Source organism: Solanum dulcamara, chromosome 2, assembly GCF_947179165.1.
Source record: "Solanum dulcamara chromosome 2, daSolDulc1.2, whole genome shotgun sequence".
In the NCBI taxonomy this organism is placed as follows: domain Eukaryota; kingdom Viridiplantae; phylum Streptophyta; class Magnoliopsida; order Solanales; family Solanaceae; genus Solanum; species Solanum dulcamara.
The window spans coordinates 80,952,788-81,095,176 of record NC_077238.1 but is presented as its reverse complement, the minus strand read 5'-3'; the positions used below and the strand labels follow the sequence as shown (position 1 = coordinate 81,095,176).

General features: G+C 35.9%; 11 protein-coding genes and 2 non-coding genes across 16 annotated transcripts; 4 read left to right on the top strand and 9 right to left on the bottom strand.

Moving 5' to 3' along the window:
• Positions 1–53,653: 53,653 nt before the first annotated feature.
• On the bottom strand, positions 53,654–61,102 carry LOC129881029 (uncharacterized). Its single transcript, XM_055955343.1, has 9 exons — positions 60,959–61,102; positions 57,453–59,103; positions 57,018–57,244; positions 56,614–56,946; positions 55,703–55,949; positions 55,099–55,227; positions 54,800–55,015; positions 54,368–54,491; positions 53,654–54,100 (listed from the first exon to the last, which is right to left on the bottom strand). Exons 2-9 carry the CDS (start codon positions 58,998–59,000, stop codon positions 53,865–53,867), a joined length of 3,060 nt encoding a protein of 1,019 aa, XP_055811318.1. The 5' UTR covers positions 59,001–59,103; positions 60,959–61,102; the 3' UTR covers positions 53,654–53,864.
• A 933-nt stretch (positions 61,103–62,035) lies between these two features.
• Positions 62,036–62,107, bottom strand: TRNAC-GCA (transfer RNA cysteine (anticodon GCA)). The gene has a single exon. It is a non-coding gene; the product is annotated as a tRNA-Cys (tRNA).
• An 866-nt stretch (positions 62,108–62,973) lies between these two features.
• LOC129881028 (elongator complex protein 1) lies at positions 62,974–70,369 on the bottom strand. Of its 2 annotated transcripts, none has more exons than XM_055955341.1 (6): positions 69,992–70,369; positions 68,721–69,045; positions 64,727–67,784; positions 64,263–64,361; positions 63,855–64,173; positions 62,974–63,258 (listed from the first exon to the last, which is right to left on the bottom strand). In XM_055955341.1, exons 1-5 carry the CDS (start codon positions 70,148–70,150, stop codon positions 63,864–63,866), a joined length of 3,951 nt encoding a protein of 1,316 aa, XP_055811316.1. In that variant the 5' UTR covers positions 70,151–70,369; the 3' UTR covers positions 62,974–63,258; positions 63,855–63,863. The 2 variants fall into 2 exon arrangements, with proteins under 2 accessions (XP_055811316.1, XP_055811317.1); XM_055955342.1 differs by having other exon boundaries at positions 68,721–69,042; positions 69,992–70,368.
• A 640-nt stretch (positions 70,370–71,009) lies between these two features.
• Positions 71,010–75,262, bottom strand: LOC129881027 (ACT domain-containing protein ACR9). The gene is made up of 6 exons (XM_055955340.1): positions 74,919–75,262; positions 73,610–73,828; positions 73,421–73,526; positions 72,064–72,412; positions 71,520–71,804; positions 71,010–71,442 (listed from the first exon to the last, which is right to left on the bottom strand). Exons 1-6 carry the CDS (start codon positions 75,070–75,072, stop codon positions 71,296–71,298), a joined length of 1,260 nt encoding a protein of 419 aa, XP_055811315.1. The 5' UTR covers positions 75,073–75,262; the 3' UTR covers positions 71,010–71,295.
• A 7,246-nt stretch (positions 75,263–82,508) lies between these two features.
• On the bottom strand, positions 82,509–85,315 carry LOC129873741 (uncharacterized). Its single transcript, XM_055948910.1, has 4 exons — positions 84,944–85,315; positions 84,837–84,856; positions 84,627–84,706; positions 82,509–83,038 (listed from the first exon to the last, which is right to left on the bottom strand). Exons 1-4 carry the CDS (start codon positions 85,248–85,250, stop codon positions 82,660–82,662), a joined length of 786 nt encoding a protein of 261 aa, XP_055804885.1. The 5' UTR covers positions 85,251–85,315; the 3' UTR covers positions 82,509–82,659.
• Positions 85,316–88,435: 3,120 nt separating this feature from the next.
• LOC129881026 (methionine--tRNA ligase, chloroplastic/mitochondrial) lies at positions 88,436–96,343 on the top strand. Its single transcript, XM_055955339.1, has 12 exons — positions 88,436–88,972; positions 90,728–90,871; positions 91,048–91,197; positions 92,084–92,251; positions 92,832–92,956; positions 93,500–93,593; positions 94,254–94,352; positions 94,805–94,985; positions 95,091–95,206; positions 95,542–95,697; positions 95,802–95,930; positions 96,020–96,343. Exons 1-12 carry the CDS (start codon positions 88,643–88,645, stop codon positions 96,182–96,184), a joined length of 1,857 nt encoding a protein of 618 aa, XP_055811314.1. The 5' UTR covers positions 88,436–88,642; the 3' UTR covers positions 96,185–96,343.
• Positions 96,344–97,090: 747 nt separating this feature from the next.
• LOC129881024 (UDP-glucuronic acid decarboxylase 6-like) lies at positions 97,091–102,131 on the bottom strand. 3 transcript variants are annotated; one of them, XM_055955337.1, is made up of 13 exons: positions 102,048–102,131; positions 100,504–100,602; positions 99,910–99,996; positions 99,706–99,793; positions 99,369–99,460; positions 99,184–99,248; positions 99,013–99,101; positions 98,603–98,680; positions 98,442–98,535; positions 98,282–98,348; positions 97,983–98,046; positions 97,842–97,882; positions 97,091–97,489 (listed from the first exon to the last, which is right to left on the bottom strand). In XM_055955337.1, the coding sequence occupies exons 2-13, from the start codon at positions 100,582–100,584 to the stop codon at positions 97,304–97,306; spliced, it is 1,032 nt and encodes a 343-aa protein (XP_055811312.1). In that variant the 5' UTR covers positions 100,585–100,602; positions 102,048–102,131; the 3' UTR covers positions 97,091–97,303. The 3 variants fall into 3 exon arrangements, with proteins under 3 accessions (XP_055811312.1, XP_055811311.1, XP_055811309.1); XM_055955336.1 differs by lacking the exon at positions 102,048–102,131 and adding an exon at positions 101,938–102,033; XM_055955334.1 differs by lacking the exon at positions 102,048–102,131 and adding an exon at positions 101,182–101,282.
• A 3,111-nt stretch (positions 102,132–105,242) lies between these two features.
• LOC129881025 (60S acidic ribosomal protein P0) lies at positions 105,243–107,896 on the top strand. The gene is made up of 4 exons (XM_055955338.1): positions 105,243–105,719; positions 106,350–106,418; positions 107,045–107,143; positions 107,230–107,896. Exons 1-4 carry the CDS (start codon positions 105,462–105,464, stop codon positions 107,767–107,769), a joined length of 966 nt encoding a protein of 321 aa, XP_055811313.1. The 5' UTR covers positions 105,243–105,461; the 3' UTR covers positions 107,770–107,896.
• Positions 107,897–109,440: 1,544 nt separating this feature from the next.
• TRNAH-GUG (transfer RNA histidin (anticodon GUG)) lies at positions 109,441–109,512 on the top strand. Its single transcript has one exon. It is a non-coding gene; the product is annotated as a tRNA-His (tRNA).
• A 527-nt stretch (positions 109,513–110,039) lies between these two features.
• LOC129881023 (phosphatidylinositol/phosphatidylcholine transfer protein SFH11-like) lies at positions 110,040–118,205 on the bottom strand. Its single transcript, XM_055955333.1, has 7 exons — positions 117,984–118,205; positions 116,005–116,404; positions 114,701–114,819; positions 113,629–113,724; positions 112,847–113,103; positions 111,812–112,032; positions 110,040–110,777 (listed from the first exon to the last, which is right to left on the bottom strand). Exons 2-7 carry the CDS (start codon positions 116,353–116,355, stop codon positions 110,376–110,378), a joined length of 1,446 nt encoding a protein of 481 aa, XP_055811308.1. The 5' UTR covers positions 116,356–116,404; positions 117,984–118,205; the 3' UTR covers positions 110,040–110,375.
• Positions 118,206–120,504: 2,299 nt separating this feature from the next.
• On the bottom strand, positions 120,505–123,104 carry LOC129881022 (CASP-like protein 4C2). The gene is made up of 3 exons (XM_055955332.1): positions 122,718–123,104; positions 121,725–121,860; positions 120,505–120,794 (listed from the first exon to the last, which is right to left on the bottom strand). Exons 1-3 carry the CDS (start codon positions 122,966–122,968, stop codon positions 120,573–120,575), a joined length of 609 nt encoding a protein of 202 aa, XP_055811307.1. The 5' UTR covers positions 122,969–123,104; the 3' UTR covers positions 120,505–120,572.
• A 3,448-nt stretch (positions 123,105–126,552) lies between these two features.
• Positions 126,553–133,176, bottom strand: LOC129881020 (ubiquitin-conjugating enzyme E2 7). Its single transcript, XM_055955331.1, has 6 exons — positions 132,810–133,176; positions 131,163–131,265; positions 129,851–129,948; positions 129,640–129,740; positions 127,651–127,728; positions 126,553–126,935 (listed from the first exon to the last, which is right to left on the bottom strand). Exons 1-6 carry the CDS (start codon positions 132,862–132,864, stop codon positions 126,858–126,860), a joined length of 513 nt encoding a protein of 170 aa, XP_055811306.1. The 5' UTR covers positions 132,865–133,176; the 3' UTR covers positions 126,553–126,857.
• A 6,543-nt stretch (positions 133,177–139,719) lies between these two features.
• Positions 139,720–141,363, top strand: LOC129878602 (uncharacterized). Its single transcript, XM_055953471.1, has one exon. The coding sequence runs from the start codon at positions 140,234–140,236 to the stop codon at positions 141,188–141,190; it is 957 nt and encodes a 318-aa protein (XP_055809446.1). The 5' UTR covers positions 139,720–140,233; the 3' UTR covers positions 141,191–141,363.
• The last annotated feature ends 1,026 nt before the right edge of the window (positions 141,364–142,389 follow it).

Below are 142,389 nucleotides of genomic sequence, written 5' to 3'. Positions count from 1 at the left end.
ATTTTTTAGGAGCCAGAGGTTCGGGTCAAATTTTCTTAGATTCTTCCATAGTAGAATCCGTATCGACCTAGGGAAAGACTCCAGTAGCCCCGGCGGTGCATTAGAGGGGTTTAGTAGCATTTTATTGGTGATGCAATACAATTAGGCAATTTTGCTAGTTTTTCGTGTTTGTTAGCCCACAGATTTTCAAGGCAATAAGGCGATTTTCTTGGATTCTTCCATAGTAGCATCTATAATGACCTAGGGAACGACTCCAATAGCCCCGGGGGTGATTTAGAAAGGTTTAGGAGCATTTTATTGGCGACGCAATAGGAATTACGCAATTTTGCCAATTTTTCGTGTGTGTTAGCCCTTAAAATTTTTAGGTGTTGGGGGTCTGGGTTGAATTTTCTCGGATTCTTCCATAGTATCATTCATTACGACTTGGGAACAACTCCAGTAACCCCAGCGGCGCATTAGAGGGGTTTAGGAACATTTTATTAGCAACGAAATAGGAATAAGGCGATTTTGCCAGTTTTTCGTGTGTTAGCCCACAGAGTTTTAAGGTGCCGGGGGTCCAGTCGAATTTTCTTGGATTCTTCCATAGTACATCCGTAACGACATAGGGAATGACTCAAATGGCCTTGGTGGCTCTTTAGAAGGGTTTAGGAGCATTTTATTGGCGATGCAGTAGGAATTAGGCGATTTTTGCGAGTTTTTCATGTGTGTTAGCCCACGGATTTTTTAGGTGCCAGGGTTTGGGTTGAATTTTCTTGGATTCTACCATAGTAGCATCCATAACGACCTAAGAAACAACTCCAGTAGTCCCGGCGGCACTTTAGATGGGTTTAAGAGTATTTTATTGGCAACACAATAGGAATTAGGCAATTTTGCTAGTTTTTCGTGTGTGTTAGCCCACAAATTATTTGGGTGTCGGGGGTTTGGGTCGAATTTTCCTGGATTCTTCAATTGTAGCATGCGTAACCACCTAGGGAGAGACTCCAGTAGCCACGACAATGCTATAGAAGGGTATAGGAGCATTTTATTGGCGACTCAATAGGAATTAGGCGATTTTGCCAATTTTTTGTGTGTGTTAGGCCATAGATTTTTTAGGTTCTGGGAGTCCGAGTTGATTTTTCTTGGATTCTTCAATAGTAGCGGTCGTAATGACCTAGGGAACGACTCTAGTAGCCCCGAATGTGCTTTAGAGGGGTTTAGGAGCATTTTATTAGCAATGAAATAAGAATTAGGCGATTTTTCCAGTTTTTCGTGTGTATTAGCCCACAGATCTTTTAGGTGCCGGGGTCCGTGTCGAATGTTTTTGGATTGTTTCATAGTAGCATTAGTAACGACCTAGGGAACGACTCCAGTTGCCCCAGTGATGCTTTAGAAGTGTTTAGGAGCATTTTATTGGCGACGCAATAAGAATTAGGCAATTTTACCAGTTTTTCGTGTGTGTTAGCCCACAAATTTTTTAGGTGCCGGGGTGCTGGTTGAATATTCTTGGATTATTCCATAGTAGCATCCGTAACAACCTGGGAACGACTCTAGTAGCCCCAGAGGCACTTTAGAGTGCTTTAGGAGCATTTTACTGGCAATGAAATAGGAATTAGGCGATTTTACCAATTTTTCATGTGTGTTAGCCCACAGATTTTTTAAGTACCGGGGGTTTGGGTCGAATATTCTTAGATTCTTCCATAGTATCATCCGTAATGACCTAGGGAAGAACTCTAGTAGCCCTGGCGGCACTTTAGAGGGGTTTAGGAGCATTTTATTAGCAACGAAATAGGAATAAGGCAATTTTGCCAGTTTATCGTGTGTGTTAGCCCATAGATTTTTTTGATGTCGGGGATCTGTGTCAACTTTTCTTGGATTCTTCCATAGTAGCATCCGTAACGACCTAGGGAACGACTCTAGTTGCCCCGGCGGGGATTTAGAAAGGTTTAGGAGCATTTTATTGGTGACGGAATAGGAATTAGGCAATTTTGCCAATTTTTCATGTGTGTTAGCCCTTAACATTTTTAGGTGCCGGGAGTCTTGGTTGAATTTTCTCGGATTCTTCCATAGTAGAGTTTGGGAACAACTCCAGTAACCCCGGCGGTGCATTAGAGGGGTTTAGGAACATTTTATTAGCAACGAAATAGGAATAAGGCGATTTTGCTAGTTTTTCGTGTGTGTTAGCCCACGGAGTTTTAAGGTGCCGGGGGTCCTGGTCGAATTTTCTTGGATTCTTCCATATTACATCCGTAAAAACATAGGGAATGACTCCAATAGCCTAGGAAGCTCTTTAGAAGGGTTTAGGAGCATTTTATTGGCGATGCAGTAGGAATTAGGCAATTTTTGCCAGTTTTTCATTTGTGTTAGCCCACAGATATTTTAGGTGCCGGGGTTTGGGTTGAATTTTCTTGGATTATACCATATTAGTATCCGTAACGACCTAAGGAATGACTCCAGTATCCCCGGCGACACTTTAGAGGGGTTTAAGAGCATTTTATTGGCAATGCAATAGGAATTAGGCAATTTTGATAGTTTTTCATGTGTGTTAGCCCACAAATTGTTTGGGTGCCGGGGGTTTGGGTCGAATTTTCTTGGATTCTTCAATAGTAGCATCCTTAATGACCTAGGGAGAGATTCCAATAGCCACGACAATGCTATAGAAGGGTATAGGAGCATTTTATTGGCAACTCAATAGGAATTAGGCGATTTTGCCAATTTTTCGTGTGTGTTTGGCCTACGGATTTTTTAGGTTCTGGGAGTTCGGGTTGATTTTTCTTGGATTCTTCAATAGTAATAGCCGTAATGACCTAGGGAACAACTCTAGTAGCCCCGAAGGTTCTTTAGAAGGGTTTAGGAGCATTTTATTGGCGACGCAATAAGAATTAGGCAATTTTGCTAGTTTTTCGTGTGTGTTATCCCTCAAATTTTTTAGGTGCCGGGGTGCGGGTTGAATATTCTTAGATTCTTCTTTAGTAGCATTCATAAAAATCTGGGAATGACTCTAGTAGCCCCGGAGGCACTTTAGAGTAGTTTAGGAGCATTTTACTAGAAATGAAATAGGAATTAGGCAATTTTGCTAGTTTTTCTTGTGTGTTAGCCCACAGATATTTTAGGTGCCTGGGGTCCGGGTCAAATTTTCTTGGATTCTTCAATAGTAGCATCCGTAACGACCTAGGGAACGACTCCAGCAGCCCTGAGGGGTCTTTTGAGGAGTTTAGGAGTATTTTATTGGCGATGCAATAGGAATTAGGCAATTCTTTCAAGTTTTTCATGTGTGTTAGCCCTCAGATTTTTTATGTGCCAGGGGTTTAGGTCGAATTTTCTTAGATTCTTCCATAGTAGCATCCATAATGACCTAGGGAACAACTCCAGTAGCCCCGGCGACACTTTAGAGGGGTTTAGGAGCATTTTATTGGCAACGAAATAGGAATAAGGCAATTTTGCCAGTTTTTCGTGTGTGTTTGCCCACAGATTTTTTAGATGTCGAGGATCTGTGTCGTAATTTCTTGGATTATTCCATAGTAGCCTCTATAACGACCTAGGGAATGACTCCAGTAGCCCCGGCGGCGATTTAGAAAGGTTTAGGAGCATTTTATTGGCGATGCAATAGGAATTAGGCAATTTTGTCAGTTTTTCGTGTGTGTTAGCCCTTAAAATTTTTAGGTGCCGGGGGTCTTAGTTGAATTTTCTTGGATTCTTCCATAATATCATTCATTACGACTTGAGAACAACTCCAGTAACCCCGGTGGCACATTATAGGGGTTTAGGAACATTTTATTAGCAACGAAATAGGAATAAGGCAATTTTGCCAGTTTTTCGTGTGTGTTTGCCCACAGATTTTTTAGATGTCGAGGATCTGTGTCAAAATTTCTTGAATTATTCCATAGTAGCCTCTATAATGACCTAGGGAATGACTCCAGTAGCCCCGACGGACATTTAGAAAGGTTTAGGAGCATTTTATTGGCGATGCAATAGGAATTAGGCAATTTTGTCAGTTTTTCGTGTGTGTTAGCCCTTAAAATTTTTAGGTGCCGGGGATCTTGGTTGAATTTTCTTGGATTCTTCCATAATATCATTCATTACGACTTGGGAACAACTCCAGTAACCCCGGTGGCACATTATAGGGGTTTAGGAACATTTTATTAGCAACGAAATAGGAATAAGGCGATTTTGCCAGTTTTTCGTATGTGTTAGCCCATGGAGTTTTAAGGTGTCGGGGGTCCTGGTTGAATTTTCTTGGATTCTTCCATAATAGCGTCTGTAACGACCTAGGGAACGACTCTAGTAGCCCCGATGACTCTTTAGAAGGGTTTAGGAGCATTTTATTGACGACGCAATAAGAATTAGGCGATTTTGCCAATTTTTTGTATGTGTTAGCCCACAGATTTTTTAGGTGCCGAGTGTTCGGGTCAAATTTTCTTAAATTCTTCTATAGTAGCGTCTGTAATGACTTACGGAACGACTCCAGTAGTCCCAGCGATGCTTTAGAGGGGTTTAAAAGCATTTTATTAGGTGCCGGGGGTTCGTGTCAAATGTTTATGGATTCTTCCATAGTAGCGTTCTTCACGACCAGGGGAACGACTCTAGTAGCCCTGGCGGCGCTTTAGAGGGGTTTCGGAGCATTTTTTTGGCAACGAAATAGAAATTAGGCGATTTTGCCAGTTTTTCGTGTGTTAGCCCACGTATTTTTTAAGTGCCGAGGGTCCGAGTTGAAATTTCTTAGATTCTTCCATAGTAGCATCCGTAAAGACCTAGAGAATGACTCCAGTAGCCCCGGCGGCGCTTTAGAAGCGTTTAGGAGCATTTTATTGGCGACGCAATAGGAATTAGGCAATTTTGCCAGTTTTACGTTTGTGTTAGCTTATAGATTTTTTAGGTGCCGGAGGTCCGGGTCGAATTTTCTTATATTCTTCCATAGTAGCATGCGTAATGACCTACGAAACGACTTCAGTAGCCCCGGCGGCGCTTTAGAAGGGTTTAAGAGTATTTTATTGTCAACGCAATAGAAATTAGGAAATTTTGCCAGTTTTTCGTGTGTGTTAGCCCACGGATTTTTTAGGTGCCGGGGGTTTGGTTTGAATTTTATTGAATTCGTCCATAGTAGTGTCTGTAACCACCTAGGGAACGAATCCAGTAGCCCTGAGAGCGCTTTAGAGGGGTTTAGGAGTATTTTATTAGCAACGCAATAGTATTTAGGCGATTTTGCCAGTTTTTTGTGTGTATTATCCTACGGATTTTTTAGGTGCCAGGGGTTCGGGTCAAATTTTCTTAGATTCTTCCATAGTAGAATCCATAACGACCTGGGGAACAACTCCAATAGTCCCGGCGGTGCTTTAGAGCGGTTTAAGAGCATTTTATTGGCAACGGAATAGGAATTAGGTGATTTTACCAGTTTTTAGTATGTGTTAACCCACGAATTTTTAAGGTTCCGGGGGTCCGGGTCAAATTTGCTTGGATTCTTCAAATAGTAGCATCCGTAACGACCTAGTGAAAGACTCTAGTAGCCTTGGCGATACTTTAGAGGGGTTTAGGAGCATTTTATTGACGACGCAATAGGAATTAGGCAATTTTGCCAGTTTTTCATGTGAGCCCACAGATTTTTTAGGTGCCGGGGTCTGGGTCGAATTTTCTTGGATTCTTCCATAGTAGCGTCCGTAACGACCTAGGGAACGACACCAGTAGCCTTAGAAGTGCTTTAGAAGGGTTTATGATAATTTTATTGGCGACGCAATAGAAATTAGGCAATTTTGCTAGTTTTTCGTGTGCGTTAGCCCATAATTTTTTAGGTGCCAGGGGTCGAGGTCGAATTTTATTGCATTCTTCCATAGTAGCGTCTATAACGACCTGGGGAATGGCTCTAGTAGCCCCGGCGGCGCTTTAGAGGGTTTTAGGAGAATTTTACAGGCAACGAAATAGGAATTAGGCAATTTTGCTACTTTTTTATGTGTATTAGCCCACAAATTTTTTAGGTGCCAGAGATTCGGGTCGAATTTTCTTGGATTCTTTCATAGTAGCGTTTGTAACAACCTAGAGAATGACTCCAGTAGCCCCAGCGGAGCTTTAGAAGGGTTAAGGAGCATTTTATTAGCGATGCAATAGGAATTAGCCAATTTTGCCAGTTTTTCGTATGTGTTAGCCCATGAATTTTTTAAGTGTCGGGGGTTTTGGTCGAATTTTCTTGGATTCTTCCATAGTAGCATCTGTAACGACCTAGGGAATGACTCCAGTAGCCCCGGTGGTGCTTTACAGGGGTTTATAAGCATTTCATTAATAACGCAATACGAATTAGGCGATTTTGTCAGTTTTTTGTGTGTTTACTATGGATTTTTTAGGTGCCAAGGTTTGGGTCAAATTTTCTTGGATTCTTCCATAGTAGCATCCGTAATGACCTAGGAAACAAATCCAGTAGCTCCGATAGTGCTTTAGAGGAGTTTAGAAGCATTTTATTGGCGACGCAATAGGAATTAGGCGATTTTGCCAATTTTTCATATGTGTTAGCACACAGATTTTTTAGGTGCCGGGGGTCCGAGTCGAATTTTTTGGATTCTTCCATATTAGTGTCCGTAAATACTTGGGAATGACTTCAGTAGCCCTGACGGTGTTTTAGAGGGTTTAGGAGCATTTTATTGGCAACGAAATAGGAATTAGGTGATTTTTGCCAGTTTATCGTGTGTGTTAGCCCACAAACTTTTTAGGTGCCGGAGGTCCGGGTCGAATTTTTGTGGATTCTTCCATAGTAGCGTCCGTAACGATCTAGGGAAAGACTGCAGTAGCCTCGGCGATGCTTTAGTGGAGTTTAGGATCATTTTATTGGCGACACAATAGGAATTAGGCAATTTTGCTAGTTTTTCGTGTGTGTTAGCCCACAGATTTTTCATGTGTCGGGGGTCTGGGTCAAATTTTCTTAGGTTCTTCCATCGTATCTTCCGTAACAACCTAGGGAACGACTCCAGTAGCCCCGGTGGTGCTTTAGAAGGGTTTAGGAGCATTTTATTGGCGATGCAATAGGAATTAGGCAATTTTGCCAGTTTTTCGTGTGTGTGAGCCCACAGATGTTTTAGGTGCCGGGGGTATGGGTCAAATTTTCATGGATTCTTTCATAGTAGCATTCGTAACGACCTGCAGAACGACTCCAGTAGCCCCGGCGGCGCTTTAGTGGGTTTAGGAGTATTTTATTGGCAACGAAATAGGAATTAGGCAATTTTGCCAGTTTTTCGTGTGTGTTAGCCTATGGATTTTTTAGGTGCTGGGAGTCCGGGTCGAATTTTCTTGGATTCTTTCATAGTAGCATCAGTAAAAACCTAGGGAACGACTCTAGTAGCACCGGTGGTGCTTTAGAAGGGTTTAGGAGCATTTTATTGGCGACGCAATAGAAATTAGGCAATTTTGCCAATTCTTTGTGTGTGTTAGCCCACATATTTTTTAGGTGCCGGGGGTCCGGGTCAAATTTTCATGGATTCTTCCATAGTAGCATCCGTAACGACCTAGGGAACGACACCAGTAGCCCCAGCGGCGCTTTAAAGGGGTTTAGGAGAATTTTCTAGGCAATGAAATAGGAATTAGGCAATTTTGCGAGTTTTTTGTGTGTATTAGCCTACGAATTTTTTAGGTGCCTGGGTTTCGAGTCGAATTTTCTTGGATTCTTCCATAGTAGCATTCGTAACGACATGGGGAACGAGTCCAGTAGCCCCGGCGGTGGTTTAGAAGGTTTAGGAGCATTTTATTGGCAACGAAATAGGAATTAGGTGATTTTGCCAGTTTTTCGTGTGTGCTAGCCCACAGATATTTTAGCTACCGGGGTTCCAGGCCAAATTTTCTTGGATTCTTCCATAGTAGCGTCCATAACGACCTAGGAAACGACTTCAGTAGCCTCGGCAGTGCTTTAGAAAGGTTTAAGAGCATTTTATTGGCAACGCAATAGGAATTAGGCGATATTTAGAGTTTTTTATGTGTGTTAGCCCATTGATTTTTTAGGTGCCGGGGGTTTGGGTCAAATTTTTTTGGATTATTCAATAGTAGCGTCCGTAACGAACTAGGAAAATACTCTAGTAGCCCCGGCAGTGCTTTAGAGGGGTTTTGGAGCATTTTATTGGCAACGCAATAGAATTAGGCGATTTTGCTAGTTTTTCGTGTGTGTTAGCCCATGGATTTTACAAGTGTCGGGCGTCCAGGTAGAATATTTTTGGATTATTACATAGTAGCATCCGTAACAACCTAGGTAACGACACCAGTAGCCCCAGAGGAGGATTAGTGGGGTTTTTTTGTTTTTTTTTTTAAGGGAACAGACCCTACACGAGGCTCCCACCTCTCGTGCATAGTCAGGGGTTGAGCAGCACCCCCAAGCCTTAAAATAGATAACAAAAGTAAAAGTACAAGGAGGGGGACATAAAACCTTACCTCCGATCCTATGTTGGTTAATAAGTCGGCTAACCTACTAAGGTGGGCTAACTCATCCCTGATACAAAAAGGGCTAACTATAATTAGAAAGCAGTAAACCTATGAGAGGACTCCTCCCGGTACAAATCGACTAAAAAAGCATAAATGAGGGAGACTCTCCCCTTCCATGAGAAAACAAGAAAGTAACCTACACTAGTCCTATTAAAATATGCTACGAATCAGACATAGCTACATTGAAGAAGAACAAGTATACAAAACTTCTATCTCGCATGGGATGGGAAAATTCTTTTCATCTTTGCCCTTTTTAGTCTTGTCGTACCAAGTAAATCCAAAGGAACTATGTAACCCATCAAGAACCTAATAATTAGCTAAGGATGGTGAAAGGAGGAGAAGTATATGGAACTGGAGCATTCAGCAGCCTTGGTATTTTTGATGAAAGAGGTGCTCCAAGAAGCTTGGAAGCAAGGGGGCTGCTGCAGGTGTGAGTCCCCTGCATTCATGGTTGTTGCCTCCTTTTGTTTGAAGCTTTGTGACCCTGCACAAGTAATCAACCAAGCAAGGATCTCCAATAATGTTGTTACTAGTAGTAGCTGCAGCCTGTTGCATCTCAGCCATGTAGCTGTTGGTGCTGTGATGTAGCTTCTGCACATAGAGACATACCACAGAAAACAAAAATAGAATTGAAGATTCATTTTTGATGTCTGCTGGATGGATTTCCATGTGTTGGGAGTTGTCTTGCTGATATGGAATGGTGTTGCTGTAGGCTCTGGTATGTGTGGATGTTGTCTCCCTTTCTCTGAGACTTTGTGTACCTTATGTGCCTACACATAACAATTAGAAGAGCAGGGAGCTTCAAGAGTTTTGGGGTGCAATGAATCTGCTGCAGGTGTTGCAGTCAAGGAATTGGCATGGGTGGAGAGCTGATGTGTTGGTGAGGTCCTATCTTGGAAGGCTGCTGTATCTATGTTGATGCCTTTTATTTGCCAAGGTGACCCATTAGCTGTTGTACCTACACAAAAACTATTAAAGGAAAACAACCAGCCAACAAGACAGAAAAACCAGGATGGGCCTATAGCAGTCTTGGAGTTTCTATTTCATTTGGTGGTTGTATCTTTGATGTCCTCCATGTAGTTGTTGTTAATGCATGTTGATGTATCACTCCAGTAACCTGCAACAATACAACAAACAAACAAAAGCAAGAAAGAACTTGCACAAGCTAGCGAAATAGAAAGGACCTCTAAGAGTGTTTTGGAGCCTGTTTGCTTTTTCAAGGTCGCTCGCCTAACGTCTACAATTATCCGATTGAGCTGAAACTCCTTGAGACTTGCACAAACATGCTTTTGTTTTGTCCTGCAAGATTTTGAGGCATTTTGCACAAGTTGGAGTTTCCAAATAGCAAATTGCTCCCTCTTTAGGCTTAAGACAGCTGACTTTTTCAAGGTCGCTCGCCTAACGTCTCCAATTATCCGTTTGAGATGAGACTTCTTGGGCCTTGACCCTATAGTATTTGCTTCAATCCTGCAAGCTTTGGAGGCCTTGGTGCAGGTCCACATGATCCCAATCACCCTGCACATCATACCCTACTGTGGCTTGGTCATAGGCTGTTGCAGGTCCTTGGGTAGCTCCATGTTACTTCCATAGTAGAGGGGGTTAAGATGCTTGTTGTTGCTAGCTACTCCTAAGAGGAGACCCTTCCTTGTGATCAGGATCATCTCTTCAGAGTACCTGCACAAAATAGACAAACTAAAGGAGAAATCCCATTGCTGATTCTTGTGCTGCATCTCTACAGCATTCTTATGTTATTGTTGTTGCATCTCTGTAATGTAGTTGCTGCTGCTGTAGCATTTACATGTGATGTTGTTGAGCTGTTGCAGGTATAAAGGTAGTTGTTGGTGCAGGCAATCCAATCTCAGATGCTGCAATTCCAACACAAGGCTCAAAGTTGCAAGATACTTCCAAGAGTGCTGTACAGCAAAAACATTGGAAGTACAATTGTTGTTGGTGTGTCTCCTCTTGTTGTTACTGTTGTTAAAGCATTCCAGGTTCTGTATTGTGGTGTATCTGCACAAACCAACAAACAAAAACAAGAAAGAACTTGCACAAGCTAACAAAAGGGAAAGGACCTCCAAGAGTGCTTTGAAGCCGGCTAACTTTTTAAAGGTCGCTCGACTAACGTCTCCAATTGTCCGTTTGAGTTGAAACTTCTTGGGCTCTGCAAATACAGTATTTTCTATAATCCTGCAACTTTTGGAGGCCTTTTCCACAAGCTGGAAGTTCCAATTTGTGAAATGCTCCATCTTGCGACTTAAGTCGGCTAACTTTTTCAAGGTCGCTCGACTAACGTCTCCAATTATCCTTTTGAGCTGAAACTTCTTGGGTTCTGCAGGAGTTGTATTTGCTATAATCTTGCACAATCTGGAGTTATTTTGGTGTAGTTTGGTGTATTTTTTGAAGGTTGCTGGTTGCTTCTGGTCTCTGTTGCTGTTGCTGAGTAGCTGTTGCTGTTGATCAGTTGCAGTCACTGTTGCTGCTGTATTGTGGCATATGCAAGTGATAACTACTCTAGATCTTACTTCTAGCAGTATGTTCTTAGTTCTACTGAAGCAGTAAACAAGGGAGACTCTCCCCTTACAATGGGAAATAACTAGATGGAATAACAAGAAATAAAACAGAATACTCATAAAAAGTCTATTACACATTGAGAATGAGATCAGTCAAGAGCATAGTTTGATCCTTTTCAGAGTTTTCCTTCTGAAACTTGCCATTCCTAGCTTGTCCATCTTGATGTAGCCTTTTGTTTCCTGTGGTAGCTGCTGGAGATTGTAGAAGTGTTGTGTATCATTGAACATGTGGCTGCGTTTTGCTAAGGTATCTGCAGGATGGTTTGCTTCTCTGAAAATATGTTTGCACTGAAAGAGTTCCAAATGTTGGACCAAGGACTGTAGCTTTGTAACATATCTATGAATGCTCCAAGGTGGCTTGAGGTCTTGTTTCAGCCACTTAGTCAATAATTCAGAGTCCACTTCCAATATCACTCTATTATATCCATGTTGAAGGCACCAATTGAGGCCAATAATTGCTGCCTGCACCTCTACTTGGTTATTAGTACCCATTCCCAATGGAGTTGCAAAGGCATATATTAAGTTACCATTGTGGTCTCTTAATATTCCCCCTACTCCAATTTTCCCAGGGTTGTCTAATGCACTCCCATCAGTATTCAATTTCACAATGGGAGATGGAGGTCTGACCCACATAACTTTGGTCACTCTCATGTCTTGTTGACACTATTCTATCGTAGGAACCAGTTCCTTCCAGCTCTGTGGCCACTTAATGTAGGGGTAAGCAGTGTGTATCAGCATGTATAGGTCCTTGACTATGGAGAATTTAACTCTAGTAGTACTAGATTTCTTTCCTCCATATTTACTTGCACATCTATTCTTCCATATATGCCAACAAACAAAGATAGGAGTGGCTTGCAACATGAGTTTATGAACCTCATTATTGGCCTTGGCAGTCCACCACTTCATCAGGATGCTTCTCAGTGGGGAGGTCCCTTGTATTATCCCCCATGAGCTAAAGAATTGTTGCCAAATATGTTTGGCAAAGTTTCCAGAGGCAAATATGTGATCTACATTGTCCAATCCTAGTCTGTAACAACAAGAACATGCTGCTGGTGCTGCTCCAAACTGGACAAGTTTATCATTAGTGGGGAGTTTCTGTCTCACAGCTCTCCATAGTAAGAAAGATACTTTGAAGGGAATGTTAGCGTGCCAAGTGCATCTATCAATCAGGGTCTTGGCTCTTTTCTTCCTAACTATTTCCCAAGCTGATTTAGAAGTGAAGTTACCATGTGGGGTTTAGTGGGGTTTAGGAGCATTTTATTGGCGATTCAACAAGAATTAGGCAATTTTGCTAGTTTTTCGTGTGTGTTAGCCCATAGATTTTTAGGTGCCGAGGGTCCAAGTCGAATTTTCTTGCATTATTTTAAAGTAGCATCCGTAACAACCTGGAAACGACTCCAGTAGCCCCGGCGGTGCTTTATAAGGGTTTAGGATTATTTTATTAGCGACGCAATAGGAATTAGGCGATTTTGCTAGTTTTTCATATGTGTTAGCCCACAGATGTTTTAGCTGCCGGGGGTTCGGGTTGAATTTTCTTGGATTCTTCCATTGTAGCGTCCATAACGACCTAGGAAATGACTTCAGTAGCCCCGGCAGCGCTTTAGAAGGGTTTAAGAGCATTTTATTGGCAACGCAATAGGAATTAGGCGATTTTGCGAGTTTTTCGAGTGTGTTAGCCCACGAATTTTCCAAGTGTCGGACGTCCGGGTCGAATATTTTTGGATTATTACATAGTAGCATATGTAACGACCTAGGAAAAGACTCAAGTAGCTCCGGCGGTGCTTTAGAGGGGTTTAGGAGCATTTTATTGGCGACGCAATAGAATTAGGCGATTTTGCTAGTTTTTCGTGTGCGTTAGCCCACGAATTTTTCAAGTGTCGGACGTCCGGGTCGAATATTTTTGGATTATTACATAGTAGCGTCCGTAACGACCTAGGGAATGACTCTACTAGCCCCCAAGGCGCATTAGTGGGGTTTAGGAGCATTTTATTGGCGATGCAACAAGAATTTGGCAATTTTGCCAGTTTTTTGTGTGTGTTAGCCCATAGATTTTTTAGGTGTCAGGGGTCCAAGTCGAATTTTCTTGCATTATTTTAAAGTAGCGTTCGTAACAACCTGGGAACGACTCCAATAGCCCCGACGGTGCTTTACAAGGGTTAAGGATCATTTTATTAGCGACGCAATATGAATTAGGCGATTTTGCTAGTTTTTCATATGTGTTAGCCCACGGATTTTTTAGGTCTCGGGGGTTTGGGTTGAATTTTCTTAGATTCTACCATAGTAGCATTCGTAACGACCAGGGAAACGACTCCAGTTGTCCGGGCGGTGCTTTAGAGGGTTAAGAGCATTTTATTGGCAACGAAATAGAAATTATGCGATTTTGCCAGTTTTTCGTCTGTGTTAGCCCACAGATTTTTTTAGCTACCGAGGGTCCGGGTCAAAATTTCTTGGATACTTCCATAGTAGCATCCGTAAGACCTAGGAAACGACTCTAGTAGCCCCGGCGATACTTCAGAAGGGTTTAGGATCATTTTATTAGCGATACAATAGAAATTGGGCGATTTTGCCAGTTTTTCATGTGTGTTAGCCCACGGAATTTTTAGGTTCCGGGGGTTCGGGTTGAATTTTCTTAGATTCTTCCATAGTAGTGTTCGTAACGACCTAGGGAACGACTCCAGTAGCCTCGGCGGCACTTTAGAGGGGTTTAGGAGCATTTTATTGGCAACAAAATAGAAATTAGGCAATTTTGCCAGTTTTTCGTGTATGTTAGCCTACAGATTGTTTAGGTGTCGGGGGTCCGAGTCGAATTTTGTTGGATTCTTCCACAGTAGCGTCCATAACGACCTAAGAAACGACTTCAATAGCCTCGGCGGCGCTTTAGAAGGATTTATGAGTATTTTATTGGCGACGCACTAGGAATTAGGTGATTTTGCTAGTTTTTCGTGTCTGTTAGCCCACAGATTTTTTAGGTGCCGGGGGTTCGGATCGACTTTTCTTAGATTCTTCCACAGTACATCCGTAACGACCTAGGGAACGACTCCAGTAGCCCCGACGGTCCTTTAGAAGGGTTTAGGAGCATTTTATTGGTGACGCAATAGGAATTAGGCAATTTTGCTAGTTTTTGTTGTGTGTTAGCCCACATATTTTTTAGGTGCCGAGGGTCCGGGTTGAATTTTGCTGGATTATTCCATAGTAGCATTCGTAACAACATGCAGAACGACTCCAGTAGCCCCGGCGGTGCTTTAGAGGTGTTTAGGAGCATTTTATTTGCAATGAAATAGGAATTAGGCGATTTTAACAGTTTTTCGTATGTGTTAGCCCACGGATTTTTTAGGTGTCGGGGGTTCGAGTTGAATTTTCTTGGATTCTACCATAGTAGCATCCGTAACGACCAGGGGAACGACTCCAGTTGTCCGGGCGGTGCTTTAGAGGGTTAAGAGCATTTTATTGGCAACGAAATAGGAATTAGGCAATTTTGCTAGTTTTTCGTATGTGTTAGCCCACGGATTTTTTAGCTACCGAGGGTCCGGGTCAAATTTTCTAGGATTATTCCATAGTAGCGTCCGTAAGACCTAGGAAACAACTCCAGTAGCCCCGGCAACACTTTAGAAGGGTTTAGGCTTATTTTATTAGCGATACAATAGAAATTAGGCGATTTTGCCAATTTTCATGTGTGTTAGCCCACGGATGTTTTAAGTTCCGGGGGTTCGGGTTGAATTTTCTTAGATTCTTCTATAGTAGCGTTTGTAACGACCTAGGAAACGAATCCAGTAGCCCCGACGGCACTTTAGAGAGGTTTAGGAGCATTATATTGGCAACAAAATAGAAATTAGGCGATTTTGCCAGTTTTTCGTGTATGTTAGCCTACAGATTGTTTAGGTGTCGGGGGTCCGAGTCGAATTTTGTTGGATTCTTCCACAGTAGTGTCCATAACGACCTAGGAAACAACTTCAGTAGCCTCGGTGGCACTTTAGAAGGATTTAGGAGCATTTTATTGGTGATGCAATAGGAATTAGGTGATTTTGCAAATTTTTCGTGTCTGTTAGCCCACAGATTTTTTAGGTGTCGGGGGTTCGGATCAAATTTTCTTAGATTCTTCCATAGTAGCATCCGTAACGACCTAAGAAATGACTCCAGTAGCCCCGGCGGTGCTTTAGAAGGGTTTAGGAACATTTTATTTGTGACGCAATAGGAATTAGGCGATTTTGTTAGTTTTTGTTGTGTGTTAGCCCACATATTTTTTAGGTGCCGAGGGTACGGGTTGAATTTTCTTAGATTCTTCCATAGTAGAATTTGTAACGACATGCGGAACGACTCCAATAGCTCCGACAGTGCTTTAGAGGTGTTTAGGAGCATTTTATTGGCAACGAAATAGGAATTAGGCGATTTTGCCAGTTTTTCGTGTGTGTTAGCCCACGGATTTTTTAGCTGCCGGGGGTTCGGGTCAAAGTTTCTTGGATTCTTCCATAGTAGCGTCCGTAATGACCTAGGGAACAACTGCAGTAGCCCCGGCGGTGCTTTAGAAGGGTTTAGGAGCATTTTATTGGCGACACAATAGGAATTAGGCGACTTTGCGAGTTTTTCGTGTGTGTTAGCCCACAGACTTTTTAGGTGCCGGGGGATCGGGTCGAATTTTTTTGGATTCTTCCATAGTAGCGTCCGTAATGACTAGGGAAAGACTCCAATAGCCCTGGCGGTGCTTTAGAGGGGTTTAGGAGCATTTTATTGGCGACGCAATAGAATTAGGCGATTTTGCTAGTTTTTCGTGTGTGTTAGCCCACGAATTGGGCATCCTTTGCATAGGACCACCCAGTTTCTGATGCTCATACTTCACTTGTTGGCAATTTAGATGCTTAGCCACAAAATCAACAATGTCTCTCTTCATGCCACACCACCAATAGTGTTGTTTCAAGTCATGAAATATCTTTGCCACTCTTGGGTGAACGTAATCGAAGTAGGCCTAACCCAATCATGAACCGCAGCAACTTTGGACAGATCAATCATAATACCATCCTTGGTCACTAATGACCCAAGCATGTCACAGACTCCAACCAAAACTCATATTTGGAGAATTTTGCATACAACTTCTCCTCTCTCAATCTCTGAAGGACTGTCTTCAGGTGCCTAACATGATCCGCCTCATTCTTAGAATAAACCAAGATGTCATCAATAAACACGATCACAAACGAGTCCAAATAAGGTCAAAATACCCAGTTCATCAACTCCATAAAAGCAGCCGGGGCATTAGTCAACCAGAAGGACATAACCACAAACTCATAATGCCCATAACGAGTCCTGAATGCAGTCTTTGGGATATCAGATTCCCGAACTCTCAACTGATGGTAACCCGACCTCAAATCAATCTTTGAGAACACCAATGCACCTTGAAGCTGATCAAATAAATCAGCAATTCGAGGAAGGGGATACTTATTCTTGACGACGACTTTGTTCAACTATCGATCATCAATGCACATCCTCATAGTACCATCTTTTTTCTTCACAAATAAAACCGGTACACCCCATGGTGATACATTAGGTCTATAAACCACTTCTTCAATAAATCTTCCAATTGTTCTTTCAACTCCTTCAATTCTGTCAGATCCATCTGATAAGGAGAAATAGAGATAGGTTTAGTGTCGGCCTCCAAATTAATCGCAAAATTGATATCACGGTTAGGAGGAACTCCTCTTATGTCTATAGGAAATACATCCATAAACTCTCTCACCACCCTCGTAGTCTCTATAGGAAATGACTCCGTAGTGAGATCATGTACATGAGTCAAATAAGACAAACAACCCTTATCCATCAAGCGACGAGCACGAATATAAGATATCACCCCCTTAGGATGCGAACTTGGATTACCCTTCCACACCAAGATAAGGTCACGGTCTTTGCATAACAATCTAATATAGCATGATAAGGAGATAACCAGTCCATACCAGTATCACACCAAAATCAAGCATGTCTAATAAAATCAAGTCTGCACGGGTCTCTCTACTCAAAAATATCACCAAACACCCCTGTATACCCGATCCACCACTAAAGGTTGATCTACAAGGGTAGAAATAGTAATAGGCACAACAAGGGACTCACTCACATAAAGAATATCCACATCGAAATAAGTCGACACATAAAAATAGGTAGACCCTGAGTCAAATAATATTGAAGTAGAACAATGGCAAACTGGAACAATACTTGTAATAACTACATCATAGGCCTCTGCATCAGAGGCCTCTGCCTCATATCTACCCAGTATAGCATAGCATAACTGACGGTCACCCTTAGCCTACGAACCACCACGAGCACCACCTCGTGCTTCACCCTTTGCACCACGGGTGCCACCTCTAGTATTTTGCGAATAACCTTGAACAGTTGGAGCATCTAAAGAACAAACCATCTGTCCAGTACAAGGAGCACATTTGGGGCAATCTTGGGCCTTATGCCCAAACTCATCACACATAACAACCTCGGGGACCTGAACCCTGTGGGGGATAACTAAAAGTGTCGTCACGGCCTCCAGAGAACGAAGAACCCTGAATAGCTGCCTGGACTGGTTTTCCTTGATAACCATGGGTTCCTGAACCCGATTATTCTCTGTCCTTAGAGTAATGACCGTTGAACTGACCCTACTGACAGAACCTCTTGGCCCTGCCCTATCTAGCACGTTGGATACTCTCTATCATCCTGGCATGATCAATAATACTCTGAAACGTACCCCAGACAGTACAAGAGAGGCTGTAGCCTCCTAGAGATAACCGGCAAATCCCTTCACCAACTGTGAATCTGCTCGAACTCGGTGGGAATACTCGACGTAGCATAATGAGATAACTCATGGAAGCGAGCCTCATACTCAGATATAAATAGGGAGCCCTGCTCTAGTCTGTCAAACTCATCCCTATGCTTATCACGGAGGCTATAAGGCACAAATCTCTCAAGGAACACCTCAGTAAACTGTTCCCAACTCATCATAGGAGAACTAATAGGTCTACGAGAAAAAATCGACTTCCACTACTCCTTGTCCACTCCCACAAATTAATATGAAGTGTAAGCTACTTCATGTGCCTCTAAAATGCCTAGGTTGAACAACCTGTCTTGGCACTCAGTCAAAAAGTCATAGGCTTTCTCTCCGGTTGTACCATCAAACCTTGGAGGCACCAATCGAACAAACCTCTCAAAGCTCTTTTGCTCAGCTATCGACATGGCATCACTAGCAGAAACTAGTGGAGTTGCAAAATTCGGAGGTGCAATAGAAGGCACTAAAGAAGAACCAGTAGTCTGAAATCCTATAATAGGCCCCTGAACTGGCGGTATAGTAGGAGAACCTATAGTACCTGGAAGAATACCGTACGTAACAACCTAGGGAACGACTCCTGTAGCCTCAGTGGTGCTTTAGAGGGGATTAGGAGCATTTTATTGGTGATGCAATAGGAATTAGAAAATTTTACCAGTTTTTGGTGTGTGTTAGCCCACAGATTTTTTAGGTGCTGGGGTCCGGCTCATATTTTCTTAGATTCTACCATAGTAACATCCGTAATGACTTGGGGAACGACTCCAGTAGCCCCGACGGTGCTTTACAGGGGTTCTGGAGTATTGTATTGGTGACAAAATAGGAATTAGGCGATTTTGCCAGTTTATCGTGTGTGTTAGCCGACAGATTTGTTAGGTGCTCGGGGTCTAGGTCTAATTTTCTTGTATTCTTCTATAGTATCGTACGTACCGACCTAGAGAATGACTCTAGTAGCCCCGGCGTCGCTTAAGAGGGGTTTAGGAGTATTTTAATGGCGACGCAATAGAATTAGGCAATTTTACAAGTTTTTCGTGTATGTTAGCCCACGAATGTTTTAGGTATCGGGGGTCCGGATTGAACTTTCTTGGATTTTTCTATAGTAGCGTCTGAAATGACCTAGAAAATGACTCCAATAGCCCCGAATGAGCTTTAGAAGGGTTTTGGAGCATTTTATTGGCGAAGCAATAGGAATTAGGCGATTTTGCAGTTTTTTGTGTGTGTTAGATTTTTTAGGTGACAAGGGTGTGGGTCGAATTTTCTTGGATTCTTCCATAGTAGCATCCATAACGACCTAGGGAATGACTTTAGTAGCCCCGGCGGTGCATTAGAGGGGTTTAGGAGCATTTTATTGGCAATGCAATAGGAATTAAGCAATTTTGCCAGTTTTTCGTGTGTGTTAGCCCACAGATTTTTAAGGTGCTGGGGATTTGGGTCAAAATTTCTTGGATTCTTCCATAGTAGCATCCGTAATGACCTAGGGAATGACCCCAGTAGCTTCGGCGGTGCTTTAGAGGAGTTTAGGAGTATTTTATTGGCGACGCAATAGGAATTAGGCGATTTATCCAATTTTTCATGTGTGTTAGCCCACTGATTTTTTAGGTACCGGAGGTTCAGGTAGAATTTTCTTGGATTTTTCTATAGTAGCGTCTGAAATGACCTAGAAAATGACTCCAGTAGCCCCGAATGAGCTTTGGAAGGGTTTTGGAGCATTTTAACTGCGAAGCAATAGGAATTAGGCGATTTTGCAGTTTTTTGTGTGTGTTAGATTTTTTAGGTGCCAGGGGTGCGGGTCGAATTTTCTTGGATTCTTCCATAGTAGCATCCATAACGACCTAGGGAATGACTTCAGTAGCCCCGACGATATTTTTGAGGGGTTTAGGAGCATTTTATTGGCGACACAATAGAAATTAGGCAATTTTGCCAGTTTTTCGTGTGTGTTAGCCCATGGATTTTTAAGGTGCCGGGGGTTTGGGTCGAATTTTCTTGGATTCTTCCATAGCAGTGTCCGTAACAACCTAGGGAATGACTCCAGTAGCCCCGATGGCACTTTTGAGGGGTTTAGGAGTATTTTATTGGCGATGCAGTAGGAATTAGGGAATTTTGCCAGTTTTTTGTGTATATTATTAGCCCACAGATTTTTTAGGTGCCGGAGATTCGGGTCGAATTTTCTTGGATTCTTACATAGTAGTATCTGTATCAACCTAGGGAATGACACCAGTACCCCGGAGGCGCATTAGAGGGGTTTAGGAGAATTTTCTTTGCGACACAATAGGAATTAGGCGATTTTGCCAGTTTTACGTGTGTGTTAGCCGATGGATTTTTTAGGTGCCATGGTCTGGGTAAAATTTTCTTTAATTCTTCCATAGTAGCGTCCGTAAATACCTAGTAAACGACACCACTATACCAGGCGGTGCTTTATAGGGGTTTAGGATCATTTTATTAGCAACACAATATAAATTAGGCGATTTTGCCAGTTTTTCGTGTGTGTTAGCCTACAAATATTTTAGATGCCGAGGGTCCAGGTCGAATTTTCTTAGATTCTTCAATATTAGCGTCCGTAATGACCTAGTTAATGACTCATGTAGCCACGGTGGCGCTTTAGAGGGGTTTAGGAGCATTTTATTAGCGACACAATAGGAACTAGGCAATTTGGCCAGTTTTTCGTGTGTGTTAGCCCACAGATTTTTTAAGTACCGAAGGTTCAGTTCAAATTTTCTTGGATTCTTCCATAGTAGCATCCGTAACAACCTAGGGAACGACTCCAGTAGCCTTGGCGGTACTTTAGAGGGGTTTAGGAGCATTTTATTGGCAACGCAATAGGAATTAGGCGATTTTGCCAGTTTTCCGTGTGTGTTAGCCGACAGATTTTTAAGGAGCTGGGGGTTTGGGTCAAATTTTCTTGGATTCTTCCATAGTAGCGTCCGTAATAACCTAGGAAACGACTCTAGTAGCCCTGGCGGTGCTTTAAAGGGGTTTAAGAGCATTTTATTATTGACGCAATAGGAATTAGGTGATTTTGCTAGTTTTTCGTGTGTGTTAGCCCATAGTTTTTTAGGTGCTGGGGGTACGGGTTGACTTTTCTTGGATTATTACATAGTAGCATCCATAACGACCTAGGGAATGACTCCAGTAGCCCCGGCGGTGCCTTAGAAAGGTTTAGGAGCATTTTATTGGTGATGCAATAGGAATTAGGATATTTTGCTAATTTTTCGTATGTGTTAGCCAGAGATTTTTTAGGTGTGGGATATTTCGGTCGAAATTTCTTGGATTCCTCAATTTTAGTATCCGAAATGACTTAGGGAACGACTCCAGTAGCCCTGAAGGTGCTTTTGAGGGATTTAGGATCATTTTATTAGTGACACAATAGGAATTAGGCGATTTTGCTAGTTTTCCGTGTGTGTTAGCCCATAGATTTTTAAGGAGCCGGGGGTTTGGGTCGAATTTTCTTAGATTCTTCCATTGTAGCATCCATAACAAACTAGGGAACGACTCCAGTAGCCCTGGTGGTGCTTTAGAGGGGTTTAAAAGCATTTTATTGGCGACACAATAGGAATTAGGTGATTTTGCCAGTTTTACGTGTGTGTTAGCCGTTGGATTTTCTAGGTGCCGAGGTCTGGATAGAATTTTCTTGGATTCTTCCATAGTAGCATCCGTAAGGACCTAGGGAACGACTCTAGTAGGCCCGGTGGTAATTTAGAGGGGTTTAGGAGCATTTTATTGGCGACGCAATAGAAATTAGACAATTTTGCCAGTTTTTTATATTTGTTAGCCCATAGATTTTTTAGATGCCGGAGGTCCAGGTAAAATTTTCTTGGATTCTTCAATAGTAGCATCTGTAACGACCTAGAGAATGACTCTAGTAGCCACAACGGCACTTTAGAAGGGTTTATGAGCATTTTATTAGCGACGCAATAGGAATTAGGTAATTTTGCCAGTTTTTCGTGTGTATTAGCCCACTGACTTTTTAGGTGCCGAGGGTCCGAGTCGAATTTTCTTAGATTCTTTCATAGTAGTATCCGTAACGACCTAGGGAATGACTCTAGTAGCCCCGGCGGTGCTTTAGAGGAGTTTAGGAGAATTTTATTGGCGACGCAATAGGAATTAGGCGATTTTGTCAGTTTTGCGTGTGTGTTAACAAACGGATTTTTTAGATGCCGGGGGTACGGGTCGAATTTTCTTGGATTTTTCTATTGTGGCATCCATAACGACCTAGGGATTGACTCCAGTAGCCCCGGTGGTGCTTTAGAGAGGTTTAGGAGAATTTTATTGGCGACGCAACAGGAATTATGTAATTTTTCCAGTTTTTCGTATTTGTTAGCCCATAGATTTTTTAGGTGTTGGGGTTCGGGTCAAATTTTTTTGGATTCTTCAATAGTAGTGTCTGTAACGACCTAAAGAATGAATCCAATAGCCTCGGAGGTGCATTACAGGGGTGTAAGAGCATTTTATTGGCGACGCAACAGGAATTAGGCAATTTTGCCAGTTTTTCGTATTTGTTAGTCCACAGATTTTTTAAGTGTCGGGGATCCAGGTCGAATTTTCTTTTATTATTTTATAGTAGCATCCATAACGACTTAGGGAATGACTCAGTAGCCCCGGCGATTCTTTAGAGGGGTTTAAGAACATTTTATTGGCGACGCAATTGGAATTGGGCAATTTTGTCACTTTTTCATATGTGTTAACCCATGGATTTTTTATGTGCCGAGGGTTCGGGTCGAACTTTCTTATATTATTTTATAGTAGCATCCGTAACGACCTAGGGAAAGACTCCAGTAGCCCCAGTGGTGCTTTAGAGGGATTTAGGAGCATTTTATTGGCGACGCATTAGGATTAGGCGATTTTACCAATTTTTCGTGTGCATTAGTCCACAGATGTTTTAGGTGCCGGGGTTCCAGGTTGTATTTTCTTATATTATTATATAGTAGCATCCGTAACGTCTAGTTACCAGAGGTGTGGGTCGAATTTTATTGGAATCTTCCAGAGTAGCATCCATAATGACCAAAGGAACAACTCCAGTAGCCCCGATGGCGCTTTAGAGGGTTTAAGAGCATTTTATTAGCGATACAACAAGAATTAGGTGACTTTGTCATTTTTTCATGTGTGTTAGCCCCCGAATATTTTAGTTGCCGGAGGTATGGGTCAAATTTTCTTGGAATCTTCTAGAGTAGCGTCTGTAATGACCTAGGGAATGACTCTAGCAGCCCCAATGGCACTTTAGAGGGGTTTAGGAGCATTTTATTAGAGACGTAATAGGAATTAGGCAATTTTGCCAGGTTTTTTTGTGTGTTAGCCCATGAATTTTGTTTGGTGCTGGGAGTCCGGGTTGAATTTTCTTGAATTCTTCCATAATAGCGTCTGTAACGACCTGAGAAACGACGCCTATAGCCCCTATGGCACTTTAGAGGTGTTTAGGAGAATTTTATTGGAGACGCAATAGAAATTAGACGAGTTTGTCAGTTTTTCATGTGTGTTAGCCCACAAAATTTTTAGGAGTCGGGGGTGTAGGTCAAAATTTCTTAGATTTTTCCATAGTATCATTCGTAATGACTTGGGTAATGATCTAGTAGCGTCTATGGCACTTTAGAGGGGTTTAGACATATCTTATTAACGACACAATAGAAATTAGGCGATTTAGCCTGTTTTTCGTGTGTGTTAGCCACGGAAGTTTTGGGTGCCTGGGGTCCGGGTTATGCAGTAGTCATAAAAGCGCTTTAGAGGAGTTTTGCAGCATTTTATTAGCGACACAATAGGAAGTAGGCAATTTTGCCAGTTTTTCATGTGTGTTAGCCCACAGAATTTTTAAGTGTCGATGGTCCGGGTTGAATTTTCTTAGATTCTTCATAGTAATGTCCTCAACGACCTAGGAAATGACTCTAGTAGCCCTGGCAGAGCTTTAGAGGGGTTTAGGAGTATTTTATTAGTGACGCAATAGGAATTAGGTGATTTTATTAGTTTTTTTTGTGTGTTAGCCTACAGATTATTTAGGTGTCGGGTCAAATTTTCTTGTATTCTTCCATAGTAGCATCCATAATGACCTAGGTAATGACTCTAATAGACCCACGATACTTTAAAGGGGTTTAGGAGCAATTTATTGGCGACGCAACAGGAATTAGGCGATTTTTTCCAGTTTTTTGTTTGTGTTAGCCGATGAATTTTTTAGTGTTGAGGTTTTGGGTCGTAGTTTCTTGTATTCTTCCATAGAAGCATTCATAACGACCTAGGACAAGACTCCAGTAGCACCGGGAATGCTTTATAGGGGTATAGGAGCATATTTTTGGCGACGCAACAAGAATTATGTAATTTTGCCAGTTTTTCATGTGTGTTAGCCTACAGAATTTTAAGGTTTCGGGGATTCGGATCGAATTTTCTTAGATTCTTAAATAGTAGCATACGAAATGACTCTTAAATAGTAGCATTTTATTAGCGACGCAACAGGAATTAGATAATTTTGCAAGTTTTTCGTATGTGATAGCCTACAGAATTTTAAGGTGTGGGGGATTCAGATTAAAATTTCATTGATTTTTCAATAGTAGCATCCGTAATAACCTAGGAAATGACTCTAGTAGCCCCGACGGCGCTTTAGAGAGGTTTAGGAGCATTTTATTGGCAATACAATAGGAATTAGGCTATTTTGCCAGTTTTACGTGTGTGTTATCCCACGGTTTTTTTAGGTGTCGAGGGTCCAGGTCAAATTTTCTAGGATTCTTTAACAGTAGCATCCGTAATGATCTGGGGAACAATTTCAGTAGCCATGATGGCACTTTAAAGGGGTTTAGAAGCATTTTATTGGCGATGCAATAGGAATTAGGTGATTTTGTCTATTTTTCATTTGTGTTAGCCCACGGAATTTTTAGGTGCCAAGGGTCTGAGTCGTATTTTATTGGATTCTTCCATTATAGAATCCGTAACGATCTAGTAAATGACTTCAGTAGCCCTAACAACGTTTAAGAAGGGTCTAGGAGTATTTTATTAGGGACGCAATAGGAATTAGGAAATTTTTCTAGTTTTTCGTGTGTGTTAGCCCATGGACTTTTTAGGTGTCGGGGGTTCGGGTCGCAGTTTCTTATATTCTTCCATAGTACCCTCCATAACGACTTGGGAATGATTCATGTAGTTTCGACGATACTTTTGATGGGTTTAGCAGCATTTTATTGGCTACACAACAAGAATTAGGCAGTTTTTCTAGCTTTTCCTGTGTGTTATCCCACAGATTTCTTAATTGTTGGGGACTGGGTTGAATTTTCTTGGATTATTTCATAGTAGCATTCGTAAAGACCTAGGGAAAGACTCCAGTAGCACCGGCAATGCTTTATAGGAATTTAGGAACATTGTATTGACGACGCAACAGGAATTAGGCGAGTTTGCCAGTCTTTCGTGTGTGTTAGCCCACAGACCTTTAAGGTGACGAGGATTTGGATCAAATTTTCTTTGATTATTCAATATTAGTGTCTGTAACGACCTGGAGAATGACTCCAATAGCCCCAAAGGCGCTTTAGAGGGGTTTAGGAGCATTTTATTGGTGACGCAATAGGAATTAGGCGATTTTGCCAGCTTTTCGTGTGTGTTAGCTCACAGAATTTTTAGGTATCGGGGGTTTGAGTCAAATTTTCTTGGATTCTTCCATATTAGGTTCGTAAAAACTAGGGAAAGACTCCAGTAGCACCTGCAATTCTTTATAAGGGATTAGGAGCATTTTATTGGCGATGCAACAAAAGATAGACAATTTTGCCTGTCTTTCGTGTGTGTTAGCCCACAGAATTTTAAGGTGCCGGGTATTTGGATCAAATTTTCTTAGATTTTTCCATCGTAGTGTCCGTAATGACGTAGGGAATGACTCCAATAGCCCGGCAACAATTTAGAGGGGTTTAGGAGCACTTTTTTGGCGACGCAACAGGATTAAGCGCTTTTGTAAATTTTTCCTATTTGTTAGCCCAGGAAATTTTTAGATGCCGGGGGTATGGGTCGAATTTTATTGGATTCTTCCATAGTAGCATCCGTAACGATCTAGGGAATGACTCCAGTAGCCCCGGCGGCGCTTTAGAGAGGTTTAGAAGCATTTTTTAGCGATGCAACAAAAATTAGGCAATTTTGCCAACTTTTCGTGTGTTAGCCCACAGAATTTTTAGGTACCAGGGGTATGGGTCGAATTTTATTGGATTATTCCATAGTAGCATTTGTAATGATCTGGTGAACAACTCCATTAGCCTTAGTGGCAATTTAGAGGGGTATAGAAGCATTTTATTGGTGATGTAATAGAAATTAGGTTATTTTGCTAGTTTTATTTATGTGTGTTAGCCCACGGAATTTTTAGGTGCCGGTGGTCCGGATTGAATTTTATTGGATTCTTCAATAGTAGCATTCGTAATGACCTTGGGAATGACTCCAATAGCCCCGGCAATCCTTTAGAAGGGTTTAGAATTATTTTATTGGCAACGCAATAAAATTAGGCAATTTTTCTAACTTTTCGTGTGTGTTATCCCACAGATTTTTTAGGTGTTAGGGGTCCGGGTCATATTTTCTTGGATTCTCCCAAAGTAGAGTCCGTAACAACCTATGGAATGACTCCTGTATCCCCGACGATACTTTAGATGGGTTAGGAGCATTTTATTGGCGACGCAACAAGAGTTAGGCAATTTTTGTAGTTTTTCGTGTTTGTTAGGCCACTGAATTTTTAGGTGTCGGGGGTCCGGGTCGATTTATCTTGGATTATTCTATAGTAGAATCCTTAATGACCTCAGGGACAACTTTAGTAGCCCCAGTAGCGTTTAAGAAGGGTCTAGGAGTATTTTATTAGCAACGCAACAGGAATTAAGCGATTTTGCTAGTTTTTTGTGTGTTTTAGCCGATGAATGTTTTAGGTGCCAGGGGTACGGGTCGCACTTTCTTGAATTATTTCGTAGTAGTGTCCATAATGACTTGGAGAATGACTCCAGTAGCTCCAGTGGCACTTAAGATGGGTTTACCCGCATTTTATTGGCGTTGCAATATGAATTAAGCGATTTTGTCAGCTTTTCATGTGTGTAGCCCATGGAATTTTTAGATGTCGTGGGTCTGAATCAAATTTTCTTGGATTATTCAATAGTAGCATCCATAACGATCTAGAGAATGACTCCAGTATCCCCAGCGGAGCTTTAGAGTGGTTTAAGAGAATTTTATTGGCACCGTAAAAGGAATTAGGAAATTTTGCCAGTTTTTCGTATGTGTTAGCCCACAGATTTTTTAGGTTTCGGGGTCCAGGTTGAAATTTATTGAATTCCTCCATAGTGGCATTCGTAATGACCAAGGGAACGACTCTAGTAACCCCGATGATGGTTTAGAGAGGTTTAGGAGCATTTTATCGGTGATGCAACAGGAATTAGGCGATTTTGCCAAATTTTTATGTGTTTTAGCCAACAGATATTTTTATGTGTCGGGGGTCCGGGTCAAATTTTCTTGGATTCCTCTATAGTAGCGTTGGTAACGACCTAGGGAACGACTCTAATAGCCCCGATGATGCTTTAGAGGGGTTTAGGAGCATTTTATTTGTAATGCAATAGGAATTTGGTAATTTTGTCAGTTTTTATGTGTGTTAGCCCACAATTTTTTTAGGTATAGGGGTCCAGGTCAAAGTTTCTTGGATTATTCCATATTAGCATCCTTAATGACCTGGGGGACAACTCTAGTAGCCCCAGCAACATTTAAGAGGGGTTTAGGAGCATTTTATTGGCGACGCAATAGGAATTAGGCGATTTTGCTAGTTTTTCGTGTGTTTTAGCTGATTAATTTTTTAGGTGCCAAGGGTCTGGGTCATACTTTTTGGATTCTTCCATAGTAGCATCCGTAATGACCTATCAAATGATTCTAGCAGCCCTGATGTAGCTTTAGAGGGGCTTAGGAGCATTTTATTGGCGACATAAAAGGAATTAGGTAATTCTGCTAGCTTTTCGTGTGTGTTAGCCCATGGACTTTTTAGGTGCCGGGGGTCTTGGTCGAATTTTTTGGGATTATTCTATAATAAAGTGCGTAACGACCTAGGGAATGACTCTAGTAGCCCCGACGATGCTTTAGAAGGTGTTAGGAACATTTTATTGGCGACGCAACAAGAATTAGGCTATTTTGCTATTTTTTCGTGTATGTTAGCCTACAGATTATTTACGTGCCAAGGTTTCGGGTCATATTTTATTAGATTCTTCCATACTAGCATTTGTAATAACCTGTGGAAAGACTCTGGTAGCACCAGCAATGCTTTATAGGGGTTTAGGATCATTTTATTTGCAAAGCAACAAGAATTTAGCAATTTTGCCAGTTTTTCATGTATGTTAGCGCACGAATTTTTTAGATACCATGGGTACGGGCAAATTTTCTTGGATTCTTCCATTGTAGCTTCCTTAATAACCTATTGAATGACTCAAGTAGCCCCGATGGCGCTTTAGAGGATTTAGGAGCATTTTATTGGTGACGCAAGATGAATTAGGCGATTTTGTCAGTTTTTCGTGTGTGTTAGCCCACTAAATTTTTGGGTGTCAGAGGTCCGAGTCGAATTTTCTTGGATTCTTCTATAGTATCATCGGTAATAACCTAGGGAATGACTCAAGCAGCCCTAAAAGCATTTTAGAGGGGTCTAGGAGCATTATATTGGCGACGCAATAGGATTAGGTGATTTTGCTAGTTTTTTTTTATCTGTTAGACCACAAATGTTTTAGGTGCTGAGGGTTCGCATCGAATTTTATTAGATTCTTTCATAGTAGCATCCGTAATAACCTAGGAAATGATTCTAGTAGCCCCAACGGTGCTTTTAAGGGGTTTATGAGCATTTTATTTGCGACGCAACAAGAATTAGGTAATTTTTTCCAATATTTCGTGTGTGTTAGCCAATAAATTTTTTAGGTGCTGGGGTTTTGGGTCGTATTTTCTTGGATTCTTCCATAGTAGCATTTATAAAGACCTAGGAAACTACTCTAGTAGCCCTGGCGGCGCTTAAGAGGCGTTTAGAAGTATTTTATTTGTGACGCAACAGGAATTAAGCGATTATGTCAGTTTTTTATGTGTGTTAGCCTACGGAATTTTAAGGTGTCGGGGATTCGGATCAAATTTTATTGGATTCTTCAATGGTAGCATCCATAATAACCTAGGGAACGACTCTAATAGCCTAGCGGCACTTTAGAGGGGTTTAGCAGCATTTTATTGGCGACGTAACAAGAATTAGGCGATTTTGCCAGTTTTACGTGTGTTATCCCACGGTTATTTTAAGTGTCGGGGGTCCAGGTCGAATTTTCTTGGATTATTCAATAGTAGCATCCGTAATGATCCGAAGAACTATTCCAGTAACCCCGATGTCACTTTAGAGGGGTTTAGAAGCATTTTATTGGCGACGCAATAGGAATTAGGTGATTTTGCTAGTTTTTCGTGTGTGTTAGCTCATGAAATTTTTAGGTGTCAGGGGTCCTGGTTGTATTTTAACAAATTTTTCCATAGTAGCATTCGTAATGACCTAGGGAGCGACTCTAGTAGCCCCGACGGTGATTTAGAGGTGTTAAGGAGCATTTTATAATTAAGCGATTTTGCTAGTTTTTCATTTGTGTTACCCCATGGAATCTTTAGGTGCCGGGGTTTCGGGTCAAATTTTCTTAGATTCTTCAATACTACTATTCGTAACGACCTGAGAATGACTCTAGTAGACCCGGCATCGCTTTAGAAAGATTTAGGAGAATTGTTTTGGTGATGCACCATAAATTAGGCAATTTTACCAATTTTTCGTGTGTGTTAGCCTACACAATTTTTAGATGCCGGGGGTAAGGGTTGAATTTTCTTGTATTCTTCAATAGTAGAATCTGTAATGACCAGAGAAATGACTCCAGTAGCCCTGGAGAGCTTTAAAGGGGTTTAGGAGCATTTTATTAGCAACGCAACAGGAATAAGGTGATTTTACTAGTTTTTCTTGTTTGTTAGCCGACAGTTGTAACATGGGAAAACCACGGAAAACACGACTTATTTGAATAACCCGGTGACCTACCAATTGTAGAAGTAGGATTTTTGGCAAGCAATTATTTAGGTGTTGGGTCGAATTTTCTTGGATTCTTCAATAGTAGCATCCGTAATGACCTAGGTAACAACTCTAGTATCCTCACGGTGCTTTAGAGGGGTTTAGGAGCATTTTATTGGCGATGCAATAGGAATTAGGTGATTTTTCCAATTTTTCATTTGTGTTAGCCAACAAATTTTTTAGGTGATGAGGTTTCGGGTCGTAGTTTCTTGGATTCTTCCATAGTAGCATTCATAACAACCTAGGAAAAGACTCCAATAGCACCGGCAATGCTTTATAGGGATCTAGGAGTATTTTATTAGCGACGCAGTAACAATTATGTAATTTTGCCAGTTTTCGTATGTGTTAGCCTACGGACTTTTAAGGTGTTGGGGATTCGGATCAAATTTTCTTAGATTATTAAGTAGTAGCATCCGTAACGACCTAGGTAATGACTCCAGTAGCCCTGGTGGCGCTTTAGAGGGGTTTAGGAGCATTTTATTGGTGACGTAACAAGAATTAGGCGATTTTGCCAGTTTTACGTGTGTTATCCCATGGTTATTTTAAGTGTCGGGGGTCCAGGTCGAATTTTCTTGGATTCTTGAATAGTAAAATCCTTAATGATCTAGGGAACAACACCAGTATCCCCGATGGCACTTTAGAGGGGTTTAGAAGGATTTTATTTGCGACACAACAGTAATTAGACAATTTTGCAGAATTTTCATGTGTGTTAGCTCATGGATATTTTAGGTGTCGGAGGTCCGAGTCATAGTTTCTTTGACTCTTCCATACTAGCATCTGTAAAGACCTAGGGAATGACTCATGTAGCCACGTCGGTGCTTTAGATGGGCATAGAATCATTTTATTGGCGATGCAACAGGAATTAGGCAATTTTGCCAGTTTTTCGTGTATGTTAGCGCATAGAATTTTTTGGTGCTGGGGATTTAGGTCGAATTTTCTTTGATTCTTCCATAGTAGCATCCATAATGACCTAGAGAAAGACTCAAGTAGCTCCGACAGAGCTTTAGAGGAGTTTAAGAGCATTTTATTGGTGACGTAAAAGGAATTAGGTGATTTTACTAGTTTTTTCTTATATGTTAGCCCACGGATTTTTTAGGTGTCGGGGGTCCGTGTCGAGATTTCTTATTTTCTTTCATAGTAGCATTTGTAACGACCAATGGAACAACTCCAGTAGCCTCGACAATGCTTTAGAGGGTTTAAGAGCATTTTATTGGCGCCACAATAGAAATTAGGCAATTTTTCCAATTTTTCATGTGTGTTAGCCGATGAATTTTTTAGGTGCCGAAGTTCCGGGTCGTAGTTTCTTGGATTCTTCCACAGTAGCATTTGTTACGACTTAGGGAAAGACTCTTGTAGCACCGACAATGATTTATAGGGGTTTAGGAGCATTTTATTGGCGACGCAACATTAATTAGGCAATTTTGCATGTTTTTCGTGTGTGATAGCCTATGGAATCTTAAAGTGTCGGGGATTCAGATCAAATTTTCTTAGATTTTTCAATAGTAGCATCTATAATGACATAGGGAACGACTCTAGCAGCCCCAGTGATGCTTAAGAGGGGTTTAAGAGCATTTTATTGGCGACGTAACAAGAATTAGGCAATTTTGTCAGTTTTATGTGTGTGTTATCACACAGTTATTTTAGCTGTCGGGGGTCCTATTCAAATTTTCTTGGATTATTAGACAGTAGCATCCGTAATGTCACTTTAGAAGGGTTTAAAATTATTTTATTGGCGACGCAATAGGAATTAGGTGATTTTGCCAGTTTTTCATGTATGTTAGCCCACGGAATTTTTAGGTGCCGAGGGTTCGAGTTGTATTTTATTAGATTCTTCTATAGTAGCATCTGTAACGACCTAGGGAATAAGTCCAGTAGATTCAACCGCATTTAAAAGGGATCTAGATGCATTTTATTAGCAACAGAACAACAATTAAGCAATTTTTCTAGTTTTTCGTGTGTGTTAGCCCACGGACTTTTTAGGTGCCGGGGGTCCGGGTCAAAGTTTCTTGAATTCTTCCATAGTACCATCCGTAATGACTTGGAAATGACTCTTGTAGCCTTGGCGGCGCTTTAGAAGGGTTTAGGAGCATTTTATTGGCGACGCAACAAGAAATTAGGCAATTTTGCTAGCTTTTCATGTGTGTTAGCCCACAGAATTTTTAGGTGCCAGGGTCGGGTTGAATTTTTCTGGAATTCTTCCATAGTAGCATTTGTAATGACTTGGGGAAAGACTCTAGTAGCCCTGATGGAACTTTAGAGGGGTTTAGAAGTATTTTATTGGAGACGCAATAGGAATTAGGTGATTTTGTCAGTTTTTCGTGTGTGTTAGCCCACGGAAATTATAGGTGTCGGGGGTTCAGATCGAATTTTCTTGCATTCTTCTATAGTAGCGTTTGTAATAACATGTCTAACGATTCCAGCAGCCCCAGCAGAGTTTCAGAGGGGTCTAAGAGTATTTTATAATTAGGCGATTTTGTAAGTTCTTAATGTGTGTTAGCCCATAAAATCTTTAGGAACCGGGGTTCTGGGTCTAATTTTCTTCGATTCTTCCATATTATCATCCGTAACGACCTTGGAAATAACTCTATTAGACACGACATCGCTTTAGAGGGGTTTAGGAATATTTTATTGGCGATGCACCATGAATGGGGTGATTTTGCTAGTTTTTTGTGTGTGTTAGCCCACACAATTTTTAGGTGGTAGGGGTACGGGTCGAATATTCTTGTATTCTTACATAGTAGCATCCGTATTGACCTTAGGAACGACTCCAATAGCCCCGACAGATCTTTAGAGGATTTTAAGAGCATTTTATTGGTGACGCAACAGAAATTAGATGATTTTACTAGTTTTTTCATATGTGTTAGCCCACAGAATTTTTAGGTGCCGGGGGTCCAGGTCGAAATTTCTTAGATTCTTCTATAGTAGCATCCGTAACGACCAATAGAATGACTCCAATAGCCCCGACTGCACTTTAGAGAGGTTTAAGAGCACTTTATTGGCGACGCAATAGGAATTAAGCGATTTTTCTAGATTTTCGTGTGTTAGCCGACTGATTTTTTAGGTGCCAGTGATTTGGGTCGAATTTTCTTGGATTCTTCCATAGTAGCATTCCTAAAGACTTGGGAAAAGACTCCATTAGCATTGAAAATGCTTTATAGGGGTTTAGGAGCATTTTATTAGCGACGCAATAGAAATTAGGCAATTTTGCAAGTTTTTCGTATGTGTTAGCCTATAGAATTTTAAGGTGTTGGAGATTTGGATAAACATTTTTTGGTTTTTTAAATAGTAGCATCCGTAATGACCTAGGGAATGACTCTAGTAGCTCCAGCGGTGCTTTACAGGGGTTTAAGAGCATTTTATTAGCGATGAAATAGGAATTAGGCTATTTTGTCAGTTTTACGTGTGTGTTATCCCACGGTGTTTTTTAGGTATCGAGGGTCCAGGTCGAATTTTCTAGGATTCTTCAACAATAGCATCCGTAATGATATACGAAATGATTCCAGTAGCCCGATGACACTTTAGAGGGGTTTAGAAGGATTTTATTGGCGATGCAATAGAAATTAGGTGATTTTGCCAGTTTTTCATGTGTGTTAGCCCACAAAATTTTTAGGTGTCGAGGGTCCGAGTCGTATTTTATCGGATTCTTCCATTATAGCATCCGTAACGACCTAGTAAATGACTCCAATAGCCTCAATAATGTTTAAGAAGGGTCTAGGAGCATTTTATTGGGGACGCAACAGGATTAGGCAATTTTTCTAGTTTTTCGTGTGTGTTAGCCCACGGACTTTATAGGTGTCGGGGCTCCAAGTTGCAGTTTCTTGGATTCTTCTATAATACCATCCACAACGACTTGGGAATGACTCCTGTAGTCTCGACGACACTTTTGATGGGTTTAGAAGCATTTTATTGGCTACACAACAGGAATTAGGTGGTTTTGCCAGCTTTTCCTGTGTGTTAGCCCACAGATTTCTTAAATGCCGGGGTCTGGGTTGAATTTTCTTGGATTATTCCATAGTAGTATTTGTAAATACCTGGGGAAAGACTCTAGTAGCACCGTCAATGCTTTATAGGAATTTAGGAATACTTTATTGACGACGTAATAGGAATTAGGTGATTTTGTTAGTCTTTCGTGTGTGTTAGCCCACAGACCTTTAAGGTGCCGGGGATTTGGATCAAATGTTCTTTGATTCTTCCATAATAGTGTCCGTAACGACCTGGGGAATGACTCCAGTAGCCCCGGCGGCGTTTTAGAAGGGTTTAGGATCATTTTATTAGCGATGCAATAAGAATAAGGCAATTTTGCCAGCTTTTCGTGTGTGCTAGCCCACGGAATTTTTAGATACCGGGGGTTTGAGTAATATTTTATTAGATTCTTCCATAGTAGATTCGTAACGACTAGGGAAAGACTCCAGTAGCACCGACAATTCTTTATAAGGGTTTATGAGCATTTTATTGGCAACGCAATAAAAATTAGACAATTTAACCTATCTTTCGTGTGTGTTAGCCTACAAAATTTTAAGGTGTCGGGGATTCAGATTGATCTTTCTTAGATTCTTCCATCGTAGTGTTTGTAACGACCTAGGGAATGACCCCAGTAGCCCGACAATAATTTAGAGGGGTTTAGAAACGTTTTTTGGCGATGCAACAGAAATTAGGCAATTTTGCCTCCTTTTCGTGTATGTTAGCCCACAGAATTTTTAGGTGCCGGGGGTACAGGTCGAATTTTATTAGATTATTCCATAGTAGCATTCGTAATGATCTAGGGAACAACTCCAGTAACCTTGGTGGTACTTTAGAGGGGTATCAAAGCATTTTATTGGTGACGCAATAGAAATTATGTGATTTTACCAGTTTGTTTTGTGTGTGTTAGCCCACGAAATTTTTAGGTACCGAGGGTCCGGATTGAATTTTACTGGATTGTTCCATAGTAGCATTTGTAACAACCTAGGGAATGACTCCAGTAGCCCCGGCAGCACTTTAGAAGGGTTTAGAAGCATTTTATTGGGGACGCAATAAAATTAGGTGATTTTTCAAACTTTTCTTGTATGTTATCCCACGGATTTTTTAGGTGGTGGGGATCCGGGTCATATTTTCTTGGATTCTCCCAAAATAGCATCCGTAACGACCTAGGAAATGACTCTTGTAGCCCCGACGGCACTTTAAATGGGTTAGAAGCATTTTATTGGCGACGCAACAAGAGTTAGGTGATTTTTCTAGTTTTTTGTGTTTGTTAGGCCACTGAATTTTTAGGTGTCGGGGGTCCGGTTGATTTATCTTAGATTATTCTATAGTAGCATCCATAATGACCTCGGGGACAACTCTAGTAGCCCCAACAGCGTTTAAGAAGGGTCTAGGAGCATTTTATTAGCGACGCAACAGGAATTAGGTGATTTTGCTAGTTTTTCATGTGTTTTAGCCGATGAATTTTTTAGGTGCCAGGGGTACAGGTCGCGCTTTCTTGGATTCTTCCGTAGTAGTTTCCATAACGACCTGGGGAATAACTCCAGTAGCTCCGGTGGCACTTAAGATGGGTTTACCCATATTTTATTGGCATTGCAATATGAATTAAGCGATTTTGTCAGCTTTTCATGTGTGTTAGCCAATGAAATTTTTAGGTGTCGTGGGTCTGGATCATATTTTCTTGGATTTTCAATAATAGAATCCATAACGATCTAGCGAATGACTCCAGTAGCCCCGGTGGAGCTTTAGCGGGGCTTAAGAGCATTTTATTGGCGCCGTAAAAGGAATTAGGCAATTTTGCCTGCTTTTTGTGTGTGTTAGCCCACAGATTTTATAGGTTCCAGGGGTCCGGGTCGAAATTTCTTGAATTCTTCCATAGTGGCATCCGTAATGACCAAGGAAACGACTCCAGTAACACCGATGACAGTTTAAAGGGGTTGAGGAGCATTTTATCGGTGACGCAACAGGAATTAGGCGATTTTGCCAAATGTTTGTGTGTTTTAGCCAACAGATATTTTTATGTGCTGGGGGTCTGGGTCAAATTTTCTTGGATTCCTCCATAGTAGCATTGGTAACGACCTAGGGAACGACTCTAATAGCCCCGATGATGCTTTAAAGGGGTTTAGGAGCATTTTATTTGAAAAGCAATAGGAATTTGGTAATTCTCCTAGTTTTTTATGTGTTAGCCCATGAATTTTTTAGGTACCAGGGTCCGGGTCAAATTTTCTTGGATTATTCCATAGTAGTATCCTTAATGACCTGGGGGACAACTCTAGTAGCCCCAACAACATTTAAGAGGGGTCTAGGAGCATTTTATTGGCGACGCAATAGGAATTAGGCGATTTTACTAGTTTTTCGTGTGTTTTAGTCGATGAATTTTTTAGGTGCCGGGGGTCTGGGTCGTACTTTCTTGGAGTATTTTATTAGCGACGCAACAGGAATTAAGCAATTTTGCCAACTTTTCATGTGTGTTAGCCCATTGAATTTTTAGGTAACGTGGGTCTGGGTCAAATTTTCTTGGATTCTTCAATAGTAGCATCTGTAACGACCTATCGAACGACTCTAGTATCCCCGATGTAGCTTTAGAGGGGCTTAGGAATATTTTATTGGGAACATAAAAGGAATTAGGCAATTTTGTCACCTTTTTGTGTGTGTTAGCCTATGGATTTTTTAGGTGTCAGGGGTCCGGCTCGAATTTTCTTGGATTCTTCCATAATAGCATCCTTAATGACCTAGGGAATGACTCCAGTAGCTCCGACGGCGCTTTAGAGGGTTTTAGGAGTATTTTATTGGTGACGCAACAAGAATTAGGCTATTTTGCTAGTTTTTCATATGTGTTAGCCACGGATTTTTTACGTGTCGGGGTTTTGGGTCATATTTTCTTTGATTCTTCAATTCTAGCATTTATAACGACCTGTGGAAAGACTCCAGTAGCACCAACAATGCATTATTAGTATTTAGGAGCATTTTATTAGCGACGCAACAGGAATTATGAGATTTTGCCAGTTTTTTGTATGTGTTAGCCAACAGAATGTTTTAGGTGCCGGGGGTACGGGTCAAATTTTGTTGGATTCCTCCATAATAGCGTTTGAAACGACCTATGGAATGACTCTAATAGCCTCGATGATGCTTAAGTGGTGTTTAGGAGCATTTTATTGGCGAGGCAGCATGAATTAGGTGATTTTGCAAGTTTTTCGTGTGTGTTAACCCATGGAATTTTTGGTGCTAGGGGAACGCATCAAATATTCTTTGATTCTTCCATATTAATGTCTGTAATGACATAAGAAATGACTCTAGTTGGCGCGGTAGTGCTTAAGATGCGATTAGGAGCATTTTATTGGCGAGACAACAAGAATTAAGCGATTTTGCCAGTTTTTAGTGTGGTTTAGCCCACAGAATTTTTAGGTGTCGTGGGTCCTAGTCGAATTTTCTTGGATTCTTACATAGTAGCATTCGTAACGACTTGGGGAACGAATCCAGTAGCCCCGGCAGCACTTTAAAGAGGTTTAGGAGCATTTTATTAGTGACGCAATAAGAATTAAGGGGTCCGGGTTGAATTTTCTTGGATTCTTTCATATTGCATCTGTAACGATCTAGAGAATGACTACAGAAGCCACGATGACGCTTAAGAGGGGTTTAGGAGTATTTTATTGGCGACGCACAAGGAATTAGGCGATTTTGCCAGTTTTTCATGTGTTAGCCCACAGAGCTTTTAGGTGCTGGGGGTCCTGGTCGAACTTTCTTGGATTCTTCTATAGTAGCATCCATAAAAACCTGGGAACAACTCCAGTATCCTTGGAAGTACTTTAGAGGAGCTTAGAAGCATTTTAGTGGCGATGCAACAGAAACTAGATGATTTTTCCAATTTTCCGTATGTGTTCGCCCATAGATTATTTATGTGTCGAGGGCCCGGGTCGAATTTTCTATGATTTTTAGTATTTGTAAAGACTAGGGAATGACTCTAGGAGTCCCAATGACGCTTAAGAAGTGTTTAGGAGCATTTTATTATCGACGCAACATGAATTAGGCAATTTGTCCAGTTTTTCATGTGTTAGCCCACAGATTTTTTAGGTATCGGGGGTCTGGATCGAATTTTCTTGGATTCTTCTATAGTAGCATCCGTAATGACCTAGGAAAAGACTCCAGTAGCCCCGACAATACTTTAGAGTGGTTTAGGAGCATTTTATTTGCAACACAACAGGAATTAGGCAATTTTGCCAGTTTTTCATGTGTTAGCCTACATATTTTTTAGGTACTAGGGGTCTGGGTCAAATTTTTTGGATTCTTCCATCTTAGCATTCGTAATGACCTAGGGAACGACTCCAGTAGCTCGGGCAACACTTTAGAGGGATTTACCTACATTTTATTAGCGACGCAACATGAATTAAGCTATTTTGTCAGCTTTTCGTGTGTGTTAGCCCACGGATTTTTTAGGTGCTGGGGGTCAGGGTCAAAGTTTTATAGATTCTTCTATAGTAGCATCTGTAATGACCTAGGGAATGACTTCAGTAGCCCCAATTTCGCTTTAGAAGGGTTTAAGAGCATTTTATTTGTGATGCAACAGGAATTAAGTGATTTTGTGAGTTTTTCGTGTGTGTTAGCTAACAGATTTACTTAGGTGGCGGGGATCCAGGACAAATGCTTTTGCATTCTTCAATAGTAGCATCCGTAATGACCTAGGGAATGACTTTAATAGCCTTGGCGACACTTAAGAGCTGTTTAGAAATATTTTATTGGTGAGGCAATAGGAATTAGGCAATTTTGCCAGTTCTTCCATAGTAGATTCCGTAATGGACTAGGGAACGACAACAGTATCCCCGACAGTGCTTTAGAGGGTTTTTGGAGTATTTTATTGGCGACGCAACAGGAATTAACTGATTTTGCCAGTTTTTCGTGTGTGTTGGACCGCGAATTTTTTAAATGCCGGAGGTTCGGGTCAAATTTATTGGATTCTTCTATAGTAGCTTACGTAACGATCTGGGAACGACTCCAGTAGCCCCGGCGGCACTTAAGAGGGATTTAGGAGCATTTTATTGGCGATGCAATAAAATTAGGCGATTTTGTGAGTTTTTCATGTGTGTTAGCCCACGGATTTTTTAGGTGGCGGTGGTTCGGGTTGAATTTTCTTAGATTCTACAAGAGTACTATCCTTAACGACCTGAGGAATGACTCCAGTAGACCTAGCGGCGCTTTAGAGGGGTTTAGGAGCATTTTATTGGCGACACAATAGGAATTAGGCGATTTTGCCAGTTTTTCTTGTCTGTTAGCCAATAGATTTTTAGGTGTCGGAGGTGCGGGTCAAATTTTTTTGGATTCTTCTATATTAGCGTCCGTAACAACCTAGGAAACAAATCCAGTAGCCCCAACGATGCTTTAGAGGGGTTTAGGAGCATTTTATAGGTGACGCAACAGGAATTAGGTGATTTTGCTAGTTTTTCATGTGTGTTGGCCCAAAGATTTTTTAGGTGCCGGGGGTCCGATCAAATTTTCTTAGATTGATCCATAGTAGCATTCGTAACGACCCATGGAATTACTAAAGTAGCCCCGGTGGTGCATAAGAGGGATTTAGGAGAATTTTATAGGCGATGCAACAGGAATTAAGTGATTTTACCAGTTTTTCGTGTGTGTTGGCCCATAGATTTTTTAGCTGCCAGAGGTCCAGGTCAAATTTTCTTTATTTCCTCCATAGTAGCTCATGTAAAGACCTGGAGAATGACTCCAGCAGCTCCGGTGGTACTTTAGAGGGGTTAGGAGCATTTTATTGTCGATGGAACAGGAATTAAGCGATTTTACCAGTTTTTCGTTACTGTTAGCCCACGGATTTTTTACATGCCGGGATTATGGGTCGAATTTTCTTAGATTCTTCCATAGTAGCATCCATAACGACCTGGGGAATGACTGTAGCAGCCTCGTCGATGCTTTAGAAGAGTTTAGGAGCATTTTATTGGAGACGCAACACGAATGAGGCGATTTTTCCAATTATTCGTATTTGTTAGCCCATGGATTTTTTAGCCAATGGAGTCTGGGTTGAATTTTATTTGATTCTTCCATAGTAACGTCCCTAACGACCTAGGAAATGACTCTAGTAGCCTCGACGGTGCTTTCGAGGGATTTCGGAGCATTTTATTGGCGACGCAACAGAAATTAGGCAATTTTGTCAGTTTTTCATGTGTGTTGGACCATGGATTTTTTAAATGCCGGAGGTCCAGGTCGAATTTTTTTTGATTTTTTAATAGTAGCTTCTTTAACGACCTGGGAACGACTCCAGTAGCCCCATCAGCAACTAAGAGGGGTGTAGGAGCATTTTATTGGCGATGCAACAGGAATTAGGCAATTTTAAGAGCTTTTTGTGTGTGTTAGCCAACAAAATTTTTAGGTGGCAGAGGTTCGGGTCGAATTTTATTGGATTCTTCCTTAGTTGCGTCCGTAATGACCTGGGAAATGACTCCAGTAACCCACCGACGCTTTAGAGGGGTTTAGGTATATTTTATTGGCGATGCAATAGAAATTAGGCGATTTTGCTAGTTTTTCTTGTGTGTTAGCCAACGGATTTTTTTGATGCCAGAGGTGCGGGTTGAATTTTCTTGAATTCTTCCATAGTAGCATCTATAACAATCTAGGAAACAACTCAAGTAGCCCCGGGGGCGCTTTAGAGGATTCTAGGAATATTTTATAGGCGATGCAACAGGAATTAGGCCATTTTTCCAGTTTTTTGTGTGTGTTGGCGCGAAGATTTTTTAGCTACCGACGGTCAAGGTCGAATTTTCTTAGATTCATCCATAGTAGAATCTGTATTGACCCGTAAAAAGACTCCAGTAGCCCCGGCGGTGCATAAGAGGGGTTTAGGAGCATTTTATAGGCAACGCAACAGGAATTAGGCAATTTTGCCAGTTTTCGTGTTTGTTGGCCTACAGATTTTTTAGTTAACGGTGGTCTGGGTCGAATGTTCTTTAATTCCTCCATAGTAGCTTTCGTAATGACCTGGCAAAGACTCCAGTAGCTCCAGTGGCTTTTTAGAGGGGTTTAGGAGTTTTTTATTGCCGACGCAATAGGAATTAAGCGATTTTACCAGTTTTTCGTGTTTGTTAGACCACGGATTTTTTACGTGTCGGGGGTCCAGGTCTATTTTTCTTGGATTCTTCTATAGTAGCGTCCATAACAACCTGAGGAATGACTTCAGTAGCCTCGATAGTGCTTTAGAGGGGTTTAGGAACATTTTATTAGAGTCGTAACACGAATTAGGCGATTTTGCCAGCTATTCGTGTGTGTTTAGCCCACGGATTTTTTAGGTGATGGGGTACAGACTGAATTTTCTTTGAATTTTCCATAGTAACATCCGTAATGACCTAGGGAACGACTCTAGTAGATCCGGTGGTGCTTTAGAAAGGTTTAGGAGCATATTATTGGCGACACAACAACAATTAGGCAATTTTGCCAGTTTTTCGTATGTGTTGGACCATGGATTTTTTAGGCGCTGGGGTCCGGGTTGAGTTTTCTTGGATTCTTTCATAGTAGCTTCCGTAAAAACCTGGAATGACTCCAGTAGCCCCGGTGGCACCTAAGAGGAGTTTAGGAGCATTTTCTTGGCGATACAATAGCAATTAGGTGATTTTATGAGTTTTTTGTGCGTGTTAGCCCATGGATTTTTTAAGTGGCGGCGGTTCGGGTTAAATTTTCTTAGATTCTTCCATAGTAACATCTGTAATGACCTGGAAAATGACTCTAGTAGCCCAAGTAGCGCTTTATAAGGGTTTAGCGGTATTTTATTGGCGACGCAATAGAAATTAGGCGATTTTGCGAGTTTTTCTTGTGTGTTGGCCCACGGATTTTTTAGGTGCCAGAGGTACGGGTCACATTTTCTTGGATTCTTTCATAGGAGCGTTCGTATCAACCTAGGAAACAACTCTAGTAGCCCCAAAGGCGCTTTAGAGGGGTTTTGGAGCATTTTATAGGCGACGCAAATGGAATTAGGCAATTTTGCCAATTTTTCGTGTATATTGACCCAAAGATTTTTTAGGTGCCAGGGGTCTGGGTCGAATTTTCTTAGATTCATCTATAGTAGTATCTGTAATGATTCGGGAAACGGTTTTAATAGCCCCAACGGTGCATAAGAGGGGTTTAGGAGCATTTTATAAGCGACGCAACATGAATTACTTGATTTTGTCTATTTTTCGTGTGTTTGGCCCACAGATTTTTTAGCTGCTAGAGGTCCAGATCGAATTTTCTTTAACTCCTCTATAGTAGCTTCCGAAACGATCTGGGGAACGACTCCAGTAGCTCTAACGGCAATTTAGAGGATTTAGGAGCATTTTATTACCGACGCAACAGGAATTAAGCGATTTTACCAGTTTTTGTGTGTGTTAGCCCACAAAAATTTTTTGTGCCGGGGGTCTAGGTCGAATTTTCTTGGATTCTTCCAAATAGCATTCGTAACGACCTAGGAAACTACTCCAGTAACCCCGACGGCACTTTAGAGGGATTTAGGAGTATTTTATTAGCAACGCAAAAGGAATTAGGCAATTTTGCCAATTTTTCGTGTGTGTTAGCCCACAGATTTTTTAGATGTCGGGGGTTCGGGTTGAAGTTTTTTTTATTCTTCCATAGTAGCATCCGTAACGACTTGGGTAACGACTCCAGTAGCCCCGGCGGCGCTTAAGAGGGGTCTAGGAGCATTTTATTGGCGACACAACAGGAATTAGGCGAATTTGCCAGCTTTTCATGTGTGTTAGCCCATGGAATTTTTAGGTGTCGGGGGTCCGGGTTGAATCATCTTGGATTCTTCCAAAGAAGCTTTTGTAACGACCTAGAGAACGACTCCAATAGCCCCGACTGTGCTTTAGAGGGTTTTAGGAGCATTTTATTTGCAATGCAAATGGAATTAGGTTATTTTGCTGTTCTTCGTGTGTGTTAGCCTACGGATGTTTTGGGTGCCGAAGATCCAGGTCGAATTTTCTTTGATTCTTCTAGAGTGGTGTCTGTAATGACCTAGGAAATGACTCCAAGAGCCCCGACAACGCTTAGAAGGGGTTTAGAAATATTTTATTGGCAACGCACCAGGAATTAGGTGATTTTGTCTACTTTTTGTTTGTGTTAGCCCACGAATATTTTAGGTGTCGGGGGTCCGAGTTAAATTTTTTTGGATTCTTCTACAGTACCATCCGTAACAACCTAGGAAATAACTCTAGTAACCCCGGCGGCGCTTTATAGGGTTTTAGGAGCATTTTGTTAGCAACGCATCAGGAATTAGGTGATTTTGCCAACTTTTCATATGTGTTAGCCCACGGATTTTTTAGGTGTCGGGGTGCGGATCGAATTTTTTTGTATTCTTCCATAGTAGCGTCCTTACCGACCTAAGGAATGACTCTACTAGCCCTGGAGGCACTTTAGAGGGTTTAGGTGCATTTTATTGGCGAAGCAACAGGAATTAGGCAAATTTGCCAGTTTTTCGTGTGTGTTAGACCATGAATTTTTTAGGTGCCGGAGGTCCGGAATAAATTTTCTTCGATTCTTCCATAGTGGCATCCGTAACGACCTGGGTAATGACTTTAGTAGCCCCGGCGGGTCCTTAAAGGGCTTTAGGAGCATTTTATTAGCGATGCAACAAGATTTAGGTAATTTTGTCAGTTTATCGTGTGTGTTAGCCCATAGATTTTTTATGTGCCTATGGTCCGGCTTAAACTTTCTTGGATTCTTCCATAGTAACATCCGTAAAGACATAGGGAACTACACCAGTAGCCCAACAGCGCTTTAAAAGGTTTAGGAGTATTTTATTGGCAAAGCAACAGAAATTAGGCGAATTTGCTAGTTTTTTGTGTGTAACGCCCACGTATTTTTTAGGTGTCGGGGGTCCGATTCGAATTTTCTTAGATTCATCCATTGTAGCATCCGTAATGAATCAGGGAACGACTCCAGTAGCCCCGACAGAGCTTTGGAGGGGTTTAGAAGCATGTTATTGGAACTGCAATAGGAATTAAGCGATTTTGCTAGCTTTTCATTTGTGTTAGCCTACGGATTTTTTAAGTGCCGAGGTTCTGGGTCAAATGTTCTTGAATTCTTCCATATTAGCGTCCGTAATGACCTAGGGAATGACTCAAGTAGCACTGGCGGCACTTTATAGGTATTTAGGAGTATTTTATTTGCGACGCAATAGGAATTAGGTGATTTTGCCAACTTCGTGTGTGTTAGCCCACCAATTTTTTAGGTGCCGAGGTACGGATTGAATTTTCTTGGATTCTTTCATAGTAGTGTCCGTAACAACCTAGGAAACGACTCTAGTATCCTCAGTGGTGCTTTAGTGGGATTTAGGAGCATTTTATTGGCGACATAATAGGAAATAGACAATTTTGCCAATTTTTTGTGTGTGTTAGCCCACGAATTTTTTAGGTTCTGAGGGCCCGAGTTGAATTTTCTTGGGTTTTTCCATTGTTGCGTCCATAACAAGCTAGTAGGTGATTTTACCAAATTTTTGTGTGTGTTAGCCCACGAAATTTTTAGGTGCCGAGGGTTTGGGGCAAAATTTCTTGGATTCTACCATAGTAACGTCCGTAACAACTTCGGAAAAATCTTCAGTAGCCCTGATAGCGCTTTAAAGAGGTTTAGGAGAATGTTATTGATGACGCAATAGGAATTAGGCGATTTTGCTAGTTTGGGGGTACGGGTCGAAATTTCTTGGATTCTTTCATAGTAGCATCCGTAACGACCTAGGAAATAAATTTAGTAGCCCCGGCGGTGCTTAAGAGAGGTTTAGAAGTATTTTATTGGCGACGCAACAGGAATTAGGCAATTTTTCCAGTTTTTCGTGTGTGTTAGCCCATAGAATTTTTGGGTGCCGAGGGTCCAGATCTAATTTTCCTAGATTCTTCTATAGTAGCATTTGTAACAACCTAGGGAACGTCTCCAGTAGCCCCGGCAGCGCTTAAGAGGGACTTAGGAGCATTTTTATTATCGATGCACCAGGAATTAGGTAATTTTATCAATTTTTTGTGTGTGTTAGCCATAGAATTTTTAGGTGACGAGGGTCTGGGTCGAATTTTCTTATTTCTTCCATACTAGCATCCATAATGACCTAAAAAATGACTCCAGTAGCCCCGGTGGCATTTTAGAGGGGTTTAGGAATATTTTATTGGCGACGCAATAGGAATTAGGTAATTTTGCCAGTTTTTTATGTGTGTTAACCCACGAATATTTTAGGTGTCGGAGGTTTGGGTCGAATTTTCTTGGATTTTTCAATAGTAGAGTTAGTAACGACCTAAGGAACGACATCAGTATCCCCAATAGCACTTTAGAAGGGGTTTAGGAGAATTTTATTGGGGAAACAAAAAGAATTAGGCGATTTTTCTAGTTATTCGTTTGTGTTAGCCCACAGAATTTTTAGTTGTAGGGGTTCGTGTCATATTTTCTTTGATTCTTCAATAATAGCATCCGTAACGACTTGGGTAACGACTTGTGTAGCCCTGATAGCGTTTTAAAAGGTTTTAGGAGCATTTTATTGGCAATAAAATAAGAATTACGCGATTTTGCTAGTTTTTCGTATGTGTTAGCCACGGAATTTTTAGGTGCCGGGGTCTGGGTCGAATTTTCTTGGATTCTTCCGTATAATCATTTTTAATGACTTGGAGAACGACTCCAAAAGCCCCGGCAGCACTTTATAAGGGTTTAGGAGCATTATATTGGCGACGCAACAGGAATTAGGCCATTTTTCCAGTTTTTTGTGTGTTAGCCCACAGAATTTTTAGGTGCCGGGGGTCCGGGTCAAATTTTCCTAGATTCTTCCATATTAGCATTCGTAACAACCTAGGAAATGACTCCAGTAGCCCCGGCAGCACTTAAAGGGGGCTTAGGAGCAATTTTATTGTCGACACACCAGTAATTAAGCGATTTTACCATCTTTTTATGTGTGTTAGCCATAAAATTTTTAGGTGACGGGGTCCGGGTTGAATTTTGTTGTTTCTTCTATAATAGCGTCCTTAATGACCTAGGGAATAACTCCAGTAGCTCCGGCGCTTTAGAGGGGTTTAGGAGCAATTAATTAGCAACGCAATAGGAATTAGGCGATTTTGCCAGTTTTTTGTGTGTGTTAGCCCACGAATATTTTAGTTGCCAGAGGTCCGAGTCGAATATTTTTGGAATCATCCATAGTAGACTTCATAACGATCTAAGGAACGACTCCAGTAGCCCCAATGGCGTTTTGGAGGGGTTTAGAAGAATTTTATTGGCGACGCAATAGGAATTAGGTGATTTTGCCAGTTCTTCATTTGTGTTAGCCCACGGAATTTTTAGGTGCCAGGGGTACAGATTGAATCTTCTTGGATTCTTCCATATCAATGCCTGTAACAGCCTAGTGTACGACTCTAGTAGCCCCGACAGTGCTTTAGAAGGGGTTTAGGAGAATTTTATTGGGGACGCAAAAGGAATTAGGCAATTTTGCCAGTTATTCGTTGGTGTTAGCCCACGGAATTTTTAGGTGTCGGGGGTCCGTGTCGTATTTTCTTGGATTCTTCAATAGTACCATCCGTAACGACCTGGGAAATGATTTGTGCAGCCATGGCAGCTCTTTAGGGGGTTTAGGAGCATTTTATTGGCGACGCAATAGGAATTAAGGATTTTGCCAATTTTTCGTGTCTGTTAGCCCACAGAATTTTTAGGTGTCGGGGGTCCGGATCAAATTTTCTTTTATTCTTCCATAGAATCATTCGTAATGACCTGAGAAATTACTCCAGTAGCCACGACAGCACATTATATGGGTTTAGGAAAATTGTATTGGCGACGCAATAGGAATTAGGCAATTTTGTCAGTATTTCGTGTGTTTTAGCCCACAAATCTTTTAGGTGTCGTGGGTTCGGATCAAATTTTCTTAAATATTTCCATAATAGAGCCCATAATGACCTAAAAGAACGAGTCCAATAGCCCCGGCGGCGCTTTAGAGGGGTTTATGAGCATTTTATTGACTACAATCGTGTGTGTTAGCCCACAAATGTTTTAGGTTGAATCTTTACTGGTGTCCGTAATGACCTGGACAATGACTCTAGTAGCCCCTGCGGAGCTTCTACGTTGTTTAGGAGCATCTTAGGGGCGATGCAATAAAAAATTGGCGATTTTGCCAATTCTTCGTGTGTATTAGCCTACGAATTTTTTTAGGTCCTAGGGGCTCGGGTCAAATCTTCTTAGATTCATCTTTAGAGGCATCCATAATGACCTAGGGAACTACCTCAATAGCCCCAACAGGGCTTCTACGGCATTTAGTAGCAATTTAGGGGCGACGCAACGGAAATTAAGCAATTTTGCCAATTTTTCATGTGTGTTAGCCCACGGATTCTATGGGTGTCGGTGTCTGGATTGAATTTTCTTGAATTTTTCTTTAGTGGCATACGTAACGATCTGTGGAACGAGTCTAGTAGCCCCGATGGGCTTCTACGATATTTAAGAGCATTTTAGGGGCGACGCAATAGGAATTAGACGATTTTGCTAGTTTTTCATTTGTGTTATCCTAAGGATTTATTAGGTGACGTGGGTTTGAATCAAATTTTCTAGCATTCTTCATTAGTAGCGTCCATAACAATGTGGGGACGACTCCAATTGCTCTGAAGCGACTCTACGGCATTTAGGAGCATTTTAGAGGCAAGTTTTTCGTGTATGTTAGCCTACGGATTTTTTTTAGGTGCCGATGGGGCTTCTACGTTGTTTAGGAGCATTTTAGGGGCGACGCAACAGTAATTAGGCGATTTTACTAGTTTTTCATTCATTAGCCCGCCGATTTTTTAGGTGCCGGAGGTCCGGGTTAAATTTTCTTTGATTCTTTCTTAGTGGAGTCTGTAACGACCTAGGAAATGACTCTAGTAGGCCCAGCGGGGCATCTACGGCATTTTTGGAGTATTTTAAGGGGACACAACAGGAATTAGGCGATTTTGAAAGTTTTTCGTGTGTGTTAGCCCACAAATTTTTTAGGTCGAATCTTCTTAGATTCATCTTTAGTGGCGTCCATAATGACCTAGGGAACAACTCCAGTAGCCCCGACAGGGATTTTACGGCATTTAGGAGCATTTTAGGGGCAATGCAACAGGAATTATGTGATTTTGCCAATTTTTCGTGGGTGTTAGCCCAAGGAATTTAGGTGATGGGGGTTCGAGTCGAATTTTCTTGAATTCTTCTTTTGTAAGAGACTTAACGACATGGAAGATGATTCCAGTAGCCCCGACGTGGCTTCTACGACATTTGTAGCATTTTAGGGACAACGTAAAAGGACTTAGGAGATTTGGTCAATTTTTTATGTGTTACCCCACGAATATTTTAGGTCCTTCTAAGGAGAACGGATGAGGCGAAGCATCAAGATTATGAAATTGTTGATCTTGTAGCAGTTCAATGAAAATAATATGGATTTCGCGCAAATCTGTGATAGTAGCAGGCGACGCAAAAAAGACCGCTAACGCCTCTTGCATTTCCCTCTTTGAGTTGGCCTATCAGAAAGAGATCCTCCCTCCCCCTTGCTCCACTTCGTTTCGCTCATTTTATCTTTCCTTCTGCCAACTTCGGTCGCTTCGTCCCTCATCTAAACCGACAGCAAAAGCAACTGAAACTGTCCAGAATAAACTGAAACTACAACTAAAACCATTGGGGATATGTGACCAGATGCTTCCTCCAGATCTAACGTCTATCAAGGGAGAGAAGGAAGTTCTTGGAAAGGTATCTCACATACCTTTCCAGGCCTAATTCTTTAATAATCACTTCAGCAAGCCCCGACGCGGATTCTACGGCGTTTAGGAGCATATAAGGGGCGACGCAACAGGAATTAGGCGATTTGGTCAATTTTTCGTGTGTGTTAGCTCATAGATATTTTTAGGTGCTGGGGGTCCAAGCCGATTTTAGTCAAATTTTTATTTTGTAGTGTCCGTAATGACCTGAGAAAAGACTCCAATAGCCCTGGCGTGACTTCTATGGCGTTTAGGAGCATTTTAGGGGTAAATCAATAGGAATTAGGCGATCCGGACAGTTTTTCGTGTGTGTTAGCTCACGAATTTTTTAGGTGCTAGGATCAGCACATATATTTGTTGGATTTTTCTTTTGTAGAGTCCGTAAAAACCTAGGGAATGACTCCAGTAGCCCCAGCACAGCTTCTATAGTGTTTAGTAGCATTTTAGGAAAGACGCAACAAGAATTAGGTGATTTAGCCAGTTTTTCGTGTATATTAGCCCACGAATTTTTTGACGTATTTGTACTTTCATACCAGTGGTGCCCCCTATATTTAACGATAGTTTCTAGAATTTTTTTATAAGAACTAAATCACGAGTTAAGAATGAAGTATCACGCTACAATCATTAAATTTAAAGAAAAAATTATTTTTTTATGAATTCTAATTTTTTTTGTTATTTGTGCATATTCATAGATTTTTTTCGCCCCTATACTTGTCATTAATCAAATTTATATTTTCTATGCTAGTTTCGCTCCTTATATTTGACGATAATTTTTAAGATACTTTAAAGGTACTAAATCACGAGTTAAGAATAAAGAATTATCCAACTAAAACCTTTAAAATTTAAATTCAAGTCAAAAATATTAAATTTTATCGAATTTGTACTTTCTATACTAACTCCCTTCCTATATTGAATTTCTAGAATTATTTAAATGCCCTAAATCGCGAGTTAAAGGATAAAGCAGTATTCCACTACAACCTTTAAATTCAAAAACAAATTCAACATTTAAAAAATTATGAATTCTAAAATTTATTATATGTGCTTATTTAGTGCCCCCTATATTTATTACTGAATCAAAATTATTAAATTTTGTTGCATCTTTACTTTCATACTAGCTCAGCCCCCTATATTTGATGGTAGCTTCTAGGATTTTTTAGATGTACTAAATCACATCATAGCCACGTCAGATGTGGTTTGACATTTTTCACTAATAGAAATAAGATAATCGTGGTGTTCGGTATTTATATTGGGGTTGAATAATCTTGATGGTATCGAAAGATTCTATTATCTTTGTTTTATTTTTACTTATCACGTTTTCCTTGACATGTGTTAATTTTGACTAATCCTCGAAGCTAAATTGATTCGAAAATAGTCTATCTACCTCCATGAGATAGTGGTGAAGTTTGCGTACACTTTATCCTCTCTAGATCTCACTTGAAATTTCACTGAATATATTGGTGGTGGTGTTATTTGGAGCTAAATTGAAATGAATTAATTGGATATTTTGAATAAAGATGTTCAAAAATAATATTATAAGTTGTAATCTATCTCATATTAATATGATGAAAAATATCGTAAAAATATTGGCCAAAATCCATTTTAATATTCTATTTGATGGTAATTTCTAGAATTATTTAAATGCACTAAATCACGAGTTAAGGATGAAGCAGTATTGCACTACAACCTTTAAATTCGAAGACAAATTCAAAATGTAAACAATTATGCATTCTGAATTTTGTCATATGTGCATATTCAGTGAATTTGCCCGCCCCTGTATTTATTAGTGAATCAGTATTATTAAATTTTGTCGCATTTGTACTTTCATACTAGCTCTGCCCCTTATATTTGACGGTAGTTTCTAGGACTTTTTTAGACGTACTAAATCACGAGTTAAGAAAGAAGTATTACGCTACAATCATTAAATTTAAAGAAAAATAAATTTTTATTAATTATAAAATTTGTTATTTGTGCATATTCATAGATTTTTTCACCCCTATAACTGTCATTAATCAAAATTATTAAATAGTATCAAATTAATATTTTCTAAGCTAGCTCCGTTCCCTTTATTTGATGATAATTTTTAACATTCCTTAAATGTACTAAATCATGAGTTAAGGATAAAGAAGTATCCTACCATAACCTTTAAAATTTGAAGGTAACTCAAAAAACTAAAATTTTATGATTTTTGAAATTTATTATATGTATATATTCAGTAGACTTTTTCGCTCCTATATTTGCTATTGAATCAAAATTATTAAATTTTATCAAAATTGATTTTTCTATGTTATAGCTCTGCTTCCTATATTTGACGATAATTTCTAAAATTCTTTAAATACACTAAACCACGAGTTAAGGATAAAGCAGTATTCCATTATGGGACCTTCCATCAGTACTCGGGGGAGCAGTACATGTAGCCTCGACACGATCCACGGCATTTATATCACTTAGGGCCATTCAAGTGGAATTTGGCGATTATCTCAATTTTTTCGTGTGTGTTAACCCATGAATTTTTTGGTGATGTATTTCAGTTAGTTTTTTGCGATGATTTTATGGGACCTTCCTTAAGTATCTGGGGAGTAGTACGTGTAGCCTTGGCATAATCCATGGAATATTTATAGCATTTAGAAGCCACTCTAGCGGAATTAGGCGATTTTCTCATATATTTTTTCTGTGTGTGTTAGCCCCTGAATTTTTTGATAATATGGCTTTCAGTCATTTTTTTTTGAAACCTTTATAGGATCTTCTGTCAGTACCTGAGGGAGAAATACGTTTAGCCTCGACACGATCCACGGCATATTTATAGCATTTAGGGGCCACTCAAGTAGAATTAGGCGATTTTATCATATATATTTTTGTGTGTTATAGCTTATGAATTTTTTGGTGATATAACAGTGTAGCCTCAACACGATCCACGGCATATTTACAGCATCTAGGGGGCACTCAAGTGGAATTAGGTGATTTTCTCATATTTTTTTGTGTGTTAGCCAATGATTTTTTTTGGTGATATGACTTTCGGTCAATATTTTTTGCAAAACCTTTATTGATCTTGTAAGTATTCGGGGGAGCAGTACGTGTAGCCTCGGCACAAATCACGGCATATTTATAGCATTTAAAGGTCACTCAAGTGGAATTAGGCGATTTTCTCATATATTTTTTCATGTGTTAAAGGCCATGAATTTTTTGGTAATATGAATTTCTGTCATTTTTTTTGTGAAACCTGTGTGGGGTCCTCAGTAAGTATTCGGAGTAGAAGTACTTGTAGCATTGGCATGATCCACAACATATTTATATCATTTAGGGTTCATTCAAGCGGAATTAGATAATTTTTTCATGTTTTTCATGTGTGTTAGACCATGAATTTTATGTTGATATGACTTTCGATCAATTTTTTTGTGAAACATTTATAGGATCCTCCGTAAGTACTCAGGGGAGCAGTACGTGTTGTGTTAGCACAATCCACAACATATTTATAGCATTTAGGGACCACTCAAGCGGATTAGGCGATTTTCTCATATTGTTTTTCATGTGTGTTAGCATATGAAATTTTTGGTGATATTGTTTTCTGACAAAAAATTTTGAAACTTTTATGGGACCCTTCGTATATACTTGGAGGAGAAACACATGTAGCCTCAACACAATCTATGGCATATTTATAGCATTTAGGGGTTACTCAAGCGGAATTAGGCGATTTTCTCATATATTTTTCCTGTGTGTTAGCTCAGAAATTTTTTTGTAATATGGCTTTCGGTCAATCTTTTTGCGAAACCTTTATAGAACCCTTCATATGTACCCGAAAAAAGCAGTACATGTAGCCCCGCACGATCTGTGCCACATTTATAGCATTTAGGGGTTACTCAACACGAATTAGACGATTTTCTCAGTTTTTCGTGTGTGTTATTCAATGAATTTTTTGGTGAATTGCTTTTGGTCACTTTTTTTGCGGAATCTATACAAGACCCCCCGTAATAACCTTGGGGAGCAGTATGTATAGCCTCACCATGATCCACGCCATATTTATAACATTTAGGGGTCAGTCAACAGGAATTAGGCAATATTCTAAGTTTTTAGTGTATATTAGTTAATAAATTTTTTGGTGAACAGGCTTTCGGTCACTTTTTTTGTGAAACATTTACAGGACCCTCCCTTATAACCTCGGGGAGTAGTATGTGTATCCTTACCATGATCCGCGCATCATTTATAGTATTTAGGGGTCATTTAATAGGAATTAGGCGATTTTTTATGTTTTTTGTGTGTTAATCAATGAATTTTTTGATGAACTGCTTTTGGTCACTTTTTTTGTAAAATATTTACAAGACCCGCTGTAATGACTTTGGGGAGCAGTATATATAATCTCACCATGATCCACGCAATTTTTTTAACATTGAAGAGCAACAGTTCATCCATCAATACAAGCCTATAAAACCAGGCCCCTCACTATGACAAATTATGGTAGGGGCCTCGCGAACACAGGCCCCCACTGTCACAAATTATGATACTAGGTGTCTCCTGGCCACAGGCTCCCGCTGCCACTGCCAGGATCCCGCTGCCACAAATTATGATGTAGGCTTGACAACTTGAGCCAGCCTTAGGCAAACACCCCTTCAAAGTGCAATATACATCACCAACTTAAGCCATGAGTCATTGATTTTCCGTTGACCCCGTTTAGGTAATTATGTTTCAATGAAGCTCCCTCAATTGTTTTATATCCCTCCAGCTCCTTGCTTTCTTCTGTTTCAGTGATGTGGAACATTTCTTCATTTAAGCTTTTTATTCTTGTGTACTTGCAAGCATTCTTAAACACCATTCACCTTATTCTTTTCCATATTTTTTTTCTAAAGAGACTTGTTTTGAAAGAAAAAATGAACACAACCCAGAAAGCTGGTTGTTTGCGACATTTTTGTAAGGTGGTGTCGATACAATTGAGACATTTTTTGAAAGAACAAACTATTATATGTGTATACACAAGTCAAAGTTGAACAAGTTATGATCACCAATTTACCATACAGCAAAAAAAAAAGCATATCGAATTAATTTGGTATGATATTGATATAAGTATGTTTAAAAACCGAAATTACCAAATCAAAGTTTCAAATATTGTATCATACTACCATTTTCACCCCTAGTCTGAGGGAAAAATAAGAACGAAAAAGGAACGTCAAAAGGATTGAAAGAGGTAACAGGGATAAGTCTGTGAGTCTATTGCTGATCAAAATTGTTTAACCAACTGAAAACGTATACTTATGAAAGCATCAGTTGAACTGTTTAATTGACTGAAAAATAGCACAAACAAAAAGGCCTTATTTTTCCAAAGAGAAAAATTAAAACTCACACTACCAGGCAGAGCGATGGCTAAATATTCTATTGTCGTGTCATTTTTGGAGGCCAGTGCTATGGATACATGAAAGGTTCAAGCTTCAGAATGGATTAATTGGATCCTGTTGCAGCGCTTTCTGGACGAGCTCAGTCTGCTCTTTCACATGAACCTGGAAGAAACCAGTGGCCGTGGCAGCAGAAGGAGCACGACCAACATACTTGATGTCATCCATGTTACCTCTGCCTAGTGATTTCATGGCAGTACAAAGGCGTGGTGCAATGTAACTGAATGCACCCATGTTCATTGGCTCTTCTTGGCACCAAACTATCTCTGCGTCTGAAAATATAGAAGTTTGAATTAGTTATCACCAGATTTTAGTGCCATGACCTTACTAACTCTAACCACATGACAATTGGTTTGTCTACCCCTATGCGGCAGTCCTGGTTAGATGTATGCATGCAATCATTCAGGGATGCTGGTTGTGCATGTTGTGTGTTTACCACCTTAGTTATGCAAATGTAATTTCTGGATAAACATACATAGGCGTAGATTTTCATTTAATTTCATGAGAAAAAGGTAGCCCAAATGTTTCAAAGGACATACTTGGATATCGCTTCAATTCACGCTGGATAAGGTCATACGGGAAAGGACAAAGCTGTTCCACCCGACAGATAGCAATGTCTTTCCCATCAGCTTTAGTTCTTTCTTCATCAAGCTCATAATAGACCTACAAAGCAGGCATGAAAGAATAATTTAACTCTGCTAACTCGAGCGAGTAAAAGAACAGTGTTATAATTCTTTAATAATATCATGTATGTTTTACATTATCCAAGTGACTTTAGTTGTTTATATTGTGCATCTAAAGATGTTTGAATCTGCATGGTGAGAAAAGAGAGCACTAAAGAATGTAAATATCAAAAGAAAAATTTAACTCATCCTGTATCAGTAGGGTGTTAAAAATTGCATGTCACAAACCTAGGAAGAACATGATCATAAAAATGGGATCAGATCAAAAGGAATACGTATGTTACACACCTTTCCTGAGCAAAGGACCAACCGTCTGATACCCTCTTCAAGATCTGAGTGGTCATTCTGATCTTTTATCAGACGCTTAAACCTGGTTCCTTGTTTGTCAAAACCTGGATGGCCTTGAACATCATCGAACTCAGATAGATTTGACTTGCAGCTCTTGTGACGAAGCAAGTTCTTTGGGGCCATCACAATGAGAGGCTTACGGAAATCTCTGTGAATCTAAGGAGGGATTGCAACTTACATGAGAAAACAAAGGAGGCAGAAAAGTTCAAAAATCTTAACAAGCTTGCAGCTGCACTTACTTGACGCCGCAAAACATGGAAATAATTTGCTGGAGTTGTTACATTCACCACCTGCCAATTACATTCCTGAATCTGCTTCCGTAATGTAGGTTCCATCTCCGGGATAACAAACGGGTTGTCATCACTCATCTGTCGTGGAAAAGCATCTCATTAAATTGAGCAAATTACAAAGGTGATATACTATGTTGAAGCAATCAGAGGAACACAGGTCATAACCCTAAAAGTAGAAGATGCAGGACTCTAAAGGAAGACAAGACATTACAAGACCCTGTTGGTAACTGTTTGAAGTATTCACTTCACTGTAGTACATGAATTGGACATTATATTCTATATTATAACCTCTTGTATCTTATCTTTTAACCATGCCCATATCAATATTCACTTTACTACATAAATTGGACCTTATTTTCTGTATATTAACCTAGCACTGAGTAGCACACTTCTAAGCACAATTCCATTCATTAAATTTCACATGGTTCCACAACCTCTTGTATCATATCCATATTCATGACTAGACAATGCTCCTTAGCCAAAATGCAAAGGAAAACTTCCTAACTGTCAGAAAGTTTCAGCTTTCTACTAGTGAGAAGAACAGCTGATGCACCTGGAGGAAACGTTCCAAACGTCCACTTGAATGCTCAGGGCCCTGACCATCATAACCATGTGGCAAAAGCACAACCAATCCAGTCTGGCGCAACCATTTCGCTTCTCCACTGCTCACAAACTGGTCAAATATTACTTGAGCTCCATTAGCAAAATCACCAAATTGAGCTTCCCAAATTACCAACGAATTTGGATTTTCCATTGAATAACCCAATTCAAATCCCAAAACACCAAACTCTGAAAGGGAGCTGCATAGAAATGCATGAGCAAGCAGAGAGTTATATATTGATCTTAAGGCTCTTATATTAGATAAATAGATATTGTTAATAAATAACTATATTCCAGAGACAAACATCCACTCCAAAAACATAATAACTCTTCACGACTTACTCAACAGACTTATTGAAACTTAATCATACTCTTGAGAACATAAGAAAAGACTAATAGCTTCCTAGCTTCCGAGGAGAGGAACAAGGCATACTTTACAGCAGAAGAAAGCATAAGAGAAACCAAGACAAGGGACGTAAGACAGACATGAGTGACTAGCTCAGAAAGAAACACATTTCTGTTGATTTGGTAAACTAAGGAGATAAGTATGTGCTCCTAAAATGGAGCTGGATATCAAATGTGAATTTTAGAGTAGATTGATCAAGTTCTTCAAAAGAAAAGCCGTCACTGAAAAAATCAAGAATCAAGTTAAGCATATTCTGACAGGCAATTGGAAGTGAATTTACTCAGCCACCGGACTATTTTCCACAGCAACTAGCATCAATCAGCAGAGATCAAACCAAAATTCAATATCCCAACGAATAGAAAAAATACGCATGGCAAGCTGGCATACATAAAGGTGAAACACCTCAAGAATGCAACCTCGTAAACTGGATTAAAAATAAAACAGCTATTAGAATATACCTGTTGCTCACAGTGAACATCTCTTCATTTTGGTTCATCATAACATGATCAAGAGGACAGTACTGTGCCCCTGTCTCCTGATCATGAATAACAGAATGTCTGTGACTGAAAGTACCTCTCTCAACATCCTGACCACTCAACCTAACATGATTACCTTCCACAAGCAATGTTGCAAAAGCAAGTGCTTCTCCAACAGCCCAGTCAACACCCTCCCCTGTCTCAATCATCTTTCGACGGTCATCAAAAACCCTTTTTAATGCCCTGTGAGGCTTAAAACCATCCGGAAACGTAGTGATTGCTTTCCCAACATTCTTCAAAATCTCAGGTTTGACACTGCAGAATAGCACCTATCTTGAGTCACATGATTCAAGCTTAAAAATAAACCATTTAAGTTAAAATCATACCCGGTGTTTCGAACACGTGAAAGCTGTGAAGGAGACTTAAAACCATACCAAAAAGCAGAAAGCCAATCTCTTTTTTGAGGCACATAGTCTTTACTAGCAATGAACTCTTCATTAAGGATTCTATTGATCTTATCATGTATCTTTTCCACGTCATCTTTTGCCACCTGACCGGAATTTAGGAGTTTGTTTTGATAGATCTCCAACGAAGAAGGATGATTTCTGATGATCTATTGCAAGACATAGAACGACAAAGATATCAGTGCTTTGAATATAAGAAGATCCCTAATTCCAGTAGGAATATAAATGAATTTCTATCGCACTTCACAATTCGCAGTAGAAAGTTAAACAGAGTAACCTGTGCCCCGAATCTAAAACTCTAAATATAGTAATAGTTATCTATAATTTATAAAGCACAAAAACTTAAATTGAACTAACCTTATACATTTTAGGCTGGGTGAAGGATGGTTCATCAATTTCATTGTGTCCAAATCGACGATAACAGACAATATCAACCACAACATCAGCGTGGAATTTCTGGCGCCATTCTGCAGCTAGTTCACACACATGAGCAACAGCCTCAACATCATCACCGTTGACATGGAAAATTGGAATATTCAAAGCCTTTGCAACGTCAGTACAGTACTGAGATGATCTTCCAGCCGTTGGATCAGTAGTGAACGCCACTTGATTATTCACCACAATGTGAATGGTCCCTCCGGTTGTGTAATTCGGAAGAGCACTCAGATGCAATGTCTCATAGACAACACCTTGGCCTGCAAAGCTACCATCACCATGGAGCAAAATACCCATGCTCTTTGTTCTATCCTCATCATTCGTATAATATTGCTTTGCTCTAGTTTTTCCAATAACAACTGGATCCACAGCTTCCAAGTGACTTGGATTTGCAACCAAAGATAGATGAATTCTTTTCCCGCCCCTAGTAGGCCGATCATAAGAAGTTCCCAAGTGATACTTGACATCACCAGTTCCGACATAACCAGCGTCATCCCCAGGTTTTATACCACCGCTAAACTCGCTGAAGATCTGCTTTAGTGGCTTTCGAACAACATTACCTAAAACATTTAATCTTCCTCTATGTGGCATCCCAATAACTATGCTCTCAACTCCAAGATCTGCTGCCCTATCGAACATCTCCTTCATGCCAGGAATCAAGGTCTCACAACCTTCAAGCCCAAATCTCTTTGCTGCCGCCCACTTTGTAGCCAAGAAGTTCTCAAACTGAGTACTCCACATCAGTCGGTCAAGAATAACTTCCCGTCGCTCACGATTGTACTCCATAGATGTTGGGGTTTCAATCCGCTCTCTCAACCAATTGCATTTATCACGATCAGAAATATGCATGTACTCATATCCAATGCTTCCACAATAAGCCTGCTCAAGCCGTGTTAATATTGCCTTCAAAGTCTGCACAGGACGATTCTCAGACAAGAATCCAGACATCTTCCAAACACCAAGGAAGAACTCTCTATCAAGATCAGCTTCAGTGAACCCATATAATGCTGGATCCAAATCATCAGGTATTTCCCTCGCTTCCAAATCTAATGGATCAAGTTTTGCTTTCATATGACCATTAACCTGATAAGCTCTCACGAGCAACAGAAGTCGCATACTCTCTTGAATCGTCTGGCCTGAAATCCCGGGCGACGTGGCAGCTTGTCCCACAAAATTCCTGAAGAAGTTATCCCATGACTCATCAACGCTGTTTGGGTCTTGTTCCCATGCTCGCTGGAGCTCCTCAAGATAGACGCTGCTCGTCCCATCTAAGAAGCTGTCGGTCAACTTGGAAAGTGGCACTGGTCTTGGGACTGGAGCAGCTTGTGCCTTTGGCCTGACAACTGTGGTATGAAAACATTGACCTTGTGAAGGAAGTATGCGAGTTCTTGGGACGTAAGAACCACCCTGCGACAGAGCCCTTCTAATAGCAAGCTTTGCCACACTTGAGCTAGCTCTGAACCACGCCATTACCGTGACTTAAATTATGAAATCTAGATGAACTCTTCGAAAGCTTTGATAATCTCTTCACTTAATTCAAACCTCAACAACAATCATTATACATGGATAACACCTAGGAAAGGAGCATGGAAAATATTAGAATGAGTATTAGTGCCAAACAGCAAACAACATGCAATCAACCAACATCTATTGATTATAGAGTTTTCAATCAACCAACATCCAAAATAATTTAGTAGAACATTGCATAGACTCAGCAGTATATTATTTAAGGAGGAAACCAAACGTCAAAACCCCTAAGCGGTAACAATTTAGTAGTTCATTTTCCCTGAAACAACAATTCAACTTCCACTGGATCTAAAATTGTAGCCTATAATCTCCTAAATGAACAAAATATGGCTGGGAAAAGAAGAGATATCAAACGAGTAGCTTCATGAATATAAATTCAAAACCTCATATTGTAAATCAATCTACTAGATCTCAATTCCAAACTAATCGGAGTCAACTACTATAGAATTCCTACATATCGATTCCACTACAAAATTAGCATTCCACTATATTTTTGCTAACCATCAACCTACCAAAACCTCCTCTTTCACACGTGATATGTGTTGTCAAGTTCATATAGGCGGTTTAACCCTGTATTACAAATGGAACACCAAAATTATACTGAACTGCAGAACATCGGCACAAAACCTCATATTGTAAATCAATCAATTATACTTCAAGCTCATACTAGTTGGAGTTTACTGTATAACTCATCACTCCGTTCCAATTTGTCTGTCTTACTTTTCTTTTTAGTCCATTTTAAAAAGAATGCGTCTTTCCTTTTTTGACAACTCTTTAATTTTAACTTTTCACATGGCATGTTTAAAAACACAAGATTAAAAGAGATAATGGTACATTCTACATATCTTTAATTTAGGACCACAAGATTTAAAAGTCCTTTTTATTTTTCTAGACTCCGTACCAAGTCAAAACCAGACAATCAAATTGAAACAGAGGGAGTACTTTTTTTTATCCAAATATCACTCCATTCATGTCCAAACGCCTACCTTTTTTTACCGCTCTCTAAGAACTCCCACCCTTTTTAGCTCCCTTGGTGATTCGAACTCACAACCCAAGGGTTGTAAGTGAAGGTGCTTACCATCCGAGCAACTCTCTCTTGTCGCCTACTTATTTTTCATTTAGGTATTGACATCTTTGTTATACAAGACATAAGGAATATATGTATGCAAATTAAGCATTCGGCTATGACCATTCACCTTTACACATACATTGTACTGGCAAGTATTACACACCAAGATTATACTGAAGTTAAGAACGTCAGCAAAATTCAAAACCTTGTATTGTAAATCAATCATCTACACCTCAATCTCATACTAGTAGTTGTAGACAACATAAATCCTATATATATACATTTCAGCAACAAATTTAATCATTCGACTATATTTATGCTAGCCATCAACCTAACACAACCTTTCTCCTTCACATGTGCAATGTGATGGCAAGTATATACTACTATATTCATTCAATGCAATTTAAGTATTGGACACCATTCTCCTTTACACGTGCAATATGTTGGGAAGTAACACACACCAAAAATTACACTAAATATAAGAACATCATCGAAACTCAAAACCTCGTCTTGTAAATCAAGTTGAATTAGCCGTGGTGAACAAAAGTTGGTCCTGACACCACAATTATCAAAAAAAATAAAAAATCAATCAATCTCATACTAGTTGGAGTCAAGGGCGGCTCAACCCTAGAGACACTACAGCAGTCGCTTTAGGCTCCAAAAAATAAGGGCCTACAAACGGAACACCAAAATTACACTGAATCAACGAACATCATCAAAATCAAATACAAATACATCAACATATACAGCTCAAAAAACGAACAGATCTTAAAAAAATACATAATACGGAAAAATGAATGAACAGTACCGGAGAAAAAAGATTTGATGATACCTTAGAAGTATAGAAAGAGGAGATTCGGGCTTCAGAGAAACCCTAGAACGGACATGGTGAATGAAAAAAAAATTGAAGGAGAAATGAAAGGATTCAACATTGAGCGGCTGCTATAAACTTGTTGAGAGCTGAAGAATGTGTGTTTTTTTTTTTTCAATTTTTTCCTTTTTACACTACCCGTCACTATAGGTACTGGGAATATTTATTTATTTTAATTTTTTTCATTTTTGTTTTAATTAATTAATTAATGAGCAAAAGATTATATATAAAAGGAAATTTTATGAAAAAAGGGAACATAATCTTTTTATTTTAGGAAAAAGATTGAATTTTGTTTATGAAAAGACATTTTATAAACGTAGAAGATTACAACAACAACAACAATACAATGAAATCCCACAACGTGGGGTCTGGGGAGGGTAAAGTGTACGCAGACCTTACTCCTACCAAGATAGGACGGATGTTTTTGAAAGACCCTCGACTCAATAAAATCATAAAAGCATAGAAAGAGGTTGGATACGACATTTATGGGAAGACAAATAACGAGAGCGACAGAGATAAAATAGAATAATCAAAGTACAGAAAGTGATAGATAATAACAGAAATCCGAGCACAAGAAATTATAGTGCACTAATGCGCCTACTAATAAGAATGAATAACGAGACTATGTACTAGCCTAAACGTAGAAGATTATTTTGACATATTAACTATTTGACTAGTACATCTATGTATCCCCTTCGGGGTGGCTTAGTGGAGGTCTTAAGTTCGAAACCTTTTGTTAGCGAAAGCAAGGGGTATACCTTCTAGATTGAGCTTGTCGCACCAGACTTACCTAGTGTGGGTTACCTCTCTTATATAGTTTGTGAGGTATTGCATAGGAGCGGGTGTTTTATCCTATGCACACCCAAAGAATAGTAACTGCAGGTTTTCTTGTCATAAAAAAAAACATCTATGTTAAGCTCGATAGGAAGCATTTTAATTTGTTATCAATTCTATATTGTTTATGAAAGATTATTTTTAAAAAAAAAAATCTTTGTTGTTTAATTTTAATAGAGGAGACGAAAACAAGACTCAAAAAAGAGGGCCCAACCGGGTTCGAACCGGTGACCTCTTGATCTGCAGTCAAATGCTCTACCACTGAGCTATGGACCCTTTGTTGTTATGTTTAGTTAATTAAATAATATTATAATTATTAAACAAAGATTAGATGAATTTCACATATAAAAGTACAAATTATGAGTATCTTAATTGCTTGATAAAAGTTTGTTCGCCTTACAATAGTATCAACTATACATGCATTTGTTGTACTAATGAAGATTAAATATTGTCATCACTTTTGAGTAATTTCAACTTCAGGCGATTCTCGAGGAAAAAAAAATAGCGAAAAAAAGTTATTCCCAGAATAAAGACCAAGAGGAAGATATAAATTAATACTTCTATAAATTCGATAGTAAAAATACATAATGCCATGTTCAACCACTTCATATCTGCTTCGTCGTCCCTTTCACTCCTCAACTAATCTCTACATTCACTATTTTTCCCCCTTTTTAGCATTTGCTGTTTTTGTTTTTTGTTTTTTCGTGGGGCACCCAAGGGAAGGGGTGGGGGGAGGGGGGGATTAACTAGATTATATGACAAGCATTCAAGCAACAACAATAATATACTCATCATAATCCTAGTTAAATGACAAGCACAACAACATATCCAGTGTAATCTCAACGGTCAGTGATAGAGCATTTGATTGCAAATTAAGAGAGGCCTAAAGAAGGTAGCATATACGTAGATCTTAGCCTTATCCTTGTGAGGTTGATAAGTTATTTCAGGTAAACCCTCAGTTCAAAAGAAATGATTTCGACAAAAATGTAAGCAAATATAAAGAAAATCTTTCCGGTGATGCTGCATCCAAGACGTATCATTTAGGACCGGTGGCGCAAGGTTAGTTTAACCCATTTTAAATAAGTTGGCCTCACAGCGATAAACTGATGATTGGCCTCATTTCTGAAACAGACCAAAACAAATCAGTTGAATTCCATATGTTGGAAGCCAATAAGGCAATTCATCATTCTGCTAAAATAAGCAAAGTACAGAAGATTACATTAACCAAAATAAGTTGAAACCTACAACCTGAAAGTAAGAAAGTCATTCAGTTGGGATACGACTGTCTACTAGTCAAGAATTTGGAACTCCTCGGCGATGAATGAGAACTAGAAGAAATTTTGACTTCTGCCATCTCGTATGTTCAATAGTGCTTCCGACCCACATCAGCCGAGATAGGATGACATTTCAGATTATCAACGACATGCCTGCTAACATACAGAAGATAGTTGTAGCAACTTATCTTTTAACAGCAAAGACATGAAGAATATCATACAACAAATGCTATTCAAGCAAACTTCACAAATAGAAGATTCCGTTAGTGATTTATTAAAAGAGGAAGATTTCTATTGCTATAGAAACTAAGCAAATAAAACCATCTATGCTACTCAACGCCTTACAAAATGAGACACATGTAGCCATACAAGCCTGTGAAATGAACACAAGATATTGACCAAAGAATTTTCAGGTGAAAAATCATCTAGTAAGTTAACTCTTCAGGTTAAAAAGAGCATGGCAATGTTTGTGCCCTTTCATCTATAAAGAAAGAGAATACTGTGTCTGATATGCATATTTTTCAGTTATCTCTATCTAAAACACAGTTAGGCATATGTGTTGGCAATTTTACCGGATTTTGAGTGTGTGGAATAGCTTGTTAGCATCTTTCTTAACATTACTGGCTGCTGAAACAGTAAAGGTACCATCACCATTATAAACTACAGACCCATGCTGAGCTCAAATCAGAACCCTCGGGGAAGACCAAAGAACAAGTGTAACATATACGAGAGAGAACCAAATGACGTACCTTGGCATTTCAAATCAAAACTTTTGACTGCCAGGAGAAAAGCTCTGAATGCTGCATTTCTTCCTTTATTTTGGGAATGTAATTCTCCAGAACATAGAAATGCTCATTAATTCTATCATTTAACATGGCCTCGTCAGCTAATTTTACAGCTGCCATTTGGGACAGTTGAAAATTTGTAGCAACATGCTGCAACTTCCTGGCAATATCTTCCTTTTGCAGCATCACAAGGCATATCAAGAGAGATTTTAGCTCACGCTTAGCTCCAATAGTCAGAGACATCCCCTTTAAATGCTCTACCAAACCCATCTCCTCACCGGGACTAAATTGCAATGTACCATAATGACAAGGATCAGGAACTAAACTAATTTCAGCATCAGAAAGAAATATGACATTTGCATAATCACATACCTTCCAGCACGTATTTTCCCTCTATTCCGTTGACGTCTCATGTCTCTCGCTTTTGTACTAGCTCTGGAGTTGATAGATGGAGCTGATCCCTTTCTTGTCCTGCTTATGAAAGAGTTATCAGGAAGCTGAACTTTAAAACATACATTTCCATGGAAACAGAAGAAATTGGTTAATCATTTTCCATTGACAAATTCCAAGACATTTTCCCCCCTTGGTGTGTGATAATGAAAGGGTGAAGGGCATAAAGTAGCTCCTACACAGTGGATAACAGGAAGATACAAGGAAATAATAGGTCAGAGGGTTATCACTTACCAGTGCATATATGAGAGTATACATTCCCCAAAAAAAAAAACGAGGAGCAATTTTTGGAAAAAAGGAAGGTATAGCATGACATATACCATGACAAGAATCAATTAATTAGAAGAAACAATAAGACATCCCAAGATTGCTTAAATATCACATACCCCAAGGTATATGCACTCATTCCACTGAAATTGCTACTAGTTTCAGAAGCAGTATCATGATCAAGCTCATTTATTGATCGCTCATCCGACTGTAGCTTTGCAGCAAGTAATAATCTCCGTTGTCGAACACCTAAATAGCGAGTCAAGTACTTCCCCACTTTCTCCAACCCTTCCTCATATTCACTAGCCAATGAGCTGGCACACTCAAGTGATGCAGTCCTTACTTCCAGGACCAGATCGTCTCTCCTATGAAGAAACGCAGTCCTCAAAGCTTCTTCCCATTCCCTTGCACTGACCAAGAAATTAATACCAGCACTAACATCTGTGCAATACTCCAAAGCTATTTTTGCAGCATCCCCTGGTTTACCAAGTGCTTGGAGTTCCTCGCAAAGCTCCTGCGCTAGTTGCAGGACTTCCTCCTTCCCTAGTTTAATGAGACCAGCTGCTGTCAAAACTCCACCCCAATTACCACACTCACGATAAGCCTTCAAAGCTTTATCCAAACAAGAACAGCACAAATATGTTGCAGCAGCATCCTCAAAGCATTTTGTGGAACTAAAATGATCTCCCCAGGCCTCAAGTACCTGGTTTCTCTTGACAGAGTCAGTGATCAATTGGAGTCCCGAGGGGAAAAGTTGGGGATTTTTCTTCATGAGAATCATAGAATCCTCAAAGTAAGCATCTCCTGCAGAAACAATGTGCTGAAGCGCAGCCTCAAACCTCTGCAATTTAAGGTCTATATTGTATCGCATTAACACTATTGGCATGTTTTCTAGTTCTTGCAGATAGGGAAGAAATTCTTTCGGGTCCTTTTGTGAATTCAAGGCGACGATAGCTGCAAGGTTCAAGTCATAAAGACCTAATGCAGCTTCAAAAACTGCCTCTGAATCAGACAACCACAAAAGATGTTTTAAAGCTTCCTCAGCAGAAGGGTAGAGTTCCCTTCTCAGTTCATCTGAACCCGATAATTCCTTTTCTCGGATTATTTTTATTCTCTCTAAAGCTTGTTCAAGAGCTGGAGGGTCACTTCGAGCTAAAGTGGTCAGAATGCAAAGTTCTCTTGCAGGACTTTCCGTTACATGCTCCTCAAGAGCCTTCCTTATGGCCAGCAAGACAGAGTGGATCTTGCTATTCCTATGAGAACTCTCAAGGTCTCCATGTTCTACAGCTTTAGCCTCATTGTCATGAGATAGGGATATATAGTTTTTGTACAGCGTCTCCATGATATTTTCATTCTTTATTGAACAGACAAATTCAGTTATATAACTTAAATTGTTCACTTGCTTGACAAACTCAGCAGCAGACAGAACAAAGTTTTGCCAACCACAATGGTCAATAATAACATTGAAATCAATTCTTTGCCTTCTTACCATGAGTAATGCATCTTTGTAACGCCCTTGGATCAAAGCATTAATTATTGAGGCTAGGACCAATTTTCTGGGGTAGATGCACTCAAGATTCCCTCGAACTGTTTGAAGTATGATAGCAGACTCGTCGCTGTGCAAAACACCTACAATTCTGGCACCTCTTTCCCATATTTGAATATAGTTTCTTTCATCTTCCCATTTTCTGTGCTTGAAAACTGCCAGGAAGTTCCCATACTTAACCTCCAGTTCTCCTTTCAGGATATCACTAATATCGACGACAAACAACAAATCCTGCTTAGTTGCAAGAATCAAATGGGTGACAGTATGGTCAGCAGAATTCGAGTAGAAAGAAAAACTGCTGCAATTGTTGCACAATATCCTTTCACCAACAAGCAATCTACCACTGTCATCAAGACCAAAAAGCAAAGCTTTCTGTGGTAAGCAGCCTCCAATTTGCACAAGATCCATCCAGGGGCAAGACGAAGAAAAACTCATATCATCACGTTTCTGATGAAGCCCTCTGGCATCGGCCAACTTCAACACATACTCAAACACTTTCCCACCATCAAACTGAACATATGCTGAGCAGCCGTTTCCCTGGTCAGGAGCTATACCAATTACAGTACCTTCAAGAGATAATCTATTCAAACCTTTAGCTTGCCAACCAGAGCATGTCACTGAATTAGGAATACGATCTTCAGAACACATAAGCTCAATTTCTTGTAGGCAATACATAGAAAGCTCATCTGTAGAGGGCTCTTTTATTGCTGAGTTGCTAATTAGATTATGGCTAACACCAAGAAGCTTATGTGAATCCATCCATGCAAGGTGAATGAAAGACTTATATCCTGAATCAAAAGAGACAGCCTCAACATCAAACTCTTTACCTTCTAGCTCCTCCCAACAATCAATTGCAGGAAGCTCTACAACACATAATCTGCTATCTGACAAGGATGCAGCCAGGTGATTTATAGAACTTCTAGAGCAAAATGCCATACTCTGAATGGCAGAGGGAAAATTCAAACAAAAGAGGTACATAGGTGGTGGGATGAGAGATAAAGAAAGAGGAGTTATTAGTATCTTGGAGTCATCAATTACAAGTGCCACTGAGTTATTCATGACAGCTGTATTCCAGACAAAGTTATAGGTTGTGATATGCCCACTTGTAGTCCAAGAAACCAACTGTAGAGGTTTTATCGGATCCCACATGAATCTGACTCTGTCATCCTTCGTGTATCTGATTTCTTGTTTCAAGTACCAGTGGTTGTTACTTAAGAACCAGATCTTCAGAGAGTCATACTTTTCACCTCTGACCACAGCAGCTAGAAGGTCTGAGTTACAATTCCACTTCACAAATTCTACAGTAGCATCAATTTCTACGTTGAGGCAAAATGAGCTTCTTTCTAATCCATTCCTCTCAAAGAAAACTATAGATGGGCATTTTCTATCTTCCTTTCGGTCATAAACTGCAGCAATTTTGGCTCCACTGGGCATCCAATCCAACGCTGATCCCATGAAAGGATTTGATTCTGAAACAGAATGGAGTACCCCTGAGTCCCGTTCCCAGATTTTAAGCTTTTTATGCAAGGTCTGAGAATTATTCACCCTGCTTAGCGTTGCAAAGTATTTGCCATCACCTCGCCATGAAATTGGGCTCTCCGGCAAATAATTGGAAGAGTAAGTATGTTCATCTGAATTAACAGTGCAATGATTTTCAGTCATTTTCTAAACAGAATCATAATACAAATTTCAACCACCCAATGTGTGCAACCAAATATGAAAATGTACATTCAAGTTACATTCTTGAAAGAAAATATGTTTGCGAGAAAAGGTAAGAGTGAAGACTTCAATAACTCTGTTAGTACACTCAATGTATGAGACATGCTATCATATTACCTTTTCGGAGAGGGCAATATAAATGGAGGACCTGTTCACATACTTGCAAACTGAAAATCAAGAGTTAATATAATGACCTTTGCATGCTTCAAAGCTCCATCAGAATTAAGTCAGCATGCTAATCTTTAATACCACAAGAATTAATATATTCACAAGCGGAAAACCAGTCGCATTTTGATATGAAAACTAGCACATACATCAAAGAACTGGACAAGACACCAATTAAAAAGCCAGCAGACATTCTTGTTACCTTCAATTACTGTACAAGTTTATCATATTAAACAAAATTTCAGATACTGTCTGGAAAGTGCATAGAATTTTCAAATAATTATGATACTAGCTAAACCAAACTAGAAACAAAATGTCAGATACTGTATGGAAAGTAAACATAATTTTCAAATAATTATGAAACTAGCTAAACCAAACTAGAATTGCCATTTTCTGCGGTTCAACTTTCTTTAAACATAAGAACATGTTTATACGGTTAAATCCAACACTCTTGATATTATACATAGCTTCAACCTGGAAAAGACAACAGTAAAATGATCCCAATAGAGGAAAATATAGTAACCAAAAATGATGCCATGCTTGTGATTTTAAAGAATTTGATCTTCAAAAAAGTGTTCCTGAAATGTACGTATAATCACCAAAAGAGCATTTTCAGGATGATAGAACTTTACTAGAAGAGATAAAAGCATTTATTAATTCAGATATAGGAAAGAAGTCCTTACGTACGTCAGAATCTTCAGGCAGATCATCAAGAGCCATCTCATATAAAACATCCCAATCGGGTGTCATCACTAGAATCTGTCCAAAACCAGTAATTACACCAAGAAGATCTCCATCTGGACTAGGTGAGATACACTTTACTCCACCCTCCAATCGGCCAACAATTTCTGTCGTATTATCATCTGCATTGTATAGCAATAGAAGACCATACGAAGTCCCAATAATCAATGCTTCTTTTTCCATTAAATAATCCATGGAAGTAATGAAATCCCCAGGCTCTAAATCAATAAGGTTATCTGCTATGGAATTCCAAGCTCCTGCATTCTGCTATAACACCAAGCTAGTCAGAGAATATTTTTTCTGTGAGGACAAACTTACATGTAAAGAACTTACTCTAAATCCTGCGCCCGTAACAAGACCATTCAAATTTTTTATCTCCGTTATTGATGATAATAGTGATTATTAAATACAAACAACAATTTGGTAAAGTGTATATGAACTGTGAAGAGGAAGCTAAGTAAATTCATAGTGTTGGTCTGACTACATAATACTTACCAGAAATTAGGAAAACCTTATAAGGCTTTTGTTGTTGTTGTTGTTGTTGTTGTTGTTTGCAAAAAGAAAAATTCAAGTATTCAACCTACGCTTTGGTTGTTTAAAAAAACAATCTTTTATCCAAACTTCGGAAAAGAAAAAATAACCTTCTTTGATGATAAACTTTTCAAAGTAAGCGAGGAAAGCTAAAACCTTTGCAAACAAAGAAAGTTTGCAAGCAAAAATTGAGGACGAATAATTTTCACCACTCCCCCAACTAAAGGCCAGCGCATACATAAGAAGAACTAACTCCAAATCGAGGACACACCACAGGCAATTTAAATTGTTTATCTTAATCATTAGCGATAATACTCCATCTGTCCCAATTTATGACACACTTTTTGCTTATCTAGATTCAACTTGACTAATCTTCAAAGTTAAATTAGATTATATCAACTCAATATTCAAAAAATTAAAATATAAATATTCAAAAACTATAAAATTGTATTACAAGTTGCAACTGTAATCTCACAAGTGGGATTTTGGGGGCAGTGTGTACGCAGACCGGAGAGGTTGTTTTCGATATACAACCAGACAATTCTTCTCTTATCAATATGATTAAAAAAAGCACATCTTTAACGTGTTCTTCAAAGTTCACATAGTATGTATCAACTATGTGCAACAATTAGATTAAAAATTTAAATTTAAAAAAAAAGTGCAGCAATTCCTAAGAACTTACATTAGATGATGGAAGAGATAAAGTGTATATGAAGTTTGAAGAGGAAGCTAAGAAGAGACGATTGCGTTCGACGTCAAATGCTGCAAAACTGATAACTTCATCTTCGGATTGTAACTGAAGCTTCGAGAATTTCCCCTTCAATATCTTCAAATTCTTCATCTTCTATTGCCTCTTTGTGTTACAATCGGAATCGAAGAATTGCAGAAACCGAAGATGATGATGAAGATGGAAGTGGGATTTTGGGTTTTTAAGCGGTTGCTGAACCCTAGAAGTTAGAGTGAGGTCTTTTAGGGTTTAAGGTCTGTGGTAGCTACTCATCAATGTTTACGGTTCAAGATTGGCTACACCTAAGTCGGTAGGCGAACTCGTCTCAATATGGATTATAAATCGTTCATGTTTACTAGTTTAGGCAATAGAAAAATAAAATAGAAAATAGCTGGTCTAATAAGTGGAAAAAGAAAAAAATGGATAATTGGGATTGAAACTCGTCAAAAATGATAGTTAAGTGTATTTTGATCATTAATTAATTAAATTTTTAGCTTTATTTTCACCTAGTATCTGATAACGCATTGCATCCCAATCAAATTTGAATTCGTTTTGAAAAACTTTACATTGAGAGTAAAAGAGCTATTCTACTAAGACTCGAATTTGAGAACTTGATAAAGAATAAAAAAATATTTATTACTTCATAAAAAAACGCAAAAAGATAAATCACTTAAGCAAATTGGAGGTAATTGTCCTATTATGATAGTTCAAGGACAATTTTAAGCGTGTGGCAGGCACGTATTTATTGGACTATTTATTATATGAGATTATTTAAATGCAACTTCCAAAATTAATAAAATTAGAGAAACATTAAAGATATTATAAAATGATATATAATCTATCTTGCGCGCAAGTCAACTATTTCATTAGCAACTGATGCGGAAAAACATTACCTATATATACATTTTTATCTTAAAATAGACCAAATGCACACTTGTCCATAACAACATAATATGCAGAAAGGGAAGAGAAATGGTGAAATAAAGGAGATCCTATTATATCAAAGATAAAAGAGACAAACATATGATTTAAAGCAGAGGTAGTATTACATTGCAACCTCTCATAAAACTCATACAGCTAATGTAACCCAAAAGAAGCCTAGATAAGTCACAGAATCAGCTCTCGAGGCGATGGTTCTCCGATGGCTCGGGATTCTCCTTAAGCTTCCATTAGTTTTCTTGCAGATATACATACATGGTGACCGTTGGACGTTGCTGAGCTGAGTTAAAAGATTTGATGCCATGGTACATTTTAAATTTTCACCAGCCCATAAGTGTTTTTTTCACTCTATCCATGATTTCAGTCCGAGCTTTCCTGCTGGCTAATGGGTACTCTGGGCTTTCATCCAAACGGAACCTATAAACTTCCCACTGCCTCTCTGCTGTTGAATGCCTTGAAATTTCAGCCTGCAAAAACGTGTATCCGTTAGAGCCATGGAAGCAAAAACGTGTATGGAAGAGAATTTGAGCTTATGGCTACTTACAGAGAAAATACAGATCCCGAGCTTTTTTAAGGCAAACGTGACATCATAGAAAACACGCGGCCTTCCCTTTCCAGATAACTCAACAGGATTGGCAACCAGTAGTTCTGTATCTGGGCCACGACTAGCAACAGTGACTCGAAGTGGATGAAGCATCTCTTCCTTCAACCGAGAACACAAAGATTTTATGTTCTCATCATCGATAATCTTTTTCCCATCTGTACTCTGGATAAATAGGTCTATAATGCGATAACCCTTGGCGATAGACTGGATTCTTCCAAAAGCAATCTAGACGTGAAAATAACAGGCACATATGTTTGATGTCTGAGAATAAGGCAATAGCAAAGACATTCCAAACTAGAAGCACCAATGAAGACATGAAGAATAGATAATCACATTTGTGATAGTCCCAATCTTTTTTGTTTCTACACATCAAAATTTCACAGGACATAAAAATTTGGGAACCATCTCCACATTGGAAGCTTACAACACAATTTGATTCCAGAGAACAGGCATTCACTAAACCGTTAGTAAAATATATGGTTACCTGAATATCACAGTCCTTTGAAGTCCTCAAAATGTCATAGATGAGACCCTTTTGATCAACACATTGTATTTGAAACAACGTATGGACTGCGCTCAATAAGTTATCCACGGTGATGGTTGCCTTCTTTAATTTTGCCGTATCAGAAGCAGAGGACATGGGAACTGCTTCATTAGACAACTCACAACTAAACAACTCTTCTGCAACTTCTTGTGGAAGAGAAGTGAATCCTTGCTGAACTTCACATTCAGGCCCCGACAATTGAAGTTCACAGCTAATGCAATATTCTCCCAGAACATCGCTTAGATGTTCACATGTCTCATCTCGTCTTTGTTTCGTATGCAGCAAGTCCCTGATATGCAAGAATACCAAGCAGAAATGTAAATATTACAACATAACAGGCAATTACGGATAACTTTTACTATTATGCTTAGCTTTTTCCTCATCTGATAGTAGGAGATGAGCATCAACTTTAACAGCCCAACAGTTAAATCATATGGTGGAAATTAAGTTGAATTACCAAAAGGATAAACAACAGACAAATCATAGTATTCTACAATAAACACGTGAATATATTAGCGAAGAATCGCAGCATAACTTGGGGGCAGGTTTTTGTGGAACATAAGTGACACCTGTAATTATTTTCTGTAGTTAAACAATCTGGTTGTTTTGAGATTTATATTATGAAACTGTTAACACACCACCAACAGCATCACCATTCCATTTGCAGTCAACTGTTCAGTTTTCTGGTAAGAAGTGAAAGAATGATAAAATACTTCCAACAATTAATAGAAAAAAAAAGGATTTCTAACAACTACTTTGGCTGAAAATATTGCATAACCCTATGAATACACTTCATGCTAAAGGCAGAATCAACCAACCTCAAACAACTTGGGGCTATATGATTCCTCTGTATTCAATTGCACTATACAAAACAAAAATTCATTCCAAAGAAAAGGAAAAAATTACTGCTAATTTTCGTAGAGAATTCACTAAAGGGCATCAATGTCTTTAAAATTTAAGATCTTACAGATTGGTTCGAATTTTGAAATACAAGTGTAAGGACAGCATAATGCTTGGGAATTGAGTTTGACATTGTTTGTTTCACCTTAATTGTTGTTGGACTTGGTTAATACTGGTCACTGGTCAGTTATAAAAGGGACTTTGTTCAGTCTAATAGCCAATCACTGTGTATCTGGTTCAACCATCAGAGATGGCATCGTCTTATGGCATTAGCAGCATCAATAAAGATGCAGCAAGGCCACAGAACCAACAATCTTATACTAAATAGAGTACCATAAGCCAAATAGGTTAAAGATCAAAGGCGGTGTAAACCTGTTGAGAACTTCAAGAGACTTACATGCCATCTGTTATGAAGAAGAGATCCAAAACTTTGTCATCTGGTGTTGTCATAACTTTCACTCTTTGAATTGATAGCTCAAGCTCGCAAAGGATCTTAGTAACATCTAAAAAGCACAAAACATGAGAACTTTATTAAGCCGTGTGCAAGTCAAAAAGAGCACAAAAAGTTAAGACGCATTATACTTACCATGTAGCAACCCTTTCCTGTCTAGGCAAAACACCTTCAGTAGGTAAACTGAAGGCGGTGCGGAAGCAGTGGACTGTTGGTTTAGGTAAAACGAAATCATGCACGAGGGACATGTAGACATAAGCCTATTTTTCAAGCTTCCCCAATCAACCTTTAGCGAGCTTGGACGTGGCACAACCCACAGCACTATGTAACACCATTTCCCATCGGTGGCAAAATCTGTATTAATTTATCCATCAATATCATATAGCACATTAAGTAGCTATCGTGAAGGCATTATAAAAAGACAGCATCACGGCAATAATATAGCCAACATACATTCTGTCAGAAAAATGCAAGAATTTGAAGCTATATGTAAACATGAAAACACACTAGTTCAACTAAAGAGTATTCTGACACTCCATCTCAAGTAGTTTGTTAAGTACCTTTAAAGAGAAAACTCAACTTGAAAGCAAGCAACGCAATGGTTTATTAATCTCTTTTCTTTTCTCCCCTCCTCTCCCTCTTGACACAGAGTACTAAACATAGATTGGCAAACTAGAAAATCAAAGCTCATCTATTAACATGAGGCCTCAGATTCAAAACCAAGCAGAGGCAAAAATACTACGTTTCTTCCCATCTGTCACAACCTAGGCGGACAGAGTAATTCGATACCTATGCTTGTGGAGGTAGCAGGTAACAACAACAAACCCGGTGTAATCCCACAAGTGGAGTTTGAGGGTAGAGTATCCGCACACCTTGCCCCTACCTTTGAGAAGAAACAGAGGTTGTTTCCAAAACATCCTTGACTGAACAAACAGTGAATGAAGAGATAGCAAGTACCCTCTAAAATTAGTTGAAGCGGCCGCAGGCTAACCATTCACCAAGGTTATTTAAACAAAAAAAAGGGCATATTTTCCACTTTTTTGTCAATGAGTCAGAAGATTAACAAACAAAATCAAAAAATTTACACAAAAAGCACAAACCTTTAGCCACCATTTCAGTATTTATTGAACTACCCAACATATATCATACATGCAAATCAACCACAAACCATCAGCTTATCAAGCAAAATTAGCATTCTATGTTAAAAACAGACAAATAGAAAATCAGAATTGAAATCTGCCAAAAATGGGATTTAAAAAAACACAAAAAGCCAATAATTCAAAAATGAAAATAGATCTAATGAAAGAATAAGAGGTTTCACAAACGGATTTTCATAAAAATACGAAGAATAAACACGCAAAGAAGCCAAAGAGGATTTAACATTTAATATATATACATAAAAATAAACCATTTAAACCGCATATAAACAGTATAAATAGCTTACCTCCACGAGTAACATAGAGTCCGAATTCAAGTACAATCCGGCAAAGGTCACATCCAAGTCCAGTTTTATCGGGGCAATTCACGGTGATAGAAGTCGGGTCACCCGATTTCTGTGCGTGTTCAATCAAAACGACATCGTCCCATGCAATTCCCATTTTCTTTAAGAATTTCACCGGTACCGGAGGGTATATATCAGAAAATTCTCCGGGAAGAATTCACCGGTGACCGGCGTCTGAATTTGAGAGATTTATCCGGGCGAATACATATATATATGAACTTTGAGGGGCTTTAAAGACAAAATCGCCGCCCCCTGTTCTGCAACAAATCGATGCGTTTATTTATTCTTTTCAGTGATAATAATTTGTTGAAGAAGAAGTTGTTTGGTTTGAAAATGGGACCCACATACAATCATAGCCACGTCAAATGTGGTTTGGCATTTTTCACTACTACCAATAAAATAATCGTGGTGTTCGGTATTTGTATTGGAGTCTATTAATTTTGATAGTATCGAAAGATTCTATTATCTCTGTTTTATTTTTACTTATCATATTTTCCTTGGCAGGTATTAATTTTGACTAATCCTCGAACCTAAATTGATTCAGAAATAATATATCTACCTTCGTGAGGTCGTGGTGAGGTTTGCGTACACTCTATCCTCTCTAGATCTCATTTGGATTTCACTGAACATGTTGTTTTTATTTTTGTTCGGAGCTAAATTGAAATGAATTAATTGGATAGTTTAAGTTTATATGTTCGGAAATAATGTTATAAGTTGTAATCTATCTCATATTAATATGATGAAAAATATCATAAAAATGTTGGCCAAAATCCATTTTTAAAATGCTCAATATTAATATTCTATTTGACGGTAATTTCTATAATTATTTAAATGCACTAAATCATGAGTTAAGGATGAAGCAAAATTACAACCTTTAAATTCAAAGACAAATTGAAAATGGAAACAATTATGAATTTTGAAATTTGTTATATCTGCATATTTAGTGGATTTATCTGCCCCTATATTTATTACTAAATCAAAATTATTAAATTTTGTTGCATTTGTACTTTCATGCTAGCTTTGAGTTTCTAGAACTTTTTGGACGTACTAAATCACGAGTTAAAAATAAAGTATCATGCTACAATCATGAAATTTAAATTTTTAAAGAAAGATTTAAATTTTTATGAATTCTAAAATTTGTTGTCTGTGCATATTCATAGATTTTTTTGCCCTTTTATTTTTTATTAATCAAAATTTAATTATTTCAATTTTTTAAATTTAGATGTTCGAAAATAATATTATAAGTTGTAATCTATCTCATATTATATGATGAAAAAATATTGTAAAAATGTTGGTCAACGTTCATTTTTAAAATGAACTCAATATTTTTAAAATGAACTCTATATTGATATTCTACATATGTCTCTACTTATCAAATGAGACTTTATTTTCATGGCTCAAACTCGTGATGTCTAGTTAAAGACGAAGAAGTATTTCACCACGGTCTTTAAATTTAAAGAAAAATTTAAAATTTGAAGTTTTATGAACTATGAAATTTGATATATGTGCAAATTCAGTTGATTTTTCCGCTTCTATATTTGTTATTGAATCAAAACTATTAAATTTTATCGAATTTGTACTTTCTATACCAACTTCGCTCCCTATATTTGACGGTAATTTCTAGAATTATTTAAATGGCCTAAACCAGGAGTTAAGGATAAAACAGTATTCCACTACAACCTTTAAATTCAAAGACAAATTCAAAATTTAAAAATTTTATGAATTCTAAAATTTGTTATATGTGCATATTCAGTGGATTTGTCCGCCCCTATAATTATTACAGAATCAAAATTATTAAATTTTGACGTATTTGTACTTTCATATCAGCTCTGCCCCCTATATTTAACGATAGTTTCTAGAATTTTTTTATACGAACTAAATCACGAGTTAAGAAGGAAGTATCACGCTACAATCATTAAATTTAAAGAAAAATTTATTTTTTTATGAATTCTAATTTTTTTGTTATTTGTGCATATTCATAGATTTTTTTCGCCCCTATACTTGTCATTAATCAAAATTATTAAATTTTATCAAATTTATATTTTCTATGCTAGCTTCGCTCCTTATATTTGACGATAATTTTTAAGATTCTTTAAAGGTACTAAATCACGAGTTAAGAATAAAGAAGTAGCCAACTAAAACCTTTAAAATTTAAAGGCAAGTCTAAAATATTAGATTTTATCAAATTTGTAGTTTCTATACTAACTCCCTTCCTATATTGAATTTCTAGAATTATTTAAATGCCCTAAACCACGAGTTAAGGATAAAGCAGTATTCCACTACAACCTTTAAATTCAAAAAACAAATTCAACATTTAAAAATTTATGAATTTTAAAATTTATTATATGTGCATATTCAGTGCCCCTATATTTATTACTGAATTAAAATTATTAAATTTTGTTGCATTTATACTTTCATACTAGCTCTGCCCCCTATATTTGACGGTAGTTTCTAGGATTTTTTAGACGTACTAAATCACATCATAGCCACGTCAAATGTAGTTTGGCATTTTTCACTAATAGCAATAAAATAATCATGGTGTTCGATATTTGTATTGGGTTGAATAATCTTGATGGTATCGAAAGATTATATTATCTCTGTTTTATTTTTACTTATCACGTTTTTCTTGACATGTGTTAATTTTGAAGAATCCTCAAAGCTAAATTGATTCGGAAACAGTCTATCTACCTCTATGAGATAGTGGTGAAGTTTGCGTACACTCTATCCTCTCTAGATCTCACTTGAAATTTCACTGAATATATTGATGATGTTGTTATTTGGAGCTAAATTGAAATGAATTAATTGGATATTTTGAATAAAGATGTTCGAAAATAATATTATAAGTTGTAAGCTATCTCATATTAATATGATGAAAAATATCGTAAAAATATTGTCCAAAATCCATTTTAATATTCTATTTGATGGTAATTTCTATAATTATTTAAATACATTAAATCACGAGTTAAGGATGAAACAGTATTCCACTATAACCTTTAAATTCAAAGACAAATTCAAAATGTAAACAATTATGCGTTCTGAATTTTGTCATATGTGCATATTCAGTGAATTTGTCCGCCCCTGTATTTATTAGTGAATCAATATTATTAAATTTTGTCATATTTGTACTTTCATACTAGCTCTGCTCCTTACATTTGACGGTAGTTTTTAGGACTTTTTAGACGTACTAAATCACAAGTTAAGAAGGAAGTATTACGCTACAATCATTAAATTTAAAGAAAAATATTTTTTTATGAATTATAAATTTTGTTATTTGTGCATATTCATAGATTTTTTCACCCCTATATCTGTCATTAATCAAAATTATTAAATTTTATCAAATTTATATTTTCTAAGATAGCTCCGTTCCCTTTATTTGACGATCATTTTTAAGATTCCTTAAATGTACTAAATCATGAGTTAAGGATAAAGAAGTATCCTACCATGACCTTTAAAATTTGAAGGCAACTCAAAAAATTAAAATTTTATGAGTTCTGAAATTTATTATATGTATATATTCAGTAGATTTTTTCGCTCCTATGTTTGCTATTGAATCAAAATTATTAAATTTTATCAAAATTGATTTTTCTATGTTATAGCTCTGCTCCCTATAGTTGACGATAATTTCTAAAACTCTTTAAATACACTAAACCACAAGTTAAAGATAAAGCAGTATTCCATTACAACCTTTAAATTCAAAGACAAATTCAAAATTTAAAAATATATGAGTTCTGAAATTTGTTATATGTACATATTTAGTGCCCCCTATATTTAGTACTTTATCAAAATTATTATTTTTTATTGTATTTGTACTTTCTATACTAGCTCTGCCTCCTGTATTTAATGCTAATTTTGAGGATTTTTTAGACGTACTAAATCTAAGAGTGAAGTATCCCATTACAATCATTAAATTTAAAGAAAAATTTATTTTTTTATGAATTTAAACTTTTTTACTTGTGGATATTATAAATATTTCCGCCCCATATATTTATTGCTGAATCAAAATTATTAAATTTTGTTGCATTTGTACTTTCTATACCAATTCTGCCCCCTATATTTGACTATAGTTTCTAGGATTTTTTAGACGTACTAAATCTAAGAGTGAAGTATCCCGCTTCATTCATTAAATTTAAAGAAAATCTTAAAATTTTATGAATTTAAAATTTGTTGCTTGTGCATATTCATAGATTTTTCTGCCCCTATATTTGTCATTAATCAAAATCATTAAATTTTGTGAAATTTATATTTTCTATGCTAGCTATGCCTCTTATATTAGACGATAATTATTAAAATTCTTCAAATGTACTAAACCACGAGTTAAGGATAAAGAAGTATTCCAACCTTTAAAATTTAAAGGCAAATCAAAAAATTAAAATTTTATGAATTCTAAAAAAATTTATACGTGTATATTCAGTAGGTTTTAAATCTTAGATCCACTTTTTAATTAATGAAGATTCAAAGATCATTACCATGTGATTTTACATTGTTTAATTGATTACTAATATATTTTATTATATTTTTGTTATTCATATATATGGTGTATCACATTTTTTTGTTAATCCTGCCTTTATTAAAGTCATTGCTATGATCAATCATAACTATCTACCGTATAATAATATCGTATTGTAAGTGCTTAATGCAAAAATTGGGGGAACTAGTTCTCAAGCATGTCTATAGTTTGCTTAACCAAAAAAAAAAAAGATTTTGAAGGCAATATTTGTATTAGGATAGATCATCTACATCACTTTTTTTAGAGCATATTTTTTTTGAGTTTTATTAACACAAAATGTTTTATATATCAGACAATTTTTTTTTAATTTTAAAGACAATATTATAATGTTATGCCCCAGACCCCACATTATGGGATTATACTGGGTTTGTTGTTGTTGTATTATAATGTTATGAGTTTTGTCGGAGAAGTTTTAACAAGTTTTTATTTCAAAATGAGATTTTTAGAGTCAATTCAGATTGGTTGTTTCTCCAAAATAGATATTGAATACCACATAAAATTAATAATCAATAATTTTAAAATGGAAATAAAGCTCATTTCGTCTGCAACAACATTTCAACATTAAAATATTATCAGTGATTTTGAATTCAAGCATCAGATATGGAGTCATTTTTTATCGAAAGCGTTTTATCCCTCAAAGTGAATTTTTTTTATGCGATTAAAAATCAAGCGAACTTTAAAGTGAATATCAAATGCTGGGCGAAAAGAAAAACTCCTAAATATTTCACCATTAAAAGCTAATTGTATTCTAATGCACTTTACATGAACCTATAATTTTATTAATGCTCCTAATTTGTATTTGAAAGATCATGTTTTAAAGATAATGTTTTTTTAATTCATTACGTTTCCACTTTTTGTACAAAGTTCAACATTTTATATTCAACTTTTGCTCATCCAAGATGCAAATTTGATTTTTCTAGTAAGTGATGAAGGATTATACAATTCTTTTTATTATCTTTTTATAAGTTGAGTACAGCATAATTATTTGTTTATATGAATTATTAAAATCGTTGTAAGGATGTATCATGAATCCAACAACAACCAATAATAAAGTTTGGGGTAGGTGGTTAGATGCTTTACAAATAAAATTACAAATCATTATAATTTTAATCATCTGACCCTTTTTATGCTTTTATGTTTTTATTGAGCTAAGGGTTTCTTGAAAACAATCATCCTACCTTAGTAGGAATAAGGTCTGCGTATACTCTACCCTTTCCAGATCCCACATTGTGGGATTTCACTGGATTGTTGTTGTTGTTGTATTATAATTTTAACCATTGAAGCATTAATTATATTCATCTTTTACTTTTGAACATGTTGAACACAAACTTAAGAATTCTTTATTCTTTTAAAGAACCAAAAAAAAAAAGAGGATTTGTTTTAATCCAAACCCAAACTAATTATAATTTCTCTATATAAACAATAATACTTCATTACTTTGAGCCCGTTTGGATTGACTTTAAGTTAGTCAAAATCAACTTAAAGCCCCTTTTCAGCTTTTGGACGTGTTTGCCTAATGCTAACTTTAAGCCAGAAAGTTCTTAAAGTCAGTCAAAAATGAAAAATTAGGATTCCTAACTTTTTTTTTCTAAGTGCTTAAAGTCATTTTCTTTGACCATGGAAATTACTTTTATATCCCTTATATTTTAACTAAATTCTCAAACTATCCTTTTTATTCTTTTAACCCTAAAATTCACATAATTTTCCTCATTTAAGCACTTTTATCCAAACACTCAACTACTTATTTATAAAAATAACTTTCAGCACTTTAAAGTTCTAAAAGCACTTCATACATAAAAGTTACTTTTTTTAAGCCCATCCAAACGGGCTCTTTCTTTGTTCCATTTTATTTGATATTTTCTTTATTTCAATACATCCGAAAAATGATGTTTTTTTTTATATTTTACAAAAAGAAAAATATATATTCAATTTTATTTTATCTTAAGTCACATAATTTCCAGAAACCCCAACAAGTGGTTGCTATTTGGTTGTACAATTTCATCCAATAATTTAAGTTGACTTATCCTTTGCTTATTAATGATAGGAAAGGATTGGTGGAATGAATTTGCAACTTGCGTTTTGATAGAAGACAATAAAAACATTAGTCCATTTATCCCGCATAATTTGAATCGATATAAAATTTAAATTTAAGAATATTCAAATAGAACTTTTAAAAGAAGGAAGGAAAAAAATAATATAAATAATCGTTCACATAATTTTTTAAGTTAAAAATAAATGATGAATTTATAATACATGTGTATAATACAGTATAAAATTTATGTATACTAATTTAAAGAAATGTGAATTTGATCGATTATTCGTATAATAATCCCTTTTAAAATTATATTCAACACTAAATATGTTGTAGCATTTGAATGGCTATAAAAATAAATTAAAATGTGTAAATTTAAATATTTGTTTGATTACAAAAACTTTTTATTAAGGTTTATATTTTGCCTTTTTTCCTTTTATAGGCCATACATGATAATTTGTAGGATTATTAATATTTAAATTTCTAAATTTAATTAAATAATTGATTCAAGCCTTATCTTAATGATTATAATCTTATGGACTTTCATATGAGCCTTATTTTAATGAGTGATTGCTGTAAAAAACACACAAAAGGACAAATTATGATGAAATGTGACATGAATTGAGTGGATATAATTAAATGCAACGTGAAAAGATCATGTTGATGCAGGCAGGAGGATAAGTTTGTTACAAATTCAAATATGTGTTGATGGTGTCGTGCGTCAAAAAATTTGAGATAAAACATTTTCTATCCACGATTTCATATTTAAAATTCAAGCATAAGACCTAAAGCAAATTCTGATAAAACCTTCTAAAAATGAAAATTCGAAATAATTGAATCAATCAAACTTAAAAATATCAATCCAATATAAATTCCTTTGAATTGTAGTTACTCCAATCCGAAAATAAAAAATAAAAAATTGAAAAATTGAAGAAAAAAAAAATCATAGCCAATCCTACTTTCCAATCTTGATCATATAAACTCAAGACAAATCTAGAATTTAATCTTATTTAAGTACAAAATCGATAGATTTAGATTCAAAAATCGAAGAAAAAGAGAGATAAGAATGAGAATGATTCCAAAAGTTTTAACAAATTCCAGTTCAATTACATTCAATAGCATAAAAATCAAAAGATTCACCATTTTTAACCACCAAAACCATAGAGAGTTCTTCCCTGTCTCTTCAAAGCATAAACAACATCCATAGCAGTAACAGTCTTTCTCCTAGCATGTTCAGTATACGTCACAGCATCACGAATCACATTCTCCAAAAATATCTTCAAAACACCTCTTGTTTCTTCATAGATCAATCCACTGATTCTCTTTACTCCACCTCTTCTCGCTAATCTCCGAATCGCCGGTTTTGTGATTCCCTGAATGTTGTCCCGGAGAACTTTACGGTGACGTTTTGCTCCGCCCTTTCCTAAACCTTTGCCTCCCTTTCCACGGCCAGACATTTTTTGGTCAATTGATTGAGTAGCTGAAGGCAAATGAAGTTGCAGTGAAGGTGAGGAGAAAATGTAGGGGCGGGAGTTTTATATAAGAGAAATTTTGGAGGGCTTTTTTGAATTTTGGGTGGAAAATATTGGCGGTTGATTGAATTTCTGAAATTTTGAATGGACGGCTAGAGATTGCGATCCGCGTGAGTTGTTTTAGATCATTGTGGACCGTCGATGAATGTGTATTCTAAGTGGATTGATGATGTGGACTTATTTTTTGTAACACCTATCTTCTTAAATTCGTGATCTAAAATAATATTTAGATATTTGTGTGATTATAAAATATTTTCTTAAGGTAAAAAAAAAAATCACATTGAATTATTTTTAAAAATTATAGAAAGGTGGTATAATATGTCATATAAAATTAGGACAAAGAGGAATATGTAATCTAACTCGTGAAATATATGGAGTATTAATGTACAAAACACGATGTGTGTAAATAATGGATTTTTTTATTTAATAATATTGGATGCAGGGGAATCTTTAATAAAAAGATCATAATTTAAAAACTAATTATATTGAAATTGTAATCCTAGTTGAATAATCCTCTCTTGAATTACTACTTATTTTTCACATATTATACTTAATGCAGGACAATTTATGTCGATTTTTTTTTCCGTCTCAAAGGAATAGAACAACTAAAATTCAAGAAAGTAGTAACTAAAACTTGTGTTGGTGATGTTGATACTTACACATACCACTAGAAACATAGACCTCTTACAATGAAGATTACATTTTGTCAAGTGTTTGTAAGTTGGAAATTGCCCAGCTAGGATATGAGCAATCAATCAATTGAACTTCTTGCATAATAATCTAGCTCTTTTATTAAAACAATACAGTACAATACAATATGAAACATTACATAACAACCATGCAAATAAAGTGTTATAGTATCCCGATGACCTCTTGGTTAAAGGCAATTCATGAAGGCAACATGTCTAATTGATTCAATACCTATTACAAACGTATAACAAAGAAGGCAATTCATGAAGGCTCAATACACAAGTGCATAACAAAGAAGGCAATTCATGAAGGCAACATGTCTAATTGATTCAACACCTATTATAAGTTTGTAATAGGTGTTGAATCAATTAGAAGGCAGAACTTGTGCCTCCTAGGCTTTGTTTGCAGGGAAAGGACTGGTCCAAGTTCAGCATTCTTCTAAAACAATATCGATAGCTTCAATTGAATATGCAATTTTGTATACCTATCTTCAGTCAAAGATGAGCAATCAAATGTACCTATAATTCACTCAAAATAACCTTCACTTTCCCTCAGAAGACTAAGATTGCAAACGTAATAGTAATAACACGTCGTTGTGATTCTTCTGGGCATGCCAAGCCTTTTGGAGACATTTTCATGACCTCAGTATGATACCCTTTGACCTGCAAACACTAAATATTGCCATGGTAGTTTAGCCAAAACTTAACAACATCATTGCAATTCATCTGTGCATCCTTGTGAATGATTTGAACCTGTGTACACATCAGAAATGAATTTTACATCCAGAAAAACGGTCCACACCGAACATCAGTGAAATGCAACAACATACCTAATATAATTTCACAAGTAAGATCTCAAAAAAGTAAAGTGAACACAAACCTTGCCCTTACCTTAAGTAAGTAGAGACTACCAAGGCTATTTTTTTCGATACACCATCAACATCTTGGATATGAAGTACAAGAGATACAATCTGTGTAATCAATTAAACAAAAGAGTGATATTTGAAACGAGACACAAAAGATTCATAGAAGATAAACAGAAGAATTTTATCTGGAATACTAATGAGAACCATTTCATTAAACACAAATTTAACCAATTACAATGATCTCACAATCTTCACCTAAAGAAAATCATAAGCAAAAACACCAGCTAGATTCCATTTCCCAACAACAACGACAAAAATAAGGCAAAAATATACAAAATCAACCACCAAACCCGTAAAGAGTCCTTCCTTGTCTCTTCAAAGCATAAACAACATCCATAGCAGTAACAGTCTTTCTTCTAGCATGCTCAGTGTAAGTCACAGCATCACGAATCACATTCTCCAAAAAGATCTTCAAAACACCTCTTGTTTCTTCATAGATCAATCCACTGATTCTCTTCACTCCACCTCTTCTCGCTAACCTCCGAATCGCCGGCTTAGTGATTCCCTGAATGTTATCACGGAGAACTTTACGGTGACGTTTTGCTCCTCCCTTTCCCAAACCCTTTCCTCCCTTACCACGGCCAGACATTTTTGAGATAGAAAATTGAACTGAGAAGAGATCGAATTGGTTTGTGATGGAAATGAATGAGGCTAGGGCTAGGGTTTTATAGAGATTTGATTTGCGAATTTGGGGATTTTTTGGTTTTGGCGGTAGAATTTGATTTTTGGAGGGTTATTGTGAACCGTTCGATGAAATTGTATCTAACGGTGGAACATTGCTTATTGCTTAGATGTGGATCGATGCATAGATAGAAGCACGCGGATCGGTGACGTGGAGTACTTCTATTTAGTAATTACTGCAAATATTCTCATATGTGTTTAGCAATGCAACATGTCGTTACTTGGTAAATATATTTGACAAACATCCTAATTATTAAGCCAAATTTTAGTATTTGAGGATTTTTTAAAAAAAATTAAAATTATCCAAATTTTTATATTTTATAAAAACACTCATCAATTATAGTTTTGGACTAAATTTCAGTCCTAGTTTATTCTATAAAAATGAACTGCCAAAAATATTTAGAAATTTGTGGTCAATCGCTACCTTGGATTAGTTCTCTTTGAAGCCGGTATTTAAATGTTCTCAATGTAAAGAAATACTTTCAAACCTCGTTGTAATAATAGCATTTGTCTATATATTTTATGATTGCTAGCTTATTATAGTGAGTTATTGTTATATGTGTATACTAATATTTTACATTTTTAGATCTCATTTAGTTGTTATAAACAAAAGTGTACACGAAAAAATAGTTTAATGTTTTTGTGTATCAAAAAAAAAGAATATTTTTGTTAGTCGGTTTAACCCCCCAAAAATAGAAAGAGTAAAGGGTATGCAAATATCAATAGTCATTACTTGTGAAGTTATGATCATAATTAATGGATATTATTTAAATATATTTAATTTTTTTTAGATATTCACACTTAAAATTTATTATCTGTGGGACATGATAACAATAATGATGATTGTCATAAAAAAATGATATTTCGTTTATATACGTGATATATATCTACAAAATACTATTACTCAATGTTTTAGTATGGTTGTTGTAAAGGGCATGTTGTTAAAATGAATGTCATTGTTGTTATAGGTAGAATGTTGTTATATGAGGAATAATATGACATAAAAAGACAATTTTGAATAAAATCATATCGTTGTAGTGAAATGTTATCACAGCGAGTTTGACTATAAACAAAAGTTAGCTCTTAAATCATTCCCAAAATGTATTGATATAGCGATTAAGACATGGTGCAGTGGTTAAGGGTTGTCGTTTTGGTGAAAGCAAATTGTTAATCGATGGAAGTGCTAAAATAAATGTGAAAGAGATTGTTTGATATGGTGGTTTTATATCGAATTTTGTTTGTTTTTATTGTTAAATTCAGTGGATGAATGTGGTTATATGCTTCTGAAAAAAAATCTTAAATTTCATACTATAAAACGCTTTGAGAAATATATAAATTGTTATCTTACGTGTTAAGGATAATCACCTTTGAAGAAAACATCACATGAACATGGTATACCATCTATTATAATATTTGGGAATGATTCAAGGTAAAAATGTATCAAAGAACGAAGAGCCTGTTTGGATAAGCTTTTTAAGCTATTTTTTTTTTAAAGTTGAAAATTCTAACTTTTCATAAGCTGTTCAGTGTTAAAATAAGTGTTCAAAAATACTTTTTTCATTTACCCAAATACCATAAAAAGATTAAAAATTATTTTAATTAACTTAAAAAGTACTTAAAATAAGTATATCCAAACAGACTCTAAGTTTGAAATCAAAAGGATGTTCTGGATGTTAATGCACTCATTTGAGCCATTATAGTTCACAAACTATAACATTATTGTTCATACATTTTATTGATTAAAAGAATATTATTGTAACACATTGTTAATGAATATGAATCTACAAATATAGTTGTCCTCTAACGATTCTAAGATATATTTGACTTTAAGCAAATTTGTGAGTTTTCAAATTATTTCATGCTTTTGAACTATTGTATTACATAAGTTTGGCTATTTGATGTTTTTTTTTATTCCAAGGACATTTTTGAGAAATTAATGATTTTCTTCATCACAACAAGTTCTTTGTTCATGTAATCACTAAAGTATTGACCATAGTCGAAATAAATGAATACACCGAATCCTCAAAGTCATTAAAATTAATTTAACTAGTTTAGGATTATAAAAAATGACTGATAGAGCAAATGTAAGTTGTGCAATATATGTTTATTTGTCTTGTTTTCGATCTAGTTAAGTAGAATAATGAATTGAAAATAATTGTCACACTTATTAGAGTCATATTTGTATGAAAATAAGTCATTGAAATGAATTGCTATTTTTTTTATTGTATTTCTATGATTGGAGATTGATGAAAATCAATGATCACAATGATAATTGATAATGAATAAAGGCAAATGAAGTTCATTTACATAATCACAAAAGTTGATTTTACCCAAAAAAGGCAAATGTGGATCATCATGAAAATGTATTAACTTAAAAATATACTAAAATTTAACAAAAATAAAATATTAAAGGGACATATAATTGATTCACTAGTTTACGATTAATGAATTGTTGTTTTGTATCAAGTAAATTTCAACATATTTAAACTCAATACTTTTCTTATTTTCTTTATTCATAAATAATTATTATTTTCCTCCCATTTTTATTGTGTTATTAATTTTTTGAGCCGATACTCAACTAGAAACTCTTTATCCCCATAAAAATAAATATATCATTTAACATAATGTTTGAATCATTAATTATATTGGTAATAGTGAATTTAAGTACTACTAATAATAATTTTAAAAAATTAGTTTGACAAAAACAGTATCACACACAAAAAAAATAAAATGTAAATAGTTAAACCAGCTTCAAAGTTAACAAATTACAGATTTTAATACTAATCTCTCTGTCCCAAAATAAATATTGCATTAAAAATTAAATAAATAAATAATTTTGTTAAAAATTTAAAACAAAAAATAATAATTATTTTCAATTATATCCTTGTATTAAAGAATTTATTCTTTCTCATAGTACTCGATTCTTAAAATATAAATAGCTTATTAAATTATATTTTTATTTATTATTTTTTGTTAATGACTGTGAAATGAGCTAAAATTATGTTTATTTTGGGTCAAATGAGTATTGTGAATGAAATAATAATATTTATTACTACTCCATTTTCTTTTTTGAAAAAATTTATACATGTGTAAAGTCCATCCCTAATCTTTAAGCTTGTTGGCTCTTCTCCTTCCTCTCCACTTTTCTGGAAAAAAAAATTGAGCTCACCCCAAACTTTAAAGGTTAAAATCAGTCCAAATTCTTCATTATTTACAGCTTATTGAAGCCAAATTCAAGAGCCCCAGAAGCACAAAATCCATTATACTTCACCCACTGCCAAATTCAGGAAAGGAAAAAAAATGGCTTGTAGAGTTCAACATTCAATTCAGAGCAGTTTTTTGTTCTTATATTCAACCCCTTTTCGAAATTCTTTGAACCCAAGAAGTTCTTTTTTCAAGAATCGAATTAGTTTTGGCAAAAAAATGTTTTTTTCATCTTCTTCAAGAACTGCCCTTTACTGCACTTGCAGCAGCAGCAGCAGTAGTGGTGATAAAGATAGTTTTTTTCCAAATGGGGTTGGGGGTGATGATGCATTTGTACTCACAACTCCACTTTATTACGTTAATGCTCCTCCTCATATGGGAAGTGCTTACACCACCATTGCTGCTGATGCCATTGCTCGTTTTCAGGTTACACCCCTTTTAAGATTTGTAATTGTTGGTTTCAAAGATTTGAGCTTTTTGTTTGAATTATTGATTATCGTATTATTTTGTTGTAGTTACTAGTTAGAATGATTTGTCATGTTGTATATTGTATTTTGCCATTGCGTATTCACTTATGTTATTTCTTTCTTGGTACTGCTTGGACTGTTTTTCCTTGAGCTGAGTGTGTATCGGAAACAGTACTCTACCCTCCCTAGATTTGTGGGATTACACTGACTATGTTGTTATTGTAATTTTATGGAGTGCTTTTAGCTTGGTTATAGACAAGTATGTTGTATGCAGGTAGAAGTGTGATTTAAGAGAATCTTTAGTTTTACTAATCCCATAATTTGCATTAAAGACAAAACTTTTAGTAGAATTAGAATGAAATGTGACCAAATGGAGAGTAATAAATATATACAGTATTCACATAGTTGACCCTAACTAGGTCGATATTGAGGTGTAGTTGATTGATTATCTAATTTGACAGAGTGAAGTTATCTTCACATTATCTCTTTAGTGTGTGATTACACCACCATTGCTCGTTTTCAGGTTACACCCTTTAAGATTGCAATTGTTGGTCTCAAAGATTTGACCTTTCTGTTTGGCCCGGACACCACAGTTATATAAAAAGATTTGACCTTTATGTTCATATCTTATGGAGGATTTAAGTTCCCAGTAAAATTTTATGGAGGTCCTTTTAGTTTGGTTATAGACTTGTATGTTAGTGCAGGGAGAAGTGTGAGATTTTATCTAGTCTTACAAATTCTCTACTTTGCTTTAAAGACAACATTTTTAGTAGTATTAGAAATGGTTCCAAAGAGAGATGAATGTATATGGAGGATTCATATAGTTGTCCCCGACTAGGGTGAGATTGAGTTGTAGTTGGTTGATTATATAATTTGATAGAGTGAAGTTTTCTTCACACTACCTATTTAATGTAATGATTACACCACCATTGCTGCTGACGCCATTGCCCGTTTTCATATTACACCCTTTTTAGATTGTAATTGTTTGTTTCGAAGGTTTGACCTTTGTATTTATATTTAAATTCTCAGTATAATTTTATGGAGGGCTTTTAGTTTGGTTATAGACTTGTATGTTAGTGCAGGGAGAAGTGTGAGATTTTAGAGAATCTCAAGTTGTATAAATCATCTAATTTGCATTCAAGACAGATTGATTAGTAGTATTAGAATGAAATGGGCCAGAATAGAGAGGAACAAATATAGAGGATTCACATAGCTTGCCTCAACCAGGTTGAGATTGAGGTGTAGTTGATTGATTGTATCAGTCGACAGAGTGAAGCTATCTTCATACTTCCTCTTTTGTGTATCTTATCATTGCCGATTTTGTTCCCACTATGAATTCTGTACATTTGCTGGTCTTCCTTTGCACTACAAGTTTATAGCCTCTTTAATGGTCATAACTTATCGTTATTTTAAGGGGGCGGATGGCATAGTTGACCTAAGCCATCTCTGTTCATGTTTTTGGTTGTCTATTCTAGTATGAATTCAGGATTCTTGAACTCTTTCATATACTTAGTTTGTTAGCATAGATGGTGATCAGGGCCTCCTTTTTTCACATAGCATAGAACTTCCTTGTGGTTATGAAGAAAAGATGCCTCCACGAGTAGACAGTCACAGGATATGATTTTATCTTTTTAAGTAGAAGGGAGGGCATAATTAACATAAAATGATGTGCAATTTTAATAGGCTGATGTTTGTAGAGTTCCTTTTCTCGCAGAGGCTACTTGAGAAGAAAGTTATATTCATCACCGGCACAGATGAACATGGAGAGAAGATTGCTACTGCAGCTGCAGCTAATGGTTCTAGCCCAAGTGAACACTGTGACGTTGTATCACAAGCTTATAAAGCTCTCTGGAAAGATGTATATTCTTCAACTAGTGCTAATTCATTGGTTTTTACTCTCAAGTACAGCATCTGGAATGTTCTTTTTTGATTGGGTGTGGAAGGGTTCAAAATTAAGAGCTTAGTTCATGTAAGAGGAGCACTCATCAATCGAGCTAACTTCATGCCTTTTTATTTCTTTAATTGTTACTGCAGTTAGACATAAGTTATGACAAGTTTATCAGAACAACTGATCCAAAGCATGAAGCTGTTGTGAAGGAATTTTACTCTCGGGTTCTTGCCAATGGTGACATATACAGGGCTGATTATGAGGGACTTTATTGTGTCAATTGTGAGGAGTACAAGGTGAGAATTCAATTGTTATTTTTCCAAAGAAATCTTGTGCCTACCCTTCATATGACATGCTTGTCCTTATAGTCTATTACTCCCTCCGTTTCAATTTGGTTGTCTGAATTTGACTTGGCACGAAGTTTAAGAAAATAAATAAGACTTTTGATTCTTGTGGTCTTAAACATGCCACGTGGAAAGTTGAAATTTAAGAGTTAAAGGAAAGAAACATTTTTTTGAAACGGACTAAAAAGGATAGTAACACAAACAAATTGAAACGGAGGGAGGATACATGATCATACAACTTTACTAATATAGTTTTCCATGCCTCAGTAGTCAGTAGTCACTCTAGGCATGGGCATTCAAGTGATTGGTTCTTTCATAAGAATTTTCATTCATAGTGGAAGATGTTAAACTAGTTACACAGTTTCCATTGACTTCCTTGTGACTTTGAGCCCTTAAGCTGTATAAATCTATATTCCCATGTTCTTTTCAGAATTCATGCACAAAACACTGGCACTGTGGCAGAGGTTTGTCTAAAAATCATATTGATGTTGTTTGGAATAGTCAGTGCAAAGAAAATAGATTGATATATAATAGAAACCATTTTCCATCTTTTTACTTTTCTAGCAACTTCGCGGTTATTGATCGCAACATTGCCTCTAATTGAATGCATAGATTGTACAATTTGTAATTACATTTTGTCGCATTGGCTTAGTGCAAGCTTATCATCTATAAACTATTCCATTACTTATAAGAAAAAAGATTGATATATAATAGGTAGCACAAAGGATTCGAATTATGCAATATCCAACTAAATCCATGTTTCTTTGTCATTTATGCATGGCTAAATCTAGTTTGTTTATTATTGGGCAGTCCATTTGTAACATTGGAAGAGTTGCAGGACGAGAAGGATCTGCTGGATGATAACTGTTGTCCTACGCACTTAAAGCCATGTGTGAGAAGAAAAGAAGATAATTACTTCTTTGCCTTGTCGAAGTATCAACAACAGTTGGAAGAAGTTTTAAAGCAAAACCCTGGTTTCGTGCAGCCCTCTTATCGTCTAAATGAGGTAGGCAGATTGGATTATCTATTTGGGTTTTTATTTTACGCTTTGCACCTTATTGGTTCATAATATCACCTGAAAAAAAGCTAGAAATATACAGATGAGATTGAATTTGGCGAAATACATAACCAATATCTATGCTTAGAAATGTCTTATTCCTGGAAATTGCTCACTTCTCATAACTCATAGTAAATAATTTGAACACTAGCTGAATTTCCAAAGCATCAGTTCATCTGGAGATGAAAATTCACATTTTATTGTTGATATGACATTAGTTCAGTCAAACTAGATCCACTAGAGCTGAATTATATTATTCTATAGGCCAAAACACTTTTTTCCAGAAAAGAGTTTCATTTCAGCTGTAAGAAATTTGCTGGCAGGTTATGATCTTCCTTGATTCTAAGTAATTATGTTTAGAAATAGAGGCACTGCACTATTGTCATTTGCTCTATGTGATTACTGTTTCCTGAACGACTATTGCTATTGCTATCTCAGTTCACATCCTCGTCATTCTTGTATAATTCACTTGACATGTTTGCTTCGTCTGAAAATAATATGAAATAAATCTGATAGAGGCTATTTAAAGGTTCAAGGTTGGATTAAGAATGGCCTGAAAGATTTCTCCATTTCTCGAGCATCCGTAGATTGGGGTATTGCTGTTCCTGATGATTCGGAGCAGACTATATATGTCTGGTTTGACGCGTTGTTGGGGTAAGTCATCTATCTCTTTTGCACTTGGCGCAAATATAGATGTTTTGACCTTTTGATATTTTCTTTGTTTGGATTCAGTTTAACAGTAATAGTGTTGACATCTTTTCCCTTTGTGAGAGTGCCTGTTTAGTTCTTTATGAATAAAACGTTTGTATATTTTTTTAATTTTTTTGACATGGTGGATGTTATTTTCCCTTATGATTCAGGGGTTCACGTTGAGTAAACATGAAAATTTTCAGCGTCTGTACTTCAAAATAGATTCAACTAAGCCAGTTGCAGTTACATAATCTGGTCGGACATCATGCTACATGCAAAGGGTTCTTAAATTCTGAAAGCTTAGCACTGATTCCAAAGCACCTCTAGTCAACAGTTTTCACTAATTGAACTGTTTTATGAACGTAATAGCAAGCGACTCTTGTTTATCAGAAAAAATAAAATAGCAAGTGACTCTCATTGTTATGTACCTGAATATGATGTTTCATTCATCTTATCTTAATCTACCTCATCACTTTCTTCTCATTTTTTCTCTTTTGTGTCAAACAGTTATGTATCTGCACTTCTGGAGGATAGCGAACTAGCCAGTTTAGAAACTGCAATTTCTTCTGGATGGCCTGCCTCACTCCACTTAATTGGCAAGGTATGCCATGCTTTTAGTCACAGTTAAATTCATATAAGCTAATGCTTAATTTTGTTTTCTTTTTGTTTGTGGGTTTGGGTGAGGGGGGGGGGGGGAGTTGGGGTATGGATCTTGTTTGGACAATCTTGATTCCATTAACTTCCTTTGTATTTTCTTACAAAAACAAGTCGGCATTGGCAGAAAAGAGATTGTTGCTCATACAAAAAGGGAACACTACGTAGTTAGACACATAAATTATGCTCTTACTCCATTCAAGTTTCAAGTCCAAGCGAAAGTATTAAGTGGCACTGGAGCTGTGCAATTCTTGTTGGTGTATGCCACATAGTATCTTCTCAATCTTTGATTATAGTATTTGTTCCTCGGTTAACCATGAAGAAACTCAGATGTATGATATTAATATCTCTTATATACGTTCAAAGTTCTCATTTTCAATGCTTCTTTGGGTACACCTAAAGCATCTTGTCATCACAACTTAGCAAGATAAAGTTCCTTATGTTTAAATGAAATAAATTTGAAAGTTTATATAGTTCATATACTTTTGTTGCTAGAGAACTTTCTCAAAATCCTCTTATTGATGAAGACGTTCCTTTTTATTTAGCTAAATTTCATCTAATCGATGTGTCTCCTTAACGATTTTGTTCTCCTTAACAATTTTGTCAGGATATATTGCGATTTCACGCTGTTTATTGGCCAGCGATGTTAATGTCAGCAGGAATTGGCCTCCCTAAGATGGTATTTGGCCATGGATTCTTGACCAAGGTATTTACGTTACAGCTGGAACTTTTACTCTTTATTTGTCTCAACCTTGGAAGATCTGGCTCTTCGACATTGCCGAAGTTGTAGTTTGTCATCACCTATTCCATCTCCTTACCAACTACCCCTCCAAGAAAAAGGAAAGAAAAAAATAATAGACAAAAGAAAATAAAAACAGTAGAGTAACATTGCTCTAATTCTTCCTTCATATGAAGCTTTGGAGAAGCATGCATCAAACGTTTCTATGATCGATAAAGATCTGTTCAAATACATAAGTCTTCTTCGATTGAGATAATTCTGTATTTTTCTCTCTGGACTGCATTAAGATTATTTCATACATATACTGCTTTAAGCTATATAACTTCGATAAAAACATATAGGCGAGCATATTCTTTTGCTAATTAATCATATAGTCCTGTTTTATATTTGATGTAGCTCATGTTTTTTTGAAATTTTAGGATGGTATGAAGATGGGCAAGTCACTAGGAAATACACTCGAGCCAACAGACTTGGTTCAGAGGTTTGGACCTGATGCAGTCAGGTACTTTTTCCTCAGGGAGGTAGAATTTGGTAATGACGGAGACTACTCAGAGGAGCGGTTCATCAGAATGATAAATGCAAATTTAGCTAATACAATTGGTAGTACTTAATTTGTTTTGAATATGTTGCATTGTCATTTCGCTCTGATTAGCTTTTTGAACTTAGGCATGGATATTAAGTCTCACCTTATGATTATTAATGCAGGTAACCTTCTAAATCGCACACTTGGACTTCTGAAAAAGAACTGCCAATCAACTCTGGCGGTTGATTCAGATGTTGCGGCAGAAGGAAACAAATTCAAGGCTGCAGTGGAGAAACTGGTAAACGCATCTCTTCTTTCATGCATTGAAATGTACATTATGTTAGACTAGTTCCTTTTACTGCATGCCTTTTAACCTCTAGATGTACATAGAGTGCAGTTTAACCACGTAAGGCACTTAATAGATTAAACTAAACCCCCCATCTATGCGGGTATGATTGCACATTCGCATTTTTCCTGTGAATAAATTTATCTCGGTGGTGTGCTATTCCATTTAGCTTCTTATTCATTTGGAGAAGAACATAGGTCACCTTTTAATTTGTCTAAAATGCCTAAATGAGAAATCTTGAACCGAGGATCCATCAACTTTGACGATGTAATGTCTCGTCTTTGTAGGTAGAGAAGGCACGCATGCACTATCAAAATTTGGAATTATCAGCAGCTTGTGAGACTGTGTTGGAGATTGGTAATGCTGGAAATTTATACATTGATGGACAAGCACCATGGACTCTTTTCAAGCAAGGCGGCGCAGCCTTTGAAACTGCAGCAAAGGTTTTCTTCAAGCTGTTTCCTTAAATTTCGTTGGTATAGAACTCCATGAAGTTATCATCGTTGCATTCTAAGATGCTTTATTCTTCTCTTTGATTATTCATTAGGATCTCGTAATTGTATTGGAAGCAATGAGAATCATATCAATCGCGCTATCACCAATTACACCAGGCTTGAGCTTGAAAATATATTCCCAACTTGGCTACACCGAGGAACAATTCAACGCTGTTAGCTGGGTACACTCATTTTTCTTTTGTTATATCTTTGTAGGTTTTCTAGCAAAACCCGATTTTTCTTTGTGAGTGATCGATTATCTTGTTTTCAGAGTGATACCAAATGGGGCGGGCTGAAAGCTGGTCAAGTAATGGCGCAGGCAACGCCAATCTTTGCCAGAATAGAAGATGGAACTGAAGCTGAGACCAAAAGTGCAGCAACAAAGAAAGTTAAGAAGGAGAAGACACCTCAAAGTAAGAGTCCTGTTGAAGCTTAGAACTTTTTTCATGCTAATCTTAAACATCATTTTTTTCTCTTCCTTGACATTTAGAAGGTCGATTCTTACAACCAATAAGTATCTATCGATATTGCTTTGCATAAATTTTGTTTTAACCAACTGTGTTATTAGTTATAACTTAGAGCTGGATTGTCCCTAGTAATATCTCCTTGTAAATCTGGTTTTCAGATTTACAACATCAAGAACTATCAGTTTTTAGACCAATTTTCTACATTTACTCTTGCCATTTATCTGTTCCATCGATAAGTAGCTAGCAACATTGCACGTTTTCTCAAGGCAAAAGAGTCTTTTTCCAGGAAAACTAGACCAAATTTGGATGGATAACTTTCGTCGTAATACAATTTGACATTGAACCCATACAACTTTTAAGGTTTTCACAGAAGGAAGGAGACTATAAGTCTGTCAAGTGATGGTGTTTTGCATATACATAATGAGATTTGCTTGAAAATGAGAGCATGAATTCATATAGCTAGCTTACTTTTCATATGTATATTTCCTTTAAGCCGAGGGTCTATCAGAAACAATATTTCTACCTAAGTGTGGATAAGGTCTGCGTACATATTATCTGGAGTTGTTGTAGAACCAGTAGTTAAAAACAGCCTCAAGTGAGTAGATCTAAATTTGAAACAAAATTCAAAATCGGGTTACGTGTAACCTCACGAGTCTAAGTAGACTGTACTACTTGAGGAAAGACAACTGTGAGTTCAATAATAAAAACCTTAAAGATTGAACTCATCGAATTGATGTTTACTTTGTATTATTTGCAAGTATTGCCTGTCTGTTATGACAAATGATAAGAGCCCCCCCCCCCCAATCGATAGAAGGGCCGAGTCTTCCATTTTTTAACGAGCATACAATAACAAAAAAATAGCAATATTTTCAACGAAGCAGTGTCAGATGATACCATATATTCTAGTGGAATACAAAAACCAAGCAAATACATGGGACAAAAAATATATATTTGTATAATAAAAGATGGATGCTGGACATAGTTTATTCTCCATTCAGAAAGACAAAGCAACAAAAGCCAAGATGCAAAACATATATTTGTGAACTCTCATTTTTCATCAATTCCAACCATGAAAGCTTTTTTCTCTTTTACTTCTTTCTTGAAATCCCGAGCCTACCGCGGAAATCTTCCTCCATGAGAGGAAGACCATCGCGCAACTTGACCTTTGGTTCCCAGCCTAGCAACTCTTTTGCCTTTGTGATATCGGGTTTTCTCTGTCGAGGATCATCTGGAGTGTTTTCCACAGTAATAATTTTCACTTTCGGATTGATGAGCTGCAGGACAACACAATTTATGTCAACTACCATCTAACGATAATACTCCATCTGATCCATATTATTTGTCCTTCAAAGTTTTAATAGCCTCGATCATAAAAGTACTTGTCTAGATTACCCTTTATCTCTCCCTAAGTACGTAACTACAACAATAACATACCCAGTGTAATTCCACAAGTGGGGTCTGGGGAGGATAGAGTGTATGCAGACTTTACCCCTACCTTGGGAGATAAAGAGGTTGTTTCTGATAGACCCTCGGTACTTTACTAATTGGAAGAGAAAGGGTAAATCTTAAAACGTAAAATACTTTGAAACAAATTCAGTTTGCCAAAATAACTATTATAACAATTACCTCTTTCACATTCTCTGCGAGTTCAAGCATTGTGAATTCACCTGATGATAGAGAATAAGATTAGTAATGACCGATGCAATATCAAAATTTCAACTTTTTTACGAGTTAACTAGAAAGCAATTGGAAGCGAACTAAACTAACCTGGATTTCCAATGTTAATTGGTCCAGTATTGTCTCCTTCCATAAGCCTCATAAGGCCATTAACCTACTCATTAACAAAGGAATGTAAGGCAAATGATAACAAATCCGAATACCAACTTCAAATCAAAATGGCTCAAAGAACGTTATATGTGATTTCTTTCCATTTGCCTAAGCCTTGCACGACCTTAGATTGTGTTGGTTGTAGGTAACAGCTCAATAGTATAATCGAGGTGCATGGAAGTAGGCCCAAACACCATCGTTATAAAAGAAATTCAAATCGCTCAAAGATTGTTCCTTACCATGTCAGAAACATAACAAAAGCTGCGTGTTTGTGTTCCTGGTAACTGGACAGTCAAGGGTTCATCACTACAGTGTACAAAAACAAGGTTGGTTCCTTATTATCAAACTAAGGTAACAAAGTTGATGGAAACTGTTAAAAGAAACATTTAGAAGCAATACCGAATTGCCTGGGCAATGAAGTTACTGACAACACGACCATCATCAATGTTCATTCGAGGACCATAAGTGTTGAAGATCCTAGCAATTCTTATTTCTGTGTTTTCCAAATCATGTTAGAAGAGATCAACGCGAACATATGCTTAATGGAAGAAAAGTTTTACCTATTCCATGCTGCCTGTGATAATCAAACATCAGAGTCTCAGCCACTCTTTTGCCTTCATCGTAACAACTTCGAACTCCTGAAAATTTGCATACAATTGTGAGCATATGAAATGCTTGCAAGATTATACGCTTCGGAAAAATATCACTAGCAATGAATGTACAGAAAGGTAAATAACAGTTATTGAAGCAGAGAAAAATTTCTGCAGCATTTCTAAGTGGAGTGATGTTGGAAGATTTCATTTGTTTAACTCCTTCTTCGTGCGTTTACTTTTCATATTTCGAACCCTTTAGTGAAAATCCTGATTGATCGACCCTATTATCTTATCTCAGTTTAAGAATGAGATCACTCACTATTTCGATTACTTCTTAAAGAATCTGATGCTGCAATATCATAAAGTTAAAAGCATACCAATCGGGTTAACATTGCCCCAATAGGTCTCGTCTTGAGGGTGCATGAGTGGATCTCCATAAACCTCAGAAGTTGATGTGAGTAAAATCCTGTTTTGCACAATGCACAAATGGTGAGATGAAGAAGATCTACATTACCAAGAACTAAGTACAGAGAGAAGCTGACTCCGACCTTGCTCCAGTTCTCTTGGCAAGTCCCAACATGTTCAACGTTCCGATTACATTTGTCTTAATTGTCTGCAAATGAACCAACAGAATCCATTAATGTACTTTTCCAGGCAAAATCTAACTTCAGAGGAACGTAACGACTAGTGTGACAAACATAAAGAAAAGAAGGAAACTCATGCAATTACTAACCTTAACAGGATTATACTTGTAAAAAATGGGGGAAGCAGGGCAAGCAAGGTGATAAATTTGGTCAACTTCAATCAACAATGGCTCAGTAACATCTGCATTAGAAGAAAACCGACACAAAGGATATAAACAAGACGGTTCATCAATGTACAACAACATACCTAGTATAGTCCCACAAGTGGAGTCTAGGGAAGGTAAAATGTACGCAGACCTTACCTCTACCTTGACAGGTAGAGAGACTGTTTCCGATAGACTCAGGGAAAGCAAAAACACAACATTTATGAAGACATGAGCAGTAACGACAACAAGTAGTAATAGAAAACCAAAACCAGTGCTTTACCATGGCGAATTAGCTCAAATCTTGGATGACCGATCCATTGCTTTAGATTATCCTTTGATCCAGTGAAGTAGTTATCAACAACAATCACCTGAGCACAATGCAGAAAAGGTTATGTAAATGCATTCATTTTAACCATTGATCTACGAGGACGACGCAATAAGTTGCGAAGATACAACATAAAACTAGGGCCAAAAAACTCTGTACCTCATTCTTCTCATTTTGCATCAGTTTGTCAACAAGGTGAGATCCTATAAATCCAGCACCACCAGTCACCAGAATCCTCATGTTAGCCTGTCATTCGAGCAGTTCAAGAACGGTAAAGAACATTAATTGTATTGGAAACAGCTTCTCTACCTTCGCGAGGCAGGGATAAGGTAAGCTTACACACCACCTGCCCCAGATCCCACATGTGGAATTACACTGAATATGTTGATATTGTCCCAAACTAGTAAGCGTATATCAACAAATATCAAGAAACCATAAGATGCCACTGTTATCAGGAGATGTAAAAACTATGCCAGTGTGAATTTCCTGGTATAGATGGTCTCAAGCCGGGATAGAGGAGAGGGTTTGCAGTAGGTTGACAACTAATGTAAAACTAGTCAATTCACGATGAATCTTCACAATTAGACTGAAGCGGGCTTAAATGGAGCACATGGACACAACTGATTTTAACTTACTTGGGATTGAGGCGTAGCTGTTATCATAAACAGGATATGTAAAGCTAATAAAGATCCAATCAAAGCATATCCTACACTAACTGGGTTACCAAATTACAAGGAGGCTTCTGTGGAATACCTGGAAAAATTTCGCCTTTCGCAATGGTGAAGGCTCTGGTGGTGATTTTGTGGATACATGATTGTTCCCATTAGAAGCCATTTTCAGATCACTTCAATTCTGTACCAAAGATCAATCAAATTTAGAAAAGAGAATAACAGATTCAAGACAATCCAAGATCAGTCAACCCCTTCACACAAACCAAAAAAAAGTTCAGATTTTTCAAAAAACTTTTCTAAATAGGCAGATTTTACAAATCAATTAGAAACCCCATTTTCCCAAAACGTATGGAAAAAGCTATGTTGCTCATACTCTTAAAAAAAATTTATTGATAGGTGAGTATCATATCCTCCAAAAATATTGCACTTTTTGAGAATCACACACGGGCGGGCAGGGACAACAACAACATACATAGTGTAGTCTCAGAGATAAAAAAATTGTTTCCACTGAAAAACAGAAAAGTAAAATAAAAAACATATAATAACAAAACAACAAACAATATGATAATTAATGTATAAGGAATCATCAAATAGTCACGAAAATCGAAAGACAAAGAAACTACGGTTCAAGATTTGATAACATGCGCAAACAAATTTCTATACCAGAAAAAACAAAAAGCTGAAATCTTGATTCCCTAAATTGAGAAAAGAAGAAGAACAAAAAAAGAAAATAAAACAACTAAATTAAACTCCAAATCACCTTGATAGTCCCTAAAATGTTATAACAAGAAACAATTGCAGAATACAAGTATAAATAGCAAAAAAATCACACAAATATATAGAACATGAAAAAATGCAAAAACCCAACAATACCCATCACACCAAACGTTACCAACAAGAGAGAGGAATTAGAGAAACCTAAATAATTGATTATTTTTTTTCAATAAAAAAGTAATCTTTCAACACACGCAAAAAAGAAAAATAACAAAAATAATATAGACAGAGAGACAAAAAGGGGAAACTGATAATGAAATCAAACCTTCTTAGCAATGATTACAGATCTGAAGATCAAATAAATAGTTTTAACAAAATTAGCAAATATTTAATAAATTCATCAGAAACAAAGAAAAAAAAGAATTTTAAAAAAGAGAATCCTTTTAATACCCATTACTGAAATCTAATCAATTTTATTTTTTTTGCTAAATCAAGATTAGCAAATACTTAATGAATTCAGCAGAAAAAAAGCAAAAAAGAATTAAAAAAAGGATCTTTTTAATACCCATTACTGAAATCTAATCTTTTTTTTTTGTTGCTAAATCAAGATTAACAAATACTTAACGAATTCAGCAGAAACAAAGCAAAAAAGAATTTTTTAAAAAAGGATCTTTTTAATACCCATTACTGAAATCTAATCAATTTTTTTATTGCTAAATCAAGATTAGCAAAATACTTAACTGAATTCAGCAGAAACAAAGCAAAAAAAGGAAAACAATAATCTTTTTCTTATACCCATTACCTCTTGAAACTAAGAATCTACCGTGTGCGATTAGAATTTAATTCAAGACACCGAAACCAAAAAAAGAAAACTTTGATACACTATAATTAAAAGACAAAAAAGGGAGGTACCGGTAAAATATATAAAAAGACACAGTGAAAGAAGTAATTAGAATCCAAGATTATTTTAGGATTTTGATTATAAAATTATAGGGGGTTTATAAGAAAGTTGAGATCTTGAAATTAATTACTCCTTACTTTTTTTGGATTGATTATTATTTATTGAGAAATTAGTGTTATATGCTATGTAGGAAATAGCTAAATAGGTCAATAGTTGTCTCGTATTATTAAAAAAATCTTTATTATTTAAATATTTTATATTTTATTACCTAACTAATAATAATTGAATTTTAAATTTAATTTATGTACATGTTTAGTGATTTTTTTAAAGATACATACAAGATTCGGATCAAAAATATTTAATTCGAGTTTTGCTAAAGTGATAACTTAAGGTCTATATTCGAGAGAATGATCGAAATGATCATTAATATATGTATGGGGTTGGATTATTTTAGTCCTTCACATGTATCACGTAGTCGAAATGATTCGTAATGCATGCAAAAATAGATCATCTTTTCCCATCATATATATATATATATATATATATATATATATATATATATATATATATATATATATATATATATATATATATATATCACGTGATCAAAATAGTTTTTTACGTGTGAAATAAGTGATCATTTTAGCCTTTCCTATAATCACATAGTCGAAATATTCCTTAATATATGAAATAATTGATTGTTTAGTCATAACCCTTCAAGATAACATAACAAATAAATTTTTTTGTTAAGTTAAATCAACAAGAGCTATATAATATTAAATGAAAATTTAAGGTTTTGACAATATATTAACTCATATTAATGATAAAAATAAATCTATTTGTCAATCGATTAGTTCAAATTTATTAGGAAAAAAAGAAATTTGTTGTTTATTAGAATTACAATGCACCTACTTTTGGAACAAATTTTATATCATTCAAAGGATTGAGAGTTCAACTAAAAGGGAATTATCTAATTGAGTTTGGTTCAAAACAAAGTTTTTAATAAAAAACATGAGGGTGTATTATATTCCCCCTAGATTAATCTTTAAAAATAATAATGGTCCAACAAACTAGTTTACTTTTAGATTCTCTATACTAACTACTTTATATTTATTTTTTTAATATAAAAACTTCAAATATGTTATCGAATTTTGAACAAAAACTTATTTATATCTTTCGTGAAAAATTGAGCTCGCATATGTTTCATCAAAGTGCCTATTTATGCTATTTAATAATAATAGTCCAATAGACTAATTTTACTTTTTTTTTCATCTACAAAAAAGTAAATAATAATAATAGTCACCAATAATAATAGTTATAATAACATATATATTTATAACAGTCTATAATAATAGTATAGTAACCTATATTTATAACAGTCTATGATAATGAAATTGAAAATAACTTATATACAAAAATCTTAATCTAAAGTTGAACCTTACAAATGAAAATTAAACATTTTCATGAATCAATATTCACCATCATAATGAATCTATTTGGGATATTGATTTATGATGAGTTAACTTGGACCAACTCAAATCAACTAATTATCCAAAATCACTTTGGCCCAAACCTATTAAAACTTGCACAAATTGAGTGTGTTGTGTGAATTTGAGCTATTTTTTTCATACTTAAATGAACCTATATTATACCAAATCAAGTTAAAAATATTCAGTCCATCATCAAATTTAATATATCCAAAAAATTTTAAAACTTGAATAAATTGGACGTGTCATATGAATTTGAGCTAATTTTATCACATCTTAATGAACCGTGTTTTACTAAATCAAGCTAAATATCCAGTCCATCATCGAAATCACTCTAGTCCAAACTCATTAAAACTTCAACAAATTGGACTTGTCATATGAATTTGAGCTAGCTATTTTTTCCACCTCTAAATGAGCACGTCTTTTATTAAATCAAGTTAAAAATATTCATTCCATCGTCAAAATCACTCTAGCCCAAATACATTAAAACATGAATAAATTGGACGTGTCTTATAAATTTGAACTAATTTCTTCACCCTAAATGAGCCCTTATTTTATCAAATCAAGTTAAAAAATTACGGTCCATCATCGAAATCACTTTAGTCTAAATCCATTAAAACTCGAACAAATTAAACGAATCATATTAACTTGAGCTAATTTTTCCAACCCTAGATGAACCCCTATTTTACCAAATCAAATTTAAAATATCCGTTCCATCATCAAAATCACTCTAGTCTAAATCCATTAAAACTCGAACAAACTAAACAAATCATATGAGCTTGAGCTAATTTTTTCAACCCTAGACGAGTCATCAAAATTTCTACCCTAAATCCATTAGAACTCGAACAAACTAAATGCATCATATGAACTTGAGCTAATTTTTTCAACCCTAGATGAGCCATATTTTATCATACCAATTTAAAAATATCCAATCCATCATTAAAATCACTCTAGTCTAAATCCATTAAAACTTGAACAAATTAAGCGGGTCATAAGAACTTGAGCTGATTTTTCCAACCCTAAATGAGCCCATGTTTTATCAAACCAAGCTAAATATCTAGTCCATCATCAAGATTACTTTAGCTTAAATTCATTAAAACTCGAACAAACTAAACGGATCATATGAACTTGAGATAATTTTTTCAACCCTAAATGAGCCTGTATTTTATCAAACCAAGCAAAAAAAATATCCAGTCATCCATTATCAAAATTACTCTAGTCCAAATTCATTAGAACTCGAACAAACTAAACAGATCATATGAACTTGAGATAATTTTTTCAACCGTAAATGAGCCCGTATTTTATCAAACCAAACAAAAAAAATATCGAGTCATCCATCATCAAAATTACTCTAGTCCAAATCCATTAGAACTCGAACAAACTAAACATCCATCATCAAAATTACTCTAGTCCAAATCCATTATAACTCGAACAAACTAAATGAATCATATGAACTTGACCTAATTTTTTCACCCCAAAATAAGCCCATATTTTATCAAACCAAGCTAAAAAATATCCAATCGTCCATCATCAAAATCACTCAAGTCCAAACCCATTAAAACTCGAACAAATTAAACGGGTGATATGAATTTGGGCCAGTTTTACCACACCTAAATGGGCCAAGCTAGATATCCAGCCCTAATTCAATCAATCTGAACCGTCCAATTTAGGTCAATTGAATCATCAAGCACTATATAAACTCTCCATCATCTTCCCAATCAGTCCATAGAGCAAATCAGGTTTAGGGTTTTTCTCTTTTCTCCATTTTCAGCAAACTATAGATCTGAATAGAAGAGGTTAAAGTGACGGCGACGCTGCTGTCCGCCTTGGCTGAAGTTGAATTCAAACCAGTCTTGGCCCTCTTTTTGTTGTAAAAATCTCTTCTTTTCACTTATTAGGTTTTTTTTTTTTAAAAAAATCTGAAACCAATTGAATCAAATGGCTCCAAAAGCAACTAAGGCTGAGAAGAAGATTGCTTATGATCACAAGATGTGTCAACTTCTTGATGATTATACTCAGGTGCTTGTAGCTGCTGCTGATAATGTTGGATCTAATCAGCTTCAGAACATTAGGAAGGGATTGAGAGGTGATTCTGTTGTACTCATGGGGAAAAATACTATGATGAAGAGGACTGTTAGAGTTCATGCTGAAAAAACTGGAAATGAAACTATACTCAATCTCATTCCTCTACTTGTTGTAAGTTTTTTTTATGTATATATTCACTCATATGTACGCAGTTAGCTGTACTGAATTTTCTGTTCAATTTGTAATATGGTAATGTTGGATTGAATCTAAGTTAAACATTCTAATACTTTGGTACCCTTCTTTTTGATATTCCAATTTGATACAATAAACCATAAAGCATGTTATTTTTTTGTTTTCATAGTATAGGTAGTATTTAGTTAACTGTATTGAATTTGTTGTTTAGTTTATACTAGGGTAATGTAGGATTGATCTTCAGCAAGGGTGTAATCTGAGTTAAACATTCTATCACTTTGGTACCCTTTTTTTGATATTCCAATTTGATAAAATAAACTATAAGTTTTCATAGTAATGATAGGTAGTATTTAGTTAACTGTATTGAATTTGTTTGTTTAGTATATACTTTGGTGATGTAGGATTGATCTTTCAGGGTGTACTCTGAGTTAAACATTCTAATACTTTGATATCTTTTTTTGATATTCAAATTTGATACAATAAAAGATGCAAGTAAAGAAACTTTTTAAACCATATGTTCAATATGTATACATGTTCAAAACATGTTTTTTGTTTTCATTGTATTGGTAGTAGTCAGTTAACTGTACTTCATTTGTTCTCATATAATAGGGTAATGTTGGACTTATCTTCACCAAGGGTGACCTGAAGGAAGTGAGCGAGGAAGTTGCCAAGTACAAGGTAAATTATAACTAATCCATATGTTCTGTTTTTTTCCTATACTCTTTACATGGTTGTGCTTTTTATAATGAAACTAGCTTGATGTTTTGGCTGTCTATGTGTGTGTTTGGATTCAGTTTAAAGTATGTTAAACATGTTACATGATGTGTTTCAAGAGTTACATGAAATCCATTAAGATGTCAACTTTTTACTTAAAACTTAACTGATCCTTGTTAAGGGGCAAAGTCATTTTACGGTGTGTATGTGCTGCTGTCCTCAATGTTATTTTATTGTGTTTTGTCAATTTGTGTAGCTTTTCTTCATATTGTTGAATACATGGTTTATGTTGGACGTTTGAGTTGATTCTACTTCATATAGGCCAAGACATGTTTTATGTTGCTTGTTAAGGGTCAAAGTTATTATAGATGCTGTTTTCTGCAATGTTATTTTATTGCATTTCGTCAATTTGTCTTACATTTTCTCATATTGTTTAATACATGTGTTATGTTGTATTTTTTGAGTTGATTCTACTTCATATACGTGTGAATTGATTCTAGTTTCATCTCTACTATGTTTCCTTCCAGCCTTAATTATGTTATGTTTTATATTTGTCCTTCATAAGTTTTGGTCCTCCATTTATGTTATAGGTTGGAGCACCTGCTCGTGTTGGTTTGGTGGCTCCAGTTGATGTTGTTGTCCCTCCTGGCAACACTGGTCTCGATCCTTCTCAGACCTCTTTCTTCCAGGTGCGTGTCTCATGCTCCAAAGATATAGTTTTTTCACTTCTCTACTGGGAAGTTATTAATCCTTACTTTACCATATATTCTTGCAGGTGCTTAACATTCCTACCAAGATTAACAAGGGTACTGTTGAAATTATCACTCCTGTGGAGCTCATCAAGAAGGGTGATAAAGTTGGTTCCTCTGAAGCTGCCCTGCTTGCCAAACTTGGAATTAGGCCCTTCTCATATGGTCTTGTTGTTCTCTCCGTTTATGACAATGGATCTGTCTTCAGCCCTGAGGTTCTTGATCTTACTGAGGATGATCTCATTGAGAAGTTCGCCATGGGAGTATCTATGGTTACCTCCTTGTCATTGGCCATCTCTTACCCAACTCTAGCTGCTGCACCTCACATGTTCACCAACGCCTACAAGAATGTGTTGGCCATTGCAGTTGAAACCGACTATTCTTTCCCTCTGGCTGACAAAGTGAAGGAATACCTCGCGGATCCTAGCAAGTTTGCCGCTGTTGCTGCTGCTCCTGCTGCAGCTTCTGGTTCTGGTGCTGCTCCTGCTGCTGCTAAGGAGGAGGAGAAGAAGGATGAGCCTGCTGAGGAGTCAGATGATGACATGGGTTTCAGTTTGTTTGATTAAGTCTGTTGTTTGTGAGTTTGTCACTTTTTGATTTCAAAAACTTATTTTCTCCTTTTATGTTTCTCAAGTTTTCGAACAATATTTAAATTCAGTTGAGATGTAGTGGATAATTTTGTTTTGGGCCATATACCTTGCCTTCTTTTATTACAAGCATATCTTAATCTTAGTACTTCTGAATAGTATTGTTACTTATTTTTCTACATAACTGAAGCATTGCTGCAAAAATAGGCATATTGAAACAGGAGCCCGTTTGGATTGGCTTTAAGTTGGTTTTGACCAACTTAAAGCCTCTTTTTAGCTTTTGGACGTGTTTGTCTAATGCTGATTTTAAGCCATAAAGTTTTTAAACTCAGTCAAAATGAAAAGTTAGGATTTCAAACTTTTTTTTTCCAAAGTGCTTAAAGTCATTTTCTTTGATCATGAAAATTACTTTTATATCTCTTATATTATAACTAAATTCTCAAACTATTTTTTTTTATTCTTCTAACCCTAAAATTCACCACTTTTATCCAAACACTCAAGTTTATTTATAAAAATAACTTTCAGTACTTCAAAGTTCTAAAAGCACTTTATATATAAAAGTTATTTTTTTTAAGCCCATCCAAACGGGCTCCAGATCTTTTCATAACCATTCTTTTATTATATCAAAAAAAAAGTAGGCATAATATATGAACGTGTTTTTTAGCTTGAGCGAGTTTAGCTAGGTAATCAACCCGGAAAAGAAAGTAGAAGAAAAGCTTTTAAGCTTGCATAAATAATATTGTTAAATTAATATGGAAACATTAAATCACATTAATAAGTTATAATTCTTGTTTACTACCTATAAATGACACAAGTTTGATAGTTTTATCAATATTTGGTATACTCTAATAATTTAAATTCGTTTTATCAATATTTGGTATACTCTAATAATTTAAATTCTACTCCCTAATTAATTAGTCAACACACATAGTATTTTATTAAGTGCTTGCATGAGTAATAGGTTGTTAAGAGTTAATCTTTTGTTATTAATTAATTAATGCAACCAAACACATAGCTTTGGTTTAATATAGACGTCGAGAAAAAGACATGCTTTGTTTTTAATTCAATGTTAGGTTCATTAAAGGGAGTCTTGAAGTAATAGTACAAACATTGCCTCTGTGTAATTTACGAGTCATGAGTTTGAGTCATAAAAGTAATTACTAATTAATGCTTGCATTAAAATAGACGGTCACATCACAACTCAAAATGCAGTCCTTACTCTATATGAACAGAAAATAATTTGTTCACTGAATTATCCTCTCTTTTTTTTTTTGGTTTGAGGGTGAGGGTGGGGGAGTGGCCATATGGTTTGTTAGGTTCATCAACTTTCTTGTTTTATTGCTTGCATTTTATTTTATAATGTAGATAAACCTAAAAGAATATATATTGGACATATATAAAACTTATATCTGGTAGATCAAAGACAATAGATAATACAATTATATATTACTAGTATATATGCGTTTCATTTTATACGTAAAAATAATATGAATCATCAAATACAAAAAATATTACAAAAAAAATCAAATATAAAGGCTATATATTAGATTTGATGTAGTTTATATATGCTCCACAGCAAAGTTTAGTCAGAAAAAAAACATGATTAAGTACACATAGATAAATTAAATAATAAACTAATTAGGACATCTTGTGGCTGTAGTTTAGTGGTAAGAATTCCACGTTGTGGCCGTGGAGACCTGGGCTCGAATCCCAGCAGCCACACTCTATTTTTTGATTCTTGTCATTCGATGTCTATTATTTTGTTATACTTTGATTATCGTATTATTTTGTCGTAGTTATGTTTCTTTTTCAGAATGCTTTGACATACTCTCTATAGTTTCTTTTTCATGACTTCTTCAAACTTTTTTTTTGAGCCGAGGGTCGATTGGAACAACCTCTCTACCTCCCAAGTAGAGATAAAATTTGTGTATGCTCTACCCTCCTTAGACTTCACTTATAAGATTATACTGAATATATTTATTGTTGTTATCATCGTGGAACTTGTTATGTAACTTGACCAAAGTAGTGATTTGATTAAATACAAAGGTTAAACCATATATGAAATTTGTGCCTAAAGAATATTATTGGCAAATATAAGAAAACACATCATTAGAAGTATCAACACCAATAACAGGAAATTAACCCTATCTTTTATATCCTCTTACAACAACATAAATTTTAAGAATTTCTTAACCACCCCCAACTGCAATAAGAGGAGGAATCAACATCATGCGTCTACTTCGAATAAGTTAACTTAAGACCGCCTATATGAATCCTCGTTGATTTATTGATAAGTACTTATGTAAATCATCTATGAACACCATGTGAAAGTGTATTCATCTCGATGCTTTCAAAATACTATACATCAACAAGTAATTATGACTAACCGATGTCTAACTAGAAGGAATGTATATGATGACATTACAAAAAAGGGCAGCCCGGTGCACTTAAGCTCCCGCTATGCGCAGGGTCCGGGGAAGGGCCCGACCACAAGGGTCTATGATGACATTACAAAGCTAATGAGAAATCTATTGCTTAAGAGAGTGCAGATTTATGATTCTGCATTAGAAACACAAATTTTATTATCAAAGTCGACGCAAAAGATGCCATCTTTCTGGATAATCCATTGCCACAATCACAGCAATGAATATCCACACCATCAGTATACCGATGATGACGGTCTTTATCAGTTCTTCCTTGAAGCTATTTGTGTTGGAGACATGATGATTAAACTCGGGGCTATCTTTCACTTGATTAGGGGCTGGTTCTGTCTGAGTGACCTCATCGGATTTATTCACATGATCAGGTGTTAGTTCTGTCCTTGCGGCTTCATCAGATTTACCTTCTGCATTGCTATGGTCTGAGCATTTTGAGCATGAGCAGTTTCCACCAAGAAACGGAGGGATTGAATCGAGGTGATTGGATAGAAACGCTAGATGGTTTCTCCCAATAATCCTCACTTTTTGGCGTGTGGCTGGTTTAAGCACCTGCAAGCACAATGTTAGTTTGATGTTAATAGCAATGCAGCCATACATACAAATCAATAAAAGTATGCAAATAAGTAAATTTTCATTTCCATATTATAACTAGTAATTACGATTTAACTCAATAACCTGGAGAAGTGCATATTAATACAACATAACCAATCAAAATCCAAACAAGATAGTAATCTGGGCGATACACCAACAAGCAGAAGTCTTAACCGGCCATTTGCAATGAAGATGAGATAAGATGGGATAGTCCTCCCTTCGTGTTGGATTGTACGAGAGGATTATACGGTCGAGAGAAATTATTGTCAGCTTACTGTAGAGGATTATGCACCGGACAAATGCACATTTGACTTTTGATTCCCAAATACCTCTACCGAAATTACCCCACAAACTATAAGTAACCCAAATTTTTCACGGGTAAGCAAAAACAGATTTGTTACAAGGGAGAACAGTGAAAGGGAGATTTTTAAAACCAAATGCCATGAAAATAAACAAAAAGAAAGAAAGAAGTAGCTCAAGGGAGGAGGTAGCGTCCTTTTGTGTCTATCAAAACTATGGATGGATAGTAAATCTTAATAAGTGATGACTACATAAGAGTTCTTCATTTTGATGCCCACAATTAGAGGAAAACCTCCCCCAGTCAGCAGAAGTAATCGAAACTATTTAATCATCAGAAGTCGAAATCAAGCAACTTGTGGATTTAGGTCGCTTACTCGTCCTCTAAACCAACAACACCAACTCCAGCACAGACTTTTTTCTATTCAAAAGCCGATTTAATTGAAACGGATTATCCTGTTCCAACCACCAATAATTTCAGATCACAGACTTTGAAGCTACATAGTGACACCATCCTGCCCCCACAAATACCAGCCACATCGCCCCATAGCCTTTTCTTAGAAGTTAAATCTCAAATACAAGTAAATTAAGACATTTTTAACGACCCGCTAAGAAAGAACTCATGAGTTGCAGATTTCGTTTTTCTTTTTCTTGGGGTGGGGGTGAGATATTGAATGCATCAATGATGGAGTTACCTGAAAGAAAGTTTGCATTATTATTTGGGCAACTTGAGGGAGCCGAACTATAATCAAAGAGCTAAGACGATTAGGATAATGATCCTGCAAGAGTATAGCACAAGATCTCATCATGTGTATGGGAAAACCAAGTGGAGAGAGTCCTTCACAGTCCATCAAGACAGTTATTTGAGGATGTTCCACATTGACAAATCTCAGAATACCGTGCTCAATCTGCGAAACTGTGGAATCAAAGCCTCAATAAGCATTCTATCCAAAATCAGGATGCAAACTGAAGAAGTCAACATGAAAACCTGAAAACTGAGACAAAAAGGCTGAGTGGCTGACAATACAACAACATACCCAGTGAAATCACACAAGTGGGGTCTGGGTATGAACTCCAAATAGCAGACCAGAAAATATCAGTGATTTTATGCCATGCAAGTTTGACAAATAATTCAAAGAGTAATAGAGCTGCTTAACAGAAAATCCTGTAATGAAATTCCCATTGAAGCAGCTTTTACTTGGACACCATGAAACTAGCAACAGAAATAAAACTCGGGATTGGTTATCCCGGTGATAGCCCAGATCCTAATTACCAAGTTCAATAAGCATATTCAGGTTTCTTAGATATTGGCGTGGAACAACGAGGTCTATCCAGGCCAACGTAGTTTAATTAGCAGAAAATAGTTCAAAATCTTCTGTAACGATTACATACCAGTAGCAAAGAGGATTGGTTCTCTAAGAGTACAAGTTAAATTTTCTATGACAAGTCTAACTTATAGGTTTCATTGGCATACTTAACAAACAAAGCACCATATGTTAGCACATAAGTTTCTTGCACGATCTCTGACTAGAGACAACATCTTTGCATGAAACCTGAGTCATGCACTTGTGCAGATTATACTATTCTAGCCTAAGGAAACTGACCTCAGCCTCTGATAGAATACTTGATTCGGATTAAAACTTTCAATGATATTTTCGAGTCACCAGTGACAGTCTTACATGTATTCCAGTTGCACTGATAAATAAACTACTCAAGCAAGATATGCATACCAACTGCTTTTATCAATATAGATCTGCCGTTCGATCTCAGGTTGTAGCAAGCATGTCCAAGGCGAATGATGAGGCAAGGCCGTTGATTAGCATCATGGCCGTGCCAAAAAATGAAAGGAGACCATGCCTCAAGCTCTTCAGGTGAAAAAAACGTGTAACTCTGTCGCCATTTAATAGTTTTCTTAACTGATGAAAGAAGCCTAGCAAAATCACCATTTGCAGCAGCATAAAATTGACGGAGTTCATTATCATTCAACCTGTAAAAACAGGTTGCCCAAGGAACATAAAAATTCCAATTTAACATGTTAGTATCAGTGACAAAATAGTCAAATAGAATTTGAAATTGTTAAGAAAACGAATACTTGTGCAATGCATCAAAGAGAAACTAATTTTGTAGATAAATGGAAGTCTGACTTAGCAACAACATATCCAGTGTAATCTCATAGGTGGAGTCCGGGGAGGGTAGAGTATACCCCTACCTTACCCGTACCTTGTGGAGGCAGAGAGGTTATTTCCAAAAGACCCTCAGTTCAAGTAATGCATATCAAAGACAGTAGAAAAGAAGAATACAGAATCAAAGAGGACACAGGAAATAATAAGGAAGTCTGACTTAGCAAGCTTAATCATTTTTCAAGGCTCTTTTCTTGTGTTCTTCCTTTTCTGGGCAAGCATAACTAAATAAAACCTACTAAAATGAAAATACGGCATGTCAAAGCAACAGTTTTTCCCCAGTTCTACCAGTCTAGCATTGAGACTACCAAAAGTAAAGGACGTCACCTCACCTCCCAGGTACACTAATACCCTCCTCCCTCAGTTCCTTATGGAGTTCTAGCAACCATCTTTCAGGATAACCATCATCCTGTACTTCATCATGAGATCTGTAAGGAAAATCATGTTGAATATATTAAAAGTAAAAACCTTAATAAGAACCCAAAGAGCACTTTTCAAAAAGAAATAATGAAAATCAATTTCACGAAGAAAACATGATCACACAAGACATAAAGAAAGTGATCACACAAGTATAATTGCTACGCCTCATATCTTTTAATTTGTTATTGTTGTTGTTGACAATATGTTTCAATGCAATTACATTAAAAGCTGAATAAAAATTTTGAACTTGAGAACAGCACAAGAAAAATAAAAAACGACAATTTCTGTTGAATCTCATGAATGATCTTCTTTCATGTTGTCATTGTTGTTTGTTTCAAAATTTCACGTGGTTATTGTTGGGAAATTCATATTTATTACAGTTTCCATACATCACAACAAAATTGAACAATAAAAGAACTAGCTTTCAGTGTAGGACTAACTAAGATTGTAACCCTAATTCTTTTTTTTCTTTTTTTATGATAAGGGAATTAACAATCGTTATCCTTTGGGTGGCAACAAGGTAAACTCTGCCCCTGTGCAATAGCTCACAAACTACACAGGAGAGGTAAGCCGCACTGGGTAAGCCCCTGCGATGAGCTCGACCTAGAAGGTCAAACCCCTGCTGGCACAAGCAAAGGGTTTCAAACTTGAGACCTCCATTATGGAAGTCCCAAGCCAAACCATCTGAGCCACCCCAAAAGGAGTAATCCTCATTCTTATTGTAGCTTTAATGTCATAAATCCTAATAAAGTTTTTTCTCTGTTGTTGTTGTTGAACGTGTAGAAGCTTAAGAAGTTAATAACTTGTGGATTATTTACATTGCGTACACCAAACAATGGAAAGAGAAGCCAAAATACAAGCATCTGAATTTGACATGAAATTATAAACTCTTCTATAACTATATCCCTTTATCCATTAGACAGCTGCTGTAGTCCAGGAAGCAAGAAACTTCCAGAGAAAATATACTTCGAATGGTATACCTACCTTGCGTGTGGATATGCTTGAGAATCATGATAGTCATTTGGTGTCGTTTCTCCCGTAGATGATGACTGATCAGAGAAAACTGTTGCAATTGAGAGCAATAGCATTGGCCTAGACAATTTCTACCAAAATAAGTATAGTCATTACAATAGAAACACCAATCAATTTGAAAGGAAAAAAAAAACACCAATCAATTTGAAAGGAAAAAAAACAGAAAAGATTAAACAACAGCGTAGAAAATTAAGTTAAGCAGATTAAACAGCAGTGTAGAAAATTAAGTTAAGCATGCTAGATCTAATAACAAATAACCAACTAAATTAGTGTTGGCTATCAACAATTTATCTTCTATGAAGTGCTGCAGCAATAAAACATATACCATCTCTCCAAACAAAAAGAAGTCCATCTGCTAGGATTATAGAATATTCCTTGTATTAAAGCCCTTCAAGATCACTGCTAGAATCCAACATTTGAGGTGACTTAAATGAGCAATGACAACTTACAACTTTAAGGAAGGCCAAGTGCCAGAAGAGATTATCTTTCCATGCACTAAATCAAACAAGAGGTGCTCTCCAAAATCCGAAAACAGTAACCAATAATAATAGCCAAATAAAAGAGAAAATATTTGGGCAGAAAACCAGAACCTGGATCAATGACTCATGTAAAAGGATTTACAGTCATACGGGAAAAAGTCAACATTACATTAGCATCTGAATCACAAATGTTGTTTGCTATATTGTGGCCAAGGTGGTTATGAGCATGCTTATAATGAGTCCAAAACCTTATGCAGCACTTTCAACTCATGAGAAATATTTAAAATAATGACATAATATATGGAATGTAAAACACACATGGGTTGTTCTTCTTGTAATCTTCAGAAACATAAGTGGAAAAGAAAAGATAGATAGGCAACGGAAATGTCACAATCCTCACATAATTTATTGAAAAATAAAAGATAGTGTTCTTTTCACAAATGTTGTCAAGCAGACAAGTACCAGAAAAACTGAAGACAGGCAAAGAAAAACACTTCCAGATAACCTAATGTGCAATCATACAGCAGATTGAAGATGAATTGGTAACATCCAAATACAAGGAACCATTGTGCATTGCTTGTATGTATGTCCTGCACTTGTTAGACACAACTCATGACCAGAACTTTTTTCTTGGTGGGGGAAAGCAAAAAATTCTTACATTTGAACAGCAGTAGTTGTCAAATATTCACAAGTAGAATATAACAAATTCAAAATGCGAATGCAAGTATTCCCAGAATTGCAAGAAATATATGCACTAAAAGATGAACAGAAACCCACCTGCAATTGTCTGACCAATGGCTTCAAAGGAACCCACTTTTGGATCCATTTAAATGGTGGATAACATAAAGCTTGCAGTGCCTGCAAACCGTGCCAAATAAAAGGACATCTAGCTTTGCTCAGCCTTCGTACAACCTCTAGAACAGCAGTGGTAGCCAAAAATATGACAACATCACCAGCAGTTCCACTATTCTGTACACTCTGTTTCACTTTAGTTATACATTTCAAAGTCTTTGCTGAGAAGTGCTTTGTAGCAGAGGCAACTAAACAAATCTTCGGTAGCTTTTCCTTGCTAATTATCCGCGCCTCCAATCTTTTGTTAGAATATGGTGGACATGGCAAGTCACCCATATTGATGACCTCGTAAATCTCACTCACAGCTTTGCATCAACAAAAGAAACTGCCAATATAAAAAAAATTCAGCTCAATAATCAGGATTGGTTATGGTACTTTTAACGACAGTAAACTCACAATTCTAAATTAAGCTCCCGTTTGGCTATATATTTTGAAGTTGAAATTTGAAACTTGAAAATTTTGAGTTTTTTGAAGTTGTGATTATTAGAATTTGAAGTTGTGTTTTGACATGCAATTTACTTTAAAAAAAAAAAGAAATCCTATGAGTGAAAGTCCCAAAAATCCAGAAACTTGTCTGAGCCAGTTTTTGAGTATTTGAAAATATTTGAAGATCAATTTGATCAAATTTCATGGTTAAACAGATATTCGAAGTTAAATTTTCAAAAACTACTCCCAAAATCTATGGTCAAATGCTAGCAAAATCTATTTAGAGCCCGTTTGGATTGGCTTTAAGTTGGTCAAAACCAACTTAAAGCCCCTTTTCAGCTTTTGGACGTGTTTGCCTAATGCTGACTTTAAGCCAGAAAGTTCTTAAAGTCAGTCAAAAATGAAAAGTTAGGATTCCTAACTTTTTTTTCCAAAGTGCTTAAAGTCATTTTCTTTGACCATGGAAATTACTTTTATATCCCTTATATCTTAACTAAATTCTCAAACTACCTTTTTTATTCTTTTAACCCTAAAATTCACATCATAAGCACTTTTATCCAAACACTCAACTGCTTATTTATAAAAATAACTTTCAGCACTTCAAAATTCTAAAAGCACTTCATACATAAAAGTTACTTTTTTTAAGCCAATCCAAACGGGCTCTTAGTCACGAATTTCTTCTAATATTCACCAAGCACTATGATTGCAAGCGAATTTCTCTACAAGGATTCACGGATCATGCAGCTAAAACACCTAAAAATGAAACCAAAATCATCTAAAACGGATATTTGAAGTCAAATTTTCAAAAACTACACCCAAAATCTACAAGCAAAAGCTAGCTAAATCTATTTAGTCACGAATTTCTTCTAATATTCACCAATCACTATGATTGCAAGCAAATTTCTCTACAAGGATTCACAAACTATGCAGCTAAAACGCCTAAAAATGAAACCATAATCATCCAAAAATCGACATTTGAAGTTAAATTTTCAAAAACTAAATCGACATTTGAAGTTAAATTTTCAAAAACTACCCTCAAAATCTACGAGCAAAAGCTAGCTAAATCTACTTAGTCACGAATTTCTTCAATACTCATCAATCACTATGATTGCGAGCGAATTTCTTTACACGGATTCACAAACTATGCAGCTAAAACGCCTAAAAATGAAACCATAACCATCTAAAACAGATATTTGAAGTTAATTTTTCAAAAACTACTCCCAAAATCTACGAGCAAAAGCTAGCTAAATCTATTTAGTCACAAATTTCTTCCTATATTTACCAACCACTATGATTGCAAAGCGAATTTCTCAACAAGGATTTACGAATTATGCAGCTTAAACGCCTAAAAAAGAAACCATAACCATCTAAAACAGAGCGAGCAAATGAGAACAAGAGAGACGAACACATTAATAAACATCAAATCAATCAATCACTACATAATTTTCCGATAAACATGCGGATGTTCAGTCAATTACCTGAAACAAAATCGGATTTCATACATCATATATTATCCGATAGAATTAACGGCGAGTGTCCGCCTGAGACTTAGGTGGAGTAGTGATATTCAGGGAGTAGTCGCTGACGACGACGGGAAGAATAGGGCGGAGAACGGAGGATGTTGACCGTGAAGGGAGGTTTATACTTTGCTTTGGGCAAATGGCGCGTGATCTTCACTCTCCCTCGAAGTCTGGTTCTCCCTAGAAGACACGCTTTGGGTCCCACCATGATACTGAATCACGTTTCGGTTTTTCTATTGGATTGGATTGCCACGTTGTAACGTCGGGACGCTAGATATTCATATTGAAGCCGATAAATTTAAATTCCTCAATGATATGATTAAATGATGTGGCATAAATTTTTGAGCAAAGCAACACAAAATTCCATAGTTTATGGCCTAATTGCATATTTTCACTTTAGTTTTTGAAATTATCTTTCGTGTCACATTTACTTTACCAAATTTGGCGCACTCAGATACATTTATCTTGGATGCATGCGGGTCTAATTAGGGGTAGTTTATTCCAGATACACTTTATTCAAGCGTAATTCACATGTATCAAAGACATATGAGTCAAATTAAGTGTAATTTATCTCTCCCTCTCTTGATCGCTTCTCTCTCTGTATATCTGTATTTCAAAATGTATCTGGAATCAAAAATACGTTTATCCAGTATCAAAGATAATGTTGTCTCTCTCGCTCGCCTCTTTCACCTTTTCTCTCACCTCTCTCTTATGTATTTATATTTCATAATGTATCTGATATCAAAGATGGATGTCTGACTTGAAGTCTGGTCAAAATTATTAATTAGTAAGATAATATGTAATTATTTTAAACTATAGAGTGAATTAGTATATATGGTAGTAATGTTTGTGTAATTAGATAGTTTCTTCTAATTTTTTCCACTTTCAAAGTTCAAACTCGAGATTTTGATCAAGGATACAGAAATTTTAACTATTCTACCACTATCACGTTGATTGTATAAGAACTACTCCCTGCACTCACTTTTATTTATCTATTTTAGACTTTAAACACTCCTTAAGAAATAATGAAGATTTTTACGTGTCACAATAATTTTTGACAAAATATTTAAATGTATGAAAAAAATTGTAAGAGCATGAGTGGGTCACTTGATGCTTGATCTATCTTTTGCTTTGACAAGTGCTATTTTAAGAATAACCAATTCAAAATATTTTGCTTTTTGCTATATGAAATTCATTGAATCAACAAAATCGAATTTATGTTTTATATGACCTATAGACGTTTATTATCAAGATTTTTTTCATTTTCAAAATTTAAATTAGATACTTTGGATTAATAATATTCATCTATTTCAATTGTATAAGTACTTTATACTTGAAATAAGAGTGCGTCCTTTAACATTTTCACTTCATTTGTCTCAAATTAAAAAAAAATTGCTTTCACACATCGAGATAAGAAATTTCGAAAGAGTATTTGTTTGGTTATAAATAGAAAGCTTGTAGGGTCATAAATTATGCTTTGATTATTTAATATTAAAGAAATTTTCCAAAAAAGTATAAATTTACTTCGATTTATGAATATATAATAATATGCTATTATGCTTCACTATTATATTAGCTCTATGCTTTTTGTTAATTATATGATTGAGAGGACAAAAGTGGAGTGAATTTTTCTAAAGAATAACGAAAAAGATAAAGAAGTGCAAGATATGCCAAAATATTTTTGCTAAAATGGGACCAAATCAACTAAGAATAAATCATTCAATGTTTAGCTAAAATAAATAGATTAAAAAGAGAAGTTCAATGTATATATTCGATAAAATCGAACAAATTCAAAGTATCATTATCATATAGTATATCATTGCTATCTAAATTCTAACGTAACCATGAAGCTAACATCATTGTCTCATGGAATAATAAAGGAACTAGCTAGAATCGTTTTTGATTCGATTAATTCGAATTCACAAGATAACATTTTATTTTAGAAGCAAAGTATTTTTTTATTAAAGATAATTTTATCATCGTGATTTGAATTTGTGACATTCGATTAAAGATAAAGAAATATTAAGATTGAGCTTACGAACTGATAGTCTTATAAAAGAGATGTTAGCATTTTTTCCGTACTTCAATTATTAATCCCTGTGATATTTGATTAAGCATATTAAATATATGTTTATTTTTTATCCCATTACATTGAAAACAATAACAATAATAATAACTATCCAATATAATTTCATAAATGAGATTGAAAAAAGGAAAGAGTGTATACAAAATATATCCTATCTTACCTCGACTCAGAATAGAGATTTTCAATCATTGAATAATACGACCAAAATTAACATCTTGTATATTATATTTACACTATTTTGTAAGATTATATTACCCTCAATCATTGAATAATATGACAAAATTAACATCACACGTGTAATTAAACAACATAATAGTTGATAATCCGATATGTAACTAAAAAAAAAAATAATCACCCTAATTAATTTGAAGGTTCAATATGCTTAGTCCGATACGAAACGAAAAATCAAATTTTACCTTCATTAAGATTTTTACAATATAATGATGGTCGATGGATTAATATTACATATGAAAACGTGACCCGTTAAGTATGAAAGAGACGACCCGAAAACCCGACAACAAAGAAGAAAAACCCAAGAACATAAACCCGGCGAATCCTAAGGCGACGGATATATCTGATTGAACGCAGAATGCATTATTAGCCGTACACGTGTCCCTATCCCTTAACGTCCGAGCTAACGCCGCTCCCGCTGAATCTGCCGACAACAACATGTATGCAAAAACCTACACAGAGAAACAACGGCAATAATGTCTGTTTTTCACTCTCTGTCTCCGACATTCCGTACAATAATAAACTATTCCGCGTTCACATAAGATTCGTGAAAGAAAACTATGATGAGGAGGTTGTGATGTATGGAAACATAATTGACTGATTTCGCGTCTCAAACTCGAGATCTATAGTTCATACGGTTAAAAATTAGAGTTAAAATTTAAAATTTATGAGTCAAGATTTTAATACTTTTAAGTTGTTCGATGCTAAATTAGTATTCTGTTTTTATTTATTTGTCTTACTTTTCCTTTTTAGTATTCTTTTTTAGTTGTGGTGTTAGCCTTTTTGAAAGTCAATTTACCAGAATTTTAAAGCTAGAATAAGATATAATAATTTGATATTTTAAGATAAAAATTTGAATATTCAAAAATTATACAAAAATAGCTATAAATTGTATTCATATCAATATGATGAAAAAATACATCTTAAAATGTTAGTAAAATTTATATTATTTGACTATCAAAATAAAAATTATGACAACTAAAAAGTAACGGAGGAAGTATATGTCTTTCTTTTTTTGGCTACTCTTTAGTTTCAACTTTTAACATTGACATATTTAAGACAATATGATGAACACATATTTTGGTACATTTTGCGTATATATAGTTTATGACCACAAGATTGGAAAAACGTATATACTTTCTTAATTTAAGTGTCAAGTCAAAACCAAATAAACAAGAATGGAAGAGAGTAATAATTTCTATATAGTCAATAGTAGTAATTTTTAAAAATAATTACAGGATTTGGACTAAAGATACTGAATTACGCCGAATCTATAAACTATACTTTAGTTCTGCCCCGACATACGGAAATAACTTTACCATTAAGAAAAATATATTTTTTGGAGAAACAATGGAGTGATTGGAAATGAAAAGATTTCGAACCTGATCATGGCTGAAATCGAACCAAACTTGTACAACTTCAGGAAAAACAGTGGCGCCTCTTGAAATTTCCCAAACCGAAGCTCCAATTTCGAATAGTGAATATAATGCCACAATCGCAGCTGCAATTGCCACAAATCTATCCAAAAACAAATCTCATTTTATACTTTTTTTTAAAAAAAAAGATTAATCCTTTCAAATTGAAACGTAATTGATTAATCGATTGTATATTCATAATTCAATCCAAACCAGCTGCTAAATTTAGCACTTGATACTTATAAATTACTTTTAATTAGCTAATCCGAACCAGCTTTATTTTGGCTGAAAGTTTTCGCTCTTTGGCGTACGATCGCACAAATTTGTCATTTAGACTATACAATCGAGCCTCAAACAGGCTACCATGATAACTTGAGTTATGTTTTTTTTTTAACGAAGAATCAACTTAAATAATCGTCTATCTAACTATTTAAATTAAAAATAATCGACAAATATATATAAATATATATTGTCTGCTTTGGCCTATGACTAATTTGTCTTTTGCACTACACAATCGACCCCAAATGAGCTATCATGACAACTTGAGCTATGTTTTTTTTTGTGACAAAGAATCAACTTAAATCATCATCTACCAATTGATTAAATTAAAAAGAATCCATAAATATATAATATATGTATAATTCATATATAATATAATATGTGTTTGATATTTTATAATTACTATATTATGTATACTAGCTATAAAAAATTATTTGTGTAAAAATCTCGTATTTTAAAAAGCTCTTTTAACCTCTAAAAATGGTCAGTCCTGCTTGACTCACCTTCATTGGGTAACAAAAGTGAAGGGAAAAGATGAATTTGAAGAGATTTAATCAAAAATTCTCAAATTAAGGTCGTTTTATCAGCTGATTGAATTGCAAAAGATGATAATCTATGCTTAATTAAATTCAATTTGATACATTTTATCGAGAAAACAGAAAGAGCTAACTGTAGTAGTACCTGAACGCATCGAAGTGGTACCATCGAAGAGAATCGGAATCCGAATCGGAGCCGCCGTGAGAGTTAGGAAACATGAAAATAGCAGAGGCGAGAGAGAAACAAAAGGCAGCGAACCGGGAAATGAGTATCAAAATATTGAACCGCCGGTTTTTTTGCAGGGAAACGGTTGAGTGAAACTGAGATTGATTTCTCGGCCGGACCGATGGAGTCGGTAAATCGCCGTTCCGGTTCGGTTCCTGCGGCGACCTCATCCTATTTTCCGGCGAGAAATTGGAAAATTTATTATTGTTCTGGAAAATTTGATTTCATGTGTGAAAAGCTTTTTTGTTTGGGGATTTGAAGTCACGAGACATGGCATGATTCTCATGAGAGGGATAAATGATAATGGAGCAAGAGAACATATATTTGGAAAAATAAATGCTAGATTGAAGCTCGATTAATTTAAATTTTTGTATTGTATGATTGATTTTTGAGTAGATTTTGTTATTGAAACTCAATTAATTTGAATTTAGGCATTATAAGATTTATTTCTAGCATATAAGTAGTTATTGGAGATTTTGAGTAGACGATGTTACTTTTTTTTTTTTTGGAAACTCCTGGATAACGATAGTCGTTATAATTTTTGTCCTTTGGGTGAGCACTTTGTGTGCATCGGATAAACCTTCATTGTGTAATAACCTATAAATCACACAAGAGATGTAAACTGCACTACGCGCTTTTATTGAAGCTTTAGCTAATTCAAATTTCCACACTACAAGGTCTATTTTTAGGGTATATGTTGTTATAAAAGTTCAACTAATCTGGATTCGTGCATTATAGGACTTATTTTGAAATAAGCGTTGTCGTTGATGCTCAACTAATTTGGATTTGCACATTGCAAAATTTATTTCTAGGGAGATGCTGCCAACAAATCTTTTTCATACTCAAGGCTAGAATTTGAAATTTGTAATTAAGAGTGAAAAATTCCAAATATTCCACAACTATCCATATTGATGTGTATGTTTTTTTTTTTTGTAATAACTATGTTGGGCACTTTAGCGGAAAATATTTACCATTTAATGTATGTAACGCGATCAAATTAAATTATTTTTGCTATAGTGAAATAATTGATCTAGATTCGAATCAAGAGAATGAAGAATTTCTTAATAGAAAATGTTTTTACTTATATTGTGATCTTTCTGATATAAATCTAATTAGTTAGGCAATTAACTTTGTATATTAAATGATTAAAAGATAATAATTTTGATCTTAAAAAATAGGACTAGAAATTAGAATAACAATACATACTCACCATTTATTCCGTCTTTAATTATATAGAAGTGTGATGGTGCCGGTTGAATGAATTTACTGGAAAAACTAATGAGAAAAAGAATATTTCTATTTTTAATGATAAGGTTACTTTCGATTAATTGAATCAGTTAATTTTAAACAATAAATAATTATACAAAAAGACGAAAAAGAGTTTGAAAATAAGAAGGTGTAGGTACTTTCGAGAATATATAATATTTGATATATGTTTTATCGACTCATACGATATTAATTTAACAAAATAATTAGCCACTAGGATCTTTTTGTGTCGACTTTGCATTGCATTACTACTTTGGCTTGTCACATCCTTCTAGAAAAAGCTCAAACCTTAAAAACAACAAATTTTATTTAATATAAATTAAAATTAGTCGAATTAATAAATTTTAAATATTTACTAAACATTGAAAGAGACTTCAAGATTAGGTAGAAACGAATGGGAACAAGTGGGCTTATAGAGTACTTTTCGTGGCTCTTTCTTCTTCTTCTTTACACACTCTTTTTCCTTTGAAAATGACTACATTTGTAAAAGTTATTTATACTCGATAAATTTACTTGTATCAGATATTTATATCAGAATATATTAATTTATTAGATTGATATAGATATTCGATATGAGCAGGTATAAGTAGTATTTATCCTTATATCTATTGAAGTTTTTCTCCCACGTGATACTTAGTACTCCTTTTGTTTTAATTTATGTGCAAGGGTTCGGAATATGAGAGTCAAAACACTATAAATTTAGGTATAGTTTCACTATATTTGTAACTTTTTAAAATATATTTGAAAACTATATGAAAAGTACTGCAAGTCAATATAATAAATGATCCAAAATATTTAAAAAATGTTGGGAAAAATTATAATCACAAAAAAATTGTTTTGAGTTTTCAAATAGTTATACTTTCACGTATAATGATATGGAGGAAATATTTATTTTGAGATATGAATAATTTGAATTTGTGTAAAAAAATTCTACTTTTGAAGCAAATAGGTTGGTATAAAAAATAATGTTATTTTCAGATTCGAACTCGATATTTTTGATTTATCTGAGCTGGATATATAATAATTGTGTTATCCTTTCCCTTTTTCTAGTTATAATACAAAAGAGATTTTAGAAAGAAAAAAAATTATGAAGATTTTGGGTTCGGACTTTGAATATTTCATTTTTAATCAGAGATATCAGATATGAATCCTAGCACAGAGCTCTTCTCAGTTCTCCCCCTTAAATTGATCTTACATAATACAAATCTGAATTAATCGAAACTTTAATACAATTAGAGAACACCAAATAAGAAATCAAATAATCTAGTTCCATGTGTGAGTGCTTAAATATGCATTACATGCATAATGCATTTATTGTTTCTTATTATCATTTTGGCTTTTAATTTATTCTTTAGAATATTTATTTTATTTTTTTATTTGAAAAACTCCTTAAAAGTAGTAATTGTCAATAGAGAGAACTTAAAATATATGAAAATAATTCATGCAGCACTTAACTATTAAATTGTCAAAAATAAAATTACAACAAAAGTCAGTCAGGCAAAGAAGAAAGACTTTAACACTTAAAATATCTTATCATTATTTGACAATATTGACAAATAAAAAACTACCATTGAATAGGGTATAAAAGAAACATCTCAATTAGTCATACAAACACCTTCCACACATGTAGAAATACTTAAAAAAAAGTACAAATAATTTCGTTGTTAATCAATTACACAAAGAAGACATTTCAATCAAGAGAGAGTAATCAACGTTTAAATAACTTGTTTTGTAGCAATACTACTATTTTATATATTTACTAGTATTATAATAATACATATAAATTGTATATGTATACATTATTCAATATTTCGGTATTTGTTTATAGATACAGAATACGATAATAAACAACAACAAATAATAAACAACAATAACATAACCCGTGAAATCCACAAGTGAAGTCTGAGAAGGGTAGAATGTCAACAGACCTTACCACTACTTCGCTAAGGTAGAGAGAGTCAACAGACCTTACCACTACTTCGCTAAGGTAGAGAGACTGTTTCTGGAAAAATTTAAAATGCATACTAAATACCGTAATACTAAAACTGTGGATTCAAAATTTGGTATTGATTTCGATATGGTAATTTGGTACCTATCATACTATGTCTAAGTATAATTCCACAAATGAGATTTGAGAAGGGTGGTGTGTATGCCGCCTAACCTATGACAGTAGGGAGATTCTTCCAAATTATTAATGAGTGCAAGTTGAATCCTTCAAAAGTAGAACAAAAAATGACTAAATTCCGACAGTATCCACTAGAATTTGGCTAGACAATACCATTCGCGACGGCTCTCCCGTAGGAAACCCATTATTGACGACCTAAGTAGAAAAGTTGTTTCCAATAGACTCTCGGCTCAAGGGAAAACAGTCCAATGCAATCCAGAAAAAGGATAAATGGAAGTGAAAGAATAACAAAACATTCTGAACAGTAACTACAATAAAACAATATGATAATCGAAATACAATAAACAACAGATAATGAGCCAATTCTTCAAGAAACAAATAATCAGTTCTCTAACATTTAGCTCATTTCTGAGATGTACATTATGCAGTTAACATCTAGTAGACTACAAGGAAAATACAGAGACAGAAAGGCCAGCAGTCAAACATTAAGAGCTATAAAATAAATCTCACTCAATGGCAAGAACCTCAAAAAATGCAAACAATGACTGAAGTCGCAAAAAAGAAACGCGTAATAATACAGAAAGATATAACCTTGACAACGATTCTACATTTGTATCGATCAACAGCTGATGACGATGAATGAAGTTTGTTTTTTGGCATTTGTGTCTTTATGTCATTTCTTGGGACCGTCTTACACAACGACTAACCTTTCTTTTGAATTCATCTCTGTTGTCTCTCCATTCCTTCTGCAAATATGCCAGAAAGAGACGTGAAAAAAGGCGTTAGAAGGTGGGCACATACTGTCCATGGTCTCTCCTAATGTTAGTTTTGAACAATCAAATCAGGATTTGGTATCGGACAAATTCTTGAGTAAATTTGTGGCACGACGATCTATCCATCCTTATAGTTGAAACGGGAAACATAAGAAACGTTGTAAAAGATCTCAAAGGTTAAGAAGAAGAGAATATTAATGATCACCAAAAGATGTTTGCATGAATTCATTTTTCTAAATAACTGTGGTGTCCGAGCCAGCTTGCAAGAACTTCGACTAATTCCACATGGTACTTGTTACATCCCACCAGCACGAATACAGGGAAACTCTATCCACCAAGACTTGAACAGATGAGAAGAAATCACTTAGTACTTTTTGCCTCCGCGGCCACAAAGGACTATCAAAATTGATTTGTTTCTGCCGATAAGCCCCGATTTTATCATAGGAACCTGATACCTCATGGTGATATGATTTTTAACTCAATATCAAATAGATGTCTTAACTTTAAAGAGTGTTTCCCGGGATATTAATTGCTAAGAAGAAAGCTCGGTCAGAAACTACATAAGAAGTATTTGAGTTATATGAAATACACAGTGCCTACCCTACCCCCACTCCAGGAGGACACAACGCAGCGTTGTTCAAAGGGAATAAGTTAAACAAGAAAAAAGTCCATGAATTGGATTACTTACAGCTGCTTCGACATTAGCAGGAGACTCATCATTAGGACTTGAAAGCATTGATATGATGCTTAACATTATGCTCTCCACCTGCATATCATACAACAAGTCAAAATTGATAATAGAGAAGTCGAGTGTTGAAGGAAAAATAGCATACAACAAATGAACTTCAGCCAAACAATCAGAAGCAACAGTCACAAAGGAAACACCGTCCCAATCTCGAAAAATCAAGAAGTACAAACAAGAACATTTTCATGATCAAGATTTGGAACACGAAAATGTAAAGAAGAGAAGCAAAAAAGGTAATATTAGTCAAAGGTCATGAATTGCATCGATTTGAACCACCGACACGAGGATTTTCAGTCCTTCGCCCTAGCCAGCTGAGCTAGCTGAACCACTTTCCTAAGGTCAGTTTTGTTCGTCAAATAACGCTTGGATCGTTTCCACAGCACTCGCTCATCCGTTCGGTTTGTTCCTACTTGACCCATGCAACACTCTCAAATATAATTTGACACATAAAAACACAATCATTTAAAAAAAGGGGGATCACCACATGCCCATATAGAGAGCATAATTTATGAATTGTTTGGATCAGTCATACGAAGTCAAACCTGACAAAAGTGTCTTTTTCAATTTTTCTCTGGCTGAATCACGTATGGTCTCGCACAAGTCATTTTAGAAATAAGAGGAAAGAAACATAGGTAGGTGCAAAAATAAAAGGAATCACTACTACGATGTAACTACTGATTAACAGAGGTTTCTTTGATGATGTCAAGGGTAAGACGCATGCAAAATTCTCATGGATTCTGATTTAAGAATTGGTGGTGAGAGTCCAGACTGTCTTTGGTTGTTGACTGATTTGTACGAGAGAAAGCGAGTGCGTGCAAGTGTGTACTGAACACCCTGGCTTCGCAAATTTGTCATAATTAGATTCTATGTCCACTAAAGACTATTTGCACCCTACGTCAAAATTAAGTAAATTATCCATCATAAGAATATTGTTTAATGTCTATGATATTCTATTGAACTTGGAAATGCAGTTTTCACCTGCATATGTTGTGTCTTACTATTAATAATGGTTGCAATACCTGTGAATTTACACAAACATGTTACTTGGGCCTCTTTTAACAATCATTTTGGCAGATCTTATGATCCAGTTAAAATTTACTGAAAGAGCATTGATTGCAACTACGTGTCATAAGAAAGCTTCATCAATTAATTTACTGATCTAGATTTCAATTTTGACGAAGATGTTGATATAGTTAAAGTCGAGTTAAAACCAATCTATTGTTGTTTAAATTTCCAAAAAGTTGTCCAGCTTGTAACTAGTAATCTATGTTGCTCGAACTATTCGAAAATGTTGCCGCATCCGTGTTGGATCCGTAAAAAATGCAATAATTTTGGAGGATCCGACACACACCTATTGACATTTTTTGAAGAGTCACAGCAACATACCTAGTAATTGGATAGTTTTCTAGTTGTAGGACACCAGTCACTTTTGTAATTACTACGAAAGATCTACACTAATATTACCATAGATCTTCATTCTCGTAAAGTGAGCTGAATCACGAGATAAGTTTATGAGAACCAACACCATAACGATTTTACCAAAGGAAGTGGGAACATCTAATTTACCAATAAAAAGGAAAAGAAGGCGGAAACATTTATTTCATGTATATACATAGAAAAGAAGACAATGAACATGCTGTTACATCAAAATATGGACTTAAAGACGAAGTTTCGAGATAGTTGAAAATCAAGTGCAATTTCATATAGAATAAAAGGCCAGCAAATATTGAGATCCTAGGTTCTCAAGATCTATGTTGCCCATACTCTTCCAAAAATACCGTTTGGTGCGTCTCAGATCCTCCAATAGTAGAGTTTCTCTTAGGATCTGACACGGGTTCGAGCTGCGACAACATTTTTGGAGAGTCTGAGCAATATAGCTCAAGATGATTATATCTTTTCTTTGGTACTTGAAATAATAACAGATTCCCATACCGTATGGACGGGAGACCAACGCTCACTAGCAAGCTCATAGCCATTTGGATCATCACCAGGGGGGTGAAGGATTGAGATGCAAACCTTTCCATCAGAGTAAACTGTATATCAAACCAGAATTTTCAGATAGACGAAAATTAATGAGACAATGATGGTACTGAAGATCAATCACTTGAGTAATTCAGCCAAAATATACATGTAGCTTACGTACCATTAGGATGCCAGACCTCCGAGGTAAATTTAACAGTTGGTGGACTGTTGGGATAATTTTGAGGAAAGCTCATGATAGCATTAAAGAAACCCCCGTCACTGCACTTGCAACATTTACACATGGTTAGGAATTTTTTTCCGACCCAAAGTATAGCATAAGTAAACATTGGAAATGATGAAATATCTACCCTCAACTAAAGTCATCAACTTAAACAACAAAAACTACCTAAAAGGAAATATACATTTCAATTGCCAAGCTGCTAAGTCAACCAAGAATGAGCATGAGTTCCAGTTTAAACAATCGGGCCTGGTCACTCCGACCCCCTTGGAGAGTCTCGTGCCCCTAGGTATTCTATATCTACCCACCTGTGTAGGATGTTTCTTTCTGTTTCTTAGTAAATAGCAAGAATGGGTTAAGCGAACCATAAGAGTAACATCAAAGAGAGATGAAAGAGTAATAAAAGGTGATTGGAAACTTTGGACGGGGAAAAGTCAATGAATATGATTAAAAACCAGAGACAGGGTAATGTGCTAAGTTAACGGTATCTAGTCCAGCAAGGAACTTCGGAGATTAGTTTGAGACTAAGGATAGGAGAGTGTATATTTATTGATTTTTGTTTCACATGGAACTTCCAGGAAAAGAGAAACACAGTCGATAGAGAGTTCACACTAGGGAAAAGTTGGACGCAAGGTTCTAAACATTACAACAACAACAAAAACAACTGTGCCTCAGTCCCAAACAAGTCGGGGTCGCTATATGAATCCCCACGTCTTCATTTAAGCTCATTTCATATCATCATCATACTAAATAAGTTTCTAATGGTTGATAGAGAGTTCACCCTCGGGAAAAGTTGGACGCAAGGTTCTAAATATTACAACAAAAACAACTACGCCTCAGTCCCAAACAAGTCGGAGTCGGCTATATGAATTCTCACTTCTTCATATACGCTCATTTCATTTCATCATCATACTAAGTTTCTAAACGTTACGGATAAAAAAAAGTTTATCTAATCCAAAGCTCCAGAGTCAAGCGGCATAAAAATGCTATAGCCTACTGCAAAAATCACACGCGCAAAATTACAACTTCTCCTATAAATTAATCCCAACAATCACCCACATCATTCACTGAATCAGAAAACAATTCAAGATCCAAAATTTTCATAAACGTATAAGAAAACACAAACTTACTCAATCGAGCATACATCGAATCAAAGACAAACCCATCAACAACCAAACAAAATTGAAAAAGGAAAGAACTTTAACATCAAATCAAAAGAAAAAAAAATCTTTAAACTAATAAAGTAAAGACTCACTATAAAGTTTCCGGGGGTCCAATAATGGTGACACTCCATTCGAATAAGTTGCTTTCATCAACCAAACCAGCTGAAAATCCATCAACTGGTTTTTTACAGAGATCTGTAAGTGAAAAAAAACAAGGATCTTTACATTCAAATTAAAGGAAACTAATAAAATTAACATTCAATTAAGCAAAGAGTCCATAGAATGAAATACGAGTACCAAAAGAAAGGAAATAAAAAACAGTACATTTGAGTTGTTTATAAAGCAACAAGGATCTTTACATTCAAATTAAAGGACACAATAAAAATCAAGAATACCCAATTAAGCAAACAATCCATAGAATGAATATGAATACCAAAGAAAAGAAAAGGCAAGAATCTTTACATTCAAATTAAAGTAAACAACAAAAGTCAAGAACACCCAATTATGCAAACTGTCCATAGAAGGAATATGAATACCAAAAAATAATCAAGGATCATTACATTCAAATTAAAGGAAACAATAAAAATTAACAACATTCAATTAAGCAAAGAGTCCATAGAATGAATATGACTACAAAAAAAAAGGAGCAAAAAAGCAAGGATCTTTACATTCAAATTAAAGGAAACAATCAAAATCAAGAACATCTAATTAAGCAAACAGGCCATAGAATGAATATGAATGCCCCAAAAACCCCAAAAACAAGGATCTCTCTCTTCTGCTTCCGTCATTGTTTTCTTCTTTTTTCCTGGGTTTGATACACTTGAGGTCTTTCGGAAACAGCCTCTCTACCTCTACGAGGTATTGGTAAGGTCTGCGTACACTCTACCCTCTCCAGACCCCACTTTGTGAGATTTCACTGGGTATGTTGTTGTTGTTGTAATAATAATAAAGAATAGCCAATTAAGAAAAACAGTCCATAGAATGAATATGACTACAAAAAAAAAAAGCAAGGATCTTCACTTTCAAAGTAAAGGAAACAACAAAATCAAGAACACCAAATTAAGCAAACAGATCATGGAATGAATTATGAGTACAAAAAAAAAATGACAAAACAAGGATCTTTTACATTCAAATTAAAGGAAACAGCAAAAATCAAGAACACCCAAATAATCAAACAGTCCATCAAATGAATATGAGTACAGAAAAAAGTGAAAAAGCAAGGATCTTTACATTCAAATTAAAGGAAACAAAAAAAATCAAGAATACCCAATTAAGCGCACAGTCTATAGAAAGAATACTAGTAACAAAAATAATGAAAAAAACAAGGATCTACACATTCAAATCAAAGGAAACAATAAGAATCAAGAACACCCAATTAAGCAAACAGTCCATGAAATGAATATGAGCACAAAATGAAGAAAAAAGCAAGGATCTTTACAGTCAATTTAAGGGAACAATAAGAATCAAGAACACTCAATTAAGACCATAGAATGAATTATGAGTATAAATAAAATGAAAAAGCAAGGATCTTTACTTTCAAATTAAAGGAAACAACAAAAATCAAGAACACCCAATTAAGCAAACAGTCCATATATTGACTATGATTACAAGAAAAAGTGAAAAAGCAAAGATCTTTACATTCAAATTAAAGGAAACAACAAAAATTCAAGAACACCCAAATAAGCAAACAGTAAATAAAATAAATATGAGGTAACAAAAAGAGAAAAAAAGAATCATACCTTTGAGTTGTTTCTGAAGTAGGAGACTACCTTGAGATGTAGAAGCTGAAGCCATATACTTCAGACAGATTCTTGACAAAGAAATCAAAGAACAGAATGTAGATTTATAGGATGTTTTTGTAAGTATCAAATTTATACAAACTGTTCAAATGCCTAGCAGAGGTTTCAATTTGGAAGTCAAATAAGTTCTTTTAGACCAATAAAAGGTTGCAATAAATATATTAATTCTTAATCAAAATTCTCGAGCTAACAGTGGGTTTTCTTTGTTATGTATAAAGTACTATATATATATGACCAACAAGTTGGAGAAGGATTGAAGATTGAGACTTTGGAGAGCAGTTCAAAGGTAAATTTTGTGGATGAGATTGAATTTGAGGAGTTTTGATAAAAAAATTCAATAGTTATATTATTAACAGGTTCAAAATGATACTAATGTAAAACATTAGAGTGGTCCTACGTATATTTTCTTTTTCTTTGAGGATTTTCTCCTTATTTTTGATATTTGTATTAGAATTTAATTAATTCAAATTTATATTATATACGGTTCATTTTAGGAAAATATTTTCTATCAAAGAATTATTCCATACTCAATACTCAAAATTAAGGGTGATCACAGATCGGTTTGGATCGGTTATTGGTGAAAATAAAAATCAAATCAATTTAATCAATTTTAAAATTATTAAAACCAAATCAAACCAATTAAAATATACATTTATCGATTTGGTTGTTATCGGTTTCGATTTGATTTGGTTCGGTTGTTCGGTTATTAACCTTACATAAAAATAAAAAAAAGTATTCATTCAAAAGAGAAGAAAAGACAATAATTCATTCAAAAAAAATAAATTGTGTTCGTTTTATTTTGGATCTTATAATTCTTATACCAAAACTTATAATTATTTTTAACTTCCTCTTATATTGTTAGCTAATCCAATTTACTAAACAACATAAACTTATCGAATAATGCATAAGCTAATGATATGATTGTACAAATAAAAGACGTATCATATCATACTATTTTAAATTAGTGTGCTATATTTTTTGCATAAAAAAGTGTTCATAAAAAATAATATATTATTTATATATAATTATAAAATAATTTGTATATAATTTGTCGGTTCGATTCGGTTATTTCTTCGATTTTTTGAACAAAATCAAAATCAAACCAAATATTATCGATTTTAAAAAATGTAAAACCAAATCAAATAAAGAATTGATTTATTTGATCGGTTTGGTTTGATTTTTCGATTTGGATCAATTTTTACTCAAACCGTGAACACTCCTACTCGAAACTGAGAATTCTGGTTAAAGAAGAAGCAATTACATTCATTGCATCATATTTTTTGATGCTATGTGTGCAGAGAGACGAATTCAAAATTTTAACTTTATTTATTCCGATTGAAAAATTTAACTATAATTAATCCACCTAATTGAATTTGAAATGTATTGTTCGGATTTATTGTATTTATAAGTTTTGAAACTATATAATTACAAATGCAATAAGTTTAACAATAAAACCTTGAAAGTTAAACCTATTAAATATAAATTTTAAATCCGTTCTAACCATTCTCAAATTGAATATAAAACTCAAAATATAGTATGGTCCAGAGAACCAAATTCTTCTATATATCTTCATGCATGTGTCATATAAATTTAAAGATTTTATTATTCGAACATATTGCCTTTATTCCACTCTTTAAAATTATAATGCACTAGTCAGTAACGTAGCCACATACAATAAAAGATGGTTACATGTAGGGCTGTTTATCGGGTGGATTGGGCGGATAATTTCACTTAATGGTTTGATCAATCGGATATTGATTTATAAATTTGCTAATTCGCTAACCAATTTATAAGATATCGATTGGTTCGGTAACGGATTGGCAATTATCGGATGGTTATCGGATGATGTATTGGTTAATCTCTAATTAATTTTTACGGTACTTTTTTTTTTTAATGAACGCAGACTTTTTTTCACTATTTTAAATGCAGTGAGCCAGTAGCTTCTTTACGCCTTTACCTCTTTTAAACTTTAGTGATTTTTTGAGTTTGCTGACTTCTTATCTATTCTCGAAGGCAACATATATTATTATAGAAAAGTAAATAAATTTTTCTGATTTTACGGCTTTAGCCTTTCAGAGTTAGGACTAACAAAGAAAAAATATATAATTACTCTTATTTTTATGATAAAATATTAAATGAGGCTAATATACCTAAAATAAAAGTGTAAGTATGATAATTCTTAACGGGTTAACGATTTATCCGAAAAGAAAATTGAATAATCCGCATCCACACCAATAAGCCGTTAATTATCAAACTTTAATCCATTTCCAACCGTTTATTCGATAACCCAATATTAATAAGCCAATAAGGCAATTTTGCGGTTGGCTTATCGGTTAAGGCAATAAGCCAATAAGCCAAAATTATGGTATATATATATATATTAAACTAAACGCTTTTAGTGAAATTTATGATTTTTTCATTAACAAACATATTCCAATATTGCAATAAACTCTTTCTTGTATACCTTTTTTTATTTTATTTTTTATCTTGGGTTCAATATTGGCTCAATTAAGTTTGAATTCCCGTATTGCATGGCTCATTATTAGGGGTGGTGGTGCTCTGAAAAATGATTTTTTTCATTCTCAAAAACTCAAATTTAAAATTTCTGATTTAAGAATAGATGGATTTTAGCAATACCATCACAACCGATATTAATCTTTTTCTTGTATACCTAACAGAAGGAAAGTAAATCAATCATAGTCAAGAAATATACCAAGATACAAAGAACCATACTATTTTTAACTTAGACCATATGTGTCCCAGAATTAGAGGTCTATATTCTTCTAGTATATTGTTGCATAAATGATTCCACTTCTCATTTCTTGAGTTTTCTTAATTTAAAGAAATATTTATATATATTTCTTAAAAAAAGGACTTGAGCTAGGTCCAATTTTTTTATTTATTTTAAAAAACTTCTTTTTTGTCTTAAATGTTGTATCGAGTCAGACTATGTCAAACTTGGTGGGCCTTTTGGGAGGATTTGAAGAGGATTAAGTCACTTAAAATCGAAGAAAAATGAATTGTGAAGCTTCAGATATTTGAGTAAAACTTATACAAAAACTTTAATTATTTTGTGTGACATTTGATTTTGACAAGCCAAATTTCATACCCGTATCATTGAAGTTAATTCTAAAATGAATAGACGTACAAAAATTCATTTTTTTCAATTATTCTTTAAATAAGGATCCTCATATTGGCTATACTTGCAATTACCCCTGAAAAATAGGACATCTAGTGCAAATACACACACAAGAAGCTCTGGGCCTTTTATAACACCACAAAGGATCCTAATGCATTTTTTGAGAATCAATATGGTTTGTGGTGCAATAGTAAAACTGATCCATCCTTAATTAGAGATTTCAAGTTTGAGCTCTGAGTATGGAGAAAATTCTGTTAGGAGCGCCAACCTCGGATGGGCCTTGCAGTGCGTGATCCAAATTTATTCGGGGCTCTGAAAAATGGGTGGGAAAACAAAGAAACGAAAACTCTGGGCCTTTCATGCTTAATCCTGATTCTTGGCCCTTGTGATAAGCCCATTACATATCTACATCAAAGGCCCACTTATTCTAAACAATTTCCCAACAAACATGTGGGCCTGATTGTTGATAAGATTGACTTATATGAAAGGCCCACTTTGTTCCCCACAAACTTCTTCTATATCCTTTTGTCAAAATCATTGGATTCCTCCACCTTACACACTTCCCTTTAATGGACTACAATAAGGTTTACACTTTTGGACCATATCTATATGACAATTTGAAGATAAAATTGCACGTTCTGTTCTTCAAATGATCTGATCTTTAATTTTTACTTTTTTTTTAACTTTTGTCATTTAGCAACCAAGACATAAATTCTTTAGAAACTGAAGTTACAGACCCGACCATGAATTATGAGATATGTCATGAAAATTTATTTATTATCATAAGCGGCATAAATTAAAGACCAACCCAAATACAGACAAAAGTGCACATGACCCTTGATTAAATAGGATGTCTTGCAAAAATGATATAAGAGGGCACAAACTAGAGCCACATTTAAAATCCGTTAATGGCGGGAAACCACTTTTCGATTATATATATTTTTTAAAATAGTGATTATCGTGATATTTTATTCGTGAAATTTAAAATTTTGTTTCAATGACTAAAAAGTGATTGTTTGTGAATTTTACCTATCCCTCAAGTGAGTTAGAGATAACGTTTGAAAATGTCAAATTTCTTATTATTCTATCGTTTATGATTGAGTTGCGAAAATTACTGAATAAATATCCTCCCTTTGAGCCGGATTTTTTGTTTGTTAAAGAATCTCTTTCCAATAAGCTTTAGAACAATTAGGAAATTCTATACATGATTTTGCATCTGATAGCAACATGCTTGATTCTGCTTATGAGATCAAACCAATACATTTTAAAAAAATATTGAATTATCACTCTAGTCAAGATTATCGATCTTATACGAATAACCTAAAATTTCATCTGTGCAATATGCCTACTCCATGAAAAAAAGACAACAAGATGCAGTCGAATATTTTTTCCTGAATTATTATATCGACGTAAACATGATATTAATTAATCCTTTTCATAATAAAAAGTATGAAGAGTTTAATCAGGCTTAACCAAATTGAAACTAAAACAAAGGCAAATTAATGTATAAATTAAAACGTATTGTGAGGGTTTAAAGTTGAAAGGTCAGTGCACGTGAAAATGTTGTTCATTAGACCAATGCAAATGAGTAAATATCATGCATATAAAAGCAAAATAAATAAAAAATAGCCGACTTTCCTCTATTTTTAATCAAAAGTCTCATGTTCGAATTTCTAAAAATGAAAAAAATCATATTAGAAATGCCGCCCTCTAAAACGAGACTTGCAATATATAAATTCGAATCTAATCGAATTTCAATACAAATATCAAATATCGAAATAAAAACCAAAAGAAAAAAAATGCAAAATAAGGGAGATATGGAAAAAAACAGCTGGATCATATGTCCCATTTTAATGAGTGTTATATGTGGTACAACACTAAAGTAATAGTCCCCTACCAAAAGTAACTTATGTTAGGTCTAATAGGTTTAGAAATAGGTTTTTCTTTTTACCCAAATATTCGGCTGAATTATTGACGGTTTATTTTTTCTAATCGATATATATATATATAAATTATAATAATAATTATATATATAAATTAATAACTATACATATACACGTCAATTGATTTTAGTTTAAATAATTGAGTGATCGAGCGACTATTTAAGTTAATTATTCTTTGAAAGAAATGGATAATTGAAAGTAAATTATCGACATATTTTACTATTTCTTTTATCGCAATTGTCCCCAATCTATGTAATAGAATTACGTACTATATATTTTTAATCCGATCAAATAAGAAAAAAATTATATTTTTTTACTCTTTCATAACATAAATATTGTTAAGAACTCTCCGTCACGAAAACAAAAAAGTTTAGATATGTACATTCTTGTAAATTCCCTTTCAGGTAGTGCCCAGTAAAGAAAATTTTGTTCCCCACTTTACCCTTATCATCCTTTTCTACCCCATTTTTTTAACTTTTCAAGTAATTAGTATATGTTATATTTGCTTTGAACATTTGTCAAAAACCCTTGCATTTTTACCTATAGTTTAACCTCATTATTTTCTCAAACGCTATGAACTAGAATAGCTACTCCCCCTAAAAGGATGGTGGAAGCGTAAGTACTTTTTCATTCTTATTAAAAATTTTAATTTCAAAATGATAAATTTAAATTAATTGAACCCCAAAATAGATATTTAACAAAAAAAAACAAAGAAAGAGATAAAAAGAAAATAAGAAAATGGCAAAAGGAAAGGAAAAGAAAGAGAGACTATTGATGAAAGATAGGGCACTTTTCTAAGTGATCCCATGTGAATATCCCTAGAGAGATGTGATCTTACTATTATAAAGTGTAAATTAGCCCCCAAAAAATAATATATAATATATTTTCAATTATACCAAAAAAGAAAAAACTAGACAATGGTTTTTACCTACTTTTCCCCAACTCTATTACCCATTAAAATTCAATGAATGTGTGATATAATGATTAATGAAGTAAGTAAAAATTATGAAAGGTTAGAATTTAGATTATAATAGAAAAAAAATCCGATACCAAATGAATGAAGAAAAAGGGTTTCTACGATGGAATAGTTTAGATGTGCATAAATTAATTCGAACATTGTCATTATTAACAATAACACTATGACTCGATCATAAGCAAATTAGAGTAAACTATATAAATCCTCATGGATCATACTGCTCCATTTAAATCCAATTCTAATTAATATTAAGAATAAAAAGAATATATCTCTATATTGTTTATTGACATATTAAACTTTCGAGAAACTAGCAAATATAGGACATTGAAGTAAAAATATTAATGAGATACATTTTCAACTAATTGAAAATATGTATTTGATGTTTTCTATATTTTTCGCTGACATATAAATCTCTGATAAGTCATGTTATTATTAAAACCAAAAGGCCCCTCATGGTAACAATGGCATGTATTGTTCTTTCGTCAATTTCTTTTTATTCCCAGAATTTTACTTTTTTTAATTTTTTTGATGACTCGAACTCATAACCTCAGAGTTGAAGGTGAAAGAGTATTTAATATCAGAGCAACCCTTTGTTTTGTTCTTTAGTTAAGATATACCTTAACATAAAAACAAATTAAATAAACCCCCCAAATCAGCTTTATTAGTTCTCTAATTAAAAAAAAAACTAGGTTAAAGAGTGTCCACATCTGCTAACTTAGATTCCATGGGTGTTTTAGTAATAAAACCTAAGTTGTTTTTCTCTATAACATGTATCATCATTCAATAAGTTGATGATCAGCAAAAAGGCAAAATCTTTTCTTACTTTTTAGTCCTTTCTTTATTGTTGGTTTGAATTTGTTTTCTTGCTTTCACTATAGTTTCAACTTCAGATAAAGACTAAAGAAAACTTGCTGTCTCCATCTGTTTTTTTCTCTCTGAACCAATTCTTGATTGAAAGCAAAGCTCTTGGTTTCTAGTAAAGTGGGGAGATTTTTTCAGGAATCTTGAGGTGAAGGATTGGATTTTAATTTTGTATCTTTAGTAACTTCATTTTGGTTCAAATAGATGTAAAGATGAAATCTTTGAGGTAAAAGATTGGATTTTTGTTGTGTCTTTAGTTTCTTGATTTTGGTTCAAAAATAGGTGCAAAGATAAAATCTTTAAGGTGAAAGATTGGATTTTTATTTTGTGTCTTAGGTTTCTTGATTTTGGTTCAAATAGATGTACAGATGAAATCTTTGAGGTGAAAGATTGGATTTTTATTTGTGTCTTAGGTTTCTTGATTTTGGTTCAAATAGATGTAAAGATGAAATCTTTAAGCTCAGTTGGACTTGCTTTAAGTGTAGTATTTGGTTGTCTTTTGTTGGCTCTTATTGCTGAGCTCTACTACTTGTTATGGTGGAAAAATAGGATTCTTAAAACAAATCTTGAAGATGGTTATAGCAATAGTAGCAAAGCAAGAGAGTTTTGTTTTATGTTTTGTGGGAAATCCTCGAGAACCTCTTTGAACACAAATGCCTTAAAATCCCAAGAAATTTGTTCATCTGATACACAATTAGTTCATGAACCAACACAACTTCAACTTCAAGTTGGGTTAAATGTGGATTCAAATAGTGATTTTTGGTTCAAACCCTTTGGAGATGACACTATGGATAATGAGTTTATGGGGCTTTGTGGGCCACCAAGATTTTTGTTCACTATCAAAGAGGAAACTAAAGAGGACTTGGAGTCTGAAGATGGAAAATCCAAGAGTAGAAAAGGATCAAGAACTAGGAGTTTGAGTGATTTATGTCTAAGTGTTGAAACTCCATTTTTAACTCCACTTGCTTCACCTTCTTGTTTTACTCCGCCTTTAAGTCCTATTGTTATGCAAAAAAATGGATTCAATTTCAACCCTTTTCTTGAATCAGCAAGTGATGCTGAGTTCAACAAGTTTATAAGGTCTAATTCTTCACCTCCACCAACATTTCAATTCTTGAAGGATGCAGAGGAAAAGTTTTGTAGAAGATTTGTTGTGGAGGAAAATGATCATGTGTCATTTCAAGTTGATCAAAATCTTGAAGTTTCTTCAAGTTCAAAGATGTGTAAAGATCATGAGGAAAATAGTGGTCCTTTCATCACACTCATTTTTCCCAAGAGCAGAGAGGTACAACCTGAACAGCATCATGTACAACACTCATCAAACTCTTCACAAGTACTACCGTTATCTTCTCCACCTCCAATCTTAAAGTTACCAATCCAACAGGTGAACCAACAAGAGTAAATTTTGTTTCATGCCCCTCACCCCCTACCCCCAACCATCCATTTGATTGTATTAAAAAAATGACTCATTTTTCTTTGTTTTATTAGTGTATGAGTTTTAAAGCCTTTATTTTGCTTGCATCATCTTGGTGATTTTGGAGGTGAAGTTAATGACTAAAATCCTAATGCCAAAAAGTTGACCCTTATTTTTTTTTTTAACTTTACTATTATAGTGAGTAAAGTTTTGTGATCATACTTGAATGAAGTTGAAGGTAAAGTTAATGACAAAAGCCTAGTGACAGTGCAATGTTTTCTGAAATTTTCTAAGGGGGAACAACATTCTTTGCAGACTGCCACACTGCAAATAATGTCCAGATTCCACTATGCAAGTGGTTGTTTGGTTGTGGGGGAGGAGGTTGGTTTGTTTCTATTCAATTCCTGTCCAAATACACCTGTAATCATTCAAGGAGATAATGGCAACACTATCTAAGAAATAAATTGAAAATAACCTTGATGCAATTGTAAAATGTTATTGTCGTGTAATCAGAAGATGATGAACTTTAAGTTATGAAAACAATCTATAACAAAAATGCAAGGTAAAGTTGTCTATATGAATTAAATGTGGTCGAACTCTTTCTTGAATCACGCATATAACAAGAGTTGTGACCATAATATGAAACCCAAGTTGCTATTTCCCAACTGCTTTTCCTTGAGTCAAGGGTAAAACACTTTTCATTTCCACAAATAAGAGTAAGATTTGTCTACATTTTATTCTATTCACACCCACACACACATAGAATTATACAAGATATGTCGTGGTTCACACCCACACACACATAGAATTATACAAGATATGTCGTGGTTGAAGCTTTTTTACTTTCCATATTGCTTTGTGTAACATCTCATTTACAAGTCATAATCTTCCCCATCTTTTTATGCATGCTCTTCAATCATAATGATCTTTCGTTAATTTCTTTTCTTCAACACATGTATCTTTTTCATTTGAAAATCGATTGACCCACCACAAAAGCACTTTCTTGATTTTCTTGGGTTTATACACTCAAGTTTTTTTTCTTTTCTAACCCAGACAAAGAGATCAAGAAAAGCCTTCCTTTTAACTTTTTAGATTTTCCCCTCTAGTAAAAAACTTAATGAAATCTATTAATCCGACTAATTTGAATTCACATTTAATTAATTTATTACGGGATAAAAAGGTTCTCT

Coding starts and splice junctions, on each gene's coding strand:
- LOC129881028 (XM_055955341.1), bottom strand. CDS start 70,150: ATGAAGAATTTGAAGATATTGAAGGGGAAATTCTCGAAGCTTCAGTTA. Junction 69,046..69,991: donor TATCTCTTCCATCATCTAAT/GTAAGTTCTTAG, acceptor TTGGTGTTATAG/CAGAATGCAGGAGCTTGGAA. Junction 64,174..64,262: donor GGGAAAATACGTGCTGGAAG/GTATGTGATTAT, acceptor ATTGCAATTTAG/TCCCGGTGAGGAGATGGGTT.
- LOC129878602 (XM_055953471.1), top strand. CDS start 140,234: ATGAAATCTTTAAGCTCAGTTGGACTTGCTTTAAGTGTAGTATTTGGT.
- LOC129881027 (XM_055955340.1), bottom strand. CDS start 75,072: ATGGGAATTGCATGGGACGATGTCGTTTTGATTGAACACGCACAGAAA. Junction 73,829..74,918: donor ACTCTATGTTACTCGTGGAG/GTAAGCTATTTA, acceptor AAATTAATACAG/ATTTTGCCACCGATGGGAAA. Junction 73,527..73,609: donor CAGGAAAGGGTTGCTACATG/GTAAGTATAATG, acceptor TGTGCTTTTTAG/ATGTTACTAAGATCCTTTGC.
- LOC129881022 (XM_055955332.1), bottom strand. CDS start 122,968: ATGAGGTCGCCGCAGGAACCGAACCGGAACGGCGATTTACCGACTCCA. Junction 121,861..122,717: donor TACCACTTCGATGCGTTCAG/GTACTACTACAG, acceptor GTTTTTGGATAG/ATTTGTGGCAATTGCAGCTG. Junction 120,795..121,724: donor TCGATTTCAGCCATGATCAG/GTTCGAAATCTT, acceptor TTCTCTGTGTAG/GTTTTTGCATACATGTTGTT.
- LOC129881023 (XM_055955333.1), bottom strand. CDS start 116,355: ATGGGTGACTTGCCATGTCCACCATATTCTAACAAAAGATTGGAGGCG. Junction 113,104..113,628: donor GGTATTAGTGTACCTGGGAG/GTGAGGTGACGT, acceptor CTGTTTTTACAG/GTTGAATGATAATGAACTCC. Junction 112,033..112,846: donor TATATTGATAAAAGCAGTTG/GTATGCATATCT, acceptor TTGATTCCACAG/TTTCGCAGATTGAGCACGGT.
- LOC129881029 (XM_055955343.1), bottom strand. CDS start 59,000: ATGGCGTGGTTCAGAGCTAGCTCAAGTGTGGCAAAGCTTGCTATTAGA. Junction 55,228..55,702: donor GTTTGGAACGTTTCCTCCAG/GTGCATCAGCTG, acceptor TTTCCACGACAG/ATGAGTGATGACAACCCGTT. Junction 54,101..54,367: donor TGAATTGAAGCGATATCCAA/GTATGTCCTTTG, acceptor CTATATTTTCAG/ACGCAGAGATAGTTTGGTGC.
- LOC129881026 (XM_055955339.1), top strand. CDS start 88,643: ATGGCTTGTAGAGTTCAACATTCAATTCAGAGCAGTTTTTTGTTCTTA. Junction 91,198..92,083: donor TCAATTGTGAGGAGTACAAG/GTGAGAATTCAA, acceptor GAAGAGTTGCAG/GACGAGAAGGATCTGCTGGA. Junction 95,931..96,019: donor AATTCAACGCTGTTAGCTGG/GTACACTCATTT, acceptor TCTTGTTTTCAG/AGTGATACCAAATGGGGCGG.
- LOC129881024 (XM_055955337.1), bottom strand. CDS start 100,584: ATGGCTTCTAATGGGAACAATCATGTATCCACAAAATCACCACCAGAG. Junction 99,461..99,705: donor ATTTGAGCTAATTCGCCATG/GTAAAGCACTGG, acceptor CTTCTAATGCAG/ATGTTACTGAGCCATTGTTG. Junction 98,536..98,602: donor TCACAGGCAGCATGGAATAG/GTAAAACTTTTC, acceptor TGGAAAACACAG/AAATAAGAATTGCTAGGATC.
- LOC129873741 (XM_055948910.1), bottom strand. CDS start 85,250: ATGTCTGGCCGTGGTAAGGGAGGAAAGGGTTTGGGAAAGGGAGGAGCA. Junction 84,857..84,943: donor GACTCTTTACGGGTTTGGTG/GTTGATTTTGTA, acceptor GATTTTCTTTAG/GTGAAGATTGTGAGATCATT. Junction 84,707..84,836: donor GTGAAGATTGTGAGATCATT/GTAATTGGTTAA, acceptor TTGATTACACAG/ATTGTATCTCTTGTACTTCA.
- LOC129881020 (XM_055955331.1), bottom strand. CDS start 132,864: ATGGCTTCAGCTTCTACATCTCAAGGTAGTCTCCTACTTCAGAAACAA. Junction 129,949..131,162: donor GGACCCCCGGAAACTTTATA/GTGAGTCTTTAC, acceptor TTGCAAGTGCAG/TGACGGGGGTTTCTTTAATG. Junction 129,741..129,850: donor GGAGGTCTGGCATCCTAATG/GTACGTAAGCTA, acceptor TTTGATATACAG/TTTACTCTGATGGAAAGGTT.
- LOC129881025 (XM_055955338.1), top strand. CDS start 105,462: ATGGCTCCAAAAGCAACTAAGGCTGAGAAGAAGATTGCTTATGATCAC. Junction 105,720..106,349: donor ATCTCATTCCTCTACTTGTT/GTAAGTTTTTTT, acceptor CTCATATAATAG/GGTAATGTTGGACTTATCTT. Junction 107,144..107,229: donor CTCAGACCTCTTTCTTCCAG/GTGCGTGTCTCA, acceptor ATATTCTTGCAG/GTGCTTAACATTCCTACCAA.